General features: G+C 40.7%; 2 protein-coding genes and 1 long non-coding RNA gene across 7 annotated transcripts; 2 read left to right on the top strand and 1 right to left on the bottom strand.

Annotated features, from left to right (window-relative positions):
- Nucleotides 1–1,611: 1,611 nt before the first annotated feature.
- Nucleotides 1,612–21,346, top strand: ZFAND5 (zinc finger AN1-type containing 5). Of its 4 annotated transcripts, XR_010607862.1 has the most exons (8): nt 1,881–1,954; nt 5,246–5,406; nt 5,833–5,944; nt 6,356–6,453; nt 14,735–14,860; nt 15,114–15,337; nt 17,169–17,301; nt 19,922–21,346. XR_010607862.1 is itself a non-coding variant. In XM_065656664.1 (6 exons), exons 2-6 carry the CDS (start codon nt 5,253–5,255, stop codon nt 15,260–15,262), a joined length of 639 nt encoding a protein of 212 aa, XP_065512736.1. In that variant the 5' UTR covers nt 1,612–1,796; nt 5,246–5,252; the 3' UTR covers nt 15,263–17,010. The 4 variants fall into 4 exon arrangements, 2 of the variants coding, with proteins under 2 accessions (XP_065512736.1, XP_065512735.1); XR_010607861.1 differs by lacking the exon at nt 17,169–17,301 and having other exon boundaries at nt 19,922–21,344; XM_065656664.1 differs by lacking the exons at nt 1,881–1,954; nt 17,169–17,301; nt 19,922–21,346 and adding an exon at nt 1,612–1,796 and having other exon boundaries at nt 15,114–17,010.
- Nucleotides 21,347–37,939: 16,593 nt separating this feature from the next.
- Nucleotides 37,940–69,407, top strand: LOC136001595 (uncharacterized). 2 transcript variants are annotated; one of them, XR_010607813.1, is made up of 4 exons: nt 37,940–38,143; nt 57,556–57,694; nt 59,450–59,549; nt 69,159–69,407. It is a non-coding gene; the product is annotated as an uncharacterized LOC136001595 (long non-coding RNA). The 2 variants fall into 2 exon arrangements; XR_010607814.1 differs by lacking the exon at nt 59,450–59,549 and having other exon boundaries at nt 37,941–38,143.
- Nucleotides 43,193–69,495, bottom strand: GDA (guanine deaminase). Its single transcript, XM_065656080.1, has 14 exons — nt 69,373–69,495; nt 62,384–62,472; nt 60,542–60,713; nt 57,877–57,964; nt 56,492–56,597; nt 53,675–53,702; nt 52,140–52,247; nt 50,979–51,086; nt 48,741–48,838; nt 47,880–47,947; nt 47,217–47,363; nt 45,504–45,622; nt 44,382–44,409; nt 43,193–43,352 (listed from the first exon to the last, which is right to left on the bottom strand). Exons 1-14 carry the CDS (start codon nt 69,493–69,495, stop codon nt 43,282–43,284), a joined length of 1,353 nt encoding a protein of 450 aa, XP_065512152.1. The 3' UTR covers nt 43,193–43,281.
- Between the last annotated feature and the right edge of the window lie 39,907 nt (nt 69,496–109,402).

The raw sequence follows: 109,402 nt of genomic DNA, 5'->3' as shown, positions 1-109,402 counted from the left end.
TTTTTTTCAGATGAAGTGGTTTAGAGGCACACAAATGTATGCCCCAATAAACTGCTGCCTTAGAATATCACTAGAACACGGCAGAAACTGTGCTTAAGAAAAGCTGAATTACTCAAAACAATTATATAAAGCAACTTTGAATTTTACCACTGATGATGTTCTATTCTTAAGGAAAACATAGCATGCTTGTATGAATTCATTTATTTCCCATCTCCCAGGAATACTGCCTTAAAAAAAAAATGCCCTTAGTTTGCTGTGACAAAGCAAATAGTCATCGTCCTATACCTACTAACAGTGTTTTGAAGCCATCAGGTACCCTGTGTTGCTCTCGTAGTGAGAAGGAACTCTAAAATGGCAAGCTTTTTTCTCCTTCCTTTGACTTCTTTCTCTTTCCCTACTACCCAGGCTTGCATGACCTTTTAATTCACTCTCTCCACAGTGGTGCAGCCTTTCCTTGTCTCTTACCCACCCAGGTCAGCACCACTTCCTCTGAACAGAGTACCCTCATCAACATCCAGCAGACATGAAGTCTATTTATGGCACTTATACTTTCTTCAAAACATCTTTTGGGCACGAAGTACAGAAATATTTAGTCTTGAGGTTCAACAACCCACAAATTTGCGAACCCAAAGGCAAATCAAGGTCTGGTGTTTAAGCCCTCCCTGTGTTTCGGCATGGTGAGAGCCAACACCCAGCAGCAAGCCCTCTACACCTGAGCGTTCAGCCAGAAGGTACCTGGGCCTGTGGGAAGCAGGGCAACCCCCCGAGCAGGCCAGGGCAGGAGGGGACGGGGGTCTGTTGAATATGGGCCGTCACCACAGCCTGAAACACGCGTTTCAAGCCAACACCTCTGCACACTGCCGAGATTATTTCGCTCTTAGCAGAGTACATTTTACAAATACGCAAAAATCAAGAATTTTAGATCGGCACAGTAGACGAGCAGCAGGATTAACTTTTCTGCAACGTCATCTAGCCGAAAGGAACCACCCCCCAGGCGTTCACAACAGCCCCCTCGTGGGGTCTGACAGCCCACGAAAAGTTGCCCAACGCCTGTTTGCCGGGTACTCGGCACCGCTTTACGCGTGAGAAATCGTAAGCTGACATGAAGCAAGAGGATCCAGCCAGGGCGCTCGCAAACAGCAGCTCGGAGGCCAAAGCAAGCGCCCCCGGCACGCCCGGCCGCCGCTGTGTGCCCACGCCGGGGCTCTCCCGGGCCGAGCCGCGCACCCACAGCCGCCCGGCCGCTCCGCTCCGCCCCGCCCCGCGGCCCCGCCCCGCCTCCTGCAGCCGCGGCCACGCCCCCGGGCGGGGCGGGGCGGCCGCTCTGCACACGGCTCCTTCCCGCCCGGCACTGACGTTGCTCTATGACGTCCCAGGAACCGCATCCCGCCCCGCCCCCGCGAGGGGCGGTGGCACCACGGGCAGGCGGGGAGCGCGCTCCCCCTGTCGCCTCGTGCCGCGCCCTCTCCCCGCCCCCGGGCGGCAGCGCGCATGTCCCGGCGGCCGGCCGGGCCTGGGAGGAGGCGGAGCCGGAGGCGGGGAAGGGCTCCTTCCTCCTCCCCCTCCCCGCCCCTCTCCCTCCCGCGCCTTTCCGCCGCCCGCCCCCCGCGCACGGCGCGTCGAGCCTCGCGCCGCCGCCGTTGCGGGAACAAAGGAGGGAAGCGGCGGCGGCGGCGGTGCCGCCAGCTCCGCGCCCGCCGTCCCCCCGGCCCCCGCTCTCCCGACAGCCCCTCGGAGCCACCCGCATCGACTTCTCCGACACCCACCGCGGGGTTTCTGGACCCCGCCGGGAAGAGGTAGGTGGAGAGCGGTGGGCTGGGCTGGTCCCTCCGAGGCCCTCACGTCAGCGGGGCATGACCGGGCCTCCCCACGGGCGACCCCGCCGCCTTCCGCCTTTCCCGGCGGCCTCCTGCCGCCTGGCCGTCAGCACGGAGGGTGGCCGCGGGCCAGGCAGGTGCGGGGCAGCGCCGGCGGCGGCACGATGAGGTTTTCCTGGCCGGCGGCGGGGCCTGGCGGCGGCCGGCCCCGGCGTGACTCAGGGGTTTGCGAGGAGCGGCCCGGCGCCGCCGCCCCGCCGGGGAGCTCCGGCCAGCGTCGCCGCTCCTCAGCCCGGCAGCCTCGGCGTCTTTTGTGTTTCGGTGTCCGAGGCGGGGGGAGGGCAGGGGGGTAATTACGACGTACCGCGCTGCGGGCGCTTGGCAGCGGTTCCCCTTTTGTCTGACTCGCCCAGCGCGTCCGCCGTACCGACCCCTCCGCCCCGCTACCCCCGCCGCGCAGGGGCCAGCGCCCCAGGCAGCCCCGGCGAAGCCCCGGGTTGTTGTGTTGTGGTGTTTCTGTTGTGTAATTGTGGTCACTCTTTCGAGAGGAGGATGTTGAGGTAAGAAAGTATTTGGGTCAGCGAGTCCATCGCTGACGCAGTTCCCGGGTTTTATGGTTGATTTCAGTGCACGTTGGGGTTATTATTTCCGTCATCATGCTAAAACGAGGGCTTGCCAGGCGGGAGCGGCGAGCCCTGCGGGAGGGAGCCGCGCCGTGCCCGCCGCCGCCGGGATGGCCCGGCCGTCGCCTCGGGGGCGGAAGGGCAGCTTAGGTGCGAGGTCCGGGTCGCTGGCGGGATTTACACTCCCTTCCGAGTTTCGCTGGTAAGGGCGAGGGTGAGCGGCGTGACCTACTGTTGGAGTTAACTCGTTGGCAAAAAGGGCTGCTCTTCCTGTCGGGAGGTCCCAGGGCTAAGAAGGAAAATCCCTGAGGTTAAGATCTGCTCGTGTTGGTGGCAGAACGAGATTTTTTTTTTTTTTTTTTTAGGAGGGGTGGGGGGTGAGTTGTTGTTCTGTTTTGTTTGGGGTTTTTTTTACTCCCCTCAAAGGGGAATGGTTGGGTTTAACCACCCACCCGCAAAGTTGTGGGGTGCACTTGTGAAACGGCGGTCGCACCCAGCCGTCCTCCCTGCGCGCTGACGGCGAAAATGGCTGTTGGGAGATGACGGGCTGGTGATGCTGCACTTTCTAGGTGGAATTTCGTCATCCGCACTCCCCGCTCGGCCCTGGAAGGAAGACGGTAGTCGGATTTCGCCGCCGCCTCCTCCCGCCGGGGCTCGGCGGCCCGCGGGCGATATAAATAGGGGCTGATTTCAGCGGCCGGCGGAGCGCGCCGGCCCAGCGCAGCCGGCTGACAGGCGGAAGCGCCGGCGCCCACGTGACGTGACGCGACGCGCGGCGGCGCGCGGGCGCGCCCGGGTGCGGGGGCCGCTCTCGCGGTAACAGGGTCAGCCGGGGTGAGTGTGCGGGCCCTGGTTTCAGAAGAAGCCCAGGTGACACCCGGCGCACCTTCCAGAGCCGGGAAAAGCGCTCCTTCTTCGGCACTGGGTAACAACGGTGTGACCTTTCACTTGAGGGCATGCGTTTCACGTGGCGGAAGAATGTGCTGACCAATAAGCCGCGGAGACTCTTGTTTACAGGGGGTTAATACCAGCATTAGCACCTAAAGCTAGATTTAGTAAGTGCTGAAACGTGTTTGCAGCATGCTAATTTAGAAGTGGAGCAAGTCAGTTGAGGTTGGTGGTGGCAGTGTGTTTGATAGCGCTTTGAGCTTACCTGCTTCATAAAAGGGCGGAAGTTCAGTCTTTATTTGCATTATGTAGCCATGGGCCTACAACAGAGATGACAAGATTTTTTTAGATTTCTGTAGCTGAGTCATGATTTCTGGTGTCTCCCTTGACTGGTGTGTATGGTGGTAAAACTGTATCAGAATAAGTGTGAAGCTGTTTTGTAGTCCTGAAGGGAAACTTTTTACCTGGAAGGTGTTATAAAAGCATAAATACTGGAGCTATTTATAGCTGGAAAACGAGGTCCTGTGACTGTCATCAGGCAAACAGATTAGTTTTGCTTGTTTACTTTCTCCTGCTCTCGATTTACTTTGATCCCAGAAATTTGGTTGAACTAGACAAAGGCAAGCTACCAGTTGCAGTTGTCATGATAGTGGAACATAAATTTGCTACTTGCAGTGTAGGTTTTCTTAGTTAAAATAAGTATTTCTCTATACACTATAACAAATTAGTTTTCAGCATTTTTGACTTCTCACAAGCATTAGCAGTCAAATTTCTCTTACTGTGACTGTTCCAGAATAGGAAGTCAGCAATCTAGAAATTACACTAAGATGTCGGCAGGTGCCATGTACAGTGCTTCTGCTAAATTTAAATTTTGGGAGAAGTGCAGTGTTCTGACATGTCCTCAATTTGTAGCAGATGGCTTGATTATTGTGTTCCAGTTTTACTACCCTTGTGAATCAAGGATTTGGTTGCTCTTCAGTTGTTCTACTAACCTTGCTTTGTAGAGGTTAACCAACAGTGAAAGTGAAGTGTTTTTATTCCTAACTTCTGCAGTTCATGGCAGAGAGTGTGTTGTCTGCCTTGGGGAGACCTGGAAGTCTTGCTCTAACTTTATTAAGACAAATGATTTAACTGGCTTTTTTAAAAAAATATGTAGGCTTGTAATAGAATATATTCAACAGTTTAAAGTTGTTGATTATATTTCTCTTGGAAGAGTAAGACTTGACCTAAACTCATTTTAGAAATGCTCTTAGGTTCTTGGTTGAAGGGCCCGTTGTACGGATGTTGTTGCCAGTTGCTACTCAGTATCTGGTTTAAAGCAATTTAAGCAGTGTTCACTGCCTTGTTTTGGAAACTCCTAAAGATAGGAGTACAAACATTAAATGGCTGCTGCCAATACTTTAGGTATTTTTATTGTTTGACAAATGTACTGTGAGAGTAGGAACTGCTAATAGTGGAATTAGCATCAAAATGGTCCAAGATCAATATTACTGAAAATGAGGCTCTTCTACCCAGAGTTGGGGAAAAAATAAGCTATGTTATTTGCCAAAACTGTTTAGTAGATGTGAACTTGGTCTTGCTTATTCTGCATACCCGTTAGTGCTCAGAGGTTGGTAATAAAGGACTTTTTTGGCTATCAAATTGAATTTGGTCATAACCTGCGTGTGCAGCTCAGTGCCCGACAAGTACATTATTATTCAATATGATGACATTTTTCTGCTCTTAAAGGTTCATAATGATGTTACCTCGCAATACAATTGCAGTATTGAATGGTATATTAACATCCATATAACCCTCTTTAAGAATGCTGATATCACTTTTGCGGGCCTGAGTGAGCAGACATATTTAATTCTATAACCATGCAATTGATTTTGGTGATATGCCAGCTCCTAATGCAGTTCTTGGTTTTATTTACAGCATCGAGATGACTCAGGAGACAAACCAGACCCCAGGGCCTATGCTGTGTAGTACAGGATGTGGATTTTATGGAAATCCTAGGACAAACGGGATGTGTTCTGTTTGCTACAAAGAGCATCTTCAGCGACAGCAGAATAGTGGTGGTAGAATCAGCCCAATGGGTAAGGGTGTGTGTTTCTTTTTTTTTCATTATGCTTTTAAAATAAGACATAGGGAAGATGACAAGGAATCCCACAACATTTTTCAGGAGGACTTCTGAAAACTATGTACTAAAACAATGAGTGTAAGACAGAATACTACTGTAAGTCACAGTAAAGATAAAAACACATTGCTGTGTAGTGTGTTCTGGTCCACTTGGCATTCAGCCATAACTTCCTTTCCCACTTATCCTCTTCTATTAACATACTCTTATACAATCTCTGAATTTTGGTTGTTTGCTAACAGTATAGGCTGTATTTAAGTAAGAAGTAATTTGCAGTAGCCAAGAAGACTGTATGCAGATAGTTCATAGCTGTATATGAGACTATTTGGCTAACGTATATTCTATAATTTGTTCATTACTAACTTGTTAAATTCTTGTTACATAGGAACAGCCAGTGGTTCCAACAGTCCTACCTCAGACACTGCATCTCTACAGAGAGCAGACACTAGCTTAAACAACTGTGAAGGTGCTGCTGGCAGCACATCTGAAAAATCAAGGTAAGATGAAGGTATTACTTCAAGGTTTAAATGACCTATGAGTGTGCAGCAAGTTGAAGGCCTGCAGCAATCCTGCCCTATTACAGTGAGTTTATGCACAAGGAAAGGGACAGTCTACCAGATAGTGCTTTTTAAATCTGTGTAAATAAGAACTAATTAAAATATTTGGTGTTGGACTGCTACATTTAAAAGAATGGTTTTGATTTATCTGGAGAAATATTTGCTACAGGTTTACCTGTTTTCTTCTGGGGAAACTGAGAGTATAAAATGTATTTTGAAGATAGTGGAAGCAGAGGTCAGGAACATGTATCAGAAATTGTACAGATAGTTTATTAATGGATCTGGGCAGTTTAAGCTTTTATTTTGAATGCAAAACTAATGTAAATTATGTGTTTCACTCTACTTAAACAGAAATGTGCCTGTTGCCGCTTTGCCTGTCACACAGCAAATGACAGAAATGAGCATTTCAACAGAGGATAAAGTAACGCCGAAAACAGAGATGGAGCCAGGTGTGTTTTGCAGAGTAACAGTGGGTACAACTGGTGACTTAACAGAAGCCAACGGTTTGTTAACTTTCAAAGTAGGCATCTCCTGTTATGGTGATGGTCTTGAAGGACTGCTAAGATGATTGTTCAGGATGCTTTAAGAATACTCTTTTATCAGAATCAAGAAAAAAGGACTAGTGCCACAATAGAGTTTTAAGATGCGCATTCAATGTCGGTCAAACAATTGACACCTGGGAGGGAAGTTTTGTCTCCCAAACCTTTGTTTTTAAAAGTAGGGCACTCAAAACTTGGATTTGGGCAAGGTGTTCAGTTTCGAAGTCAAAATGTTGAGATTTCTGTGTATTAGCTAGCAGTACAATTCCTGCTGACTTATGGCAGTCAGAATGGCTTGTTGTATTCAGAGAATGGAGTTCTTAATAAATTCATTTCTACAGAGGAGTGAGGCTGTGGAGGAAAGGAATATGTGGTTTAAAGATACTAACAAAAGCTGTTTAGGGTCCTTGAACTAATTGAGTAATCAGACACAACCAAAGCATTGTTCCACAGATGTAGGATACTTGCAGCCTTAATTATGGGGTGTGAATTGTCAGTTTAAAAGCTTTATTCTTGTACTGGAAGTCTGTAGCTGTAGTAGTTAAAATTTAAAGTGTAAACTATTTCTTGGAGGGAGGCAGGAAGGGGCAGCTTTCTTAACTACAAGTAGTGAGTGATTGAATTCACATCAGTTTGTTCAAATGGGTATCAACACACTTGTTCCTACTTAGACATATCAACACTTGTTTAACGGTTCTGAAACAGTCTCAGAACACTAAAATATGTTTAGTAGGAAGTCTGTTCACTCATGCTGAAGATAAAATTTTTTCAGCTTTGAAGGCAGTGAGGTGAAAATTGTGTAAAGTGCTGCTCAGCCCTATATGAAAATGATTTTTCTCTAGATATACCTTTGCAAGCAAAACTACTCTAACACATGATATTTAATTGCTCAGTATTTGTACAGAGGACTTTACCATTTGCAACAGGTCATGCTGAGTCAAGATTCTGTGACGTGAACTAAAGTACAGTTATGCAATATATTGAGTTTTTGATTATGTATAGACTGAGAGAAGATTTTTGCAGGTATTGACTTCCTATAACTGATGTAATCTGAAGAGGCCTTCTGTATGTAACTGAGAAAGAATTTAGCCTTTGCTACAATATTTATAAACCCATCTTGCCTTGTTATGAATTCCTACCTGAAATGTGGCAAGCAGGAAAGAGGAATACATAAAATGGTAATGTGACTTTACTCTTATTAGAACTGCCAGTGGGAGTTTGTCCTTTTGCCAGGTCTAAAGGACAATCATCAGTTACTGTTGATGTATTACCTGCTTTTCAGGTACTGTGGGTCCACTGTATGGTGGGTAGTGTCACACAGCACTCCGACTAGAATATGGGGCTGAAAAATCCAAAAGCAGTCAAGGTACTTAGGTGTTGCTGTAAATAATATCGCAGGTAGAAACCAGTAAAAGCTGTCACAAGCTGGAGTAGAGATCACTGGAAAAACTACCAGAGAACATAAACTACCAGAGAACTTACACATGTCTGGAAAAACCTTTGTGGAACTTTTTGAGTACATATCTGTAAATCTGTGAGGCAGCCTCAGTTGCTGTATTGCTTGAGTTCCCTTGTAAGTGTTATGGTTTGGCATAGGTTAGTGTCTGTATTCTTAGGGTTTGTAGGACATTTAAAATACACAAAGTGTTGGCTGTATTCAGTGGCACATTGATCTCTGTCTTGCAGGCAGGAGAGGCTGGCCTAGGCTTTTTATAAAAATTCCAGTCACACTTGGTCTAGTTGCATTTTTCTTCTCTTCCTTTTTCCACCACCATCCAATGTGTTGGTCTCTCCTCTCAAGGAGGAACTGAAACAATGGTAAATAAATCACATTGCCTCATAACAGCAAAGCTAATACTTTCTATAATGTGTAATTCTCTAAGATAATGCTACAGTCATGGAGTTGTTAATGAAAACATAGCCTAGCAAACTGAATTTCATAACCATCTATCATATAGTAACAAATCATGAACAAACAATGTAGCCTTCAAGCCAAGTGACTTGTTCTCCTTTCAGTGTCTTCAACAGTATTAAGCCATCTTCTGCCAGATTTTCATTAGCAAATGAAATTCTGGATATTTTCCTTACAAGCCAGAAAGTTAAAAATAGAATTGCATCTGGTCAACTGATTTTTTAAAAAAATTTTTTTTTAGCAGTCTGTAGCATAAAATTACACTTGTTTGCTGTAGGAATTGAAGCAAATGCCTTGAAGGTGATGAACCTGAGAACCATGAAGCAATTAAGCTTAATAGGCTTACTTTTCTTGTTTGGTTGGGGTTTGTTTTTTTTTTTCCTTAGCACAGGTTGAGGTTGCAACCTGGATTCTTGTTCAGAACAAATCTGATGCTAAGACAACTAATTGTGTCTTAACATTTGAAGGAAGAAAGGCATGATGGATGTAACTGACCTATTTGGTCAGTCTTAATATGCTATGTTTTCTTGTAACTTGTAGTTTTTTAGTTCAACGTACTTGTTTGTTGCAATTTTGTAGTTGAATCGTACCATGTCTTTGCAGTTCTGTATCTGAACTGCTCATCAGCCAGAGAAATCTAAAGACCTTTGTGTCCAAGCTCAAATTCTTAAGTGGGCATTACTTACAAAATACTTTTAATAGGCAAACACCTTTCCTTTCCTTGTGTTATGCTATCAGAGCAAGAGATTACCAAGTTGGTAAGGCATAGTGGAGCCCCTGCTTAGGAAATGCAGAGGTTTTTTTAGCAGGTATTCAAATTGAAATGAAAGATCCATACAAGCAAGATAATTGAGTTACATAGAAAGCACCAAAATTAAACTGATATTTGAAATAAGTATGTTTAAACAATCATTATTTCAAGCATATCGTATTTTTAGCGTTTTCTTGTGCTTTTGTAAATAATTACCCTGCTGAATGATGAGTCTGCAGTCAGGTCTGTCGGTCTTTCCAGACATAATTAGTATCAGCATGTGTATCAGAGGTTTGGGTGGGGTTTTTGTTTCATGGTTTTGTTTTGGTTTTTTTAAACCCAATAATAGCTCCGTTTTAGGGAGTAATATGATTAGCTGTCATTTTGTGAAGCTACAGCTGCAGAGTAGCACTACTTATAAAGAAAGTGAACCAGAAATGGAATAGATTAGTTTAATTGCATTTATGTTGTAGCTTACCCTTTCTGTTCCTGAATTAATCAGCTTCAGAAGACAGTAGGCAATGGTGGTTGGCTCACTTGTCTCTTGGCTTTCTACCAAGCTAATATGATTAGACTTATTTTGCAGCTGTCCTGCATTCAGGTTGAGACCCTGCTAAGGGTTACCCTCGCTTATATTGTAGATAGAACTAGTGCGTTTTATGTGTGTGTACAGTGTGTTGCAGGAAATATTGTAAGATTTTGAGTAGACAGCTTACGAGATGGTGGCTTAACATGGTAACTACGTGATACTTCTTAAATATTGTCGTAATGAGTGCCTTGTTAATTCTGATGTATTTTCACACATGGCTATAATATTTTAATCATGTTGCAATCTGTAGACAGTTCCTTTCTGGCTGTTGGTAAAATTATCTGATATTAAAACTCTGTCTTGTGTTGAAAATAAATAGCTTGTCTTCAGGTTTTCCACGTCTGCTGTAGCTTCAGTAGATGCCCCTGACTGAAGCAATTCTGAAATGGAACAAGTAGTCTCTTCTAAGCCTTGAAGCTGTCCATCTTGGAGAATAAGATGGGACCCAGCTGTTGGTCCTGTGCTTGTTGGTGATAGGATGCTATTATTATTTTAACAGGTATACTACAGACATCAAGTCTTCATGGTGACCAAATTAAACCATATTTATGTGGAATACTGAAACTAGGGTATCTTTAAATTCTATTAATATTACAGTAAAGCTATTCAATATACCTGTTAGAGTTGGGCATGTAAGAGACAAGTTACAGAACATTTCTATTCCCTTTCTTTGACATAAAATTAAACATGCTGGAAAAAAATTTATTCTGCCGCCTTTCATCATGGACACCAGGGTAGTTAGTTCCTGAAGAATAAAGTATTTAAGCTCAGGAAGCTTGATTATGCATGAGTATTGTCTGTCTTTTCAGACTAAAATTTCATATACGAGTCCATTGTGTTAAACCCAGTGTAAGGACTGCACAATCTGTAGTGCAGCTTTCTAGTTCAGTACTGCAGAAGTGCAGTCTAATGTCTTTCTGATGACCTTTGGACTTCACTTTTTTTTCTCTCTTGTTTTAGTTTTTCCCATTTTTCCACGGTGGGAGTTGGGAGGTAGCTTAATCAATTCAGAATGCTTAAATCAATCTCTTTTTGTGCTTTCAAGACTTTGCTCCACTGGTATACTTACCATTTACTAGTACCACAATAGTCATGCAGCTTAAGCTGTTTGAATCTTATTTTAGTGAATTTTTGTTTAGTTAGAGAAGCTTCTAAAAACTTCTTGGTGTTACTTCAGTTGACCTGTCTTGTCACTTCTCATGTACAGAGGGTTAAAAAGTAAGATTGCTTCATTTTCTTCAGATTTTGTTCAACAGAAACATTGGATTAGTTCCTTTCTAGTGGGAAAACACCTACAGTAGGTGTGTTCTTGTGAAGCAGCCATACTAGTTCCACTTAAATAAGAGAAGAAACTTGTTCACAGTGAGGGTAACAGAACACTGGAACAGGCTGCCCAGGGACGTTGTGGAGTCTCCTTCTCTGGAGACATTCAAAACCCACCTGGACGCCTTCCTGTGCAACCTCATCTGGGTGTTCCTCCTCCGGCAGGGGAATTGGACTAGATTTTGAGGTCCCTTCCAATCTCTTAACATTCTGTGATTCTGTGATATAAGGAAAACTACTGTCAGTTTTGAAAATGCTGTTTTTAGAGTGATTTTTAATTTTAAATTGTGGTCCCACATAGTCACTGTGGCTTGATAGTTAAGCATCTGAGCAGTTTGTAGGACATTTCTACTGTGGCATGTGACTAACTTTTCTCATCAGTGGCCTTGCTGTTCCCACATACCTTTTGTAAAGATGCATCTTCAGGCTACATATGAAGTAAATTTTCCCAAATTCATGATGCAATGCCTGTATTTGTGCAGGTTTTTTTCAGGCACCTCTCCAATACTACAATTATGTTAGTCTTTACTAGCAGGTTGGTGATGGTCGTCTTTGTGCACGATGGTTATGCATCTTACAATGTCTACAGTTAATAATTTAAGATGAAAATAATAGTTAATAAAGGCCCAGTTCTGAAAATCTGTTGCTTCTATGGGGTTTTTTTGTCCTTGTAATAGAACTGGTCTGGTAAAATTCAAGTAAAGTAAGCTTGATCTGTTAATGTCTTGAGCCAAAGGTTGAGAAGGGAAAGGACCAAGGTGATGGACAGGGTACATGCAAAGGGAAACTCAGTTAAAGTGACAAAACCTGTTTTAGCAGTGAGGCCTACAGGTCTACGAGGTCTACAGGTACTAGTAACCACTATTTTCCAACCTTCAACATTTGTTCAGTTATTCGTGGTGATCATATAGCAATCACTTAGAGCGCTCTGCCTGATGATTAATACTGTGTAACTTAGAGCATAAAATGAATTTAATATATTGAGCACTGGAATTGTATTTGCCCGGTTGGATTTGGCTTCTGTGCTAAAGGAAGCCTTCTGTGACAAGCAGTTGTCAGGATAGCATCTGGATTTATATTGGTTCCTGATGTCATGGCGGAACAACTACAATTTACAGTATTTTTCATCTGAGCCACAGGTTGATGAAAAAGGACTTTTGTTCTGTGCTTTAAGTAAGAGACATGTTAGGCAGCTTTGTCCCTGTCCTAGCCATTATTCAGAAGCATATTTATGAAGGTTTAACATGAAAATCTCATAATCAGACTTTGCTGACGTAAAAGAATAGGAGAATCCTTTATTCATGGGGAGTAATACATTGAACATTTTAATTAGCATTTAGGGGGCTGTGTCCCATCTTGTCTTGGGACCTTCTAATGCCTGTTACTGCATGTTGTGTACTGCTTTTTCTTGGAACATGTTTTAGTTGTGGGGTAAGGGTCATGTTAGAAGCCCTTTCACCAAATGTGCCTCTACGGATTCTTAGGATCACTTTACACTTCCTGGGCTGTCAGTTGTCACAGTTTCTTTATGCAAAGGAGAAAGTATACCTGTAGTAGTTGGTAACATTTTCCCTTAGATGGATTTGTTCTCAATGTCTTTGTTTTGTGATAGAGTGATTTACTAGGCTATCTCTTTTCCTTGGTGATTCCTAGGAAGTTGCTCTTTCTAATTTTCCTTCCTTGTTGGCATGTTAGGCAGTGATAATGGTTGTTCCTCTTCTTTTTCTCTTAGTGCATGTTTTGAGTGACTTTAATGATTTAGGTCATGATTGATTTGCTGCTGCTTCTGCATTTTATTTTTTCATCTGATTGAAACAGTATGCATGTTCCCAGGGCTCATATTTATAAGTTGGTTCTACTGCAGATGAAGCTTCCCCCTGGATAGCTGTACACCAAATTGCAAAGTGTGCAAGCATTTCTGGTTCCTCTATTTCATCTCCCATGGTTTATGATTAACATTTCATTTTTAAACAAATTAGCAATATAACAAGTCTAAAAGGGGAGGTCTTTATGCTGTTTTTTTAACACCATAGCTGATGGCCATTAACCAGGTTGGATGATATCCAACAGGTTTGCACTGTGATATCACTGGTCTTTAACCTGTTTTTTGGTTGCAGGCTATCAAATAGATTACCTGATACTGAACACTGTTTTCCTTGAGATTTAAGGACAAGTTCAGAGGATCATATCTGTTCATCTAGAAAATGTTAATCAACAAGACAAAGAAGTTTTCTCAAAAAACCAAAACCAGCAGCAGAGATTAGTCCAAAAAGCACCATTACAGTCATGATTGTAGTGCTAGTGCTGTAGTATAATAGTTTTCTTATCCCTCAGACTTGGCAAAATAGTATTAACACTGAACTTCCCAAATTAAAAACAAAAAAACTATGCAAGATGACAAAATATAAATGTAGTAAGTAGCCTTAGTTGTTCATTATGACTGTTGCTATAATACATAAGTAAAATATAAGAAAATATTAGCAACTATTGTTTTACTACATTATGGTTTTGGGTGATGAGCACTGAAGGTTTCTTGTTACCTCTGAGAGCTTGTCACTCAATTTATTCTAGAATGCATTTTGTAGTTTGTTCCATTTTAGAACAATAGATGTCATCATACAGCTGGGAGTGTTCACGAAAACGGTACCAGGAGCAGGTGTCGAAGTTCTAGGCAAACACACCTCCCTCAGCTTTCTTCTGTTTTAGTTGGGATACAAGGAGGATATTAGAAAAGTTTACTTGATTGGTTGAAAGAATACTTTTTAAAACTAAATGACCAGGTTTGTGAAATGACAAATTTTTATCCTTCAGGCAACTTAAGAGGTGACTCAGGTTTGTCTGAAGGTGTTAATGACAGGCAAGTAAAAAATGACTCATTCTAACTATAGCTGCTTGAACACTAAAGCTGAATACAGTACAAAAATACAAAAAATAGTCATTGTAAATTTGCACTTTGTTCTTTAAATTACTAAAAGCATCAAAAATGTGAGGGCTCTTTTGCACTGTGTGTGTTTTGTAATTGTATTCTCGATGTGTCACAGGATCAGTGGCTCGCTAGCTGCTGTCTTGGTGAACTGTTTAGGCATTTGACTTCACAAGCATAGTGGCAGAGTAACCCAGTACGATGATAGTAACACATTATTACCGAATTTCATTTGCTTCTAAAATATGTTCCTATGAGTTGTATTCTCTACAGATATTCCCTCTGTTCAGCAACTTTTAGCTGTGACAATATTGTTATTGTTTCAGATGAAATGTTACTTGATCATATCTTTTTTAATATTAAATTTGTACATAGAAGTTCTGTAGTGCTTTTCAAGCCTTTAACCACAGTATACACCTATTTAGATGTAACAAATAAGTGCCTTACATTTTCTAGCTGGTGGAACTGTGAGGAAAATGATTCATCTTGAGCAGAGCCGAAAGGGAAGAATAGAGTACCTCAGCTAGTCTACAAAAATGTAAATCTGGAGTAGGGATTTCTGTGTAGTACTTCAGAGAACAAACATCAGGGTCCTAGGGGGAATTAATCTTTAAGAAATACACATGCTACTGAATAGCTAGTGAAGTCAAGAAAAGGAAATTTAACCTCTATTTCCTTTCCTTTCTTTAACAGTTGTTACTCAACCAAGCCCATCAGTTTCTCAGCCTAGTACTTCGCAAAGTGAAGAGAGAGCTCCTGAGCTGCCCAAACCAAAGAAGAACAGATGTTTCATGTGCAGAAAGAAGCTTGGACTCACAGGTATGAAACACTTCATCAGTTTTGAACAGATCTGTATGATTTGTTTCCTCTTGCTAGATTAAACTTGATTAAATGTCTGTAGACATTAAACTTATTTACTTCTTCAGAACCCAAACAAGTTAGTGCAGCTCTTTGTTTTTCTCACTCTGTCAGAGTAGACAAACATACCCCCTTTGTAGTGACTAAGACCTTGATTTACAACTTAATTAAATATGGAGCTTCCTAGTGATGTTGCTTCTTTCTCTGTGTACAGGAATTGACTGCAGATGTGGAAACTTATTTTGTGGACTTCACCGTTATTCTGACAAGCATAACTGCCCGTATGATTACAAAGCAGAAGCTGCAGAAAAAATCAGGAAAGAGAATCCAGTTGTGGTGGCTGAAAAAGTCCAGAGAATATAAATTAACCTGCTGTGAAAAGACTGACTGACTTTCTGTTTTGTTTTGAATATATCCTAGGAAAACACGGAAGAGCAGGTGCATGGCCGTTTTCCTCTGTTCTCCAGAGTTTTACTTTCATTCTTGTCTGTCTTCATGATATTTCAGAATGTTTGGGTGTTTGTTACAGGCAGAATTGGATAGATACAGCCCTTGAAAATATATATGCCCTCCCCAGAATATAATTGGATTATCAGAAACTTGCACAGGAATACACACATGCAGAGAGGACAGACTCTCTAGTTCACAGTGCCAAACAGATATATGCTATCTGTATGTTTGTAGCAGATCTGCTGTTTGAGATGTTTGAGGTATATAATCATGGACTAGTGTTACGTGCCTGTTTTGGAGAAGGATACATCAAAAAGGTTGGCAGTCTACTTCTGTCAGTTAAAATCTCATTGTAATTTTAGTTTCCATGCTCCGTTGTTTTCCAGCAGAATGTAAGCTATGTAGAGGGATCCAACAGCCCAGTAAGATCATGGAATACCACGTTGGAAGGGACTACAAGGTTCATTTGTTCCAACCTTTCCTAGCAAAAGCACAGTCTAGACGAGATGGGCCAGCACCCTTTCCAGCTGAATCTTAAAATCATCCGGTGTTGGGGAATCCACTGCTTCCCTGGGGAGATTATTCCAATGGCTAATTGTTCTCATGGTAAAAAATTTTCCTCTGGTATCCAATTGGAATCTCTCCAGGAGTAATTTGTACCCATTACTCCTCATCTTTTCTGTGTGACTCCTTTGGTGCCGTGTTTAAGACAGTCCCTTATCAATTGCACTGAGAAAAATGGAAAAAATCAGATATATATGAGAAGAAAATTATTTGGAAAAGATTGCATTAACTTTAAAATAGTGAAAATAGGTTCCCAAAGGAAATGTCCTGCTAGGCACTTATGAACTAGCCTGCAACAGAGTTGTCTGTTTTTCGTTGCATAGCTAAAAATGTTGTGTAGCACAATATTGTAAGATTGGTTTACAAAAAAAACCAAGTTACATATGTTTTTAGACATACCACAGCAGCTCTATCAAGCAACATGTCTCGGTAAGTTGCTGAAGTATTAGAGCAGTTTATTATTCATGTACTATTTATGTTCTGTATGTTCTGAGTTGAAAAGAATATCGGGAGTTTTTTTTCCTAGTTTTAAATGTTAACAGTTGCATCATTCTGCATGGAAAACCATACTCAACATGGCTGCTGTAGACTTAAGTGGTAGCTGGAACCACTCTTGGAGGGCTGCTTTACCATTTTTAATTGTACTTGGGTATAGGACTGTAGTGTTCTTGGGTGTATTGCATGGGCTGCATTATCTACAGCATTGTACAGTAACAACTCTAGAAAAGGCAGTATACTTCACTGATGCTTGTCTGGTAATATCACTTCTGTGTTATAATGGAAGGGTTTTTTGTGATGTATGAAACTTGTGTTTTTTATATAAACAAGTACAGTTTAGACTAGTGTTGTGGTAATGCCTGTTTTCATCTGTAAATAGTTACGTATGCACACAAGGCGCTACTCCTGAACTTCTTACTTTTGTTGCAGTATTCATTCTTAGTTTTTGCTTCACTATTAAAAGCAACAGGTTTTTGCTTCTAACTTCCTTCTGAGTTATTAGATATGCAAACATGTACAGATAGTTCATATTTATGTATTGCACATAATCATGCTACCCAGCATCTATGCTATATTGTATTATGTAAATAATAAAAATGTACAGAAGGAAATACTTCCTTTTGTGATAGTTCATTGCTTTTAGTTATTGCTGTAATCAGAAGCTGACCATGTAGAGGTTGAGGTGCAAAGTTAGTACTAAGTTCTTATAGATGTCATCTTTATGCTTAAGCCTGCCTATGTCCTTATTTCTTGTTAGGATATACTAATGTCTTTTAAGATGACTTGCATGAGCAGCTGGAATACAGACAACTACTTGATGGCCCGACAAAAATGCCAGCAAACAAGTACTTAAAGGGAGCAAATGAAAGGACTGGCAATGAACTTCAAAGGTTATTTTCTTTTGCCTAAAAATATTATTTCCAGTAGATCCGTTATAATAGAGCCAGTGCACTGACTACACCATTCTGTCCATATCTTCACCAGCAGAGCTGGGCAGAGTTATTGGCACGGTCAGCATCCAAATACAGATGTTAAATATGCCATGTTTATCCTTCTCCATGAGAAGAAGGACAGAGCACACAGCACATCTTCCTTTGGAGGAAGACATCTTCACTGCTGGATAATGCATAAAAATTGCTTACATCAGAAATGATAATGTGCATCCCACCAGTCAGCTGATACTCATGACAAGTTACTACTACAGCCACTGTATATACCACCAATAGTGGAAGATAGGCATGCTCTGGGACTTCGTTTTCCAGTATGAATTTTATGACTTAGTCATGAAACTGCTTTAAAGCACCAAAATCATAATTGTTCTACCTTTTGTATTAAAGTGAAATCAGCTACTCCACTGCAGCATAAATGGATTTTTGGTTGGTTGGGGTGGGTTTTTTTTTGGTTGGTTTTTTTTTGAGAGGGACCTGAGAACTCCCTGTAACTGTAATTTGAGGAGAAGGGGTCTGGTTTTGATGCTGTCATGGCTAGAGTGTTTTAGGACAGGTAATAGTACTGATACTGGTAGTTAAAGGTTGTTATGGTCTCAATTTCTCTGCTTTTTCACCTGAACAAAGGCTGTACTTGGGAAGATGCATTGAAATAATTGATTTCAGTAGACCTGTGGCAGAAAGCATGGAATGAAAAATCCCTCATTGTCTTGTAAAATCATGAATACTATCATATGTAAATTGCCCACAAGTAGGGAATGAGCTCATACTCAAAAGTACTCAAACTTGCTTCTTTTAATAACTTATGTAGTGCCTGTAATCTTTCAGGAGCCCTAATTCTGCTGAGGCTTGCCAAACACTCAGAGGAGGGGAAGGTACTTTATAAAGAGCAGGTACTGACAAAGGATGGAGGGCAGGTGGTAGTATTTAAACTTAGGTGCAGACACTGGTACATCTTCCTTGGCAAAGCGTAAGAATGTAGGTGCAGTGTCGTCCAGATCTTCCTCCCCACTGCCCAACTTGCAGACTGGTATATATTCCTAAAAGAAATAGTTAACTCCTATGGGACTGACAGTCACAGTCAATTTTAGTAGAGTGGTATTAAAATGCTTTGAGAAAAAGTCTGTCTTCTATAATGTCTAAACACAAGCCATTCATAAAACTGCTGTCACTTGCTCTTTCAGTTTAAAGTGACAAACAACTATGAATAAAATACCTGTCTTCCAAGAAAGAAAGATGATCACTTCACATGACACTGGTCCCACTTGGCTGTTAGGCTGAGGTGTTCTTAATTTACACAGAAAACACCCAGTTCTGGGAAGAGGCTTCCTCTGTCCCAAACAAGTTTACCAGGTTATGGGAATGTTTTTTAGTTAGGGCACAAAAAGGAACATACAAACAAATGAGTAAATGAAAGCAGCTAGGTGACTAAAACTGTTTGGTAATCTTCAATCTGAAATGCTTGCCTAGCTATAGTGTTACAGCTGTGCAATAGTATGTTCTGCAGGATTCTCTGCAAACTTACTGACAGCTGTTACTGTTAAATCTGAAATTCGGAGTATAGCGACAAGCTTCCTGTGGTGTTTCTAACCTGTTGCTGTGAGGCTGATGAGCTGCCAGATGGCTTTGTTGGTTGTGGTGCATAAGGATGCCATGGAGTTGAGAAGCCCTGACTACCTTCCTGGTACTTAGCCCTTTGGAAATGTGCTTCTGATCATGAGTTATTCGGACACGTGTTTTGGAAGGTCATTATTCACAAGTGTAAGGGCATATCTTATGCGCTTGTATTTGTCATGTCTCTCAGTGTCAGTCTCTCAAAGGATACTTAATAAGGCTTTGACTTGTGCCTGGTATATATAATGACTCAAAACACATGTCAGTTTCTCGGCATTCCTAAGCAGCTCAACATCAACTGATGGTGTACTTGAAGGAGAAAGTTTCCGATAAGGAAATTGGCTTGTTTCAGGTATCCAGGTGTGTTAAATAGCAATGATTCAGTAAGAAAAGGAACTTTGCTCGCTGTATAGCTGTGTGATTTTATGTTTGTTTTATTAGTTTCGCAGCCAGCCAAACAATGCAAATGCATTTTCTCACAAATGACCTATTACTGACTCCCTTGATGTTTTTTGTAATTAAACACCCAGGAAATTTGATGGACTGTGCTCTGATTCGGGAGATACAAAGGGCTCTGTCAGTACACCCAAAAGTACCTGGATTCCATTGCAATTAATACATGACAAACCCAAACAGTTAATTGAGGGGAGCAGTTAGAAAACCCAAGCTGGAAAAAATGAGAGTGGCTACCTGTGAAAATGTTAAAACATAGCCCAGGAGAAAAGTTCTCTGTGTGAGTGCAGTGAGGATTAGTTATCACCACAGTGAAGTCAATATCTAACAGAAGAGAGTTTTAAATGCCATTTCACAGCACGGAGTTACCCATTAATCTCCTGTAAACCCTTCAGTAGAACATTTTTCAGCCTTTAAATTGACCATTGTACTAGTAATTTAGTCATGGCCAAAGAAGAAATAGCATTTGTTTTTGGTTTTGTTTTCTTTTTGCTAGACCGAAGAAAATACAGAGACTGATTCTGCTTGAAAGGACACATCAGCACAATGAAGTGGAACCAAGGACCAGATTTCTGACTCATAAAGAATTCAATTCAGTGGAAGAAGCAAGTCTTGGTATGTGGGATGCAAAATAGCAGAGTATCAGCAGCCTGTGATTGAAATTAAATGAGAATAGAGGTGTAAAACTGTTAAAGATGGCAGTACTGAAATAAACACAAGGATCAACAGCTACAATGGCAACCCAAGACACTGGCTTGACTGCTGATTTGTGTAGATAACAAATCTGTACCATTAAAAAAAGTGTGTCGATTATTGAAACGACTGGAGTCACAGCTTCCTGAAGGTGTGTCTCACTCTTGCCTTTTGTACTAGATGGTAAGATGTAGGTGACAATTTTTTTTTTTTTAATGTCAATATCATTTTGGTGTCTGTTTCTCTCCACCAAGCTCGTGGCGAGATTGTGGTAGTATTGGAAGCTGGTTTTCTCATGTGAATGCTACTTTGGCTCAAGCGCCTAAGTAAGGTATCTGTATCTTTACTAAGCCTCCTTGCAGTCCTAGCTTTTTTTCTCTCAGTATCCTCAACCAATTCACAGCATTTATTCCTGAGTAGCAATAAGTCTGGTTATCACTAACTGAAGTTTATTTATTATGGAGAGAAAATAAAGAATAAATATGATAATTGTGTCTACTCTTGCAACAGAATACAGGCATACAGGGTAGACTATCTTGTATGATTAGTCCTGATCCAAGGCAGGTTAAATCTTGCACTTAGCTGACTGTATGGGCACTTGAAAGGTCTGTAGGGTGAAGTGCCTCCCCCTCTGCAGGCATTTCATAGTGAGGTTACCCATCATCTGTGCCAAGCGAAGGCATTTCTAGAGCTCCCCCTCCTTCCGAGTTCCCATTGGGATGCCTGTAATGCTAAATTACTACCATTGCAGCGTGGTGCTATTTTGAATTCACACACAGGTGACTTTTCTCAATTACGTTACTGTGACTATGGAGAAAGTTCTTTGTTTTTTTCCTTTTGTTGTGCATGTATTTTTTTAATATGTATAGGGGGGTGCGTGGATCAAGGAATCTTATATATAAAGTATAAAGTTCCTTCCTATTTTTCATTTTTCTTCCAGTTAACATTCCATATCTCAAAGGATTCAACTGAACATAAGCCTGATGTTTGCAATGTCATATAGTATAGAGTGACCATGTCTGTATAAGACCAGCCTGAATATCAGAATAAGATGACCTTCCTTAGTGAGACAGACCGGGGCCGTGTTTACTAAACGAACCACCAAGGCTGTCTTACTCATGGAAAAGGTTTAAATCCAAGGAAAGACTTAGAGTCACTGACTGTGTGATAGCCAAATGTACTTACTCAAGACACCTTATCTTCATGCTGCTCCACCTCATAAGCTACTTTAAAATACAGCTGCGTCTGAATTGGTTTTACTCTTCTCCATACCCACAGCCAGTGAGCCTCACCATGATTTAGTGTGCTGTTTTAAAACGCTTTGGGTGTTATGTTAGGTTTTTGAGGTTGTTTTGATAGGGCTGTGACACTGTTGATGTCAAGTCACTTTTAACCTGCTCTTCCTGGTTCAGGTGTTTTCAGGTTCTTCCTATAGCTCTTTCTGATGGTACAATAATGAAACCAATACAAATGGAGGCAACATGATCTAAAGGATAAACTGAAGCTATGATTCAGTGCAGGGCCCTGCTCGCAGCAGAACATTTCTTTCAGCTTCATTTTCCCACTGTGACCATAGATATCTCAGTCCCTTTATCCAGTCTCTGAAAGGTGCCATTAAATATTAACCAGGCATATTTAGATATGTGTATTTAGACTTCTCTTTGTTGATTGATTTTTCTTTTCAGATTCCATTGACAGTGGTCTTTACATGTAGTTAATGTATTTTGTTTTCTGAAAGCATTTCATTAGTGATATTTACCAGCTTGTTGCTGTACCCTTTTGTGAGAGAAGTGTTAGAAGCACAAGGTGTTTGCTGAGCTACCGAATGGAAAACATGTAGGTGGAGAAATGCTCCCTAAAGCTCAGACGTTTCATCTTCAGAGACCCATTGCACCCCTCTGTAATATTTTGCCTGATTGGTGATTTTGCAATGTAGTGAGACGGGATGAAGTCCCACTGTGAATCTTCACTTGTAATATTACCAAGATTGTAGCATGGATCTGAGGAAAGAAAAGCAATTTAATTCACTGTTCCTCATTCCTGTTTATCTAGTCTTTACCACAGTGTACATTTATATTTATATTGTTTGAAATCTACCCAACTTTCCTCATTTGCTGATGAGCATTTTCCTTGAGCAGACAACATTTTTACTGTAGATTCGATCGAAGTTTACTTTAGCAGGTCAGCAAGGAGTTGAGCACATGACAAATATGCCTTGAGTTCCCAAGGGAGCCTGTGAAACGGTTTGTGCACAGGACCATTTGACTTGATAATGCTTCTGGGAGACCAGGTCAGTCTAGGTTTAAACAGGATTAGGCTAAAGGAGATTTTCCTTAGTTGTATTTTAAGTAGCATGGGATTTATGAGGGGAAAGTAGGTTTATGACCCTGGAAAAATCTTGATCCTTTCACTCTGGTTACAATCTTCAGGGTGAGACTGAGCTGGTTCCTTTGGTTGCTATGCTGCACACATTTGATGGGTAATATCCATATGGATTTGTGTATTTCTAGTAGAAGCCCAACTTCTAACTGACCTTGTAGGACCAAAGACTTGGATGCTTTTCTGGCAGTTCAGTCACCACAACAGCTCATGGAAAGTTCACTGCGGTGTGGACTTTGCGTGAAGAGGAGGCAGGGACAGGTGAGACCACCACACAAGATTTGCGCAGGCTGCTGAGGAGTTGCAGTTTCGGTATCCATGACAAAACAAATCAGCTGGTAGCTTCAAGCATGTAGCTGTGATGCAAAGGTTGGCATTTGCCATCATGGCTTTAAGGTTTGCTGGCTGAGTCTGAGCCCTTAATCTGTAGGTTACAGAAATGTCTTTATGTTTCATTTAAGGTGATCTTTTTGCTCATATTAGTAATTTAGTCTCTTACATGTAAACACCTGGCAATAAGTAAATTATCAACATTGGGAATAGTTCACTGGATCCTCAGCAAGACTTTCTAAGCTGGAGTTTGGAAATCATATTATGTTAGGAAATGGCCTCGAAGTACAAGTTAATTTACTCAGCGTTTCAGTAAGCAGAGGTTGTCGTGTTTAATGGTTTGTCATCTGGTGAGGGTGAATCACAGGTCAGCACAGAGTCATTTCTCAGTGTTGACAAGCCTTCAGTAAATAGAAGCATTTAACACTCCTCTGCAAATAACTGCTGGAGACCAAAGGTTGTATCCATGAATAATAACATTAGGACTTTTACAGCCCTCTTCCTCTTTGTTTCCCAGAGCCTTTCGTAAGGGTGGGTGAAGGTTGCTCTCCCCAACACACAGAGCCAAGGATGAAGTGCAGAAGGGGTCAGCAAGGACACAGCCCTGTGGTCCTGGCTACAGCTGAGCCATAGCCATATTACCAGGCTATTGCCACCAGCTGCTTGACTCTCCTACAGCCCTAGGTTTTTAACCCCTCTACCCTAACATATGCAACTGCTCCCTGATTTGCTTTTGTCTAAAGGATTCAAGTTAAAAAGCCACAAAGATGATGAGAGGACTGGTAAGTCTGCCATATGAGGAAAGGCTGAGAGAACTGTGCTTGTTCAGCCTTGAGAAAAGAAGGCTTAGGGAAGACCTTATCACCATGTTCCAGTATCTAAAGGATGGCTACAAAGAAGATGGAGACCCTCTTATTACAAGGAGTCACATGGAAAATATGAGGGGTAATGGGCACACATTACACCTGGAGAGATTCCAACTGGACACAACAGGAAAATTTTTCACCATGAGAATGATCAGCCTTTGAAATAATGTCCCCAGGGAAGTGGTGGCTTCCCCAACATTGGACACTTTTAAGATCCAGCTGGACAGGTACTAAGCCATCTTGTCTAGACTGTGCTTTTGCCAAGAAAGGCTGGACCAGATGTTCCTTGTGGTCTCTTCCAACCTGGGATTCTATTTTATACAGCAGGTCACACAGAGGGTGAGTGAGTTACACTGCCAAGAGCAGAGGTGCAACATCTGGGGATGCCTCACATACAGACCAAACCCATCTTTCATTAAAAGAAGCACATCATCAATGTCCTAAACTGTCTCTGGCTGTGTGAAGCAGCAGTGAGAGTGCCCAGCTCCAGACACAGTTCTCCTTGCTTCTTCAAGGATGCCTCTGCTGCATCCCTGCTTCCCCCAAGCTCTGGGATGGACACAGCTTCTCCCCCTCCCCAAGCACAGGGAGGGTCAGGGGAGGTGCAGCAGCCTTTGGTTGGGGCCAAGCAGGCACTACACAAGCTGCACTTCCATCATGTTGTGCTAGTGGGCAAAATCAGGTGAAGCCTAGACATAACCATTCCTATTTTTACCTTACAGCAAACACTGCCCCGAAATCCACCCACCACCACCCTTTGTCCTCAGTCAGGCTATTAAAAATCTTCAGTGGCTGGCACTTTAGTGTGGGTATGACAGTTGTTTCCTGAGCTGAACAATAAAAGCAACAATCCCCTTACTCTCTTACACTTCTGCTCCAAACCTCAGTAAACGCCCTCACTTGGTAACTAGCTCCTGCAGCAACTTTGGCTGGCCTTTGCTTTCCTCTTTCATTTCATTCCCCTCTCCTCCTGGTAGCATTTCAACAGTCTGAAGCAAACCTGTTTGTGACTTTCTTAAAGCAGTTCATATAATTTGAAAAGCTGTGGGGGAAGGAGGGCGTGTTATTTTTTAACTAACTGAGGTAAAAAGTTATGCCAATAACTTATCTTTGCAGAGATTATTAGTACTGGAGAAAGAAAGTTAATACATGCACAGCCTGCTTCTAAGTATAAGGAGTATGCTGATTTGGTCTACAAACAGAGGGCTATTTTTAAAAAAAGCTGACAGAAGAACATCACTATTGACTGCAAGTCCTAAGCAGTCAGGGTAACTTCCATATTTTTTTCTGCTAACTAAGCCTTTTTTAGAGTTGTTTTACTAGCATCAGTTAAGTTGCTGATTTCTGTTTACTTTTTTAACCAAATACAATTAAGTTAGGTGGAGTACAGGAAAAGAGATTGTATGAAATTCTGTGTTTTCCCAGACCTCATCATTGTGTTTTTTAAAAATTCTGTTGTTCAAACACACCTCTTTGGTGCACAGCTCTATTCTGAGATGAGAGCTGGATCTGAAAATCCCTGCCACTCACTCTCCCAGCTAAGTTACCTGAGTGATGTGTGTAGAGAAGTGAAGCCTTGTGTTTTTCAGAGATCAGATGCACACTTTTGCTTTTTTTAAAACCTTTTGTGTATGCAGGGTTGCAGCCACGAGCATAATGTATAGCTTTTTTGTTTCCTACTTCAAGGAAAGCGCTGTTCTCAGCCCACAGAAGTAGTAACTCAACCAGCCCAGTAGTCTGACTCAGCTTAAAATAACCTGTGGCTAACCACAGTCTTCCCTGTGCCTTGGCTCCCCACTGATATGTCCCAAAGTGATTGCTGGGCAGGTCCTGGCACTTCACAAAACCTACTGGAGAGACAGGGTGGCCAGGACAGCCTGGCAAGGTGTCCCAGCTGCTGTCTGAGCCGTGCCATTGCCATCCCCCTGCGAGTGGGGGTCCCAGCTGCCATCCTACTCCACAGCCTGGTTTGGGCTGGCTGTGCCCCTCCAGAAGTCCTGGGCTAGCTGGCAGGGCTGTGGGAGCCCTAGTTGTATTTTCTGAGGTGCCACCCTCACCCCATCCTGTCCCGTCCCAGCAATGCCTCCTCCAGCCGCAGCAAGCCTCTCCCTTCAGTGACTCAGCATCCCAATAATAGCCTTTCTTTTCCTCCCCACTGTGTATATACAAGGAATTTCAATACAAGGAAATTGCATTTAGAAGGAAATGCAACTAATAGAAACTAACTGGTGTCTTTAAGATTCCGCTTTCCCAAGGCTACAAGCTAAGGACAAAGCTACCCCTTTTGTTTAGTAAAGAGTTCATCAAGCACATCATCTAGTTCCTGAACAACATTATAGGGCCAAGGAAATATTTCAGGCTTGCGTGTTTATTTTATCTGCACTCATGGTGCCAAGCTCCAGCACCATAAAACCTGACTGCTGAGCACCAGATCTCAGAGGAACCTCAAGTACCCCAAAAGGCTATCCAAAAGGCAGGGTTATTCACAGTGTCCTAAGGCTGTCTATGCCCCAACACCACTGAGATGCTAGATGTGGAATTTCAGCCGTGTGTGGATGTGGTCAGCTGTCAGACCTTGCCCATACCAACCCATCCCCTGCCAGATGCAATGCAAAGGGGGTGAGGATTTATGCCCATCGTGCTGCCTCTGCTGGTCCCCAGAATGCTGAGGCAAGTGACTAAAAGGTAGAGAAAATGCTTGGAGTTGGCCAGGAGGAGCTGAGCCTGCATAAGTGCAGGATAGCATCCCCTCCGCCAGCATTGCTCCAGCACAAGCAGTCTCATACCCTTGTGCTTGCTGCAAGTGCCAGGGAAGATTGAATTTCCCCAAGGGATGCTGACCGTGCTTTTACCTGTGCTCAGAAACAAGGCACATATGTGCCACCAAAGCCCTCACAAAGCCTTGCAAACTGCCATGTGGATTGTTCCAGCAAGGGAGTGTTGTGTGTCAGGTCCCTTTTTTTATTTTTAAAGTCAAATTTTTCCTTTAAAAGCAATGAAGATAGAATTCCTGCAATACTAAATTGTCCTTTATAGGGCCTTCACATTAACTTTTTCCCATAACTGACCTGACTTGTAAGATTTTACAGTGAAGGTTTTCCTGGCTGCCCATGCAAACTGTAAAGGGAACACCACAAAAAAAAAAAAAAAAAAAAAAGTGAAAATGCAAGGGAAGTTATTTCTTGGCAGGGAAATGTGAGAGTGCTTTTTTTTCCTGTCTTATGATTTTGTAGAGGTTTGCAACCAGGAGTTTTATGTCATGTTTTGGTGATCTGACATGCAAGCAGTAATAAATAAAGCACGTGTTCTATTTTTATAATTATATGATAAAATGTTAAAACAGGGGTCTCAAAGTCCAGTGTACAAATATTTTAACCTCTGGTGTCATGTTCAACTGCTATTTTAGCATTCAAAAGGCCACCTAAAGGTGATGATCCTCTGCACAGTAAATGGATCAAGGGAAATGCAGAGGGGAGTGAAGGAGCTGTTTGTGCCAGTGAGAGCCACCACATAAATCATGCTCATACGTAGTTTTGTCTGATTATTAGTAAACATTTGTGTGGGCAGTGGAGGAATCAGCTTATTCAATCCCTCTTTGCAACCCATTAGCTCAGCCCCCATATTTTGAAGTTAAATATGTAGAGATCTAGTGAACCAAGTGTGTCACCATCTCAGCAAATGCAAAAGACAGTTCAGTGCTTTTAGCACTAATATCACATATGCAATTAACACTACAGAAGCCTGGCTAAATAACAGAACCACCCAAAGCAATTATTTAGGTGATGTTCTTAACTAGGGTGTAGCGTTATTTGCTGAACAGGCAGAGGTCCTCTTTACATGCATCTTCCCGTGCTGTTGAGGCTGAAAGTAGTTGGTAAAATTACGTCTACAGAAAGGTTCAATTCTCCCAAAGCAATACAAACATTACAGAGGAGAGCAATATGATGCAATCTTCCGCTGCTAATCAGAGCAGGTTGCTTAGAGCTTTGCACGCAGGCAGTGGTGGCTTTCTTTCCTCCAGAGAGGGGCAGAGCTGGTGGGTAAATCCTCTAAGCCAAGGGAGATGCTCATTATTATATCCCCTCTGTTGGCAGAGAAGCAGCAGCATCCAGCCAGTTTTTCCTGGGCTCTGCCAAAGACAGAAAAAGCAATGGAGGCATGCTGATTTTCTTGCCCTCCAGTGTAAAAGGATGAGTAAGTCATATTAAAGGTCTGCTGTGGGTATTACAAAGTAATTCTTGGTAATGTCTAGGGCCTTGGTTTTGTAACCTGCTTCCACAAGAGGTAGCCAGCTGAAACTTTCATGGTCTTTGCATCTGTGAGAATGTAGGGGTTCCACAGTAATCTTACATTCAGACAACAGGTCACGAATGCTTATCCTTGCTATATAATAATAAAATGTAGTTCATCCATTTCCCATATTCATCACCACTTTATCTTAATGTTTACCTAATTGTACTTGGGTGACAACTTAGAAAACAAAATGTAATTGTTCTGAGCGCTCATGTCAATAACAGAAGTGAGTAGGAATAATGATCCAGAGGGATATTTTGCACTTTGTGCATCTATTTGCATTCAAGCTGTTTTAACTTTGAGTTTGCTGGGGTTGGAGCTCAATTATGTCTGTCTGTAGCTTGATGCAGATTTTTAAACTGGACACAGAACATTAAGTTTTGGTAGTGGTCACAGACTGGACATCAGCAGGAACTTTCAAAACACCTCTGGAGGGAGTTGTGAAGAGTAACACCACTGTCAGCTGTGGTGCCCGTTCCTCTCCTGTTCCTTTAGGTGGGTAAACTAATCATTGTACGTTTTGTATCTCTTTTTTGTTGGAAAGGACCTCTTTTAAGAATTAGGTTTTATGTAAGTAAGGGCTTGTGGAGAGGAAGGAAGTATTGTCCTCTTGCCTCTTTCCCCTTTCCATGCTCTGGCACACAGTTACTGCTCTGTTCTTCACAGCAGCTCTCATCCTACACACCACATTTGTACAGGGAGGAAGAAACCATTGACATTTGATACTGTTAGTCAGTCTTGGATCAAGATACAGACATTAGCTGCACAATATTTTTTCTAGAGTCTGGCCAGCCCTGAATCTGAGGACGTCTTTCAGCAATGCCCAACTCAACGTGTCTATCAGCCTTGACATGGAGAGACCAGACATTTCCATAGCAGCAGGCAAATCCCAAGCTATTTGGCCCTTGCACGACATGTACAAAATGTTCTGCAGCTTCTGAGTCTATGAAATGGTCTGTTTTGTCTGGGGGATGGACAGGACTGGCTGTTACTCCACACTTTCTGTGAAATCAGCCCGGTCTACTTCATGTGTAATTTGCTGTCCAGCCCTAAGTTTTCTGTCAAACCGAACTGCAGAATAAATACTTGAAAACACCCTTTTGATAAATGCGAGTCAAAATTTTAAGAAGCACAAAACATTCCTGCTTTTCCTTAAAACCAGTTGTAAGGACAGTGATGCTAATGGAAAAGGTGACACTATATTATTCGCTGTAGCTTGCAGCCTGGGAAGCAGAGATATGTTTAGGCAGCCAGTTTGAAACAAAGAGAAGAAAAGGTTGTGCCAGCCAACACATAGTGAACAGGTCACTGTCACAGCACATAGTGACAACTCACAGTCACCAGATGTTACAGAAAGCAAAAATGTAAGTGCTTCAGAAAGGGATTAGACAAACTAAGGAGCTAAACCAAACTGCCCTACTGTAATGTTACGTTTAAACTCGACTTCTTGGCTGGAAGCGGGGAAGGCTACAAGGGAAGGCTCTTGCTGTGTCCAGCTGTTCTTCATGTCCACATTTATCAGCCTCACTAGAAATAGGACAGCTGTGCTAGACAAACCTTCAGTCTAACCCAACTCAGACCCTCTTACGTCCTAACGTATGGAAGAGCACAGATATCCCTGCAGGAGAGATGTGGCAAACAGTGTCTGCTATGACATTGAGTACATATCCACTGTCCACATGAAAAAAATAACACTGTCAACAGCTCTGGGGTTCCTGAGCCCACTCCCCTTTGCTGTAGGTTTTTTTTTTTTTCCAGAACAATTATTTTAAATAAATGAGAAAGAGGTGCTTTTTTTTCAGTCTGGAAATGGAAGGGCTGGGGTCATCAGTGTGACTGCTGGGGTCCTCTGGATTCACAGAAGAGGCACTCTGTAGGAGGCAGAGCTGTTCAAGCCTAGCTAGTCCCACAATAGCCTAATATGCTCAGCAGGATTTACAGATAGCATTTGCCAGGAGAAAATCAATTCTATTTGCAATGGGTGAAATGTTAATTTGTCTCTCTTTGCCTATATTTTTTCTTTTCATCCAGTTGCATTTCAGTTAGCAGAGGCCACTAAACAACCATTAGCTTGCAGCAACTTTCTGCTGTTGACAGCCTAAGCTGGATTTAGTGGATACCCTAGCAGTGACACTTCATGGACTAATTTTAGGTGCAGCTGTTTTTCAGCTACCTAGAAAACTGATTGCTGACTGACACAGGGATACAGAAAACCACTGCTCTCCAATCTCTCAGCTGAGCACTGACCTCACTTGGTTACTCAGAGATATGAACTATTTCACTTGAAGCCCATGCTGAGTACATATTGCCAATTGCAAAAATTATTATCAAAGAACATTTTACCTAAATGATGGTTAAATTCCACAGGAATTGATGAAATATTCGAAACAACACTTTTGCCAAAAGATATTTTTCCACTAGAAAAGGTTTCACATCAAATTTTACAAGCAGCTGTATGCTGAATGTTGCAAGCAGGGCACTTGCCTGCCTGTCTCTTTTTGCAGGGAAAAGCTGAGCTGATGTTGCTCTTTGTGAGGAAAAATAATTTCTCACCTTTGCTGTTTGTCTTTAAGGTAACCAGGGTACGTGTCCACGTGTTTGGTGGGGAACTGATGAATTTCTGCAGTGTCATCTCCCTGGAGGGTGCTCCCTCTGCACATTCCCACCACTATTTCAGGTGACTCCAAGGCCAGCCTATGCCCAGGCAAGGAGTGGGAAGGTTGCCCTGGACACCACTGTCCTGGTAGTTTACCTGCTGCCTCCATACCTGAGATCAGCCATCAGTTTAATGATGTGATGTGATAATGAGGTAACACCATTTACTTTCCTACGTTTCCCAAAGGTTTGGTTTGTTTTTCATTTTGGTTTTTTTTTTTACCATATGTCTCACTCTTTCTGCATAGCCAGTTGTGCCTGAATACTTGCATCTCTCGCCATACTTTACCATCCTCACTAGAGACAAAAGCCCCCCTGCCAGCATTAACAACAGATGCTCTTTACTCAAGCAGGGATTTAAAATGCTTCTAAAAGCATATATAAAATAAATTTTATTGTGATCCGTTCTTCTTTGACTTTTTCTTTCTTGTTTGGGGTTAAAAGGGAGCGCAAATGCCAGAAGATTACTATAAAAATAGCCCTTCTTGGACACCACAGTTTCAGCAAATAAAAGGACTAGAAAAGCTGGCTGACCTTTCCTCCTACGAGGAAAACTAGGGTTTGTACTGGGGTTGGTTTTCTTCCTTAAGCTTCACCTTTATGGAGGGAGAAAGCAGTCCCTTCCCCGCAGAGGGCACAGGGCTGTTATTCGGGAGGTGCCAGACCTCACTCCTGGCCGTCCTGGGGGGCAGATTCGCAGGAGGGCGGCCAGTGCAGGGGGCAGGAGGCTAAGCAGGCACCAGCCCGCTGGAGACACCTTGTCAAAGGAGATCTTCTGCCTGGTCGTATTTCCCTGCTCTTTGCAGCTTACATAGAAGTTCATTCTTGGTTTTCTTCTTAGAAATCCACTACATTAACTTTTTGGAAAGGGGCTAATTTGGGAGGGGATTATTGCTATCAGCCTTGTGCTGCCGTAACCCTGTAAAGGACTATCTTGAGATCACAGGCCAGCATTAAGCAGTCTTTCAAGGGAAAAATAATCTAGAATAAGATTCCTTGAGGCTGCATTAAGGTGAACTGCACTTATGATGTGTACAGGTGGAGAACAGGAGGAGGCAGAAAGGTAGAAATGGGTTTACCATTCCTTCTCCCATTCCATAGGTCTTACTGCATGTTTCCTCTCTCATCACCTTAAAATGGAACCTATTTTCTTCTCACCCAGCACCTCACTCTTTGTGGGAAAAGGTTACCAAACCAATACCAGGCATTTTAAATTAAATCACATTTTTTCAGGAAAGACATAGAAAATCATAAAAAGGGTCAGCTCCAAACACAAGCACAAACTGAGTCTATAGCTATGTGTACCGTAGGGGAGATCAGCCGCAAAGCCTGACACAGATCCTGCAGCCACACATACGTGATGATGTTGGTGACTGGCACACTCATGGGTTCAATACATGTTTTGTGCTTTCCCAGGCTATAGCCTTCAGCACTGCAGCCCATGTAGCATCTGTCCTTCAGACAATAACCATCAGGTAACTTCACAGATCCTAGAGGGTCCACATTACTGTGGGGTTTTTTGTTGTTGTAGTAGTGGCTTTAATTTAAATGCAATTTCATGGCCTAAACACTAAAGAACTGAGGATTTCTTTGGGCAAGCTGTGCCCTCTTCTCCATTGCAGATCTCAACACTGCACGAAGGCTGGAGGACTGTTCAAAGAAGTACTACAACTATCAGAAAGAGTAGCACCTAAGACTCTCATACCTTCGCCCACTCTGGATTTCAGCTATTACTTCAACTATCTGTATGGGTCAGACATTTTTAATGGAAGGTTTATATGTTACTGGGGGCAATAGCATGAAATGACAGTAAGCGTGCAGGGCTGCCCGTTGTTTGCAAGCAATTGCTTCTCTAGATGAAGCACTGTTCTTTGGAGGTGTAGAGATGCTCATGAAATGCAATGGCACATGATGGTATGAGGGGAACATTATCAGAGGGCGGTGGCTTGCCAGGGGGCTAGGAAGGCTGTAGGAGCCCTGCAGCCCAGCCTCGAGAAAACATGTTCTAAGAGAAGAGGCAGAGGGGCTCTGCAGGAATAGGGAGAGAGCAGCACAGGTGGGTGCCATGATCCACTCACAGCCTGGGCTGCTCCCATTGGTCCAAACCACCTCTGTAAGGTACAGCCCTGGAAATACAGTAAGGAAAAGCTGAAGGAAAATAAAGGTTTGTTTCTTCAATTTTTTTTCTCTCCTGCCCTTCCTTTCTGTAGTGGTTTAGCCCTAGCTGGCAGCTAAGTACCATGTGGCCACTTACTCACTCCTCCCACCCCTTGTGGATTGGAGAGGAGAATCAGAAAAAAAGGTAAAACTTGTGGCTTGGGATAAAAACAGTTCAACAGGACAGTAAAGGGAAGAGATGAACAGTAACAATAAAAGAATATATAAAGTGAGGGATACACACTGCAGTTGCTCACCACCCAGAAACTGATGCCCAGCTCACTCCTGAGCACTGAGTCCCCTCCCTGGCCAGCTCCAACCTAGTTTATATACTGAGCCTGATGTCATACAGTATCAAATGTCGATTTGTCTAGTTTGGATCAGCTGTCCTGGCTGTGTCCCCTCCCAGCTTCCTGTGAAAATTAACTCTATCCCAGCTGAACCCTGGACACTTTAATAATTTCTTTTGTTCTTGCATGCCTTTTTCTCTCCTATTTTCTTCCCTTTTGCTTTCCCCTGCAACTTTTCAAAGGGTTTTACAAAGCACAGGGAATATTATCAATCACTGTCCTTTTTGAAGAGAGAAAAAACCTGAAGTGCAGGGGTTTATGAAGGTTGCTCATGCCATGTCCCACCTCACACTGCCTCACGTTGTCTCAGTCCTACATCAGCACCTACAGGCAGATGTGGCAGCTGCTGCAAGGCAGCAGCAGCTCCCAGACCAGGCAGAGGTGCAGCCAAGAGCTATCTGTGCACATGAACTGCCTCAAGATGGCTTTTGTATAAGAAGACGTGCAAGTATAGTAATTCAAATTTAATTTTATTAATGTTCTTGACAATCTGAGATGGTGGTGGGGTGAAAATGCTTGAGATGGCATTGAAGTGAGGATACCCTACTGATGGGTGCACAAATCCAGGAAGTTGAGCTCAGCTCCCTGCTCTTCAACAGGCCTCTGGTGAGAATTTGGGCTGCTTGTGCAGGCTGGCTGGGCAATGGAGTATCCAAGTGACCTCCCAGACTGTTAGCCAAGAGTTCAGCACAGCACTGCGCTTGAGGGAACAAGCCCCTGTAGTAACAAGACAGCAAGCACTTAGCATGTACCTACCCTGTCTGGAACAATTCTAACTCCAGTCACTCAAACCTGCTCTGTGTGTGTCCTGGCCTTCACTGACACTTCCAGCCCCGCGGGTGGATATGTGTTGAAGGCACAGACTTGAGGGGTGCCACGGCCACCCTTGTCTCAGAGCCTAGAGAAGTCAGAGCTGAGGGTTGCAACAGTTCATTTCTTTATAGGTTTAGGCTTAAAAATCTGCAAACCACTCTTTCTATAACAGTATCTTCAGCACACAGTTCAAACTCTCCTCTTTTCCCTCAGTTATCCCTCAGAGCCTGTGAATCTTCATATAACAATGCTGGAAATGCCCCCAACATACGCAGCCCCTCACTGAGGGGAGCGAGGACTGCTCAGCACCGGCACATCACCACTGGTTCTCGTTTGGCACATCTGTTTGCTGTTTCACACGCCATAAAAATATAACAATGGTGACTCCTCAAAAATAAAAGCTCAGGGAAAAATTTTTGCAGCATTGAGTTAATACAATGAGAATTAGTGCTACCCAGAGCTAGCAGAAATAGATGTTCTGTAAGAATTATTGGAGGAGTTGAGTTTCCTACAGCTATGAACCTCCATCAGTGTGCTGGAAGGTTGAGATTTGTTTAAGTGCGGACTGAGATTAAACTTTAGATTCTGTTTTAATACTTCCAGGTTCTAAGAAGCAAATGCCATTTATATTTTGAAATGGTACCTCTAGGATAAAATAGTAAAGGAAGAGGCACCACTCATATTTCATCTGGATTTTATGGCATTTCTGGCCATTTTTTTAGGTTAATTTCTAAAGGACAGTTTTAATCGTAATTAGTGCAAGAATGCAGTCACAAACATTACTTTGGAAGGAAGACAGCTAATTAGAGTACAAGCACAGTACAAGCAACTTTCATTTTCCATTTTAACTATGCTCTTAGCTCATGCACTATGAACCTATTAAGCTCAGTTAGGAATGATTCAGTATCTGATCCCAAATCAAGAGTCTTTCTATTCTTCTCAATGATGAAAATCACTCTGGTAATGTGCTCATGACTATTCAATGGCACTTTTTTTTGAAGTCTGCAAATTCTGTTTTCACTTATGTACACTGTGCCTGCATCAACTCATTGTAGTGAAACAGGTAATTGTAGCCTGAGATTTACCAGCAGTATGCTCAAAGATTTTCTAACCAGTTCACAAACCCTCTATACTGTAACAATTGTGCTCATATCTGGGGTTTGTTGGGGAAGTTCCTCTTCGCTAGGTTTACCACAGTAGAGATTCAGGCATGGATTCCAAAAATTATTCCAAAATAAATAATTTGCTTGCAAGGTACAGAGTAGAGCAGCTTGGGCTGGGTGCCTCCTGAAGAGGCACCCTCGACAAAAAAAAACTTGGACAATTATACCCCCACAGTCCAAGCCACCACCCTCCACATGGCACTCCAGGCCAACTGCAAAATCAGAGTTTGGGATGTCCCCATTTTTCATTGGATTTCTTAATTTGCACCAGGCAGGCCATCAGTCAAAGTCCTGACCTCCAGTTGCCATTTTGCACTCGCAGCTGGAGAAAAATATGTTCTTGGCAACAGCCAAAGCATTCTTCTCCTTTGTCTCTTGTTAGACATGGCTCTGTTCCTTTACTTATCTCCAGGGACGTAGCTCCCTTTCTACAGCTTGAAGACTCTGAGGCCTTTTTTATTTAACAAATCAGAAAGTTTCAAAGGTTCACAGCTTGCAGAAGTTATGCTAAGCGAACTTCCTTATGCTAAGTGAATTCTATATAAGTAGTTTCTAATCAAGTTCTACAAGAAGCAGTATACCAAGTAATTTAATAAGCTAAGGCAGTCTATTCCGTAACAGTTTTATACTGCTTTAAACATGGAAGTCTCAACATAGTACTCTAGAAAAATGTTGCAAAAGCATTTCTTACTGCTATTTTCCAAAATAAAATGTTAAATAGCAGAATTCCTATGGTGAAAGCCTAAATGGGCCCTTCTGTTAACAACACTAGTCTATAAAGAAGTTTTTTATTCACTTTTCTCTGTAGTTTACATTATTTCTGCTGATAAGTTGATTGACAAAAATACAGAACAGCTTTATTTCTTATGCACATAATTTCGCATAAGTTGGTGACAACTTCCACACAATTCTCAAAACTTCAGCATACAAGTCCTCAGTGTGTAATTAGTCATTGTCCTATGGGAGTTTTGGTTTTAAGGAAATCTACTTCTGGTTAGTTTCAGAGCTTCTTAGACTGGATACGTTTTTATGCCTAAGCTTTGAAAAGTGAGAAAGTGAAAAAAAACCTCCACATTAAAGGAGATGTGACTCTGTGTGCTTCCTGCCAAGCACAAGAAGAAAGCATTTCAGGATTATCTACTTAGGCACAAAATAATAAAATTTTACTGAAGCACTGGCTTTGATTTATCAAGCCAGCAAATCTGGTAATAAAGATACATCAATAGCTGTAGGACTTTTGAATCTGGAAAAAAAACCCCTAAAATAATGTTATGCATACTAAGCAGAGTTTGCAAATCCCTCTTGTAGGTGTGCCGGAGCTCCCCAGGGAACAATAAGTTCTGTGCATCTCCAGCACTTGACTGTGTACTATGATCTTCCCCATAAATCTTCAGTAATCAGCTGCCCACCTTTCTTTCTCTCCTCTAAAATCAAACACAGAAAGAGCTGAGAGTTGCTGTAAACACAAGGCCTCTTTATTTTGTTCCAACAGTTCATGAGTTCCCATTTAACATGATCAAAACCAAGGAGAAGAGTGGATATCACATATGCCATTTTTCCTAATACATTGCTCTTCCTTGAAACTACACGAGTACAACAGGAAGGATAAATTCAACAATGTTAGCTCCAGTTAGGCATTTTTCACAAACGAACCAGAGCCTGTGCACAACAGGTGACGTGCAAACAAAACCAAGGGCCAGGATCAGAAAAGCTTACTCCAGTGAGATGTGAACCCCCCTTCAAGGAAAGAAGGCTCCTCCTGAAGCAAGGGCTGCAGTCTCCCTCAGCTAAGGAGTATACGTAACTGCTTTTTAAAAGCTTCACCAGCAAAAGCTGCTAAAGGAACACACAACCCAGCTCTGAAGCCACAAGGCCAGACAGGACACAGAGATCAAAGCCTTCAGTTATCACTAACACTGGTCCCTTCTACTGAAGATTTATCTTCGGGGAGTTTTTGTACGTAAATACAGCTAGCCACACTGGTTTTGTCAGCTGCTCACACTTTACGTCCTGGGCTTGGCTGGGTTTAATTGTTACCAGCTGACTCGAGTCATTAAGCCAAATCACCGAGTTGAAGAGCTGTGCAAATATAATAACATCTACCTTATGGGACAAATCTTTTGAGTTGAAGTGTTAGGCAGGCAGGTGTTAAGACTGCCTTTTAGTCTTATCCTTCTCCCAGCTCTACTAATTCAGCATAGTTCATTTCAAATAAAAACAAGGGTATGAGTGACCACAAACTAACGCCAGAATTAAAGCGAATACACAATTCCAAGCCCTGACCAGGGGAGGAAGTGCGAGTCTAGGCATGACTATTGCATTCATTTCTACAGGAGTGACTGCCTCTGCAGAAGCCACAGAGGACCTCATTGGTCAAAGCGCACTCTGATTCGGGACATTTTCCAAGAAAGTATTTCCACTGATATTTCCGGGAAACTGCCCTCCAAAAGCATTGCTCAGCCTTTTGAGAAAAACTAATGGTTCTATTAACTTCACAAAACAGATTGTTTTTGATGTTGCTGATGTCCTTTTGGCTTCCCAAGAATGGTTTTTGCTGCTGTTGTTTTTGTACAGTGAGCCATGCAGATGTCATTTTCTGGCTTCTTTGCTGAGAGGAGCACGAGCTGTTGCACATAGAGTACAAGGGCTTAAAAAAACCCAACTTTAAGCCAAAGATCCTGGTACCTAGAAGTTCACTATTAGTTATATGCTTGTGTAATTTAAAACGTGCTATGCCCTCTGCAGTGTGCTTAACTTCAAAACAATCTGATTTGTAATATAGATTATTTTCATTTACTCTAGTCACACCAGGTGCACATCTTCCCGTGTCAGACTTAGTCATCACTGTGCCACCAGGCACATGACTGGGGATGACGTTTGAGGCATGCAGGAGCAGAGATTCTTCCCTGGGGCTAGATTAGTTCAGTTTCTGTCCTGGCCAGTGCCAAATGTTTCATAGGACACATGGAGATAAGGCACAACGTGCCCTTGAGTTAGATTTCTTCTGGAGTTGTTACAGGTAATTTTGATTTAAATATTGAAGTAGAGGTTGAAAAGTGTTATATTATTATGTTATGATTAGCTATGATATTTTAGGCATGTATTATTAAGCATGTAAGTAACTGCATTGGAAATTTGCTCAGTTGTTGGGCCTCAGTGACTTTCAGGAATGAGGTCTGTGATTTAACAAAACACTGCCTGAAAACATATTTTCTTTTCTGAGCGTTTCCCACCTAAAAGTTCATTGACATGTTATCTTGTTTTTACGAGTTCCTCTGCTCTAACTTCTTTCTACTTTGCATTATTTCGTATTCTGGTACCACCCTTTTCAAACCTCTTTTCGAATTCATTTTTTTCCCCAGTTCTTTCTCAAATTTTCAAAATCCCTTGGCTTTTTTTAAGATGCCTCCTACTTGTACACTGTCATTTTAGAGATTACTTGATCACTGCTACACACAAGGCTGCAGATAAGGCAGCACCATTTATTCAAACAAATCCAGTACTTTAAATGCTGTCCACCTTAACATCTGTTATGTATTGTCCCTGGAAATGTTTAAACCAATATTTTTAAGCAGCTTGACTGAGTAATGTTGTTAACATCTTCTCCTTTTAAGACTCTTGTATTCTTTGAAAGAACTTGGGTTTGTTTGTTTTTTTTTTTCCAAGACTCACATATTCTTTTTAAATGTATAATCAAAACCAGTTTAATTCTCCTTTGCTCATTAGAACAGTAGATATTTAGCAAGAATTATCACCTTCTGCTAATCTGCATTGTATAATCATGATTAAATTTTTTTTAAAAATCTGTTTCTCTGTAAACATTTTTAAATGAAAACATTACTATTCATGTTTGCTTTCATAAAACCATTATATTTTTTTCATTCATGAGTGTATAATCAGGAACAGACGTTTAAACTGGGTTATTTTAACATTTCTTAGTTTCTCACAGAAACTCCACTTACAAAAATGAAAATATTCAGTATAATGAACAAATAAACATTTTATCCCCTTCAAAGCTTTTGATTACACAAATAACACAGAATAAATATAAACATGAGGCCAACGCAACATTTTAAAGTGCAGAGTTCCACTTGCCACATATGAATAATTAAAATAATGCTGCATAATGCATAGGCAATACTTACTAGCATTTCATTAATAATCAAAACCTAAAGTGACACAATGAGATCAACATACAACAGTAATTCAAATACATTCCATTTATGATAAATAAGTTCTCATCTGAACATAAAACACATTAAGCATATTGTCCCAATAAGTAAGATTTCCACAAAATACCGTTTTTTTTTCTTTGACTGAATGGTGTGCTAACATTGAACCCAAAGACACATTAAGAAATGAAGATCTCATCCACAATCTGGCAAGAGAACTAATTGGCAGTGACATCTGGAAACAGTTGTGTGCACATTTCTCCAGAGGTTTTATCTTAAGTCGGGGGCAGTGTGTCAGTTTACGCTGACTGAAAATTATCCCTTTCTTTTCTTTCACGTATTCACCTCTCCTTAGTGTTTGTTTGCCTGTTGTTGTTGTTGTTGTTTGGAAGAGGAAAGAAGAGGAAAGGAGGTTGCTTTAATTTGTCTTCAGCTACTAAGTTTTGTGACAATGAGGATGGAGGGGGAATAGTCCAAGTCCTGGCCTCCATTAACATTTTGGTTTGAGACAATAGTGCTGTTCTGAACTGAATTCTCAATCACCCTTCCTTCTTGAACCTTGGTTCAATATGCAGACTGGCTTTGGTACACAAGGATTAAGTTCATTTTAGAGGAAACTACGCCAGAGGCTCAGCTGCATGCCAAATACCCTCCAGCATCTCAAAGAGACATTAAATAACCAAACCAATTATTTGACCTGCTGCAAACTGCATACACAGAAGGGTCATTTATCCAAGTAAGCAGACTATATGTAGTCTTAAGCTGCATATAGTGTAGATGAATGAGCCTCAGCAGTAACTGCTTTCATCTATGGATCCTCCCCTGCTGTACCAAGTTATCTTGGCAATCCACACATAACCAGAGTTCCAAGGACCAAAACTTGACAGCGCGATCCTCAGTGACTTTCCCAAAATCGCTTCAGAGAAGTTGGGTTACTACATCCCCTGTATCTCCTAAAAACCTTAAAATTTCTGTGAGTAATCCATTTTCCACCCAACATACCTTGGGGACTACCTCAGAGGATTCCACTTCAACATTTTTTTCTGTCATTACAGTCTTTCTCTGTTCAATTCTATTTCAGTTGCTGCTGTTGAAAGTACCTCCTGGTTTACTTGTTATATTAATTCCTCCACTGGCTTCCTCTCACACCAAATTCAGGCTTCTTTCATTTACCCCCTAAGCACCTCAGCGTTTAGCCTAATGCTATCCATCTTGGTCATCCTCAGTCTTCCAGGTCTCAGGCACTGCAGGGTGGTGCAGGCAGCCCACAGCATTACCTGCAGACAGAGCTCCTCCGCCAGCTGAGGTTCTTAAAGTGGATTCTCCTTTTCTAAGTCTGGGTAGTGTCTGAGCACTAGACACTAGCAGAGGTAAAATCAGAAGGCTGAGTTCCTACCTTATGCCTGAATTTAAGAAGAATCAAATTGTTCATGATGCAGCCACAAAGCTCACTGGCAGCAGTTATCCTAGGGAGTCTCATTATAACCAGGCCAGCAGTATAGTGTTGGACTTGGTAGAGTTTTTCTGAATTCTCAGTTTGCAAATAAGCGACACCTCCTTCCCTACGAATCTGTTAAGAAGAAATGCTGAATCTCATTCTTAACAACACTACAAAATAGTAGGGAAACAATGAAATAAGAGACAGTTAAGACTACCACTAAAATAAAAGCGTTGATTTAATTCATAGCTCCAGAAGTGAAATTGAGCACAAACACACGTTGGACACAAGGCTATGTAATTTTTCTCTGCCCCAGAAAACACTTTTGTAGGAAAACCTAAGCTGAAAACCATGCAAATCTCTAAAACTAGTTTCAAACAGTAACTGGGAGGATTAAAATGTGTCTCACAAATCTTTGGTTTTGGAAAGTGAAATTTGGTCAATTAAATTAATGTCAAAATTCATGAGGAAATGTACTCCCTGAATCAGGAAACCAAGTTAAAGAGCTGAAGATTCTATTTGCCAAGCAAGTGTGCTACTATGTAGGTGACGGGGACACATGAAAAACAAAATGTTTAAGAAAACACCCTGATGGAATGTGGAAAGCCTAATCCTTAAGTCTTGACCCCTAAAGCCTTAGGAATCAACTGGACACAAAGGCTGTACCTCCAAAAACATATAGCATAGTGCAGTGCCATGTGATGACACCTGGGCTGGCTCTCCGTGAGTGGTGTCTGCAAGCCAATAAATATCCTCTGCTCTTCAGCAGGGATACTCAGCTCCAGAAGGAAAAAAAAACCCAAAAAAACCAAACAAAACCAACCAACCAACCAAACAAACACCAAACAAATAAAAAAACCACAAACAAACAAAAAAAGCCCCTCACACCCAAAAGACGGTACTGCTTTAAGTGCCCAATCTAGCATTTACACTTCTACTCGATGCTATACTGTCTCACGTATACATAACCATAATGGTACATAAGCTCTGAAAATCCCCTTAAAATCAGAAAGTTATCAGCAACATTGGGCCAAGCATACTCTCAGAATTAGACAAGAAGTGAGACTTTGGTGCAGTGACCTCCCTTGTTTTGTGAACAGAGGGAAGTTCTATGCCTTTATATCACCAGGCACTGTAATAGAAGTGTGAAACAAAGCTTAATGAAATCAAAAGAGTTTGAAGCAGGCCTTAAAACCATATTCAATGGATGTTTGTAGTAACTCAATACAATGTTGTCTCAATTGATGCTGAAATTAAAGCTTACAACCTTTGTCTTGTGTTACAACCCTAAAAAGCTTTTTAAGAACGGAAGTTGCACAGATTTTCAAAACAAAAAGGGCACATTTTTTTACCTGGAATTGTACAGAGCTAGAATTTTGGTTGTCACATTGAAAGACACCATAGATCACTTTAAAGCTGAGCTGCTTTTTCCAGCGAGGATTTCCACCTCAAGTCAAAGGTGGTAATGGCTAGAAATAGCCGATTTGTCTTGGATTTTTTTTAAACCTACTCACTTCCCTTAAAAAAGGGAGAAGGGACATCATATTATCCTGTCTGAGCAGTGAGGAGCAAACAAGCTTGGGAAGTTTCTGCAGGAGGCTGACCTAGATGAAGTAGCGCCTCTAGTCCAGAAAATCCTCTTCATTTTTTTGCCATCGAGTAGCCCGCTCAGATATCTTAGTGCCTGCTTCTGATTTAACACAAGTTCCATTCAGCTGTGGTTCAGCTGAAGGTAATTCAATGCAGTGGGTAGGGAACTGGTGGAAGATCAGGCTGATCACTTCTAGACTTAGAAGGAAAATGTGCAGAAATGCAGTTTCATCTGACGACATCATGGAACGATGCAGTCTTTCCACTCTCCCAGCCCATCTCCCTCTGACTAAAGCCCCATTTCTGATTTGGTTCTTCCACCAGTTCTCTTCTGTCTGACTGCAAACAACAAATCTGAACTCTTTGATAAAAAGGACCCTTATTTATTCATAAATACACACTCCTTCAGTAATTTCTCCTAAAAAAAAATAATGTTTTAAATGAGATAATAACTTTTTAAAAAGGACCTAAAGAAAACTGAAAAATGTTCTAAATGCCCCAAAATGTCACCAGTTGTTCCATACTTGGTGATAATATTACGGAAATTGCATTCTGCCCTGATATTAATTATCTGCAAAATCAATTTACTAGCACTGGCTTTCTTTAAATTCAGATGCATTACAGACAATGAGAGTCTCATTGCCCTTTATAACGCTTCCTACACTATTATTAAAAGGAACAGCAGGTGTCCTATTTAACTAAGGTATTTACCAAATCCCTTATCAATGCACACACGCGATGTTTACAGATAAATTTAAATATTAATTTCCTCTAGAACTGTGACAATTCTGGTAAAGTCATTTTAGAAATATCTAAGAAAATTTCTAATGTTTGCAAATTTTGAAACATGAAACAAAAAATGTGTGTCATTCCTGATGATCAGGCACTGTGTTTAACCAATCTTTTCCAAATCAGATGCAGAAAGATCAGCAGAGCATTTGCAAAAAGCAAATGGATTTATACTGAACTTGAAAAAGGAACCACTTGTTTTCCAGCCACATACACTTCACAAATATTCCGATCGTCACCTGAAACAACATGGTCAAAACAGAGATTTGCATATAAATCTATGCACTGATGTAATTAATGAAAATCATGCAAATCACAAAAATCAGTTTTGGAATATATCATTTGCAGGGACCGTTTCTAGGACTGAGGGAGTTATTTGGAGAGAAATAGTCAGGGCTACCACAAAGATCAGTGGATGTTGAAACTACCCATGTTTTTTTGCCTAAATAAACATAGGAACCCGCTGCTGCAATGGTGTAATGGGATTTCTATGTGCTTAGTAGATTCAAACCTTGAAAATATTATATATCTGCACAGAAAATGCATAGTTGCACAATATCTGAACTAACTCAGGTACCAGGCAGCAGTAAAGCTGGATTGCTTCAGCCAGCTTCTCAAAAAGGCAAAAGCCTAATGAGAGAGTGACCCAAAAGTAGCCAGAAGACCAATTACATTGACATAGCAACATAATGAGCAGCACAGCTTTGGTCCACATGACGCCCTACCAAGAATATCTGTTCTCTTAGAGAGGTTGGATTGTTTGCTTTGGGTTTTGTTTAGCTTAAAGACCACTTTTTTGTGTTTGGGAATGAAAAAAACACAATGGCAACTGGCTTGAAAGAGTCCTTCTGAGCTGAACTGGTTCTGAACTGGTGATTAGCATGTCAGTGTTACTTTACTCTGAAATATGATTTAGCTCATATTGTAGATAAAGTTAGGTGTGGTAATAAACTGGACAACCTTGGTGCACATGGTCATGTTAAACTGACTATTTAACTATGTACCAAAGAACAAAAGTTAAACCACTTAATTCTTACTCAGCATTTATAAACAAATGTAAATAAATATATATTTAATGTAAATAAATATTAATAAATAAAGACCTTTATTTTTATATTAAATGTAAATAAATATATTTAATTAATTTAAATGAATATATATTTAATTATGTATAAATACATTTATTATTAACCTCCACATTAATTTAGACAATTTTTGATGTTTCAAACAAGAAGATAATTTTACGTGCGCTGAGAATCGGAACATACCTAGATACAGGAATTTCTGGAGAGTGTCCTGTAAAAAAATGGGAGAGAACCAAATTCAGCCAGCAGTATCTGCTATCCCAGATCACACTCATAAGAAGCTTGAAAGAATTGATAAAAACAGTTTTCCTGAATATTCCTGCTAACAGTAAAATTGAAATTTAATTTGCACATTTTCTCATAAATAACTTTCAGTAAGGAGACTGTATGTCCCAGGAAGAAAACACTGCACAAGTTTGACAGTATAAACAAATATATGCCTAAAACACAATGTTTCCCTTTCCTCTTTTTTAGAGTTCTCAAATTAATTTACTTACTGAAAAACGAGACAAAACCGTATACATTTTTAAAGTCCTAAGAACTGATAACTTAACTAAAATTTAAGACTTAAACTGGATTTTTTTTTTCCAGAACTATTTGAATTAGGAAAAAGATTTTAAAATTAATGAATTTAATCTAATCCAGATCACTGAGGCTGAAACAGATTAAGGAACAATTACCTCACCAATTATTGCCCACATTTCTAAGTAAATAGTGACATTCAGAATAGAGACAGCAATAGGGTCTGGCCACATCAGTAGATTCAAGTAACTGTTGTTCATTTCTTTTTTTAATCATAAAAGGTTTTTGTATGAGAAGGTATGCCCATTGCAAAATGCCAGTTCTGCTTATATGTTTGCATGAAAACTGTGCTTTCAACTCAGATTAGCTGTCTTGAGTTCTTGCTTAAATTTACAACAGCAGTGCAGTCAAGGCCTTTATCTAGGAACAGGCTGCTGGTTTTGAGTTTAAACTCAAAGTGTTAATTAAAACTACATTGCTTTTTCTTGTCTGCCATTTCTCACTTCAAATAGGTAACTCTAATTGTCTGCTTGGGCTAATAAAACACTCATTAAAAAAATGTAACATGCATTTTTGCTCATGGTGATATGGGACTGTCACTGAGGACAGCAAGATTCTGAAAAAAGCCCAACTACTGGACCTCTTGGGTTGAAATACAGACAGCAGAGATAGTACCCTGATTCCTGTTAATGCAATAACGCTAAAGAGACCTATTCTGGCTATATCACAGACCTTCTCCACATCATTTCCACATTTTTGAATCGTTAATTTTGTTCTGATTACCTCAAAATTATCAGAAGAGAACAAGTCAAAAGGGCTGTCTGAAGCCTTTGTGTTGATTAGCAGTGCATCGAATTCTTTCCCAACCTCAAAGTTTCCAATCACGTCATCTAGTCCTAGAGCTGATGAAGAAAATAAGCTCACAAACAGATCTTCAACACAGGTCTTTTTCCACCATGTGGAAGCACCTGGAAACTTACTTGAGATGTTCATAATAAAAAATACAAGACTTCACATGATTACAAGGAAAAACATGAAAGCAGATTGAACAGTGAGTAGGTTAGCATCTGAGTTCTTAAACAACTTCTCCCTAAAAACATGCATATCTTGGTGAATTTCTGAAGTGCATCTGTGAAGGGTAAAAGAAATCCAAAAAATAATTTGAACAGAACTTTGCAATACATTAAAGATGTTTAAACTCCTCCAAATGGGGAAATATTTTTGACTGCCTACCACTTTCAACTAAAATGATCCCATATTCCTTCAGGTTTGTGAGCAGACTGCAATTTTAGGATTAAACACAAGAGGGTGATACGTGTTCAGGAGTCTCAGCAAACCAAATTATTGCAACAAAGAATTGCTCATTTAAATTTCTGCAAACCATACTTCTCCAGGCTACTGGAAGATGGTGTAAATAATTTATATTTTATTCTTGAGAGTGATTCAGTAAGAATCATACAGCTCAAAATCAATATATAAAATAAACACATTACTAAGCAAACCTAAGAACCCAGATAAAACAAGCACAGGAGTAGCTGGGAAGGGAAACCAGATATGAGTTCAGGATTTTTAGAAGTTTTCTTTTCCATTTCTCAGCTAATTTATTTTCACCTTTTATGAGAACAGTACATATTATGGAAAAAAATCTCTCTTTTTGTCCCCTTCCCATTTTAATTACATCTTTCAAACTTTCATTAATAATTCCCAATGGTGTTTTCTAACAACCACAAAAATGTTACACGGAAAAGACTTTAGCAGGTAGTGTGTTCATTTCTGCCTACTGATGCAGTAATAATTTTTTACTTATGTGTGGATTTGCTCTCTGCTAAATAGTGCAAGTTCCACTAAAGTTTTGCTAATTGTGCAAATCAGAATGTACATATCATTCATGACAAGGCACACTAGTGAATGAGAATAACAGATACACTATATGACTCTATTTTGTAGATGCAACTGTGTCTTAAACAACCACAGTGCACATCTTAGTTAAACTTCATGCTTTTCTCTGACCGAGGACTGATTTGCACGAAATTTTGATTTGCTGGAAAGACAGTAGAAAACTGCCTCACTGAGAGCTCAAAAAGCAGAAACAAAATCAGAAACTGATGACAAACAGGATGTACAATTTTACAGTAATTGCACAGCTTTTCCTTCTAAGTGTTGGTTGCTGAGAAAGCTGTCTTTCCAATTGGTGTGATAAATGTACAAGCACTAATGATAAATAAGTCTGAGAATGTTTGCAAGGAAAATGTACAACCCTGAAAAGTCATTAATATTCTATTATTAAACTCTCAAAATCAACACAAATGCTCTTCTCTAATGAGCCTTGTATGGGCACAAGAGACTGAAGGATATCTCTGCCCAGCAGATACCATTTTAGACTTCACTCTAGCACCAGAAAATCTGTGAATTCAGCCACCTTTTAAAGACAAGGAGACATAATATCTAAAAAGAGCTGTAGCTCTCTGTGCACATCCTAAATAAATTTCTTCTTACCTTGGCTTCCTCCTAGAGTGGCTAGTTGAAAAGCTTCTTCAAGAGTTAGTCCTGTTTCATTCACTTTATTGATCTGAAGGCTATTAGATGCTATCATCGTTTTCCTGATGACATCAAGCATGGAAGCTGAATATCCACCAGCAACATCTAGAAGGGATCAGATTCTTAGAAACAAGCTTTTGTGAATGAATCTCTGGGTTAAATTTATATGAGCTTTAATTAAATGTTATGAAGTAGCAGATGTGGTAAACATGAAAAGTTTACAGCTAAGCAAAGTCTCTGAATGTATAATTCCTAATAAAGGTGATCTCACATGCAAAGTCAGGTAAATAGAACACAACTCGGAAAAACAGAAACCTGAAAATCTGTTGTTCAAGCCCTAATTACTCTCACAACAGTAACAAAACTTTCTTCATTTATTCTTGGTTTTCTTTTTAAACACTTTTGGACCAGCTCTAGATTTCAGTACTCTAGAATTCACTACTCTAGAAGTAATTAAAGAACAAAAAACAACAAGCAAACCAACCAAACAAACAAAACACCCAACCAAAAAACAGGTCTATAAGTTGGAGACATGCTGACTTTTAAATATGAACAAGTAGGCATATTTTTTTATCTCCCAATGGTTTCCAAAAGAAATCATTTTTACAGCAAACTACTAACCTGTGCCAAGGCCAAGCTTCACGTTGTGTTTCAGGACCTTTTTCACATTTAAGAACCCAGTGCGCAACCTGGATTGGAATAATAAACATGTTATGTGTGATACACACAGAGGAAGCTCAGGAAGAGAGGCACCGCAGAGCCATTTCATGACAAAGGCTCTCAGAATGAGTGCAACAGATTTGGCTTATTAAACTGGGATGGAGAATTTGTGTTCATATATCTGAAATATGAGGTTTGATTACTAAAAATAAAGGCAGGCTTTTTTCAATTAATAACACATAGTTTTATAGTTATTTGTTGAAAATGAGCTCTCAGTATTCCTGTGAAAAAATCCAATTTTTTTGTAAAGTATATTCCAGGAGATGGGAGGTCATTTAAGGAGCTCCAGTAAGTCATCACAAACAAGATATTGTTTACGTTAAAGGAAAAAAATTACTGTTAACATTTAGCACAGCATACTGGCTGGATACCATACAGTATCTTATTTCTGCTTAATAGAAAGAAGACTGTATAGCTCATTGCCATTTCCCAAAAACATATGCATATTTGGGGGGAGGGGAAACAGCCTGAATCTGTCATTGATAAAACAGTCAAAAGAAATAAATTTTTTTAAAAAGAAATTTATACATATAAATATATAAATACAAGTATATGACTATGCTGAAAGATCACAAATTAGTCCAGAGCATACCACAGAAAAGTGGAGCATGACTGGTCATGCTGAATTCGATGTGTCACTTCTGGTGGAATGGGGAATCACATAAATAGCCCTGTAACTGTAGTCTAGACTCAGGGCACTATGTGAACAGCAGCTTTATTTAATTGTACGGGTTTTTTTTCTTTTTTTTTTTTTTAACTTACGAAAAATTTGAATTGGGGCAATGTGAAATAGCAGCTCCACGAAGACTAAAAAGTTTCAGCTCTTCTTCAGAAAGATAGCAAGCATGAGCCATCACCGTCTAAAGAAAAACAGAATCACCCATATTACTCAATATCACATTTACTTCAGTGTCTGTGATTTTTGCTGCACTGCTTTTAATAGCCAAAAGGACACCTGTTACCATCAAGGGAAATCAATGAACTTCTTGAATGAAGCTCTTGAAATCAACAGGGGAGAAGGTCTCATTAACTTCAATATGCCTGACATACCACTCCCTCGGCTTTTCTTCATTTACTATTTTGGGAAGATAGGGTGCTGACTCTTGTAGTGATTGCTGTGACTTAAGAGCTGCAAGGAACAAAAGCAAGAATTCCCCAGTTGCCTTAGCACTGTAGTAGCCTTATGATTTGTATTTTGTAGCTAACACAGAGATTGAGTACTGGGACTAGGAGTACATCAGATACAATGGAAAATGTATGTATTCTTGCCATGTTTCCCATTGTCTCTCCTGAGATTTGCACCAGGTAGATATATATCATCTGGAATATTCTTTAATTTAAATAATCTAATTGTTATGCAACTGACTAGTGACCTTTCTTGGCCTACACAGCTGACTTTAAAAGTGAGTTCACAAGCAGTATAGGCAAAACATAGAAGTATAGAATACTATCATTTAACAGGACGTAAACCAAATAACTCCAGACAAATCTACTTTGAATTATGTCATATGCCAAATGTCCATTCAAAGAGAAGAACAAGAGCTCTGTTGGGCCTTGCAATGTGCTGATAAAAATGAGAAAAGCACAGGGACTCTTCACTGAGCATCTCCTAATAGCACTGTGCCATTGCAATCTCTACTCATAAATCTCAATGCAACTACAACTACAGTGAGAATAGCCACATCTTAAGTCAAGGACATGCATATGGTACCTGCTGAACCATATATCTGCCAATATGTACTTTTTTTAAAAAAAAGAAAGAAATATTTCAGCCACATCTCTGAAAAACTTACCTTTAAAACACTTTAAAAAAATAATATAGTGTCTTAGTTTTGGTGGCTGGGGAGAGGGGAGTGTCCTCAGTTTTGTTATGCTTGTCTTTAGTAGAATGCTGCCTCAAATAACAAGGATCCTGGCAGCAGAAGGCAGCAGTAATCCTGATTTTCAGTGACCATTTTCAGTGCTGTGCATATAAAAATCTGACAGAAGTAAGGCTAATGTTTTTGGAGCACTAATATTCTCTCTAGTACACTGATGCAACAAATCAGAGTGCATAGGACTGTGCAAGACAACAAAAGTTAATACTGTGTGCATAGTTAAGTAGTCTATATTGATTTCTCAGATAAAAAGGACTGTAAATAAGTAATTTACTGGGGGACATTTTCAAAGGCAGAAATGGGAGCTCAGTGGCTAATTCTCAAGGAGTTCCCAGCTGCCCTTTGTACCTCTGAAAATTCTCTCTTAAAATTTCAGATCAGTTTGACTGGTGTTTAAGCACTCTGACTGTAGTTAGGCTGTTCATATTCACCCTTGCATGGGATCACGACTACCTAGCAAATTGTGCCCTGGTGCTCCAACCTGTACTCAGTGTGGGCTGGTATCAGAATAGCTTGTATTTAACTCATCAGCAAAAAGCTTTAATGAACTTCATCTCTTCAGGCTGCTATGACTTCCAATACTTGGTAAAATCAGCTGATGAGATGAGAGTGCTTTTGGAGAGCTGGAACATTAAAGTGTACCTGTCTGTATGTGAGGTTCACACAAAGAACAAAACAGGACAAGCAGCTTTTCTGGAGGAAACTGCCAAAAAGTGATGTTGGTCCTACCGTAACACCATAGAACAAACCTTGAGGCAAAATCAGTGTGTAAGAACACTGGATAACTGCCAAAGAATTACCAGCTCTTAAAACAGCAGCTTTACCTAGCCTCCTTCTGATCCCACTGCCTCAGTTCTCTTTGGAACCCTTGGAAAATGGATCAGGGAGCATAAAATACTTTTATTGCTCATTTCCCCTCAATGCTTAGGAAAAGTTTGGCTTCTTTAAAGTTCCGATAACTTGACCAACAGCTGTGCAACAGAGAATAAAAAATCAATTTGCTTTCACCTCGATGTCACTGACCTTGACAAAATAATGCAAACTTTCAAGTAACTACAGATAACCATCAAATTCTCTACAGGGATAAATCTAAGCTATGCTGTGGAAGTTCTTATGCAGCTACCTTGCTAGTAAGCAGCTTGTTTTTATCATACAATTCAGTGTAATTTTGGTAGGCAGGAAACATGTTCTCCACCAGTTTGACTTCTTCTTCATTCTCACTTATGTGACTCTGCAATAAGAAAATATATAGCAATAAGTGCTTTAAATAGGATTAAAACTGACATCACAACCTTCTGAGCAATCTACTGGGGTTAAACTTATAAAAATAGAAACTAGTATTTATAAAAGCCTACAGTTAGATCTAGTCCTTGGGTTTTTCTTTTCATCAGAGAGGCCTCTGGGACACAAAAGAATAGCTCCATTTGCTCCTTTAAAAGTGGTATGAGATGGTTGGCTTGGATAGTCCATTCCAGTAGCTTGGTGACAGGATGACACACTTGGTGTTTGGCAAATGTAAAAATAATAAATAACACATATGAATGTGAGGTAGAAGAGAGAACCAGCCTCCCACAGAGTAGACTCCGGGATCAGGGCAACATACAGGTGGCTGCTACCTTTATCCTGAGATGGGCTGGTCTCAAAAAAAATATGGCTCCTCCTATACTCCCGTTAGAGCATATATTTTCAAAATGTCCACTTCTTAATGGCAACGTAGTCCTAATGTAGGATAGCTTTAAACAGTGTATGTTTAGAACTGTGTAACCAAAAAGGAAATGCCTTGAATTTTCAACAGACCTGTAAGGTTTAAAATATTTCTGCTTTAAAATATTTCTGCTTTAAATACACACTTCATGATACTGGAAATCCTACAGCTATGTTAACAATGGTAAATAAGACACAAAGATGAGTAATTCTTTTAACTACTGAAATCTGCTCTGTACAGAAGCAGCAGAAAACAGAGACAGACGTAACAACCTTGGGCTAGGGAAAGCAACTTTTAGCAACCCAAGGGCTGCTCTAACCTATGATACTGCAGGCTGGTCTCCTAGTGACCATGCACTGGAGCTTGTTGAACTGTGCTTCCTTCCAGCTATGAGCCTTCTCACTTCCTGGCAGGTCACAGTGCTCCTGCAGAGTACCATTAATAATTTCAGAGGAATTTAAAAGACAGGCTCCCAGGTAAGAATGCGGTTTAAGTGTTTTGCTGAAATTACGAAAACTACCGGTCTCTATACTGTCTATCCAAACTATTTAACTTGTATACAGAGCTCTCAGAGCTTACCTGCACAAGGAGATCATGAGCCTGTGCTAAATCACCAAGTGCACATAGCAAATCTTCTGTGCAGGAAGGGCCAAAGCGGGGGGTTATTACAGGTTGTACTCTTGGATACTGAAAATATTAAAAAGACATGATTGGGCTTCTTCATCTATATATCAGTAAATATAACTAAGACAAGCATTTACTCAACAATTGCATCTTGTCTCCATTGCTTCTTGTTTACTGCATCTTTGCGAACACAAATTAAGCTGTATAGTCTTTTCCTCATTTTTATTAGAAATTTCACTACACAAATAATCAATGTTTTTTTCTGAAAACAGTTTTAATGAATCTTAGCAAATAAGTTATTTTCATTAGAACTCTTTCATTGAGTTACTGAGATTTTACTCGACTTCAGGAGAAGCACTGGATGCTGTTTCATATTTGCTGGTAGTCCAATATGCATTAGGAGAAATAAATCACATTAATGAGCAGACCTTTTTCCAAGTCCCACTTATGTGAATATCAAAGACGTAATGATGCAAAACTGCAGAGTTCTGTAAAACCAAAGCCTTTCTCTTGTTCAATCTTCTCCACTCATGACAGCAACAAGCTGTCCCTATCCCCTGGATAGAAGGGTCAGTAGTATCACTAAATATCCTATACAGTAGGAAACAGCAGAGAAGACACCAAGACTAGAGCTACAGATGTTTACTTTACACCTTGCTCTTCTGGATTGAATTTTTATTAAAAAATAGAGGAGAGCATTGCAACTCTGCTTTCAGTCACAGGCAATATCTGTGCATGTGGCACCAGTGGAAGACAGTATACAATAACTTGGTTTGCAGTTACTTATACCATCTCGCAGATACAAGGTCAGGACTTCTGCAGATTAGCCAATTTACTCTACTAATACATATGATTTAGGTATTAAACTCTAAGCATCTGCTTTTGAATATTTTGAGATACAAATGTCAACAAATTAAGCCATTGGAAATAAAATGCTGATAGGAAAAGTAGCCCTGCTTGTAATATTGGAGCGTAAACCTTTATTTTTCCTCAGGAGTGTAAACCTGAATTTCTTTACAAATGCACTTGAAGACATGTGCTGACCAAAAATACTGATTTGGTAATGAATGAGTAATTGTACTGTGAAAGTGCTAATTTCTGCTGGTGAGAACTTTTTACTGGTCCATTTATATACCAGAGTGTGATTGACTGAATTCCACCTTTCTTTCACAGAATATTGTCATTTCTAGGAAGCCAAATATTTTAAAGTCAATAGAGAACACACACACTGTGTTCTCACACTGTGACACAATGTGTCACAACATTACTCTGTTGTGCCATGACCACACAAAACTGAACTTAGCCTGCTTCAAGTCCATTTCTCAACAACATGGCCAGCAGAACATTTTTCAGACTGATGGTATCTGTCTGCTACACCGAAAGATGTATATTTATTCATTTGTCACTAAGCCAACCGAGTTTGTCAGCGGGACTAATTATTTCATATATTCACACAGCATTTTCTGAATACAAAGGACAGCTCTACTTACTTTCTTTTCCAGTAGTTCTTTAACAAACCTGAAAAAGTGTAGAAAAAATACATTATAAATTTGTCATCTGTGTTAGGAATTATGAAAAATACAGAAAATATTTACCTAGGTACTCTATCAAGCATCAGCTTTTCACAGAAAGTTGGGCCAGATTCTCAGATGAAATTTTAAAAAAGCAACACAATGAAGTCAAGATAGTTACACAAAACTATGCTAGTTGTGAATTTGACCCTGAATATGCAGATTTTTTTTCATTTGCAATAATTAACATTAGACCCATAGTAATTGCTTGGAGTTCTCACTGAAAACCCAACACACGTTACATTAGCTTCATTGAAAATATAATTATAAACTACAGCTGCAACATTAGAGAAAAAAGAAGCTTATATTTGTCCATCCATGAATTCAAATTACAGCATTAAATATATTCTATTATTTAAAATATTATTTTTAAAAGATGCTGCAATATTTCATACATCACTTACAGTAGTTGCATATCTGGTTCAATCAAAGGACTCTTGATTTTCTGGAAATGCTTATATTAATGTTAGTGTATAGATTGTCTACCTCATGGAAAATACAGTATAGATTTACTTACTTTGCTTAATACAAGAAACTACTTCAGGGACCTCTATAAAAAACCTCAGGCATTCAATATGAATAATGCAGATAAGCAAATAAAACCTCTTCTGACTTAGCAAGGAAGAAATTCTTTGAAAACTCACATGCACAGCTTATGCAAAGAATTTCTGAAAGCCAGTGTGAGATGGGTTCTGGACAGGATCTCTGTGAATTTTTATGTCATCGTTTATATCCAGAAAAAAAAACATTATTTTCATCGCAAGAAACATTGAATCAAATTTCATCAAAATTTCATCAAATGTTCATCTTCAGATGGAAAATAAAATAATGCTAGAGGCTAAATTCACAACACGGGAGCTGGTGCTAGATCATCACCTGGAAGTGAGAGATCTAAGCTGAACTTCTGCAATGACCAAAGGAGTTTGAGCTCACTGTTGCCTACCTTTGAGAGTCATAATGCAATGTAAATTAGGTGTCATCTGTCTCCCCTCTTATTGATTCACCTGGTATAATAAAATATTCACTGGAGCAGAAACTCTTATGCAAGTATAACTCTCAGGTGATAATCCCAAACCTCCAGATGGCTGTTTTCTTCGTTTTTCACATCCTTCGAACAGCGTCAGCACTGTTTCAAAACTGAAATACCTTGCTCAAAACAGTTTATACCTTGTTGGCTTATGTACTTATCCATAAGGAAAGAAGCTCAGGTTCAAGTCACTGTCTTCTGTAGCAGAAGAACAGATTTGAGCACAAGTCCTCTTCTTTCCAGATGACTACAACTATTAGTAGCATACAACATATTCTAGATTTCAGTTTCCTAACTTTTTGTTCAATTCTCTTTGCAGAAGAAGGGTAAATTCAAATTCTTAACAGGAATTTAGACTTAATATATGAAGCACTTGGAATTCTATATCCTTTCCATGCACACAATGTAACTACTTCCATAGGTTAACTGTAAAGAACTGAAATCAGTGTAATACATTTTCTGACAGTGTGACACATTTCTTAGTTTTGTTGTGGTTGACGGGGGGTGGTTTTTGTTTGTTTTAAAAAAATATTGCATTCTTCAAAGTAAGAGCTTTTTCATCCCTCTGCTATTGTATTGCTGAGATTCAGGCCTGATGAGGTAAGTACTACTGATCCATGTTGACAAGCACAGAGCTCTTATCCAAAGCAGGCACACATTTGTTATTAACACAATCACATGAAAAGGGAGTTGGAGGCACAAGGTAGGTATTTAAAATAAAGACATTTAGATCGTTCTAAAGCTTTAAAAAATATCAGAACTGGAAGTTCTGCCACATTCAGGCCCATTCAGCAGAACTCACGCTGTATTATGAAAACTGGGGATTTATGTGGAGGAAAACAGCTGTTAGTAGAGAACAAACGACTTATACTACATGTTTTACAAGTATATGTAAACGTAAACATCATTAGAATCCCTGATCATTTCTAACTTTTCCTGGCATTCTTCTGGCATGATTTGCAAAAATAAGGTAGCAACTTCATGCATGTCCCTTAAGATGTTTATATCACTCTTAGGTATTTTTTGGCATGATATTTGAAACATTTATACAAGTAAATAAACAGTCTCATGAGAAAAGCTGTATGTCTGCTTAAGCACTTTCTGAGCATGGATGCAAAAGACAAGGGAAAGCTAAGACAGCAGTCTGACATGCTCTACCCTTGAGTCCCCTCCACCAAGTACATTGCTGTGATTTGATTCTCCTTCACTCAGCTGGAGTAATTTCACCAGTGCTATGCTGGAGGAGAGGAGAACCACAGTGTGTTTGTAATGGGGTATATGAAAGCTGACTCCTACAACTTGAATAAAGCTTTATCCTAAATGGAGGAAAGAACTAGCTCAGAAGTTAATTAATAGTGGTGAAGGAACTGATTGTCACACCACCCTGACAGGTCACATCACCCCCACAGGCAGAGCTGTGAAGGGAAAAGAGAAGGCAGAAAACAGACAACAACATACACATATCCTCTCCAAGCCCTAGAGCTGCAGCTTCTCCCTTTCCTTGCCAGAGTTAGAGAGAAAATGCTTGGGCTGTGCAGAAACTGGGTACACAGAAATTGCCATAAATGTAGGAAACAATACTGTTGGAAGAAAAAAACTGTTCCTAATGAATTTACACCTGTAAGTTCTTAGTTATTTTCACATTCACTTTTCAGATGTATGAAAAAGTCTTCTTTCTAAAGGTTATTCCCTCAACTTAATCACCTTACCTTTCTGTCTCTTGGACAGACTCAGCAGTAATCTCTTTGTATTGTGGCACACTGTCATTCATATCCATGCAGACTTTTCCAACAAATGCTCGTTGACCAAATTTATCTGTTGAGATGCATAAGAATATAGAACTCAGAATCACTGGTTATCAAAAACTGCTATCAAAGCCTGTACTGAAATCAAAATAGCAAATTACACCCCAGCCAGCTTCACTTGAGATGACCAGAATTTATGCTCTTTTCTTAGCTGTAATTTGGAACAATTGATGTGACTTTTAAGGCTAAAGAGGAAAAAACCAAACAAAATCCAACAATCGAATAAGAGTTCTCCTCTTCCACATTAGTACCCAACTTTATAAAAGTTATAATTGAGGACTAGATTACCCTAGTTTAACCACAACCAGAATTCATATGGTAGCACATGAAGAAGACTACTGTGAAGTAGAGCACAAGAAACACAAGCACCAAATTACAGTAACTGTAGTAGATTATTACCCTGAGCTGAGAAAAAGCAGAAAGATCTCAGCAAATCGTCTCTCCTTAAGAGAAAGGAATGAGGTTCCAAAACGCTTCTCATGTTGGATGGAGAAAATTACCAGAGCTATTTCTAGAGAAATATTTCTTGAGATTTATCGTTGCTAGGACTCAGAACTCGTGTATGTCTTAAAAGGAGTGTAGATAATATTAAATTCTAAGCTTTTAAATGTGTTTCCTCATAAGATGTCTTTTGCCCATTTTTACTGTCTGAGACGTTGAATGCAATGGCTTCAATGTTTAGGTTTTCCTACAAAATCAGAAAGACTAGGGAATTTTTAATGGAAACTGAGATCCTCATTAAATTACTGTGCTTTAGGAGCTTGCTGAGCCTTGAGAAATCCTGCCAGAATCACATCTCTTTCCAAAATCAGGCTCTTGTAATGGTGAACAGAAAGGAGGGATAAGATACTGACGCGAGTCCCACTGTTCGGATTTTGGAGGGCGTGTGGAGATTTTTAATGTTGGTACTCAGCTGAAACTCCAGAGCATAGGAAATTAATGCACTGACCGCATCTCTTGTCATTCAGCCCTTTAATCCTCAAACAGTGAAAGGCTAGAAAGAGCGGAGACCTGCAGATGGAGGACAACTCCATCAGACCTAATTCAGGCTCATCCAGCAGCTGATTTGGGAATGAAGAGACTAGCAGAAACAACTGTGGGAAAGAGGTGAGTAAGGGAACAAGTGTAACTAGGGTGGGTTTTGGGGACATAGCACAACAGATATAATGAATTAAAAACCAGATTAATAGAAAGACAGATCCCTAGCTAGCATAAAACTCCCAAGCTCTCTTTCCTTCAACTAACACGGTCTCCACAACCTCCTTCAAGACTCACTCTGTTAGTCTTACCTATAATTTCAGCAAGAAGAAGAGAAGTATCTGTGTAAATTGTTGCAAAGTAGCAAGCTGTAGTCGTGCCATTCTTTAGAGTTCGTCTCTATAAAAAGAAATCAGTGTTTACTCTCTGGAAAAAAAATAGCCAAGCTGCTGAAATGCAGAACAGGCAGTCTGATTTCAAACTGCAAGTACATTTAGTTATTGTGAAATTGTGCAGTAAAGTGGGAAGGTAAAATATAGGTTTTTAATTTCGTAATAGCTTTTTTAATTCTGAGTGTTAATAAATTTAAAATTTCCTTTTCCAGATCCCTACAGGATTTTAACAATGGCTAAACTCACAGAAATCAGTCTGTATTTCCTTCACTCAAACTGGAAATAAATTCTGACTTGTGTCTAACTTGAATTATATTTGGAAATATATTTTTAAAAATTATTTAGGTTATTTCCTAGTTTTGAAAGGCTCTTCAATGTTCACAGTGAAGCACTGCTTATCTAACACTAGCAAAGCAGGGCTTTTGGGAAAAAGTAGTGGGTTTCATTTGTCCACCTGATGTGGCTGGGAAAAACAGCCAGGCTTTCATGTATAAAAAACCTTTGTTATCCCTGAACAGAAAGTAAAAACACTTTAAGGTGAAAGGAAACTGAGAACAATTGCTCAAGAGTGCAATTAAATTATTTATTTAATTATGCCATGTGAAAGGAAAGGGTGATTGATACCTGTTCATATTACTTTTGAAGGACATAACAGTAAATGAAGAACCATTTAAAGTTACTTCAAGTTATGATGAAATTTATAGCTTCACTTGATCTTTACTAATGCATACTATATTGACTACCCATCCAACATACAGGTTTAAATCACATTTTTGGATTTTGGCTACAATGTAGTTTGAGAATTTTTTTTTTTTTTTTAAATGGTGAGACATCCAATGCAACTTTTGGGAATGTATAGGGCTAATTAGCAGACAAACATGAGGCCAAGCTCTGTCTTTTTCATACAGTATTCAAATTGAAGTCAATAATTAAGAAAATGTCTTTAAGGGTTCCTAAAATGAGTCTCAAAAATAGCGATGTCATTACTGAGACAAACTACCTTCATCTTTCTTAGCTTTTAAAACCCCAAATTCTCTACTTCTGGATTCCTAACATCATTGGTAAATGAAATATAAAACATTTTTTTCCCAAAACATCAGCATGAAGTACTGACTTTCCTGAAATCTGAAGGACCAGAGGAGGTTCCAGGTAAAATCTGGCAAATTTCACCTACTTTGTTTCTTTTACCAAGTGCAGAAAGTGTTTATTGGAAACAGAATTTCCTTTTGAAGAAAATCCATTATGTTTTCATTACAATTCCAAAAGTTTAAAGATGCAAATGAAACAGTATCTGTTCCCTGCAAGTTTAGTCCTGTTTCTAACAGTTGAAAATTATCAGCCACATCAAACACTGCCGAGAAACTGGTATTGTGTAGCATTTGAGGGTGAAGGTGTTCTCCTGACCTTGTCCTGTTTGATACATATAGCCTAACAATTGTGCTGATGCTCCTACAACGAACTTCTCTCTCTCTAACTGGCAGTTGTTTTTCAGGTGATGTTATTAAACACCTTGCACAATGAGAACTTTATCTGTGCTGCTGTCACCCAATCCGAACTGATGGAGACAGTATGTTGAGGCACACATCTAGAGGGTGAGATCATCTTTATGTTTTATGTAGCTGAAGTTATGTGTGCCTGTCACTAGAGTTTATGACCAAGCTGCTCCCACATGTTTTTGTTATGAGAGACGGTAGAAAGTACTTTTTTTTTAATTTGTGTCACAAGGACAGTATAACTATTTATTTCAGATTCACTATGTTATTATTTTGACAACACGTTTTGTCACAGTATTAGACAAATACAAGGCAATGTATGCTGGTCAAATAATTTAATCTGTTGAAGATATTTCAGTCCACATATTAAAGGATGCATTTCAGTTATAGGACAGAACAATTACTCCACAAGATGACCTAGCTGCATATTGTTCATCAAGTGGAATTTGACCTTAAAGCCTTAATATTTTACAGAATCAGTCTAGGTCAAACACTGCCTCTCTCTGTGCCACAATACCATTGGCACATTTCATGCAAAGACCCTGTAGTGAAAGATATTCCTGCTACAAGGACATCAGCTGTAGAAACACCTTCCTTAATTACTGCAAAACACCCCAGATTTGTTGTCTATGAGAAGCATCTTCTTTTTCATGTAGTCTTTGCAGAAGATATTTTCATAATATAGACTGTTTGTGCAATAAAGAAAACATCCTCTGATTTTTTTCTTTTTTTTTTTTTTTTTTAATTATGCTTGCTTGTTTCTCCATTGAGGTTGTCAGTACCTGCTGGCTATACTAGCTCTGAGAGTACTCTTAGATGTTGGTCATTGTACTTGGATATCAAAAAAGATGATAAACAAGTGGGTTGTTAACCATGAGATCAAATTGTCTTACCAGCAACAACAGAACAAGGCTGGAACTAGAAGGGGACAATCTTAGCTGGCAATTAGAACTGTGGCTGTACTGTTAGTTTTATCTGGTTTTCATGACTTTAAGACATGCTCTACTACTTCTGCTGACCTTCTGAAAACATACATGTATTTCACAAATATGAATGTCATCAAGTAGTTAAATGACATTTGCAGTACTTACAACAACTCTGGTGTACACTTCTTCTGCAAAATCACTGTCTTTGTATTTGGCTTCTGTTGGGAAAGTGTAGGTAGTCAACCACTGCAAAAGTGGTAGATCTACTCTTGTACCAGTAAATGAATACTGAGGGGCATGAATGTGTGTATCAACCATTCCTGGCATGAAGAATTCACTAGGTAAAGAAAAGAAAATTATAATGGTCCAAGATGTCACAATTTTCTCCACGGTAAGTAGTTTTGCATTAAACCATATGTTTGAGCAAAATGCACCAGAGTAAACAGCAAGCACAGATTAACCTTGCTCTTTCAGCATCAGCCTATCAACTCCTGCTATACTTCTACTCAGACTCCTTTTACAATAAGAAGCAGCTTAATAGAAACTTTTACACAGACATAAATAGCTAACTGAGAGAAGAACAATATAAGAGCTTGATGAATCCAACTATCTTTGATATTTACCCAGACTAAATACCAACAAATAAAGCCAAACCAACTTCATAATAACCAAAATTACTTCAGTGTAGAACCCACCTGAAAAAGAGAAGATTTGGGCACAGTACTGCTTCCTAGTATGGAAATATTTGGAATGCCTCTAGCTGTTGGTCCATTAGATTTACAAAGCTACAACTTTCTACATCCCAGTTTTCCTCTACATTTTGTGTGTGTGTATGTATATATTAAATCAATTAATTTGAAAGGTTAATGTAAGAACAGCCATTGCGTCTACAAACGCAGACACAGACACTGGTGAAAAAAAAAATCTGCTTGGTATCTTGACAAGAAAGGCATTGTTATGATGGAATTGTAATATTGTTTGTTGTCGTGCAGTGTTCATGCAATAACAGGGATTAGTATATCCACAGCACCAAGAAGTTGTATAATTACTTTAGTTTGTGCTGGAACTCCGTGCAGTATAAAATTTCTCTCACTCCTCTTCCATTCTCCCTGACTACTGAATGAACAGTGATTTCACCTCTTCATTATTCCCCTTCTTCCTGTTTTCCTACATGCTGGAAATACTGAAAGATCTTTCTCAATCTGATGCATATTCCCAGCACCTTCCATTTTCCCCAGGCTATTTCAAGTGAAGAAAAACACTTATGACTCGTATGTTCTGTATGATTAACCTTCCAACAAAGCACACAGACTTTTTAACAACTGAACGCTAATACCATGCTGCAGCACTAGATTCTAAGCCACAAATCTTTTACAGTTGTGCTACTGCATGCAAAGCATAGTAGGTACAATCAGAAACTACTTCACCAGAAAGGTGGGGGATTTCATTAGCTGAAGACAAAAGAAATGCTCTAGCTGCAATACAGTTAGAAATCCAAGGTTCTGTGTTTAGAAGGTCTAAATCTTCTGATTTTATAAGTTTTATTAGGGAGCACGTCAAAGCCCAAGCAGTTGAGTTTTGCATTTGCAGTGTTAGTGTTACCTACATCACTTATTCCAGAGTTTCGAGCTAGTTAGGCCCACTGCTGACACAACGAATATAAAATGCAATCTCAAGAAAGAACGTCATTTACTTCTGCAGGCACAGAAGAGGTCATGTATGAAAGCTAAGTACAAAAGCATTTTGTTCTGTGCAGTGTAAATCAGCCAGCACAATTCAGCCGTTGCTGAAGTCCCAAACCAAGGAATGCAAAAAGCACACAGATCATCCACCCTCCAAATCCAGGATGCAGGTAGCTCTTGGGTTAAGAGCTCTCACAGAGCTGAAAGGAAGTTTTGCCCATGAGATTGGATTTAATGTGGTCCCTACTTAAATCCATTCACTGAAACTCACTTCACTCAGAGAATAAATTGTATTTGCTGAAAGTAATCTAAACAAAACACATACTGGTTACTCAGTTCTCTTATGTCAGATGTTTTGAATCCCCACTTCTTAGCCAGTTGCTCTTGCTGATCAATTTGTTCCAAAAACACAATCTAAAAGAAAGAAATCATAGTTAGGTACTTTAAATCTGTATCCCTCATCAGCTTTACATAAAGGCAAAACAAGTCTTATCTTAAAAGAATTTTATACCTTTGTTACAAAGGCAAGAGGTTTGCATTGAAATATTAATACTTGTTCTTCCTGATTATCAAGCACGATTTTGAAATACCTAGTCACAATTCCATGAATTACCACACCCATCTCATAGCTTCTAAGAAAACAATTCATTCTCAAGTAATACATGGGCAGAACCGCACAGGCTCTAGTGTTCACTGCGATTTCTGTAACATGCCACCACACTAGCAGTGAGGCTGTTCATTCTGGAGGCGTGCGACAGCCTTATGGGAATGCAATTACAGTATTCAAAATCAGAGGGGTTAAATTAATTGCTTTGCCTAGGACTGACTGGCACTGAGCTAAGTATTTTCTGATTTTCTGCTCATGTCATTAATGTTGGGGGTTTGGGGTTTTTTTATTTTTTAAGTGTCTAGGAAGAGGAAAGAAATTGAGAGAAAAAATGCAGAACATCTTTTCATTTTCCAGAAAAGATTAAAACCATGCCTAAGATGTTTGTTTGAAAAAACCTGCAATATGGAGCCTAACTCCCCATTTGAATCCTAGAGGACATCGACTCTACTGCTGCTGAGTTTCTGCTGCCAAGTCAAAATTTTAGCACAATTTCTGTTAATTTTTAAATTCCATGGTATTTTAATCTACAACATGACTCTTGGCAGCTGAATTCTCAACTCTTTAATTCTCCAGTCTGGCAATACTAGGCACAACAACTCTTCAAGAAACAAAGAGCAGGGGGACAGTCTAGGAACTGCAGTGCCTGCTACAACTCCACGCGGGATGGAAGTTTCTGTGACACTTGACAGAGCAGAGGACCCTGCCATCCTCCCAGCCAAAGTCTGTCTGTCCTGGGCTTGAGCAGTTCTTGACTAACCACAGCTTCTGCCAGAAACCAGCTCATGGTCTTCTAACCCCTTTGGTATCAAAGCTCATTCCTCTAAATTCAAAGGAGTAATCTTATGCTATCAGCATCCTTCTCCTCCTGTGAAGATTCCCACGCTGAGGGCCTGTATCACCCTCATGACAGCAGTTTCTAAGGCAGCAATTAAAAAAACGTGTAAAGGCAAGATCAAATAGCTGTAAAAAGGCAATAGGAAGGAACTTAGGAGGAAGATCAAGAGGACCAAAACAACACTGTTTAGCAGTCATTAGCATGCCTGGTTTTTTATGTGTATGACATTACCTTTTGCATTTTCTATTTTTTCTATGAAGAAAAATAAGCAAAGGCTGCTAAACTGTAGACAAGAAGATTTTAAATGCACATATGGCTTGTGTAATTTAACATTGTTTAAAAAGCAGATGTTTTAAAAATTTAGTCAGAAAAAAAAAAAGATTAAAATCATGCCAAATAGATAAATACTACACTATCAAAAATTACAAAAATATTGTTGTCCCTTAATACTTCACATAAAGCAGCATCTCTCTCCCTCTAAAGAGGAGTATTTAGACTCTTCAGCCAGCTTAAACACCTATATATTTGTAGAGGGCTTAGAATACAGACCTACTGAAATTTCTGATGAGCAATAAAAAAGTGTCATTCAGATGCTGAAGTCAAAATGGATGCAGAATGAGTAATGTTAGAGCTGCTGAGGAAAAAAAAAAAAAAAAGAGAGAGAGAGAAACAAGAAGCACCAGATGGCAAATTCTGGAAGCAGGCGTTGCTATGGTAAAGAAGTGGCTATTATATACTCTTAGGGTGCAGATCAACAAAATTCCATTCATGGAAGAAAGACGAATATACGTTTCAAGGGAGCTGGACACATAAAACCAATGCTAAACCTGACACCTGGTCCATTATTGTCATAGAATCATACAATCATTTTGGTTGGAAGGGACCCTTAAGATCACCAAGTCCAACCATAACCTAACTCTAACACTAAACCAAGTCCTTAAGAACCTCATCTGTATGTCTTTTAAACACCTCCAGGGATAGTGACTGCACCACTTCCCCGAGAAGCCTGTTCCAGTGCTTCACAAACCTTTCTGGGAAGAAATTTTTCCTAATATCCAATCTAAACCTCCCCTGGCACAACTTGAGGCCATTTCCTCTTGTCTTGTTACTTGCTACTTGGGGGAAGAGACCAACACCCTCCATGCTACAACTTCTTTTCAGGTAGTTGTACAGAACACTAAGCTCTCCCCTCAGCCTCCTTTTCTCCAGGCTAAACAGCCCCAGTTCCCTCAGCCACTCCTCATCAGACTTGTGCTCCAGGCCCCTCACCAACTTTGTCACCCTCCTCTGCACTCTCTCCACCACCTCAATGTCCTTCTTGTGATGAGGGGCCCAAAACTGAACACAGGTTTCAAGGTGGTGCCTCACCAGTGCCAAGTACAGGGGGACAATCACTTCTCTAGAACTGCTGGACACACTGTTCTTGAAGCATGCCAGGATGCCGTTGGCTTTTTTGGCCACCTGGGCACACTGCTGGCTCATGTTCAGCCGACTGTCAACCAACACCTCCAGGTCCTTTTCTGCTGGGCAGCTTTCCAGCAACTCTTCCCCAAGCCTGTAGCGCTGCCTGGGGTTGTTGTAACCCAAGTGCAGGACCCAGCACTTGCCCTTGTTGAACCTCATGGTTATGGATGAATCAGTAAGACATCTATACTCTTTTCAAACAAACATCTCAACAGAACTCCTTGGTGACCCAAGAGATGCTCCCAATTGCTTTAGGATGCAATTAGTTTGGCCAACTTTCTAACAATGAATGCTTTAAGGTCTTTAAAGTCTCAGGCTTAGACATTTGCTTGAGTGTTTCCTTGCACATGCAAGGTTACCTACCTGGTGCACTGGTCACCTGCCCTTTAAATTAGTTCCAGATCTTAACACTGCGAATGCAAGAAAAAACTCCATGGCAGAGTCACTAAGGAGTCAAGGGAAGTGTACAGGCTAGACTAAGACCTCCAGCTTGTAAAGAAGGGACAATAACCAGGATTTGGGGAAAAGTGTGTCACAAAGAGCAGGATCAGTGGCTGCTAACACAGTGCCCACTGCAGTTCTGGTGTGTCACACATGTGATGGGGCTGAATGATTCAAAGATGAGAAGCTGAGACATCCCTACCCTGGTGTCTAGCTGACACCTTTTTTATTCCAAAAGATGCCCAAAACTCCTCCATCAACACATAGCTGGTCCTCTAAACTATGTATCAACCCTGATGCAGTAAACTCTGACTGCCTTCAAGCACCACAGTGAAAATATTTTTCCTACCAAAAGAGTGGAAAGTGAATGATACTGGCTGAAGGAACACAGTTTTTTGGTTTTGTTTGGTTGGTTTTTGCTTTTTTCTGATCCAACAGTGCCTGTGTTACTTTGTTTCTGGCTTTCTGGCTTTCATTCATATATGAACATAAGTGAAGAGTCCATCCTTCTTTCTCTCCCACCTGCTTCTCTTCCCTCCCTGTTCCCACAATGCTTAGCTGAGTTTTGCAATTAAAGACATGATGTCTGTTTCCTGCCTGGATCCCAAAATTTGAATGTGAGGGTAGATGAGAGACACAAGCACTTACTACACTCAGCTCCTGAACGCATAGCCCAGCCTGCTGAGAAAGGCTAATTAGCAAACTCCAGATGGATATTATTGCCTCGGTACCTTCTTCTTTGTACAGCTAACATGAGCCACTTGTTATCCCAGCTGGCTTATATCAAACACTTAAGTTTGGCAGTACTTAACAATGTTAACTCTTATTCCACAACTCTTGTGCTTTTCATGCCTTCAACAGGAGCTTTTAGCCTAATACTTTCTCTATTTACTTAACATTCTGCTCACTGAAGTCAATTACACCAACATTTCAATGATAACTCATATTTTGCACCTATTTTCTTTACTCTGAGTAATACTACTCTATTTGCCATTCCTCAAGAGCAGCCCCACACTGCTATGAAAACCACTCAGTTAAACAGAGTCCTTATTTTCTAACTTAACGATAACTGGGGTCTTCATACATGACAGCAGTGTTTTCCTTGCTAAAGCTTCCTTTTCATCTTCAGGCAAAACAGAAGCCAACACTTCATCTGTGAGCCTTTAGTAGCCAAGTATCCCCACGAGCAGTGAGGGTCTGGGCAGTGTTTCTGTGGAGCTGGTTGCATGCTCCCATCCTTTGGAGGACAGGCAGGGACTCAGACCGAAGAACAGGACCTGACTGTTCACAAAAGCTGATCTATTCACTCCATCAGAGACCATGCAAGATTTTTCCATGATGGTGTCAGCAACATCACACAAAAGAATGATACCTATTTAGTTAAACTTACTTTTTGGGGAGCGATAAAGAGTACTGAGGTAAATTTGGACAATAAAGGTAAGCTATTTTCACTATGTCCTTCTCAAAAAGTCAGCTCTTCAGTGATTCCATTGGAAGTTCCATATGAGGTTAAATCATGAGTAATATGATAAAGGGTACCAAAACTCACTATATCAGAGCCTGGAATAGTAAAATGCTAAGAATCTCTATTAATATTAAAAAAAAAAAATAAAGATTTTTTTCCTGTAGTCTGGTGGGAATTTTGGTTTTGGATAGAAGTGATTACTGGATTTTTTTTAACATCTGCATGGGATTGTGCCAATTTACACAAAGAAAACAACGGCCAATGAGTTGTTGTTCAGTAGGAGAAGCGAAGAGAGTGACCAAGAGCACAAGTCCCTAGGTATACTTTACTAAAGTACCTGTTTTTCAAGAAGAAAATGTAAAGGTCTAGATTTCCTAAGGTTGCTGAGTAGGGATTCTTTTCTGGAAAATGTCATTAGAAAGGGTGCGATGGATCACAGAATCACAGAATGTTAGGGATTGGAAGGGACCTCGAAAGATCATCTAGTCCAATCCCCCTGCCGGAGCAGGAACACCCAGATGAGGTTACACAGGAAGGCGTCCAGGCAGGTTTGAATGTCTCCAAAGGAGACTCCACAACCTCCCTGGGCAGCCTGTTCCAGTGTTCTGTCACCCTCACTGTGAAGAAGTTTCTTCTCATATTCAAGTGGAACCTCCAGTGTACCAGTTTGTACCCATTGCCCCTTGTCCTATCATTGGTTGTCACCGAGAAGAGCCTGGCTCCATCCTCCTGACACTCACCCTTTACATATTTATAAACATTGATGAGATCACCCCTCAGTCTCCTCTTCTCCAAGCTAAAGAGACCCAGCTCCCTCAGCCTTTCCTCATAAGGGAGATGTTCCCTCCCTTTATCACCTTCGTGGCTCTGCACTGGACTCTCTCCAGCAGTTCCCTGTCCTTCTTGAACTGAGGGGCCCAGAACTGTACACAAAATTCCAGACGTGGCCTCACTAGGGCAGAGTAGAGGGGAAGGAGAATCTCTCTCGACCTACTAACCACCCCCCTTCTAATACACCCCAGGATGCCATTGGCCTTCTTGGCCACAAGGGCACAGTGCTGGCTCATGGTCATCCTGCTGTCCACCAGGACCCCCAGGTCCCTTTCTCTAACTGCTCTCTAACAGGTCCCACTGCTCTCTAACAGGTTATTCCCCAACTTATACTGGAACCTGGGGTTGTTCCTGCCCAGATGCAAGACTCTACACTTGCCCTTGTTATATTTCATTAAATTTTTCCCTGCCCAACTCTCCAGCCTGTCTAGGTCTTGCTGGATGGCAGCACAGCCTTCTGGCGTGTCAGCCACTCCTCCCAGCTTGGTGTCATCAGCAAACTTGCTGACAGTAAAGTATGAGTTTGTGCCTCCTGCACCTGATTTACACAAATAAAACCCTTTTTTTATTCAGTTCTATCGTTTTTAGTTGACATCAGCCAAAACATGGTTTTGTAAGTTATTATTCCCCTCCCATGCATCAAAAACACAGCTTCTCATAGACTTTGCTATGTCTTGCACCAGACTCCTTACAAGCTATAGGAGGGCTGTCTTGAAACAGGCCTTCATGGAGCCCTACAAACAGAGAAAATAAAGACTGTACGGGCTCAAAGTGTGCTTGGCACAGATTTCAAATGCTACTGAAACCTGACACACCGAGGTCTGCTACTTAGCTGCAAGAAAGAAAATTACCTTTCTCTGTGGTATATAGGGTACCTATATATGTTATTAAATCTATATGAAACTAGCAGTCTTCCTACACAACAGGCATTGTGAAACTGAGTTTCACCTGTGATATTGTTAGGGCAATGATAAGCTTCCCTGCCAGAATCAATCCTGCATTATCAGTAAATGCAATGCTTGTTTTAAACTTGGCTTGTACCATTAGTATGCCCAACGTCATCACCGTCTTAACTCTTTATGGGTATATGCCATGGTTTTTCTTGTCATGAGAAAAAAAAAGCCTCACTCAGAAGGCTGTGCGTGAGTGCAGGAGGTGCACTGCAATTGCTTACAATCATTATTTTCATAGCTAGAGAATGAAAAATCTGATTGTGAAACTGAAAGAAACTGGAGACAATCTGAAAGAATCCCTGGTCTGGCGTGCTGCTGTTTTGGAAATAGTCAGCACGCTTCAAAACCAGGGTTAAGCTACCTGCAGACCCATGCCAAGGAGATAATGTGCCATCCCAGTTATCTCCAGCTCCTGCAAGCATGAAATCCCTCCCTCACGGCTCTTTTGCCCACAGACACCGAGTACTTCGAGTGCGAAAATTTTCCACTTTCTCTCTACAGGCCGGCAGAGGCGACTCTGTCCCTCACCACCCCCGGACTGGCACTCAGGACCGAAAGGGGTCATTTTCACCCCGAGCCGGCGGGACACCGGGAGTGAGCGGGACAGCTGGCGACCATCGCACCGGGACGGCGGCACCGGCACCTCCCCACGCCTCCCCCGGCCGCCTGGGCCGAGCGCCCCCGCAACGGCCCTTCCCTCGCCCCCCGGGCTCACCGTCCCGCTCTCGTCCACCCCCAGCAGGTGTCGGTGGAGGATCTCCATGGGCGCGGCGGGGCTGGAGTGCACGAAGGTCCCCCTGAAGACGTGGGCGAGCGGCGGGCGCTGCGGGGAGCCCATGACGGCGGGGAGCGGGTTGGCGGCCGTCGGCGGGGCTCGCTTCGTGGTGACGGAGGCGGCTGGGAGCTGCCACCCAGCGGGCTGTCGCCCCTCTGTGTCTCCCTGTGCCGCCGGCGGCTTCCTGGAGCTGTCACCGTTTCCCCGCCCCCTGGTGACTTTCTCTTCAGGGAGTGGTTTCGGCGGAGGGAGGGTGGCAGGCCGGGCCGCCCCCTTCCCCCGACGACGGCGTGCAGGAGATGCCCGCTAGCAGCCGGGACGTGGCCGAGAGGTGCGCGGGGTGCCCCCCGCCCCAAAACCATCAGCCACCCCCGACGCCGGAACCCTCATCCTGCAGGAACGGGTTCTCGGCCGTCTAAGAGGCGCAAAAGCCGGGAGCAATGCCCGGTGGGTTTTGGGGTCCCGGTTGCTTTCTGGGAGGTGGTGATAGAACTGACAAGGTGTCTGGAAATACTTTACGAGTGTCTGGCAACCGACTTCTGCAAGGAACCTGAAGGTTATAACCACTTTCAAAAGTTTTATAGGTTGAGTTTGTAAGCTCGCTCTGCCACAACCTTCCAGCAGCTTGTAACCTGTTGCTCTGTGCCTGGAGGACTAGGAAATGCATTGGATATTTTCAGAAGAATATACCTAATTTTAAAATATATAAACTTTAAACATGTATTTTGAGGTAGCCATTACTGCTTTGTTTCACCTGTTCCATTGTACTCTAGTGCTCCAAGATGAACCTCTCAGTCTGTCTCCTCAGTCTTCGGCCCCTGTACTGCATGTTAACAGGGCATAGCAGCAGAAAATAGATGCCAGCTGCCATACCAGAACTACCAAAACAAATCAGCCATATGCCTTGCTCAGTGGAGACGGTCTATGGAAAAAGAGAAAACAGCCTCAGGAAAGTGAAAGGCAGAGAAAAATTGTCTTTGTTAACTGAGAGCACTGCACTTCCATGACAATATTCTGCCCCAACAATCTAAATCAAAGTACAACCTGAACATGTGCTAAGAGGATCACTATTGAGAATATTGAGATAAGACTTCATTGGCCTAGCATAATGTACACCAAGGTTAACGCCATGTGTGCCCTCTGAATTCCCTTTTGAAGACACATCTTCATCAGGTTGTCAAGTGATGAGGGAACTTGGCAACAAGGGTGCTGACACTCATTCTCAAAGCTGGGTTGCAAAGTTTGTCATTACATAGTTTATCATTAAAAGACCTTTGCACTGTGTTGACACTCTACAAATACGTAGTAGATTATCTTTCCTACAAGCTCTCCAGATCAGTGGTGGGAGGAGAGAAAGACATAGTGGGAAAGCACAGAATTAATTTTATTTTAGTCTGCTATGGGCATGTCATCAGCCTTTATCTTCCCTTCTTTGCATAAGAATGCTTTAGGATGCTGTGAAGCAAGTTCAAAAAATAGTGGACTTACGGCAACCAACTGAAAGAGCTTACCTTGATTTTGCTATCAGCTTAGTCAGGCCATAAAGAGTGTCCAAAAATAAAATGGACATGTGAAAGTGATTTTTACATGCTGATATTGGTAATTTCTTGTGAGAGGTCTTGTAGTTTAAGAAGACACCCAATGAGATAAAATGAATTTTTTAAGACAAGTGGCAGGTTTTTATTGCATTTCTAATCTCTTTGACATGAGAAACTAGCAAACGAAACAACACAAATTGGTCTTGCAGGTTAATCTAGTTTGGAGAAGAAACTGGCATGAGATTCTTACACTCAATTTTGTTTGCTTACAACAGCGTAATACTTCCTGCTTCCTTGATCAACAGAGTAATAAATTTTTGAAAATAGCACCAAAAGTCTTTTAAATAAGCACTTCCATAAGCCCTCTTACAAATATATTTCTGAGGTACTTCTGTGTTGACTAAGGCTGCAGCTGAAATGAGTTGTATTCTGAGCTGTGATCCCAGGTGAGAAAAATTGTCTTTTGCTGTATGAAGGATAAGGAGTGAGAGGCAGGCTGTTTTTGCCACTGAATAACAGAAGACAGAGGTAATAAAGCTAAGAAACAGGGTGAACAGAGGCCAAGCCCTGGAGAGGTAAGCTTGCTTGTTCCTCCTGTGACCAGAAGAGTGAAAACAACTTTCCCCAGCAATAGCTACTGCTCCACACTACTGGCCTCTGCCCTGGTGGCAGAAGGAAACCTGATTTTTTCTCTATGCTATTTTCACTGTATGCTGTCCTCCCTTGTGTGCTGCCCCAGATATCTGTGTGGAACCCTTAACTCAGGTCAAGCTACAGGCAGCTTTCAGCTTCAAATCCTGAGCTTATGTGCTGGCTGCTACACAGACACATGTATACTGCTGCCCAAAGTAATACTCAGCAGAGCTCGCTGTTCCTGAGAAATATTTTTGTTGCTTTTGGTGGGCATGTGGGCTGCTCCTCAGAATCTAAGATGGCTTCAACCCATAATTTCCACTAAAAATCTCAGGGATTTCCTCAAGCTATCTTACATAAAGGGTGATACTTACTCCACTGATTTCAGTGAGATTTAATCCAGCCAGTATTTGTGCATGAGAAGAATACAAAAATACTGACAATTTCTTCCTTTACCACTTTTAGGGAGAAATGTCAATAACAAACACTGTTAATGATAAATTTGTTGCTATAAGTGGATTGCAAACACTTTGAACTTGTATGATTTCACTAGAGGTCTCTTCTGCTTTTTGTATCTGTCATGTGGGAGAGAATGGGAGCCCCTGAAGAGGGCTGGTGGAAGAACAGTCAACACCCTTCCCTCCTCCTAGACTTTTTTTTTGGTTATTAGTTTGCAACAGTTAGAGATGCTTGCCATAGATATTGACGTGGGTGTGACAACCTTGAGGCATTCCCCCCCCATCCTTAGCAGAACAAAGGACCATGTCATGCCTTAAACATCTAAGTTTTGTTACTTTGGGAGTAAAAGATAGATGGCTGTGGAGGCAGACACCTAGTCTTATCTTTTTATGACTGGCAGAAAAGATAGATAGCCATGGAGGCAGACATCTTGTAAAATAAAGGCAATTAATAGTGTTGCTGTGAAGGCCTCATGGCCTAACTGGAATGATAGAGGTGAACCGTCTGTTGAACAACCAATTATCAGAAGAAACAGCAAACCAACAGCTACCCCTGATGGGCATGACAACTCACTTCTGGTCAGTACCGTGAACTTTCCCCTAGTTTGAAGACCCCAGACTCATTTGCAGAAGAGTCTTCCTAATCAGCACGAAGAGTGAACAGTGGGAGGAGATTAACCACCCACATGTAAATGAACTGGGTTATAAAATGACCCAGCATGTGGCATCAATTGTGGCATGTATATACTGTGCAGTGTGACCGAAGTCTTCAATGTGACCACCCTCCCTCCATAGGACATCACTAGTCCAAACACCTGTGGAGTGATGATATCTTACTCTCTCTCTCTCTCTAATATCTTAGTTTTCCTTCTCTCTTTTCCTTTTTCTTGAACATATAAAAGTGATATCACTGTAAGTTCTGCTGCTAAAGTCTCATTAAGTTTTGCATTATAGTTACTAATTGTTGCCAATCCACCATTTTCAGAAGGGCTTTTGCTGTCAATATATTGATAAGTTTTGTGATATTATAACATACTTTTGCCAAGTCACTAATATCTGTAATTTTTATTCCGCCAAGTGCTTTTAGTAAATTCATAATGGAGTGACTGTCTGTCATTCACTTTGCAAAACCATGCAGAAGCACCCAGAGTCAACTCACACCTGATCTCATCTGCTGGGGCAGGGCGTGTGTTGCATTCAGAGTTATACTCATCCCTTATCCCATCTGTTGGGATGGGACAGTGGGTCAAGATAAGACTTAGACCAGTTGTGAAAAACTGAGTAATTCTTCCAAGATAAAGAGAATTACAGTGATGTATGTTTAGTTTTGTTGGGATATGCTGGGCTAGGCACTTTACCACCTTGGATATAAATGTAATGCTCTGTTGTGACTGTTACATACTAATTAACTTAAACAGTGATTGAAATAACTTACTCTTTTTGCAAAACAGTTCAGGGTCTGGAAAGAGAGCTTTAGCTTCTTACAAATTACACAATGTTTTGTTTGAATAGCATTTTAAAATAAATCGTAGCTTTAGAAACTCCTTGAAATCACCATACCTGGATTAACACATTAACATTAAAGTACATAGTCCCTGTACTTTGATCTACTGCTGTTGAAAAAAAAAGTCTGTTGCACTATTCAGTAGCTTTTCAGGCTCTCCTTTTCTTCTAAGTCATTGTCTTCTAGTGAATTACAGAAATTAGTCTTTTGGCTGAGTCCTGAAGCCAAACAACTTCAGGACTAGAAGACTAATCAGTCAATGTACTTCTAGGAGCACAGGCATAGTTTTAGCAGAATTAGTGTCTTCATTTTCAGGAATATTTTCACTTTCTGATCTTTTGTTTCACTTGGTATGCTGTTTCAAAGTTTCAGAGCACCTAAAATGATCCTGCAACATCCAAGAAATGTGAGAAAAAAGAACTTGTTCCCCTCCTGCCTTTCAAAAAAATAGTTGATGGGGTACATGCCACCAAACAAAAGCTCCTATCGTCAGGACTCTGTGGAGGTAAGTGCCTGCAGAGCCTGTGCATCAGGGTACAGTAATTAGTGTTCTGGTATAGAAGAGAATGTTGTTATTGCATTTTACGGTCAAAATGTACCTTGTATATAATTTGTAACATAGAAACTAAGTCAATGGAGAGACAAAATCTAATGGACTTATCTGCTATTGAGTGATTTTTGTTTGTAAAAGAAGGAGCTGAGTATTCAGCAGATACTTGGGATTATTCAGAAAAAGAAAGTAAGTGATGCATGGTAAATATCTACTCTCAAGTATGAAATCAAGTTGTGAGCTAAGGTTAATCCAGTACAGGCTACATCAAGTACCTCTTTTTCTCTGAAACATTCACAGAACCACAGAATCACAGAATGTTAGGAATTGGAAGGGACCTCAAAAGTTCATCTAGTCCAATCCCCTTACCGGAGCAGGAACACCTAGATCAAGTTACACAGGAATGTGTCCAGGCGGGTTTTGAATGTCTCCAGAGAAGGAGACTCCACAACCTCCCTGGGCAGCCTGTTCCAGTGTTCTGTCACCCTCACTGAGAAGAAGTTTCTTCTCATATTTAAGTGGAACCTCCAGTGTACCAGTTTGTACCCATTGCCCCTTGTCTTATCATTGGTTGTCACTGAGAAGAGCCTGGCTCCATCTTCATGACACTCACCCTTTACATATTTATAAACATTAATGAGTTCACCCCAGTCGCATCATTGATATCTGTTTACAATATTTTATTTTTCCAACTCCATTTAAAACTGAAAATTTCACCACCCAAAAAGGATAAGAAGCAATGACCTTGCATACAAGCTCTGTTTCATTTACTGCCATAGGCGTCCACTCTGAAGGTTCCAGACCAAGCTTTCAGCCATTGATTCCCAAGTCCACAAAGGCTTGTGGAGGCAAGGCTCAGACACTTCCAAGGGAAGCTGGAGATACCTTCTGATGTTTTCCACTTCCAAAGGGGGCCAGTACTGCTATAGTAATGTCATAAAATATCCCATCATTAAAATTTACAGATAATACTTCTTACTTGTTCACTGACACCTGATTATCTGAAGCACAGATAAGCTAATGTTAGATTTAACACTGATAACAAGAATTGTAGTAACTGAGTCAGAGGTGTTCTTAGGAAGAGCCAGGAAATACTACACAAGTATCAGTAAACCTCATCTTTCACTAGAAGTACAAGCATGAACGGGTTTAATATGCCAAAAGATTTTGTCAAAATCTTGTTTTCAGTTTCCACAAGACACACAGGATGAATCAGTACACTTGCTAGACTTTACCTCTGATCATGCTAAGAGAGAATAGAGGAGAATTTGGTGTCTGCTGTTTTTAGCAGGGGTTTATGGGAAACAAATTGGACTGGTACTTGCTGTAGCTGCCTGAGCCCTTTCACTGAGAAAACTTCATTTGTGGAATTACATTACACAGTGAATATATGCTTTATTCAGTTGTCCAAGTAAGGGAAGGCGACTTTGAAAGAAATAGGCGAGCCCAGGATATCAATACCTGGCTCCAGGACTGGCGCCTCTGCCAAGACTTGGGGTTTTTAAACCTTAGAAGAACCTTCAAGAGATGAGGTATGATGGGGCCTGACGAGATCCACCGGTTCTGAAAGGGAAAACTTGTCTTTGGGCATATGCTGGTGAGACTGATCAAAGGAGCTTTAAACTAGAATTGATGGGGGAAAGGAATGCCAAAAGGGTTGCAGTAGGTAAGCCAAGGGTTGGCGTGGCATCACATGAGGATGTCAATGCTATCGGGAACATTTATACTGCTTCTGGGAGCATGGAGGGCTCAGGAGCGTATCTGAAATGCTCATACAACAACAACAACTCATGCAGTATGAGAAACAAACAGGATGAGCTGGAAGTGTTGGTCAGTTCCCAGAGCTACCATATCATTGGTATTAGTGAGACTTGGTGGAATGAGTCCCATGATTGGAGTTCTGGGATGGAGGGCTACAGGCTGTTCAGAAGGGATAGTCAGGGCAGGCAGGTGAAGGTGTCACACTATAAGTAAGGGAGAGGTGTGATTTTACAGACTTTACAGTTAATGATGATGTGGTTGAGAGCCTCTGGGTGAAGATTAAGGGCATAGAAAACAAAGGAGATTTTGTAGTGGCTGTCTACTATCAATCACTCAGCCAGGATGTAACCACTGATGAGCTATTCTATAGGCAATTAGGATAAATTTCTGGATTGGTAGCCCAGATTCCTATGAGAGATTTCAACTTCCCAGACATCAACCGGGGATATTGTACTGCTGTGTTGAGCAGGCTTTAGAAATACTTGAAGTTTGTAAGAGATAACTTCTTGTCATGGGTACTCAGCAAGTAAAGCAGGAAAAATGCCCTCCTAGACATGTTGTTTGTGAACAGAGATGGACTCACGGGGAATCTGAGGGTAAGTGGCTGTCCTGGCCACAACGATCATGAAATGGTAGAGCTTAAATTTTCAGTGTAATGAGAAAAAAGGTCAGCAGAGTTGCCATTCTGGACTTCAGGAGAGCAAAGTTTAAGCTATTTAGGGGTTTATTTAGCAGAATACCCTCTGGATATACTTTTGAGGGCATAGGAATCCATGAGTGCTGGTCAGTCTTTAAGAACTATCTTCTAGAAGCACAGAAGCAGGCATAAAACAAGCAAGCAGGATGGAAGACCAGCTTCACTGAACAGGGAACTCCTCGTGGAACTCAAGACGAAAAAGAAATTGTATGACCTCTGGAAGCAAGATCAGGCTTTGCAAAACAATTACAGAGCTGTGGTTCATATATGTAGGGAGAAGGCACAAAAAGCCAAAGCTCAACTAGAGTTGAAACTGGCCAGTGTTGTTTCAGATAACAAAAATGGGTTTTTAAAATACGTTAATAGCAAGAGGTCTAAAGAAAGCATTGGACCAATACTTGTTGAAAATGGTCACTGGACTACTAAGGATGATGATGAATGCATGTCCTAGTTTTGTTAAAAACAAGACCAGTTCTCTTTTAGTGAATTTTCCGTTCAATTAAGTTCTTCTAAGTAACTGCACTTCCCTGAAGTTAGCTGCATATTTTTTGAGATGCTGTGCTCCGAAAGCTGATAAGATTGCCAGTGGAATGCAGAAGAAGCTCATTTTTAGATTTATCACTATGGTAACCAAGGTTAACTGATAACAGGACACATTTGCAAGGAGGGGCGGACAGAACAGGTGACTAAAACTGACCGAATATTCCATCCCATATGCATCATACACCCTATAACAGAGGGAGATCACAAGGGTCTCACTCTCTTCGACCATGGCTGGCATCTGAAGAAGACCCTGCCAGTGGCGCCTGCAAATCTGAGGCCTACTTCCAGGCCCTGCATCCTTGAATCCAGTTTCCAGTTTGCTATGAGGTCCTGCCCAGGACTTCCAGTTGCCTGTCTTGCAGCTGCTGGAGCCATGTCAGCTCCTAACTCCGCTGCCGCTGGAGTGATGCCAGCTCCATATTGGGCAATGCTACTCTACCCCAGGACATTCAAGATTGGTTTTGTATATTTTGTATAATATTCTCTATTTATTAGTAGCATTAGTAAAGCCTTTAAAACTTTTCCAACTTGAAGTCTCTCTTCCTTCCTCCTTATCCTTCTTTTAACTTTTTCCTATTTAAGGAGAGGGTGGGGGGAGGGCGAGGGGATAACAGAGACCATCTGCCACAGTTTATTGTCACCTTGCAATTAAACCTTGACAATGCATATTTTGTTTCAGTCTTTAATAATACTGATAGATGGTGGCCTGCCCAACCCTCTGATTCAGAGGACCACAAGTGTGGAAACTGTGACATTCCATTTGTGGACACCAAAATTGTAAGGGATCAGATGTATGAGCTGAATGTTCACAAGTCCATGGGCCTGATGGGATTCATCTCAGAGTATTGAAAGGCTAGTGGATGTTACAGCAGGACCTCTCTCAAGCATCTACCAAAGGTTTGGGGAGTCTGGGGAGGTCCCTGCTGACTGGAAGCTAGCAAATGTTATTCCAATTTTTAAAAAATGCTGTGAGAGAAGACCCAGGGAACTACAGATCCATTAGTCTAACCTCAGCTCCTGGAAAATTGTGGAGAAGCATATGTGGAGTGCTATTGTAAGGTATTTAAATAACAGTGCAATTATCAGGTACATTCAACATGGGTTCACAAAGGAGAAGACTTGGTTAATTAAATTGATATCCTTCTCTGATAAGGTCACCCACCTCATAGATGAAGGGAAGGCAGTGAATGTAGTTTTTCTGGATTTTAGTAAGGCTTTTGATACTGTCCTTCACAGGATCCTTCTGGACAAGTTGTCCATCTGTGGCATGAGCAGGTTCACAGTGTGCTGGGTGAAGAACTGGCTGAAGGACAGAGCACAAAGGGTTGTAGTGAATGAAGCAGCATCTGGATGGTGACCAGCCACCAGTGCTGTTCCTCAGGGCTGGAATAGGGTTCATTATATTTATCAATGATCTGGATGCAGGAGTTGAATGCACCATTAGGAAGTTTGCTGAAGATACCAAACTGGGAGGTGCTGTTGACTCTCTTGAGGGGCAAGATGTCTGGATAGACTGGAGCACTAGGCTACAGTTAATGGAATTATATTTAACAAGATGAAATGCTAGATTCTGCACCTAGGACAGAGTAATGCTGAGCACAAGTCTAAATTGGGAGAGGAGTGGCTGAAGACCAGCCCTGGAGAAAGAGGTCTGGGAGTGCTGGTTGATGCCAAGCTCAATATGAGCCAGTAGTGTGTCTGGATGCATTTACATTAGTGATTTACTGTGCTGGACGTGCGAATTTCCTAGGTGGGCTATTTATTCTTTTGGGGGTGCAGGTTTGTCTTGTGCCTATATTTAGAGTCATGCAGCTTCCACTTGTGTGCGTCACTTGTGCGCTTGGCTTGGCATGGTTTCCCTCTTGGTATGAGGGAACCTACGATGACATTGCATGCAGGAACCCACATAGGTGTCTCTGCCTGCAGCATGTCTGCCAGCTACTTCAGTAGTTTGCCCTTTACACGCACACAGGTTTCTATTAGTAAAGACTAGGCAGTCTGGGATGTTTCTACAGAAATCTAGTTTCACTTATCAGCTATAGACACATGCATCTAGGAATCACTTATCTGGTATGGACACATAGTGTGTACTAAAGACCATGAACTTCATTGCTGGTAAACACAACTTCGGTATGCGATCCTAGAACCACAACAGATAGCATCAAATCAGACCTCTACCCCTTTGGATCACATCTGCAAGTAAGGTGAGATCCTTAAGCCATCAAGAACACCATCCCACACAACATCCTTGTCGCTAAATTAGAGAGTTGTGTTTGATGGATGAACTATTAGATGGGTAAGGAAGTGGCTGGGTGACTGTATCCCCAGAGTTGCAATCTATGCCTCAACGTCCAAGTAGAGATCAGTAAAAAGTGGTATCTTTCAAAGGTCTCTGTTGGTACTGGTCCTGTTCAGTATTTTGTTAATGACATAAAGTGACATCAAGTGCACCCTCAGCAGATTTGCAGGTAACACCAAGCTGAGTGATGTGGTTGATTTGCTTGGGGAAAGGGATGCCATCCAGAGAGACCTTCACAGGCTTGAAGAATAAGCCAATTTGAACCTTGTGAAGTTCAATAAGGCCAAGTGCAAGGTCACATAGCTGGGTCAGGGCAATCATCAGCATCAAAAGAGGCTGGGTGGTAAATGGATTGAGAGCAGCCCTGTAGAGAAGGATTTGGGGGTATTGGTAGATGAAACATTAGATATGAGCCAGTAATGGACACTTGCAGCCCTGAAAGCCAATCATATCCTGAGCTCCATAAAAAGAAGCATGGCCAGCAGGTTGAGGGAGATGATTCTCCCTCTCTGCTCCACTCTTGTGAGACCCCACTTGGAGTACTGAGTCTAGATCTGGAATCCTCAGCACAAGACATGAACCTGTTGGAACAGGTTCAGAGGAGGCCACAAAAATGATCAGATGGCTGGAACACCTCTCCTACGAGGACAGGCTGAGAAAGTTGGGGTTGTTCAGCATGGAGAAGAGAAGGTTCCAAAGGAGACTTTATTGTGCCCTTTTGATATCTATTCTTTCTCATGTATATATTTTATACAATTATTTCTCATAAGAAAGTCAGAGGAAGACTTTTAACAGACCCTTCAGTGATAGGAAAACGGGTAATGATTTTAAACTGAAAGAGGGTAAGTTTACATTGGACATAAAGAAGACTTTTTTTTATGATGAGGGTGATGAAACACTGGAACAGGTTGCCCAGAGAAACTGTCGATGTCCCATCCCTGCAAGTGTTCAAAGTCAGCTTGGATGGGGCTTTGAGCAACCTGATCTAGTGGAAGGTTTCCCTGCCTGTGCCATGCGGGTTGGACTAGATGAGCTTTAAAGGTCAAAAAAACCCAAACCGTTCTGTGATCTTCAGTATTTCCCTTCTTCTGAAGATACAAGTCTTATTTTCTTTCCAAAGGTAATAACAGTGTTCACAATTTCATAGTGTGCTATTTCTCTTGACTCTCAAGTTGACATCTGGAAAATGCAGTTGCAGACCCCCTGCTGTTGTTGTCACCTCCAGAAGGGAATCTTGACAGAATTCACAAAAGCATCACAAGGCTTCTCCCAAACCGAGCAAAATTGTTCTGTTGGAAATGCACCTGCAAAAGCTGTGGAAAAACTATGCTGACTGCAGCATTATAAACACATACACAGACAGCATACTGCCACAAAGCAGAACACCGTGACACAGAGACATGTTGTAGAGGCTATGTATTAGTGGTAAGAGGCATTGGACCAGTTCTCGTTTTTAGCCAAGTGTTGTTCAAGAAACATTGTTTCATCATGCTTGTCATTCTTTATTCCTTCCTCGCAATTTATTGACTAGCATTGTAACTAACAGCTCTTTTACAATTCTGTTTTTATGTGACTCCTGTTTATGCTGCAGTCTTCCTGCTGCTTATGAATACTATCAGATTCAGGTTTGTTTTCAGATGTGTTTGTTTTCTTGCAGCATTGAAGGATTTCTATTGTTTGTACAATGTTTTCTTTAGATTTCCTTAAAACGTCAAGTAAAATTTGCTATTTAAAAAAAAAGCTTTTCAATTTCTCACATTAGTGTTATTAAGAGATTCCCATTTTCTTTCAGATTTTAAGCTGAAACACTATACTTGTGGTTGTTAAACTGTGATGTGTTCCATCGCTGTCTGCTTCGCTCATACATGCAGCTAAATTTGTGTAAGAAAAAGAGGCAACTGTAATCCTGTAGTCTTATCATCTACATAATAGGCACCATTGGCAATGCCTGATGTTACGCATGTTTGGCTATATACCTAGGAAGATCTTGATACATGATTTGCCAATAAGGAGAATTCATTATGGCATTTAATAAGATATGCCAAATTATTTTTATTATTAATTATATTTCCGGGGGGGGGAAACAAAACAAAAAACCCCCACAACAACAACAACAACAAAACCCCATCTTTTTTTGTTTACTTTGAATGTCCAGACACACAATATTTTTATACTGAGTAGAAAAACTCCTTATGAAAGCTGTGCTTTCATTGCAATCAAGCAGATCTGTTTACTCTCTCTTTGACAAGCTAAATAGATTGTGCTTTTTGTCTTTCAATGTATAGCTTGTTTCCCCAGTGCTAGTGGTCCTTATGGCTTTTTTCCAGAGCCTGTCTAATTTCAGTGTGTTTTATGAGCATTGAGAACTGGATGTGGTATGCCAGAAGCGATCATGTTAATGCCAAATGCAGAGGTTATATAACGTCCCTACTTACACAGCTGAAACCAGCATGTTTGTCATTCTGCTTGTGCTGCAGCACTGAGAAATCATATTGACTTGATTATCAATCACAGTCAATCCTATGGCACAGTTAGCTGCTGAATAAATACAAGCTACATTCTTTATTCCTAAACACATACCCTATATTCATTTTTGTTGAAATGCATAGTGTTTGTTTGAGACAAGTCAGTGAGGCTACCCAGATCACAGAAATGACTCTGTTATTTATTACTCTCACTACCTGCATGTCTTTTGCAAGTTTAACCGATGACAATTTTTTATTTTCTTCCAAATGGCTGGTAAAAATAGTGCAGAGCCAAGCAGTGGTATCTGCACAATTCTAGTAGAGACGCCATAGTGTACTTCCACATTTATGGTATGCCTAGAGATCTGTCTGCTTTCTCATATGAGTTGGTGGGGTGGTCAACAGCAGACTGTCTATGGTATCCCATCTTGTGTTTTATCTGATAGAAGCTATGTTTGCTATGTTTGCTATGTTTGCTAAACATTCAGGGTGATATTTTTTTCTGAATTTTCAAAATTTTGAGAACAGATTTGCTTTTTTTTCTTTGCCTTTTTTTTTTCACTTTGTCACTACACTGTAGCAGAAAATTCTTTCCAAAGAACACTTGTGGAAAAGAGCAGTTGCATCTCCACTCCAAAGCATCTGTGTGCATCAGCTGGCACACATTAGTAAATGTCAGCTCTGAAATGCTTTTAGAATCAGTTAAAATATATCAGTTAAAATGTATGAAACAACCCATCAAGCTGTCACAGGCAGATTGAGTGACAACCACCAAGGATCTGAGTACTGAGGTTCATTTAAGAGCCAATGGGATTAAGGCTTCTTCACCCACTTTCTTCCCCCAGCATTTTGTTCCCAAGCTCTTGATCATCATCCCCAGCAGAAAGATCACTGCTGATCCAGTATGGTTGGCTAAAAAGTCATGTGGGCTCCTGAGGTACCACTGCTGGCAGTTACCTTTCTTGGTGTTACTGGCTAAGGGTGCTGGGCACCCCCTAGCACTCAAGTTCACTCAGCTCTATGATCTCCAGGACCTTGTCCCACTTCCAGGATGCTTCATTCAGTGAGGACCTTCATCTGCTCCTTTCTAGGCTCCAGCTTTCCCAACCTGAATAGTCTGTGTGCAAAAACAGGACATGTGATAAGCCTCCTAAGTGGTGTCTCATGTCTCTTTGTCAACTGAATGATTCAGGACATGCCATTTGTGTTTAGACCAGGAGTTATCAGCATTTACAAGTGTCCCTTATGCCAGTCCCCACAAGCAAGCAGCAGGCTTCTGCTTGGGAGTGTGAAAGTTCAGTTTTAGACATCCACTCACATGCACACATGCATCTAATTTGCTAGCATCTGCTAGCATCTGCTAGCATTCACATTTCAGATATTTTTTCATCCATGGCACAAGCAAGTTGTTTTTGTGATTCAGAAGTACTGTCGTGACTCATAGGCCCTTTTTATATGCAAGTACAATGCTTTAAATAGCACACTGTAACAGAAAGACAGAGCAGGCAAAGTGGCTTGTCTCCTTTGAGAATCTTGGTTCCTGGTAAGTCACACTCATTCACATACTTTAAGTGTTAAAATGCTATGCTTTTGTAGGTTTTTTATTAGATACAACAGAGATTAAAAAAATCTAAGCCTTTGTAAAAGGCACTTAGTTTACACAAATCAAATGGTCTTCTGTTTCTCAGTCCTCCACACAGAGAGAGTTGCAGAATAACAGCTGAGGCACCTGCAATGAATTCTCAGTGGGTGCTTCATCGTCTGGGGGAAGAGCAGTTTTATTCTGCTGCTTGTCAGTGAAAAAAAATGGGTGTCTGGAATAACAGGCAAGTATTATACCAGCCAAAAGTAGTTTCTGCTCTGGCTGTGCCGTTTGAAAAAGAGGACTTCTACTCTTTGACTCTACAGCCACAGCAGTTGTGATATGTCTCTTCCCTACAGTTCCCAAGGCAGATACTGTCAGAAAGACCTGCTGGGCTGAGGGAGAAGAAAAGAAAATCCCATGCATTCCCAGGAGGAGTTTTGTAACCCCGGTGGTATTAGCACTAATTTCTAGTTTTGTTCTCAAAATAGATGTTAGAGAAAATGCTTCACTCTTCTTTTTATTACCTGCTAAAAAGCAGGAAAGTGAGAGAGGAGCAGCTCATAGCTGTTCCTGCAGCAGCTCTATGCCTCTCAGTGAACCTTTCAAGGCTACTAGGTCATGGGTCATGTACATGTCTTGGTCTTCAGTAGAGTCTCTGAGTAGATGGATTACAGGATAAAGCTGGAGACATTATGAAAATGTAATATAACTGGTCTCCAATATTGCAGCAATTGGTTAACAAGAAGAAGGAGGGCCATTTTCTCCATGCAGAAAGAATCCCAAGTAGCTACTGGTCAACTAGTTGGTGGTCTGGGATCAAGAGATACGTGGTAAGTTCTGTTTCTCTAGACAGCACATAGCATGTTTCAGAGATGTTTGCACAGCACAGCCAGTGTGCCAGAGGACGCTGAGAGGCTAAAGAAGTTAATGCGTCTGGGTTATTCCAGAGCCATTTGCCAGCAAATCCTGAAGTACTTTAAACAGGAATTACCATGCTCCAGTGATGCCAGATTTGGTGTATCACACCAGAGGAATCATGTAGAGTTGTAAAATATCCAAGCAAGTTTCTTACTGGAGAGTTTCATGAACCTCTCAGCCATTCATCATCTGATGTGGGTAGTGATCCTCCATAGACTCTGACCTCAAAGTATGCTCTGCTGTTGCAAAAGTTAGGTCCTACGTACATTTGGGAATTCTGAATCACACTGGAGCTGCCTGAACTGAAATGAGTTGTGATTTTGAAAAAAATACTGTTATACCTCCTGATTTTACCTTAGCTATGTAGCTGAAAATTTGATTTTTTAAAAAGTAGCAATTTACAACAAAGGCTGACCTGCACATGGAGCCTAATGTCATCATTCACTGCACAGCTGAACTGTCAAGTTTGAACTGAAAAAAAAACAGGCTACATTGCCACAGGCAAACTACAAAAGAATCGAGGGTGTTTTTCATCATAAAATGAAACTGGGTGTTACATTTGTCTATACTTTTGGCAGTAGAGTAGAAATACAAGGGGTTTTTATGTATTAAACATTTCCTTTATTACTGATAGGACTCATTTATTTCTCCAGAGAGAAGATTCATGAGGAATGTTTGTATTGTAAAATAACTTTGTATAGTGAAGGAGTTAACCAGGTAATCAACTTGTACTTCTACTTTCTAGGCAACTTAATTTAACTAGCTTTTGAGATTGAGCAGTTACCTTTCTTTCAATAACTTTAAATGGTTAAATATTAAGCAACTGAACAGTTGAAGATCGTATTAACACTAGCAGCAACATCAGTTCGTGTGCCTTAAGCAAAAATAGCAACACCCACAAGTATTCGTTAACTCCTCACCACCAAATCCTTTCGTTCACTTCCCACGTGCAGACACCCACTCTGTTCATAACTCATTCCTTTAAATCATGCTCAGATGCACCAGGTTAAATTCAGTCTTGAGGTTTTTTAAGAGTGATAATGCATTATACACTTTCATGGTGAAAGTCCGTCTGCTAACAAAATATCTAATTTCACAGGGAGTGGAGATAAGCTTGCATATGCAAAACTAATTAGCTCTTTGAGGCCTGATTTTTGCCCCTATTTTGTGATTTAAACTTCAGAAATTACATGTTTCACTTAGAACCAATTATTTTTGTTGTCCCTGTCTAATCTCCATTAGGTGCTTGCTTTCACCTCCAAAAAAAGAAACAGTTTTCATAGCTTTCTGTTTAACAGACTGCCAACTGGGGTATAAAAAGTTACAAAGTGGTTGTTTCCATGTGGAGCAGGAAAAACGCTTTACCATACTTACCCCACGACTTACGCCACTAAAGTGTTTTTTTTAAAGGGCTTATGAGGTTTCTACTTAAGAATTTAAAAGTTCCGTTTTACCTTAGCAAGAAAGTTCAAGGACTATGTAGTGAGACAAAACTGAGGTCACCTTGCTCCTTATAAAGGTATGGCCTCCACAATTAGTTGTTCTTTCAAATAGTTCTTTCAGCTAGTGAGTTGTTATTTTTCAATCAATGTTCCCTTGGACTCAAAAGCTACAGCAATTTCTGCCATGTCAAGATCTCGCTTCAGGTCATATGCCTGTTCCCTAAGCCATTTCAAGGCCCTAATTATAACAATCTGTGGTTGGATGAACTTTACATTAAGATTCTGAGTTTTCAATAACTTGAGGACAAGAAGGCAAGGGAGAAGAGAAAAAGCTGTTCACCTCTTTCACATGTGAACTAAATGCCTTATTTCCCACTAGAAGTTCCATAAGCTATGGAGTTCCACCTGCTATGCACCTGAATCATACTTCTCTGCAGCTGCAACAGGAATAATTGTTTGATTAATGCTCCATTTATAAGATTTGTGACTAGTTCAATGAACAGCACAATTAAAAAGGACCAAATAAAGAAGTTGGCTGTATTTTTCTGGAAACATCAGCCCAGTGTGCTTGAAGAAAGGGCAGGGATGTTTTTCTTTATATAATTCTCTTCTTTCTCTCTCAGGATGTAGGATAAAACTGCTTCTTTGTTCTTCCCCATCTCACTTTTATAGATGCATAGGTAGATACTTGAGCAACTGGCTGATTTTATTATGTATTTGGAAGATAGTGCTCGAAAGATTAGGGACTACTTTTTGCAATAGGGAAACCCCCTAGAATTACTATGCCATGTGTGTCTCCATACCATTCTTCTTCTTCACAGTAACATCATTTTCAGCATGCGTTTTATTTAGCTAACAATTTGGGAAGTATTATTAAATTTTAATTTCAGTTCTTGTTAATGAGGAAGATTAATCCTTCTCCTATGTCTTATATCAGCTCATAAAAGAGATAATTTTCATGGCTATACTGAATTTCCCATCCAAAGACCCTCAGTGTTGCATATATGCTAGACACGCTCACAGGCTACCTTGCCTCATAGATCCATGCTTAAGGGAGCTAAGCTGACTCCCACCAGTTGAAAATGAGGTCATGTATTTCCAGCTAGTCATCCTAAAGACTCACTGAACACTAACTGATGCACATATATTCAAGAATCTAAAATATCATTACAGTTCTTGCCTTTTGGATCTTTGTCTTCCTTAACAAACCAATGGGGTTTTTTGGTTAATGGCTTTACAGCTCTTATTCAATATAAAGAAACGGGAAAGTGCTTTAGCTTTTACTATCCATAAGTATAAGGAAAGGAAATGAGAATGGCTAGTGCTGCTGCTAGGATGGTACATATTGACTGTTTCATGGAGTGATCATTCATTGTATCCAGGGAAACTCAGTAGAAAGTAGCAAAAGACAATTTGCATAATACAAACCCTAAGCATTCATATACTATGCAAGTATTTCAGCAGCCCACATAGCACAGCCTGCATATAAAAGAATAAAAAGTAGCAAATGAACACTTCGATTGAATTTAAAAAAAGGAGTCGGGTGATCTTCCATCTAGTTTTGGGGCTTACAAGAAGTTGGCATAGGCTCATACTTCCTGACCATCCAACTGCTGATAAAAGAGTAAGCATTTCACAACAGAAGTAAACATTATATAGCTCAATATGTGTTTACTTAAGTAGAATGCCCCATTTATTTCTGCACAATGTGAATTCCTTGGATTATGAGTTTTATTTGGAATCTTTCTCCTGCAGCAACAAATACAATCCAGGAGAGATAATATAAGGCAATAAAAGCATTTGGTTCTGGCATGAAATCAGCACAGTGCAGTGTTTACTGGTGCTCAGGCAGTGGGCATTTCAACAGAGCCGTGAATAGTTAGTACAGATGGCTTACTCTTCTCTCCTTCTCATTTTTAATAGTATTGTTTGCTTCAATCAAAGAACATGACTTCAAGAAAGACAGCTGCAGATCCTGCTCTTTTGATTAGTGTCTGCTGTACCAAGGCTTGCAGGAAGAAAAGCTGCAGGACCCTTGCTGCAAAGCAGGTACAAAATAGGGGTGAACATTGATATTTCACCAAATTAAGGGCTTCCCTTCTTGCATCAGAACCCATATGAACCAAGCTTTTCCACACCACTGGTTCTGATCTGTTCACCTACTGAATTACTTTGAAAAGCAGAGCTGACTCTGCTGTTTGTTTGCAGGGCTGGCTTAGGCATAGGTTGGTGACTGTTTAAGCCAGTAGGACTTGGTATATGAAAGCTATGACCCTTTCAATCATTGCTCCCACCAAGGAACATTTTAATTTTTGCACCGTGTTTGAAGTAACACAATTCATGTCATTATTAAGGAACAGATGGAGGGATTAACTCAGAAAGTTAGGAGCTTTGTCGTACTGCACAGTCAATCAAAAATCTCAGTTAAGTGCTTAAAGACAGATAATTCCCATTGTCTGTTACATCCTAGGGCAGCTTCGTATTTATTTTAAACTGGAAACAGTAAGCTTCTGCCTAATATATCTACAGATAATGTTATCCCAGACTTAATTCTGTAATCATTTAAAGGTTTATTATATTTATGGCAATGAAGCAGCAGGAAGGACCTTCTCTCTCACTGAGATCACCCATCTGATACCACCTCATGGAGTCCCATAAAGCCATGCAATATCAACGCCATCTTAAAGCTACCTCCATTCCAGATCCTCATTTTTCTAATAAAAAGGATGTTTCTTCTGATTTCTAGCCTAAATATATTCATGGACATTTTGCAGATTGGATGAGCAGGACGTCTTAGTTTATGGATGAAGTAAAATTTTTCAGATACAGATATATTCTTTCCATGCACCAACAAGCTTGAAATCAGACTGATTCCTGTTAATGATCAATTTTAAATCTTTTTTTTTTTCTTTCTCTTCATGCAACACTAAAACTGCAGGTAGGTGTTCCAGCTATTCTTACTTCTTGATTTTTACAAGTTTCCAAATTTAAACACTTATATCAAAACTCACACATTTTTTATTTGCTTTAATTTTTATGAAAATAACAGTAACAGAGATCTGAATGCTTCCAAAGTGTGGTATCAGGATACAAAGCCTCTGTAATTCTAGGCTATTAATAGCATGTATTACTCCCTGAAGGAAGCATAGTGTAGGGTAAAAAGCAGATTTTTGGCCTCAGTCTCCATGGTTATGGTTGCCATATACTGCCAGAGCTTGAGACACTACAGTACAGGGATGAGTAGGGGAGCTTTTATTGCTACTGGCCCTGTCGTCAAGAAAGACTGGAGAATTGTAAAATAACAATGGCAGCTCAGCTCTGCCTGTGTGCATGGTGTATTTGTTCACCTTAGCTTTTGTTTGTAGGCAATACATATTTTCTTAAAACTTTATTAACTAAATTACTTGTCCATGTTGGAAGAAAAACTATTTCACTATCTTTTATAAGTTTATTATTTACTAAAGAACTAAGAGGCTAGCTGAAAGCAGATAAGGCTTGTAAGCCTGCAAAGGGCTTGCTTTCAGATCGTGTTTTCAGAGACTGTACTGAGTCTGTTATATGCTGCTGCCCTCAGAGGCACAGTGTGGCGTCTGCAGATATGTGATGGCTTTCCAACTGTTTTATATAGTGGACATAATGGAATTTTGTTTGACCAGTAGTGTGTGACTTCATGTCAATTACTAAATAAAAGCTAAGATTAACTAGTCAGATTTAAATAAATCGTTCTCACAAGAACATATCTAAATAGTCCCCTAAGGAAAAGTTACCGATGCTCCCAACAGGTTTCTATTTTCTGGATATGCACAAATCCACGATTTTGGATTCAGGAAGTTCAAATGCAGTTTGTGATCTGAAGAGCTGATCAGGGCTCTGTCTTTGCAGTTTGCAACTTTCAGGTTAACAGCAGCAATGCCCTCCTGATGACACATAGCAATGGTTATCAGTCCATAACAAACACTTCCACAGTTTATTCTTCGTATTTATATACCACATTAACCATATGCTTGAATGAACAGAAGTGGAAAAAGGGCTGAGAAAGGAGATAATGGACAGAATGGAGCTGAAAGCCCCTTAATATATGTAGTGGCTGTGCCTATGTTAATCAGCAGAGACATTTTCCTCCCATGGTGCTTCTGTTGGATGGACTTCTATCCTGCTCCAACTACCAGAATCTCCAGAGTGGTCTGAGGCTTGTACCTCCTGAGGAATAGTTGTGCACAGCATATCTGCAGCATAAGCCCAATATAAAAATCTGCCCTGGCTGTGTTTGCAATGATAGCCCAGTTTTGTAAATACTCAGTATGCTGTGAAGTTTTCTGTTCCTGGAAGGAAAAAAGAACATACTCTGTTTCTAGAGAATTGTTTTTTGTTTGTTCATTTTTCCTATAAAATCACTCCAATTTTCGATGAAAAGCATGAGAAAGGGGAACAGCTATGCAGAAAGTTGAGTATTATCACTACCTAAAATTAAACTGGAAAATATGTGTGTGTGCATTTTTCCTCCACCAAGAACTTTCTGTGAAACAAACAACCGACTAATTTCCTATTATTATCACTGCTAAGTTTGTCTAGGAAATAAATCTATGTTTTATGCTTCCTGCAGGGTTTGAAGTGATATAGCAGTTGCTTAGATAATATTAATTTCCCAGAAGAGAATAAGACACATTGAATACAAATAATTTGTCAGTTTGACATTTCTGCCATTGTAGTCCCTCATTTAATTTTAACACAAAAGAGGGTTGCTGAATGTACAAATGTAAAACAATCATTGAGCCACTTTGTATTTTTGTTTGTTCATTTATATGTATATGACTGAAGTTGCTCAGTCACATGGAGTTCACTAGACTTATAGTAGTTGAAAAAGGCAGTCATCTGAAAAGGGGTATTTTCCTGGAATGTTTCTTTCCTGAGCATGACTTAAGGTAAAACAGGCAAACTCTTCTACCTCATGAGCTTTATAAAAACTTAATTTGGAATCACACTGAAAATGTTGCACAGGGTAAGGCTGATATTTCAGACAATACACATTTTGGATTTTGGTTTGGGGGGTTTGGGTTTGTTTTTTTTTTAAAGGGACAGTGCTGTGTGGCCATTCACAATGCATGTTTTATACTTGTAGTCATGAAGCCACTCACGCTAAATGTCCATTTATCTGTCCATCTATCCATCCATCCATTCATCCCAGCAATTCAGATTTCATCTCTCTTCCTTGATCTAGGTCTTCCAGATAGCCATATATTAATGTTATTTCTACAGACCACTGAACAAAGAGGAAGATGTAAAAAAAAAAAAAAAAAAAAGGCATGTTAGCAAATATATATACAAGTGACATCAAGTGGATCCTGGGGAGAGAAAGAAGAAACCAGCAACATCAACATCTTTTTCCTCTCAAAGGACCCAGGGGGGCTATCAACTATGGGTATGGTCATCTAAGAGACTCCAAAGCTATTGATTTTAAGATGCAGGAGAGCAGTAGAAAGGTGAGCATAAGACCAGGAAAAAGGACATAGAAACTACAGAATGTGTGTGTTTCAATTTTAATTCTATTGTTATTCAGACTTTTCCATATGGAGGTAATTCAAATGCAATACTATTCTTTCATTTTCTGTAATAATTAGATCAAGATGACTAAAGATTCTTGAATTAGGCTTTTAAGATTTCCATCATCCTAACAAGAAATCTCTGGCTTTACTTGTATATAAGATATGATTCCTCTTTCTCGTAAATGAGATGTTAAGCATAATGCTGCACCAGCTCCCGGGGCACAGAGAATGGAGACATCTCAGAGAGACACAGTGTTGTTTGCAGCAGGGGTTGCAGCAGGGCCAGAGGTCTTTGCTAAAGGCTGTGCTGTGATGGTGGTGATGGGGTGCTGCTTTTCTGGCTCTGATGTTCACAGTCTTGGTCGGCTTTAGATCTCTGAGGCCAGGAGGGTGAGGTTCAAGACCTCTTTGATGAAAGAAAAGACAAAAAACATTGGTTAATTTGGCCCAAAGAATTATTTCCTCATTTTGTAGATCAAAACCAGTCCATTGTGGCTCTTCCAGACACCTGTTAGTGGTTTTCCAGAAGGGTGTTACCTGTTAGGTGGCACTTATCTGATTCATTCTAATAGTTGCACACTGGATGTCATTATCTTAGTTCTACTGGTTTTATGCAACTATAGCAAACAAAGCTTAAAGATCTGTAACTTCTTGTCCTGCATGAGTCAGTCTTTTGACATGTGTAGCTGCAAGGCAAACAGAATGGTCATTAACAGCTCTTGATGCTGTGAGACATGGTAGCATTTTCATTTCATTAATAAGGCATGTTAAGCCATGCAAAGGTTACAGCTGGAGTAAGGCTGTGACTTAAAAAAATTCTAAACAAGTCCAGATCCAACCTCAGAAAAAATATGGCTCTGTTTAATTTGGAGCTTGTTTGGTGGTCAAGAGGTTCCACAGAAAGGGAAAGAATAAAACATCTCCCTCCTACAAAACACCTCCCTCCAAAATCTCCAACAGTCTAAATTCAGAAGAGTTTAATAAAACATTAGACAGAACAGAAATATGAAGAGTGTGTTCAGAATCTAGCACACATTTTCTGTGATCACATCTACAAAGGACTCTATAGAGAGATCTGGACTGTCTGGATCATTGGGCTGAGGCCAGTTGTATGAAGTTCAACAAGGCCAAGTGCCGGGTCCTGCGCTTGGGTCACAACAACCCCAGGCAGCGCTACAGGCTCGGGGAAGAGTTGCTGGAAAGCTGCCCAGCGGAAAAGGACCTGAAGATGTTGGTTGACAGCCGGCTGAACATGAGCCAGCAGTGTGCCCAGGCGGCCAAAAAAGCCAACGGCATCCTGGCATGCTTCAAGAACAGTGTGTCCAGCAGTTCTAGAGAAGTGATTGTCCCCCTGTACTTGGCACTGGTGAGGCACCACCTTGAAACCTGTGTTCAGTTTTGGGCCCCTCATCACAAGAAGGACATTGAGGTGGTGGAGAGAGTGCAGAGGAGGGTGACAAAGCTGGTGAGGGGCCTGGAGCACAAGTCAGATGAGGAGCGGCTGAGGGAACTGGGGCTGTTTACTCTGGAGAAAAGGAGGCTGAGGGGAGACCTTATCGCTGTCTACAACTACCTGAAAGGAGGTTGTAGCATGGAGGGTGTTGGTCTCTTCTCCCAAGTAAAAAGAGATAGGATGACAGGAAATGGCGTCAAGTTGCACCAAGGAAGGTCTAGATTGTACATTAGAAAAAATTTCTTCCTAGAAAGGTTTGTGAAGCACTGGAACAGGCTTCTCAGGGAAGTGGTTGAGTCACCATCCCTGGAGGTGTTTAAAAGACGTATAGATGAGGTTCTTAGGGATGCAGTTTAATGCTAGAGTTAGGTTATGGTTGGATTCGATGATCTTAAGGGTCTCTTCCAAACAAGATGATTCTATGATTCTATGATCTTTTTTCTCTGACTCATCCCTTTAAGGCTCTCTTCACTAACCAGCCATGCATGTTTAGCAGAGAAAAAATAACCTCATTAACTTAAAGACTCGTGTGATTATATTTTTTTAAAAATATCAATTTTCTTCTTGTAGCTCAGGGAGCATGGTAAAAAAACCAAAGTTTCCACTTCTTAGAAAAAGGTATTATTACACTTTGCAAAAATGACTTCAGCTTTGTTCAAATGGAACAGGAAGACTTCAGTCAAACATGTATTCATTTTCCACGCAAAAAAGACTGGAACACCTACAAGCTAGAGGATTTAAAATGTTAAGCAACACAACATTTTTTTTAGATTACAGGAATTGGGGTAGAAGTCTTTTGGCAGGTGGCACACAGCAGAAATGCTAAACAGCATGACTGTCATTTATTACATTGCACTTGTGAATTACAAGGAATAAAACAAATTGTCATCTCCAAAGTAGTTTGCATTATAAACCAAAACAAGGAATTCGATTTTCAGACAGATGGCCTCTCTTAAATGGTAACTTAAATTCTGTTAAAGCTCAGTGATGGGTGCTTCAGGGGAAGGCTTATCCAAAATCAAGAAGTGAACCATCAGGCAGCAGCAAGTCTTTGGAGAATTTATCCTCAGCTTGGGGCTGGTAGGATTTGGCATGCTCCCAAAAGAATGAGAGTTCAGTTTATATTCCATATTTTTATCCTAGCTCATGCATCTCCAGTTTTACTCCGCACCAGTTTTGGGCATAGGGAAGGTGTGGCGGTCACCTAGGCTGATGCACTTCTGCTGCCTGCCAACAAGCCTGCCCCAAAAATCAGCACTGTATTCACAACACGCGTGGGAAAGTGAGGAGAAGTCTCCTCTTTCTTTATACTGACTGGACCCCAAAAGACTTCTTGGGCCCCCAAAACCACACTGACCTCCCCACCATGCTTTCTTCAACTGCCATAAAATTCAATTTGCATTGGCCATGAATAAAAGGATAATTTATTGTGTTCCTGTTACTTAGAACAACAAAGTATAATTTTTATCAACCGTCCAGATAATCCCTGTAATTGTGAGGTGTTTGCTGCTCCTCCAGGAAAAGATCTTATAGGTAGTAGCACTCTTCCTCTGTTTCTCATCCTCCAACCAAAATTCAGTAATATGGCACTCTGACCAACCCTAGTGTTAATCCAGTCACAGCCCTTGGGAGATGAACTCTTTCCATTTTAGAATAAATACTGGATTACAGCAACAGGGAGCCTCAATTTCCATTTTGCAGTCACAGTCTGGCAGATATTTAAAATGCAAGCTCTCTCCTTGTCTGAGATTTTGTTAAATGAAGGATAGTTGAGTGAATCTTTGTCTTGTTTAAAAAAGGCTGTACTGAAACTGTTTGAAGAAATGTGTTGTATAGATATACAACAGAATTGCTTTGAGACCTCTGTTGTAATCTCATTCTCACGATCTTTTTCTCATCATTCAGGATAATGGTATAAGGTTGTTAAAGAGCTGGAGGCTTCTTTGCAAAATTATTTTGGAAAATGGTACCATGGCTATTCTGATAATTCAATTTCTTCTTTCTGACAATTCTTTTAAAGATAAGACATTTTCAGATTAGCCAATTGCAACTGAAAAAATAAGAGTATGTCTGGTGTTGAGTATAAAAGCAATTTTATGCAGAAGTCCTTCTCTTACACATCCAAGAAGTATGCAATTCATAGAAGCATGGGGGAAAAAAAAGGAAGATACTTTCCCATCAGGTGACCTCAGCCATCATAATGATCCTAGACCAGCTAACCAGGTAGAACAATTGCTACTCCAGATGCATCAGACAGAGCTACATGAAGTGATACATCTGAGTGCACTACTTGTAAACAAGGCATTTCACTAGCAGATATTACTCTGTTATAAGGACCACTTACAGACGTACATATTAAAGGTAATAAAGGTCATGTATAGATATCTCATTCTTCATACTTTTATAATGGGGCAAAAGATGTGGAGATCAGTCCGTGATCTTTTGCAGAGTGAACATGCACAGTCCACGCTGAGGTACATACTGTACACATTAGAAGTACGGAAAAACAGCTTTTGAGGATTAGTTGTCAGTGTTAGGCCTGATTCCTCACTGGACAAGAAAACTCAGTATGCATGTCCAAATGAAGCAAGCTGGTGCCCCTGGCAGGGGAGAGGCTGCTGCGGGTGGCTGGGATGGTGGAAGCAGTATGGCTCAACAGGGCTCAGGGGCGAGGGGCTCCTCGGCTGCTGCCTGTCCCTGTCCTGCCTCGCTCTGGGCATCCCTCTCTCCTGGCTTTCCCGAGCTGGACTTCCCAGCTGTCTGGTGATCCTGGAGACACTTCTTGGTTCGGGTACAAACTGGCTGAGCACAGGCTGACCCCATGCTTCAGAAGTGAGCAGGACAGCTCACACAGATGCATCAGTGAGCTTCATGTGTTGAGGAGCCAAGCACAGCCCAGGCTCCCAGTCGTGTAGATGATTTTGGAAGTCTAATCTTGCATGTGTAGAACATCCTTTGGACTTGTTTGGTCAGCCTTTTTCCAGTTTGCCATAAGAACTGCCATGTAGTTATGAGATTAGAGATAATCTCCTGCATAATACAATGACTGCAGTTTGAAGTGAGGATGAATTATAAGTAGCTTTGCTATTAGCATCACATTATGGAGCAGCAGAGGTATTTTGGCAAGGTAATCCTTTTTGGGAGGCTAAAGAGGGAGAAAATCTCTGAGAGATGACAATCTCAGAATCTGTGCAGAAGTTAAGTTTTTGCAGTCACAATGGTTACTTACTTCTAAGCCAGAAACAGAGAGAGGACATTAATTTATTTCTTGAAACTGGCCTGCACCATTGAAGCTATATTGCGTTCTGGGTTTGCCTCACTTCAGGTCTTGTGTTAGATGTGAAACACGACAGGCATTTATCAGAGTGTTCCTGCGCTCTGCAAACAGCAGTTGTAAAAGAGAGGAACTGAAAAGAAGAGCAAAAGAAAATGAACCAGCCAAGTCAAGGCCTTTTTTTTTTTTTTTAAGGTGACACTAAAATAGATTTGATTTTTTTCAGAAGGTGAAACTAGACTCCAGTTGATTGTCTCCATATGACCAAGAGGACTATTTAGGCTTTTAAAGCAAGTTTTTTGTGGTGCATGGAACATTCCTAGACCTTCTGCATTGATGTGTTTGTTCTTGTAGCTATCATGAAAATTTGTTAATAAGGAAGTTATTGCCTGAAAGCTATGATTACGAGAATATTAATGACAACAGTATTTCTGTTTGTTAATTTCCATTTACCAGCCAAAGGAAGGACTTTCTCTCTTCTTGTCCACTTGCTCAAATTCACATAAACTCATTCCTAATTAGGAAGGAAAAAAGCTGGTAGTTCTGGGAGAAAGGTTTTTCTTCCATATTTATTCTACTTGAACTTAGGAAATTCTTCAATACCAGCTTCTTAATTAACTGAGAAATAACTGTCTAAAAATTGAATCTTCACTAGCAGTTTCAACCAACTCATGCAAGCAGCAGTAAGTCCACATTGTAGTTGCATCATCAGCCTGTTTAGCTGCCATTTGGGTACCTTGCCATTATAAATGTGGCACTTATTAATAAACAGCATTGTAGCTTTACTATACATTTTCTTAATTAACTAAGAAACAATCTAAAGAGGAGAACACAGTTTTCTTTTACTATTTCCTATTTGATCAACTATGTTAGACAAGCAATTTAATGCTAGACCACCTTGGCAATAGGCCGGGTCTGGCTGCACAAAATGATGCAAGATTAAAAATGTAAGTCTAGGCCTGTAGAGAGATATATTATCTTTTATTAGATAAAAATTAAGCACATGACCAATACAAATATCTGCCATTTGATAACCAGAAGTCCTTCTGTTACACACTATTTTATGTAAACCAGCAAGAACTTGCAGAGAGAAATAAATTGCCTGTATTACACCCAATTGCTAAAAAGTTATATTACTTCTCTTTACAGAACATGGCTTGCTCCATCTTCATGCACTTAACGTAACAATATTTTGTTCCATATACAATTTACTTATGTGATCTCCCATGCCTTTTACTACAGTGCCATTTGCAACACAAGAAGCACAGTGGATTAAATTCAAGTATTCCTTGAAAAAAATCTGCTTTCAACATTTAATAGAGACCTAGCCGCTGCATTATCCATTTTTAAAAGCATTAGAAATATGCCTACTTACAATATCTGATAAGACACTGCTAGATTTATTCTGTGATAAAAATAATAATTTTACATAATTTTATTTGTATATTTGCTATTAATACTAACACTAAATCAGAACTGCATTGTGAAAGCTGTAGCTTTCATGTGCATTTTCATTCTGTGCTTTTGATTTGGTCTTTGATTATAAATGTTTGCATCGTAGCTCATGGTACAAACATGGTGACATCATCAGCTATGACTGTGACCAAATATTTGATTTTGACACTTTTATGATTTCCATTATGTGAAGGAAGAGTTATTGACAGCTGAACACTGCTGGTGTTGCTAATCCAGTCATCACGTTTACTGCAGTCCAGGTGAGTGATTCACGAGCTAAATTGTGAACAAAAACGAACTTTTTGTCTGCTACATCTCCCCTACAAAGTCAAACAATAAAAAATGTAGCATTTGTTTTAAGGGAGTCTTAGACTTTAGCTATAATGGTTCAATGGCAAATACCTTTCAACAGAGAAGAGCACTGATACCCACGCCCAGTGTGATGTTATAAATATAGAAATACTGTTCTGCTGTTACCATAGAAATCATTTAAGATCACAACAAAAAATCATTAGGGAATTTAGGGAAGATTTAACTGATGCTGTTAAATTTCACCTATTTTGCTTTCAGTGCACAAAATACCCTCAGAGGCAAAAAACAATCAAGCCTCCATTCATTGAGGACCTAGAGATTGTCGTGACAATGTAAAGTTGTGTAGATCGTGGCCATTGGATAGTACAAAGAGGTGTGGGGAAGTCTGGTCAGCAACAGGAGGGATGCCCTCCCTTCTGGAAATCTTTGGTGGTGTCATTCCCCCAGAAAGGGCTAGAAAAACAGAAGCGTGGCTGGCAGCCGTCTTATCCAACTCCTCTCTGCCCACGAGTCTTATACCATTGGAAGATGGATCCTTCAGCTCAAATTTCCCAAGATTTGGGTCAGAGAATATGCTTAACAGATCAACAGGAGTTACATGAGTTTGTTGGGTTGGAAGGAGCTTTACCTCAAAATCTACCTCATTTGACAGTTGAGACCTCATCTGGAACAACAGCATCTCTGAGAAGAAAACTTCACATCAGAAATATATACTGATATAACACCTTTTCAAAGTAGTTTCTTTGTCACCAGTTTGGATAAACAAGTTTGTAACCATTTGTGAGCAAATACCCTTGTGAATCATCACATTGTAGCGAGGCTCCACATGCCAATGAGATCTCAGCAGAAGGAAGTTTTGTTCTAAGTTTCTGCAACTGCCTAAAGCTTTATAGTCAAAATCACCATTAGCATAGTACAAATTTTAAAATACCAGCTCCAGAGACCATTAGATTTAGTAGCAAAACTGACACTGATTTTTATACAGTCTGTATTTGACCCAGGATAAATGAACAATTCCACATTTCTCAGAAAATCCTTCAGTGCTTCCAGAGCAAAAATCTTACGCAGTACTCCTCTATGAAGTGCTGTATAGACCTTTGATACTGCTTAAAACAACATCCTGGTGCAGATCTTGATGCTCTTATGCACATGGCTAGCTGCCAGAGAACACCAAGCAGAGTATGAAAAGAATTGCGAAAGGAATAAAAAAGGAGCTCTTTTTTCCGAAATAGCCAATAAGTAGTTTCCAGATTTCTATTCCCAAGCACTTATAATTGTAACTTGTCCTGCTCATGACCAACCTCATATTTTAACTTCTCCAGAACATACACACCTGCGAAGTGAAGTGATCCACAAACTCCTAAAGAGAAAAAGACAAATCACCTGCTCTCCACAAACTCAAATGTCAGTCGTTGATTCCTAATATCCAAATCCTAAACATCCAGCAACTTATAAGTATTTTCTCCCAGAGTCTTCAAATACCTAACTAATGAAGAAGACACCGATTTTTTTTAAGATACAGGTTCAGATGTTTCTTTCACGAAAAGAGTTACTTATGCATTTTACTCCTTCCTGAGTTCTACCCCTTAGTGAATTTCTTCAAGCGTATCAGCAGCAAAATGAAGGTTAGGGAAAATGTAGGTCTGTGGCTGAATGAGGAGGGTGCCCTGGTGGTGGGTGATACAGAGGAGGCAGAGTTACTGAATGCCTTCTTCGCTTCCATCTTGACTGCTAAAACCAGCCCCCAGGCATCCCAGACCCTAGAGATGGAAGAAAAATTCTGGCAAAAGGAAGACTTGCCCTTGCTTGAGGAAGATCAGGTTAGAGATCCTTTACACAAACTGGACATCCACAAATCCATGAGCCCTGATAGGATGCACCCACAAATGCTGAGACAGTTGGCAGATGTTATTTCAAAGCCACTCTCCATCATTTCTGAATGGTCTTGGAGAACAGAAGAGGTGCTGCGGACTGGAAGAAAGCCAATGTCAATTCAGTCTTCATAGAGGGCAAGAAGGTCGACCCAGGAAACTACAGGCCAGTCAGCCTCACCTCCATCCCTGGAAAGGTGATGGAACAGCTCATTCTGGATGTCATCTCCAAGCATGTGGAGGAAAAGAAGGTTATCAGGAGTAGTCACCATGGGTTCACCAAAGGGAAATCATGTTTGACCAACCTGATAGCTTCTGTAATGGTATGACTGGCTGGGTAGACGAGGGGACATCAGTGGATGTTGTCTACCTTGACTTCAGCAAGGCTTTTGACACCGTTTCTCACAACCTCCTCATAGGCAAGCTCAGGAAGAGTGGGCTGGATGAATGCACGGTGAGATGGGTCATGAACTGGCTGGATGGCAGAGCTCAGGGGGTTGTGACCAATGGTGCAGAGTCTGGTTGGAGGCCTGCAGTTAGTGGGGTTCCCCAGGGGTCAGTATTAGGTCCAGTCCTGTTCAATCTGTTCATCAATGACCTGGTTGAAGAGACTGAGTGCACCCTCAGCAGGTTTGCTGATGATACCAAACTGGGAGGAAGGGCTGACACACCAGAAGGCTGTGCTGCCATTCAGTGAGACCTGCACAGGCTGGAGGACTGGGCAGAGAAGAATGTGATGAAGTTCAACAAGGGCAAGTGGAGGGTCCTGCACATGGGGAAGAATAACCCCAGGCACTGGTACAGGTTAGGGGCGAACCTGCTGGGAAGTAGAATGGCAGAGAAGTATTTGGGAGTTCTGGTGGACAGCAGGTTGACTGTGAGTCAACAATGTGCCCTTGTGGCCAAGAAGGGCAACATTATCCTGGGGTGCATTAAGGAGAGTGTGACCAGCAGTTTCAGGGAGGTTATTCCTCTACTCCACTCTGGTGAGGCTGCATTTGGAGTACTGTGTCCAGTTCTGGGCTTCCCAGTTTAAGAAGGACAAGGAATTACTGGAGGGAGTCCAGCAGTGGGCTACAAAGATGATTAGGGGCCTAGAGCACCTTTCTTACCAGGAGAGACTGAGAGAGCTGGGTCCGTTCAGCCTGGAGAAGAGAAGGCTGAGAGGGGATCTCATCAATGTTTATAAATATCTCAAGGGTGAGTGTCAAGAGGATGGGACCAGACTCCTTTCAGTGGTGCCCAACAATAGGGTGAGAGACAACAGGCACAGACTGAAGCATAGAAGGTTCCATCTGAATATGGGGAGAAACTTCTTTACTTTGAGGGTGACAGTGCACCGGAACAGGCTGCCCAGAGAGGATGTGGAGTCTCCTTCTCTGGAGACATTCAAGACCTGCCTGGACACACTCCTGTGCGATCTACTCTAAGTGACTCTGCTTTCGCAGGTGGGTTGGACTAGATGATCTCCAGAGGTCTCTTCCAACCCCAACCATTCTGTGATTCTGTGAATACAGCACCTAAGTTTTAGTGAGAGGCAAACATTTCATCAGATTGCTGCATATGGATCCCCATGTGAATGCTCATAAATTTTCTCATGAATTTGGTCAGTCTGTGCTTAGAAAGGTTTGTACTGACAATTTAACAATAATTAATATTTTTGGCACTGTCACAGAGACACCACAAAATTACTCCAAGCAAATAATAAACTTAAAACAACTTTAATTAGCAACTAAAAGAAAAACCAAATGACAGAAACTGATGAGAAACAGGGGTAAACCAAAATCAATCAACACTCCAATAACATTTATCAAACTACCAGTTTGATATACCAGTCAGGATTATTATTACTACATGACAACACACAGAATGATGACCCAAAGCATGCACACACTCACTCTCAAAGACAAACTCTCACTGAAGAGTACCCAGAAGATGGATCGCTCATCCAGGTGCAGGAGGGGGCAAGGGCTCACTCAGGGATATATCCAGAAGAAATAATCACTCACCCAGGGGGCGGTGGTGAAGACACTCTGTCCCAGGAAGTTTCCTTAAATGGTGTCCCTGACCTGAGGGCAGAGTTTCTGATCACAGTCCCACTGCTCCAAGGAAACAACACATAGAGGGTTTCTGGTGGGAGCCCAGTTTATAACCTGGTTGGATCTGAGATGTGCTCATTTATGGGCATGGTCAAGAAGCTTCTCTGGGCTGGGGCACTCTGTTGGCTGAGGACCCTGTCAGTTGACCAAAGGGGCCTCACCTCTGCTCCTCCCCTAACTGAGGTGTGTACGTGACTGGAGCCACCGTGCTCAAGGGGTTGACATGACAGTCAGCACCCAACCAATGTGCATACATGACAGTAGCCATGGTGGGGTACAAAATGCTGAAATAAGGGAGGAAAGATCCAGAGGCTGGCATGTTGAAAGCCCTCGTCCCTGTCGTGGCAGGTGCACCTGCCACAGCAGTCAGAACTGAGGTTGCTCTAACACTGAGACAATTCAGAAAGCAAACTCAGTACATAAATGTACTGGATCTGGCTGGGATGGGGTTGGCTTTCTGCACAGCACACTGTATGGTGCTGAGCTTTGCATTTGTGACCAAAACAGTGTTGACAGCACATCCATGTTTTGACTGTTGCTGGACAGTGCTCACACAGTCAAGGCTCTCACTCATTCAGGCTCTGCCCCCCATCAAGATGTAAGTCAGAGGTGAGCAGGAGGCTGGGAGAGGACACAGCTGGGACAGCTGACCGCAACTGGCCAAAGGCATACTCATATGATGTTGTGTTCAGAAAGAAAAGCTGAGGGAAAGGAGAAGGAAGCAGGAACATTTGATGGTGTTTGTCTTCTCAAGAAACTGTTACATGTGATAAAGTCCTGTTCTCCAGGGAGCAGAGGAACATCTGCCTGCCCACAGAAAGTGGTGAGTTCCTCTTTTTGCTTTCCTTGCATGAACAGCTTTTGCTGTCTCTATTAAGCTGTCATTTATCAATCCACAAGTCTCCTTGCCTTCTTTCTACTTTCTCCCATGCTGTGGGAGAGGGGAACAAGCAAGCAGCTGTGTGGATGTTCAGATCTTAGCCGAGTCTGACCTATCATGGTAAAGAAGGGGGTTCTTACTGAGGTGGAATTCAACAGAGGAAGCCAAACTAACTCATTTTCATCTGCTCTTGTTCTTGATTAACTGAAGAATAAAAATTTTGTTGACCTTGACACACACTTGCTTTGATGCCCTGTCAACCAGCAGCTCAGAGGTGTCCTTGAGAAGCTGCTGTTCTGTGACAAATGTAATTTGCTGGCAACATTTTTCGTTTTCAGGCATCTTCCTCTCTCAGCCACTCTACACCAATTTTCCAAGACTTCTGAGCTGAGCTTAATATATCAACGTGTAATCCTATCTTTGGTGCGATTTATATGTGGTTCGAGCAGTGCTGTTTTGTTTGGTTGGTTTGTTTGTTTTTGTTTTTAATTCACATGACAGGGGGCCAGAGTACTGAATGAGCACTTCAGCTCTGACTTTTGAAAATTCAGTATTTGGCTACTTCTGGTGTAGCAGCTGCAGGTGTGGAGACCAGGCTGGGAAGTACAGCCTTTTAAGCTTTCCCTAAAAGCAAACTCCAAATTAAAGGCAGAATTCCCAGTTCAGGTGTCCACCCTTGATCCCAGCTGCTCTCCTGAGTAGCCTGCTAGTAGTGCAGACCGTCTGAGTGGCAGCTTGCTGGGCAGATCAGGGAGGGCTGCGTCCCTCCGAGATAAAAGCTGGTCAGCTGCTCCAGGGCATGAAAGCAAAGCTCTTTCGATATACCCAGCCTGGAGCACTGAGATTCGCTGGAAGTTTTTAAAGCTGTTACCACCATGCAGTGTGAAGCCAACGTCCAACTCAACTTTTTCACTTTGCTATAGTGACACCTGGTGTTGCACGGGAGATTTTCGAGAGAGAAACGTGACAAACTCAGCAAAAGCCGCACCAGAAAGGCTTGCATCTTTGCTCAGCCATTCGCCATACGTCACTGGCAAGCAAATGTGCCGCTTTCTGAACACGGAGGGGGTTTTTTTCAGCGCTGTTTTCTCTGTTTCGCACCCAAGGGCCAAGAAAAACCCTAACTTTAATTTTTTTTAAAAAAATATTATTATTTAAGATTCTTAGTCTATACAAGGTCATACCTCTCACTTGTACATAATGTGTAGAAGTCACATGGTGGGCAATAAAATCAAATGGGTAAGGCACCCAAGTAAGAGGATGTGAGAGTTTTGTGTTCTCTTCCTAGACTCTTGCTGACTTTGTAGTGCTTGTAACCTCATGCATCTACCCTAACTGCTTTATGCAGTGTAATCTGGAACAGCAACTGCCACACAGATTTGGGGCCCCTCTCTATAACGAAGTAGCAAAGCACTCCTGTAAATAAATCCACACACAAAAATAAAACCTACGCCTCAGTAAAAATAAGCCGAACATGAAGCCTAGTGGGCTATTTTGATGTTTAATTAATTATTGAAGATATATTTAATGACCAGTATAGTTTACTCAAGATCAGTAGATCAAGCTTCAACACTACTTACCTTTAGGAAGGAGCAAAGCAGTCCCAATTGCAGAATCACATGATTCAGTAGTCTTGTTAAAGCAGTAGCTTTGTGCAGAACAGAGCTACACTCAATAGCATAACTAATGGTAAACATAGCTTTAACATGACAAAAAAATCATAAAAAGCTCATCAAATTACAGAGGTAAAATGATGAGAATTCTATATTTTTTCACTGAGAAGTTCTAGCTTCAGTTCCAGGAACGGAATTCTCAATCTGAACTACTCTTTTTAGATAACTTCGATTTAGGTCCCAGGAGAGCACGTACATTACAGAATAGTTACACTCCATTACAAAGTTTCATTTAATTGCTTTCATTTTCGCATAAAATTAACTAAGTCGAAGAGCAACAAGGTATTTCAGTCCTTGGAGCCTGCTTGCAAATCTCATTTACCATGCTAGGGGGCAATAAACACTAACTTGTCAGGCTAATTATGGTAAAGCTGTAGGTCTATTATGTGGATTAATTTCCATGCACATTACAGTGACAGCTGGAGACTGTGAAGATGAAGAGAGAGGCAGTTACAGGCTGTGTGAACCTCTGTATTTCCATACTCACAAGCTCAGTGCTCTGTTTATTTTGATTAGAAGCTTTTTTCTTTTTTCCCCCTTCTAAATGGCATCTTGGACAGACATGGCTGGGGCACCCTGCCTGACACCCTCAGATATTTGGCAGAGAACCTTCTCTCCATGTAAAGACTATAGGCATATACATTACCCTTCCTTTTGACTCATATACTGTGTTCTCATCAATAGTAAGCAAAATGTCACTGCTCAGTGGGGGAACAATGCACACTCTTAATTCAAGCCTCTATAGTAGAGAGACGTCTGGACTGACACTTGCTCAGCCTGGCAGGGGAGAAGAATGCCCAATGGGACGCATTTCTGAAGTGCGCTGGGTAAGCACTACAGTCCTCTTTTTGTCACAGCCAGTCAGCTGCTAATGTGAATTTCTGAAGTAACACAGACAGCCATCATGTTTGTTTGGTCTCCACAGACCTTAGAGAGTTCAGCCATGAGGATGTGAAAGGAGCAAATAGCTGAATGTGGTGATCCAAAATGTAATTCTTTCTTGGTGTGAAGAGATCATGTCAGTACTACTTATACCCAAATGCAACCCGACAAAAAAGCTAGAAAGCATAGAAAACTTTCTGCTGAAACGCAGTAAAAACAATAGTTCCGAAGTTCCAGTCACAGCATAGTTTTGAGATGGCTTAATCTTTCAGGTAACACTTTCCTAAAATAGGAAAATTTGGCATAACAGCATCAGCCTTTCTAGACATCTATGCCAAATTCCTTATGGTCTTTTCAAAGGATAGGATCACAGTTTTATAACAAAAATAATATACTATGTCTTTTCTCAAAATAATGCAAGTACAAGGTTGTTCCATTCTAGGAGGTTCCATCACTAACTTATTATTAGAAAGGCTGAGCTGCTACTGAAGCGTCATTATCTTTTGAGTATGAGATATTAGCAGCTCCCAGAGAAAGACTTTTAAAATCTTTGTCATGTAAGCAATAGTAAACCTGCTGTTGCTAAGAGAACGGATGTAGTCCGATCTTATGGGGTATATTTTACTTGAAAATGGGAGGTTTGGGCTTATTCTCCATTTTCCTACAATTAAAAAAAAAATAATCTTGCAGTGCCCTTTTCCTCAAGACTTGCAGCTTCATTTAACTTCACATACATCTCACAAACATCACTACTTCGAAGCAAGCAGTTTGTTTTGTGGTTCTGGCATCAACTCTGCTGCTGTTACTGGGAATAACCCAGAGTAATCTATTGTTGCTGTCAGTCAGAGGCTGTATCAGCTCTCATTCAAGCTAGCAACTTCTACAGTCCTACAGTGCAGAATCACACTGTGGGAAAAAGACCAACGTAATGCTAAAAGGAACAAAAGAGTCAGGAGACAGAGCAAGGTCTGTAAGAAAAAAAAAACCCAAACTGTTACACATCTAGCTTGCAATTACTGATTTAATAAATGGTACTAGTTTCACTACTGCTACATACACCAATATGTAAAATATGGGTACTCTTTGCAGATTCTTTTTAGACATTATGTCATGCTTCCTCACACAGGATTTAGGAAACAGCAAGGCAAGTGCAAGGAGCACAGCTGTGACAAACTTGAGACTCAGAAATGCAAGCTGTTCTAAAAAGAGAGATTTCAAGTGAGTGCTATCATTCAGGAACATGCATAACTCATATATATATTTGTACGAAAACATAGTCTTATGGCTACACCATACCCCTTTAACTTGGGTTTCTAAAGATATATCAAAGTCAAATGAAAGTACAAATACTACACATATCTGAAGTTCAGGTCAAATTTTAGTATGTTTGATGTGGTCTTCAGCTCCTATTTTCAAATTCTCAAATTCAAGCTTTTTATTGATGACTGGATTTTGAGTCTTATCTCTGTATCACAAATTGTTTTTTTCTCACAGACTTCAGTAGGAAAAAATATAACTCGCATGTGATTTCATCTTAACTACTTTAGAGGCGCCAACAAGAAAATCTGCTACCTGAAATATGCCAAGTATTTAATTTCTAGTCTGTTACAGCTGATTTGTCTGAGAACGTGTTACCAATGCCTAGACAAATATACCTCACTTCAAATAGTACTGTATTTTTCAACTGTTTTGAGGTTTAGGAACCCTACTTCAAACACGCATTGTATGTGATGAGCATGTATGCAGAGCACATTCTTTTTCATATACATTTTTGTCTTTAATAGCTTTCAGATAAAAGGCAGGCAGAAGAATGAAGTGAAACACATGCTGACAGTGTATATGGCCAGTTCCCTAAACATCCGACTAAGAATGTCTCTCCATGCTACTTACAAACCTTTCCTCATTAATGTAATCAAATGTGAGCCACCCTGTAACCCTCTAGGCCTACAATTATGTTTTGTTCAGGTGTTCTCACAAGTAAACGGATGCTGGTAGAAAGTGCAAAGCTGCCTTTTTATAGGAAGCATCAGGCTGACTGACCAGCATCCGTTTACTTGTGAGAACACCTGAACAAAACATAATTGTAGGCCTAGAGGGTTACAGGGTGGCTCACATTTGATTACCTGCTATATATTCCTCTATTTTCCTTGCTAATGCTATGATTTGCATCTCAGCACCCAAGTACATGCCCACTATAGGGAGAAAACAAGCCATGTTTTTCCTAATTAACCAGTAGTCCTGTAAACCTTCAGAGGCTGGTATTATTTTAGCACTTTAAAGGAATATATATTAATCAGAAGAGCCAAGCCCATGCAAAACTAGAAGTACATCATTGGGCAATGTTTTTTGTATCACCTGATACTTCAAAACATTTGATGACTGGCTGTCTCAGAGATGCCTGTGAACTTTGACAGAGAAGACTGTTAAGGAATTATGCTAGGAGGCAGCACTCTGTCCATGCCAGACTCTCCTCATAGTGCAATGAATCCAGATTGTCCTAAGAAATCCTTATATATGGGAATTTGGCTTTCTGGAAACTTGTACAAGTCAACAATGACAAGTTCTGACAGTTCAAGCTATGATAAGCATTTCCCCTTGTGAAGTGAGAAGCAACTTGCATGTCTGCCTTAGGCATGCCGACAGTCCATTATCTAATTAATTACTGTCAGTGTTGAGTCACACTAAATGAGAATGAGCAACACTCCTGAGGACAATCAGTCAACAGGAATCCAAGTGTCTCAGCAGCATCACTGCATCTCCCTTTATTCTTCGGATGACAAATTATTAACATTTATCATTCTTTTCTTCAGTAATCTACTCACTAAAGACCCACAAGGTCCAGTCAAATTCCTGAAATCTCCAATCAGTCATCCTAGGCTAACAGTTTTAAATGCATCTCAGTATCTTGCAGGCATGGTGGTATTACTATTTTATCTCTTTCGAAGTTTACAAACAAAAATTCATTATTCTTGGTGAAAGAAGGGTTAGAAACCTGTCTTGGTTTTGTTAAAAAACAAGTTTCACTTTTAGTGAATTTCCCCGTCAGCTAAAGCCTTCTAAATAACTGCAGTTTTCCTGAAAGTTAGATATGTGTTTTGGTAGACATAGCAATGGAATGCGAGGTCATTGATAAGGATGGATGCATGTCCCGTGAGAGCAGTGAACTGAAACAGGTGACCAAAAAACTGACCAACTAAAGCATTCCATCCCATTCACGTCATACTTCATATAAAAGTGGGGGATCACAAGGATCTCGTCCCTTTTCCTTATGGCCGACATTGGGAGAGGACCTTGCGAGTTGTCCCTGCGAACCGAGGCCCAGTGACAGACTGAATCCAGCTCCGGTTGGCTGGAAAGTCCAGTCCAGGACTTTGGGTGCCGGCCCCACATCTGCTGGAGCAGTTGTCGGGACTTTCAAGATTGGTTTTGTATATTTTGTATTATTTTCTCTATTTTTATTGGTAGCATTAGTAAAACACTTTTAATTTTTCCAACTCTCTTCTATCTGTCCTTCTTTCCCTCCCAATCGCCTGCCCTTAGTGGGAAGGGGGGAGAGGGAGGGGCTGAAGGGGGAAGTGGGGGAAGAGGGGGTTAACAATACATCTGCCACGGTTTTATTGTCACCCCGCAATCAAACCACGACAAAATCTTTCAAAATCTCAATTAAAACCTTGTTCCTTTTATGCAACTACCCTAAAGATTCCTAAAGGAATCTCTTTGATGACTTTTGATCTATTTCCTTTTTTTAAAATTTATCATCTATGTAAGATTTTACTGAAGATCAGAGTTGAAAGGGGTCCTGCCCCTGTATAAGTCTCTGTTCAACACATTCTTCACAAAAAACCTCTTTGAAATTCAGAAATATTACTTAAAAGTATAAGGCAAATAGTCTTACTGTAATTCCAAATTTGTTCTAACTTCAATCAAAATTAAACAAGAAAACTATAATTATTCCTTTTATTTCTGTTAGAGGTTGTCTTCAGCAAAATACAAACTCCTTTTACCTATAACAGCAAATGCGCCCAAACCCTAAGTTAGCAATTTTGTGAGCTGAGTCACAACCACCGTCATGCATCGTTTTAGTAGTGGCCATCATTTCCAGCAGTGTAACTTTTAACTGCAGTTACGACCGAAG

This window comes from Caloenas nicobarica, chromosome Z, assembly GCF_036013445.1.
Source record: "Caloenas nicobarica isolate bCalNic1 chromosome Z, bCalNic1.hap1, whole genome shotgun sequence".
Lineage (NCBI taxonomy): Eukaryota > Metazoa > Chordata > Aves > Columbiformes > Columbidae > Caloenas > Caloenas nicobarica.
The sequence above is the reverse complement of the archived record's forward strand: the minus strand, read 5'-3'. Positions and strand labels throughout refer to the sequence as shown.

Bases quoted from the DNA above. Each gene is read 5' to 3' on its own strand.
- ZFAND5 (XM_065656663.1), top strand. From the start codon at position 5,253: ATGACTCAGGAGACAAACCAGACCCCAGGGCCTATGCTGTGTAGTACA. The intron at 5,945-6,355 runs GTAAGATGAAGG...CTACTTAAACAG, and splicing joins AGCACATCTGAAAAATCAAG to AAATGTGCCTGTTGCCGCTT. The intron at 6,454-14,734 runs GTGTGTTTTGCA...TTTCTTTAACAG, and splicing joins GAAAACAGAGATGGAGCCAG to TTGTTACTCAACCAAGCCCA.
- GDA (XM_065656080.1), bottom strand. From the start codon at position 69,495: ATGGGCTCCCCGCAGCGCCCGCCGCTCGCCCACGTCTTCAGGGGGACC. The intron at 56,598-57,876 runs GTAAGACTAACA...GCATCTCAACAG, and splicing joins TCTTCTTGCTGAAATTATAG to ATAAATTTGGTCAACGAGCA. The intron at 53,703-56,491 runs GTAAGGTGATTA...ACACTTTTTCAG, and splicing joins TCTGTCCAAGAGACAGAAAG to GTTTGTTAAAGAACTACTGG.